Consider the following 144179-nt stretch of genomic DNA (forward strand, 5'->3'; position numbering starts at 1 on the left):
AAGAAATTAGAGAGGGTATCAACGAAAAAAGGATGATATATTTAAAAAATGCGGGATTACCAAAGCTAAGTGAAGCACAATTGAACTCCTTGGATGCATACATTTCCCAGGAAGAAATAAAAGCATTAAGAAGTACAGGGGGTGGAAAAAGCCCAGGACCGGATGGTTATACAGTTAAGTACTATAAAAAATATAGTGAATTATTGTTACCGAAGCTGAAGAAGTATATGAATGATCTGGGAGGTGGGATGGAGGGGAGGAGAGAATCTCTTCAGGCCCATGTCGTACTTTCACAAGGAGGGAAAAGATCCTTCTCAGTGCTCCAGCTATAGACCAATTTCATTATTGAACACTGATACCAAGTTGTACGCAAAGGTTCTAGCAAATAGGCTGAAAGACCTAATGCCTGAATGGATCCATGGAGATCAGGTGGGGTTTGTCCCAGGGAGAGAGGGTAGAGATAACGGGTTGAGAACTCTGATGCTTATTCAGAAAAGTAGAAAAGGGAAAGCCCCGGTGGTGCTCTTGTCAATTGATGCCGAGAAGGCGTTTGATAGAGTGGACTGGGGCTTTATGATGGACAACTTGGAAGTGTTGGGGATTGGAGAGAGAATGCGTGAGTGGATAGGTAAATTATATAGGGAGCCCACCGCAATCATCGCGGTAAATGGGGGGAGGTCGGAATCCATTGGGATGTCCAATGGAACAAGACAGGGCTGCCCATTGTCCCCCTTGTTGTATGTTTTGTCATTGGAACCCCTGTTATCAATAATAAGGAATAATGGAGCGGTAAAGGGAATCCAGACAGAAAATATAGAACATAAAGTAGCGGCCTTTGCGGATGACCTATTGTTTTATGTAGGCAACCCCCGAATAACACTACCAAGTACAATGAAGATCCTGAAGGAATATGGTGAACTATCAAATCTAAAAATTAACCCAACAAAAACAGAGATTCTGAACATTAATATACCAAAGAGCGAAAAAGAAAAGCTACAAAAAGAATTCCCTTTTATATGGAGAGAAAAAGATATAAAATACCTAGGAATAAAACTTGCTATCTCATATAAACAATTGTATAGATTAAACTATATTTCTTTGATAAATGAGACCAAGGAAGAATTAAAAATATTAGAAGGAGGAAATCCATCATGGATAGGATGTATAAACCTAGTTAAAATGGTAAGTACTCTATAGATTTCAAATGGTTCCAATCAGACTCCTAGAGGCTTTTTTAAGACAATAAAAAAAATGTTAACAAGATATATATGGAGGAATAAAAAACCAAGAATATCATACGAAACATTAAGTAGGACTAAAGAGAAAGGGGGAATGGGACTACCTGATGTCAAGAGATACTATAAAGCAGTAATTTTAGCAAGAATTTATGACTGGACATTTAACCATAAGGGGAAAAGTTGGGTAAAAATTGAAAATGAACTGAGTGGAATTAGTTTGAGTAAGATGATATGGGTTCCAGCACATTATAGAAGAATTAAAGAAAGCACAAGTATTTACACTTTAAATGTTTTAAGGATATGGGATAATTTACACAAACACATGAAATGGGAATTCAACTCTATATTAATGCCTCTTGCAAACACGGAGTATTTCCCTCCATGAAAGGATGAGATATCAGGGAGATGGTTTAAAAAGGAAGATATCCAATTGAGAGATGTACTCAAGAGATGTATTGGTTGAGGGGGAATTGAGAACATTTAAAGAATTAAAAGAGAAGAAGGGAGATATCTTTACTAGAATAGATGAGTGGAAATATCATCAATTAAAATGTTTCATTGGAAATCTCCCAAAACCCCTGAGATTAAAAAAGGAGTGGAATATGTTTGAAAGGCTGTTAGAAACACGTAGAGATGGGAAACACGGTATTGCTAAAATCTATAGAATACTCACAGAATTAGACACAGACACAAAGTTAATTTTTATAACGAAATGGGAAAGAGATATGGATGTGGTGTTAGACGAGGATAAACAGAAAAAGATATTTAGATTGATACACGAGAACGTTAGTATGAGAGAGGTTGAGATTAATTATAAGTGTAACGATGGCATATTACACCGAGTACTGAGTATAAGATGAGTGGGGAAAATTCAAAAATGTGTTGGAGAGGATGTGGAGAGATGGGCATGGTGATCCACATATGGTGGGAATGTCCGAAAATTCAAGCTTTTTGGAAGACAATAGTTAAATTGATAGAAATAATAACTGGAAATGACATAGGGTTAGACCCAACGATGTGTCTCCTACATAATGTTGAGACATCAGTAAATAAATATAAAGAATCAGGTGTATGGTACTATTTAAACGCTCCAAAATTTTGATACCCAAGTTTTGGCAGAAAACAGAGGTCCCGAAGGAGGAAGACTGGATCAATAGAGTAAACCAGATTAGTAGAATGGAAAAATTTTACCATATGCAGGAAGATAGGTTGGGAGTATACTATACGAGATGGGAAAAATGGGAAAAATCAGGATTGAAAGAGAAATATAGAAAACTATAAACTAGGATGGTATTTAAAGTTATTAGGCCTCGAGAGATTAGAGAGGGAGAGAACCTGCAGAGGGGAGGGAGGGGGAAGAGGGGTGGGAATGGGTTGGGATGGGTGGGAAAGAAAAGAGTTATTAGAAGGGGTAAATTAGAAATGTAATGAATATTTATATGTATTGTGTCCCTTTTTATGGATTTTTTTTTGTAATAATATGAAAAACAAATAAATATTTAAATTAAAAAAAAAAAAAAAAAAATATATATATATATATATATATATATATATATAATTCCCAACTTGCACACCTTTTGCTTTGGTGAATTATTTTTATTTACTTGCTATTCCTGCTTTGGTGACAATGGTCACCAGGACAAGTAGAGAGATTATTTTCCCCAGGGAGGACACAGACAGGAATAAAAACTTGAGAAAAAAAGTTTTTTTCTTCCATACTCTTTCCAAAATGTAAAAAAAAATGACCTTTATACACACGTTAAAGCCCAACTGAACTTACAGTTAAACACATTCCAGATGTACTAAAACAAAGTGTGTAAAGATCACCGTTTATTTTCTTTGGAACACAGCCTTTGTGCAAAGAAGCACCCTCTGTGTGTGGAAGAAATGGTATCTCTGCACAGATCTAACACACCTCCTGCTGAATCAGAACTAGAGCTGTCCAATCAGCAAGAAGAAGAGTTTTGGTGATTGCAGAGCTCTAGCTCTGACTCAGCAGGAGGAGTGTCAGACCTCTACAGAGAGACAACTGCTTCCACACAAACAGTAAGGGTGCTTCTCTGCAGCATGTTGGCAGTGGACAAGTTTTCTACTCAGGATGTACGGGCGTACCTTGGTTTACGAACGCCTCGGTTAACGTAATTTTCGGTTTACGAATGAAAATCCATTAATGTCTCGATTTCCAATTTTTTTTTGCAATATGAAACAAGTTTCCCCAGGATGCATTGCACCTGGGAGGTTTATAGATCTGGCCCCATGCCTTTAAAGTGCACCATATAAAGAGTTTTTAACAGATAAATCTTTTTTTTACTTTTTTCTAACCTCCAGAACAGATTAATTGGTTTTCAATGCTTTTGCTAATTTTTTTTGTAATACGAAGGATTCCCCAGGATGAATTGCACCTGGGAGGTTTATAGCACTGACCTCGTGCATGCTGGAGTCTGTGGATAACACGTGGTATCAAGTGTGGAGGTGTTGGAGCGGTTTTTGCATCGTGTTTTGTAGCCATTCTGGAAATTTTTAATCATGTCCCTGTACAGTACTTATGCCTTTAACCGCTAGCCTACAGGGCACTTATACCCCCTTCCTGCCCAGGCCAATTTCCAGCTTTCAGCGCTGTTGCACTTTGAATGACAATTGCACGGTCATGCGACACTGTACCCATATGAAATTTTTATCATTTTTTTGTGACAGATAGAGCTTTATTTTGGTGGTATTTAATCACCTCTGGGGTTTTTATTTTTTCTTAAACAAACCAAAAAACCACTGAAAATTTTGAAAAAAAAAAGTTTTTTCTTAGTTTTTGTTATAAAATTTTGTAAATAAGTGATTTTTCTCCTTCACTGATGTGTGCTAATGAGCCTGCACTGATGGGCACTGATAGGCTGCACTGATGGACACTGATAGGTGGCACTGATGAGGAGGCACAGGTAGGTGGCACTGATGGGCATTGATAGGCATCACTGATGGGCACTGAAAGGCAGCATTCATATATGGCACTGATAGGCGGCACTGATAGGTGACACCGATAGGTGGCACTGACTGGCACTGTTAGGTGGCACTGACTGGCACTAATAGGCGGTACTGATGCACACTGATAGGTGGCACTGACTGGCACTGATAGGCGGCACTGATTGGCAGCACTGATAGGTGGCACTGACTGGCATTGATAGGTGGCACTGACTGGCACTGATGGGTGACACTGAAAGGCAGCTCAGATGGGCACTGATATGTGGCAGTGATGTGGCACTGATGGGCACTGAAATGTGGCACTGATGGGCACTGGCAGGTGGCATGGATGAGCACTGAGAGCTGGCACTGATGGACACTGATAGGTGGTGCTGCTGGGGCTACACAGATCATCAGGGCACACTGATCATCAGTGCTCTGATGATCTGTGTACATGTCCCCTCCGAGGAATGCTGATTACTGGCTCTCCTCTCCTCACGAGCTATCAGCGTGACAGCTCGTGAGGAGAGAAATGCCGATAACCAGCCTGTTTACATGTGATCAGCTGTGATTGGACACAGCTGATCACATGACCGAGCCGACATCTTCGGCTCTTTCCGTGGATCGGTGATCCGCAGTGTCCCTCACCACGATGTGCGCTCCGGGAGCCGCGCAGGCGCAGTTAGAATGGGAGGACGTCATATAACGTCCTCCCAGAACGAAAGAACTGCCTTGCATCCATCATATTACTATATGGCGGGTGGGAGGCGGTTAAAGTGCACTTTATAAAGAGCTTTGAACAGATAAAAGTCTTTTTTTTTTACTTTTTTCTGACCTCCGAAATGGATTAATTGGTTTTCAATGCATTCCTATGGTAAACCACGTTTCAGTTTACAAATTTTACCACGTTTTGGTTTACAAAAGAATGCATTAAATTTGTAAACCGAGGTACACCTGTATCTGCTTTCTAAAGGAAATAGTTTGTATGACTTTGCCCATGTTTGAATGCACCTAGAATCAGCTAAACGCTCATTTAAACTGAAAGTTTGATTGGGCTTTAAAGGATGATATAAACCCCAAACCCTGCAGTAACACAAAAGATATAACAGACATGTAGTTTAAAGTCATCAAATGTGACAGCCACTAAGCATACAAAATGTTTATTATGTAGCGCTGAGTAGTACACAAAGATATGGCTCTGAGTGAAGGAGGCGTAGGAGCTTTATAATGTGAAGTTAATAATATAACACATGGTAAACAGTGTCATTTTCAAGAACTACAAGTAACTATGTCTAGAATGAAAGGGTGTCCCACAGCTCGGTGTGCTGATATTATTTACCGAAAAACACATGCTACCTAAAAACACTAGATTAAGGGATATGCTTAAGAAATTTGTTCCATTATCTGATGTGATCTTTTGTCAGTGAAATTACAACTGAGAATTTCAGAAGGAAAGGATCTGACATTGTCGCCCTAATGTTCCTTTATGGTTCATGGGAATGGCTTGTGATTCTTTTTTATTGAAGTCTACTGAATAGCAAAATGTCCTTCCAGGTTATCGAGCTTTTACGCCAAAAAGTAACTGCATTCACACTGCTCTGAAATGTCCATGATCGCTGACTTAACAGCCCTGACACACGCAGAGCCTTCAGAGTGGCTGTAACAATTTCAGAAACAACATAGTAAAGAGCAGGGGCGGACTGACAACTCATGAGGCCCCCGGGCAATAGGGGATCATGGGGCCCCTGCGTCCTTGAGTTTCCAAATGCCCAGTGCCAGAGTTTCCAAATGGTCAGTCCGCCCCTGGTAAAGAGTATGTACAAAATTCAGCTCTTGTATTAAAGTGGACCTGTTGTAGACACCACCCAATACAGCCACAACATCTCCCGCCAGTAGCAACAGATTCCTATAGCCACATCCCCCTTATATACTCCATAGCTGGAGTCAAATCTCCTTCAGGCATGTTTTACCCCCTCAGTGCTTATCCCTGCACTTACTTTACCCCCATACTGGTGGGCAAAGCAGTGTGATCTACTTGAAACTCACAATGCAGCGCCATGAGGTCCTAGAATAGAAAAAGGCAGGGAGGATACTCAAGAGGAAAGTAAATATGTTCTGTGTCTGGGTCTTTGTGCTTCCTGAAAATGCCCACCAATGGATTTAGGACTACCCGTAGCAGCGTCATGGCACATTCATACCACAGGCAACCCAGCTGTGAAGCCAATAGAGATACTGTTGTCACCTCAAAAAGACCGCAAGATGCTGCACCACTAGACTTAGCTAGACCCAGCTAGAGCCAAGAGGAGCTACACCACTAGACCCAGCTAGACCCTAGAGGGGCTGCATGGCTAGAGCAGCTGACAATAGACCAGCTACCTTTTACATAGGCTATATGGCCTAAGTAAAAGGTACTCCTGACCACCACACATGAACTTGGTAGACATTTCATGAGAAATGAGAGATGACTGCCATTTTTGGCTATAATAGCCTTCACTCTTCCTGGAAAGCTTTTTACAAGTTTTTGAGTGTATATGTAAGAATATTTGCCCATGTAGCCAAAAGAGCATTTGTGAGGTCAGGTGCTAATGTTGGTTAAAAAGTCTGATTCACAGTCAGCATTCTAATTCATCAGTGATGTTCAGTAGGATTGAGGTCAGGGCTTTTGGATTCCTCCACACCAAACTGGTAAACTATGTCTTTATGGAGTTGGCTTTGTACATATATATACATACTGTATCAGAAAACAGACTTCCCCAAACGGTTACCACAAGGTTGGAAGGGCACAATTGCCAAAAATGTCCAAATGGCACTGGAAACACCTGGACACACTGGACCTGGCCATATAGTGTATATGAAAAAGGAGGAATACACTGCGCATAAGATATACATTGAACATTTGTAAATGTAAATGTGAGACCAATTGAATTTAAAATACCATGAAATGTGGCACTCGGGACATCGGTTTGAATTTTAACCAAGACACTATCTGCATGAAGTTTGCATATTCTCTCTGTGCTAGTGTGGCTTTTCTCCATGTAGATAGGTGTTTACAAAAGGATTAAATCTTTTCTGCTGTGTTAGTTTGTGTTCAGCAGCTATTTAAGTCTACAAAACTGTTACAATGTAGATCTGTGTACTGTGTCCCTGGGTTGTCCTGCTGGGATTGATAGAATTGAGATTAAGGGATTAATCTTGCTGGTTTTCTAAAAGCTATTTTTCTGAGAGCCACCACCCCCTGCAGGTCATACCATATAAAAAGGGGCTTTGCAATGCCCCAGAGAGATATCTCTTGAGCTCTCTGATGAAACACTGCCAAGATGTAGCCTGTTGAACTGTGCCCTCTTTAGGAGTCCAGTTGGGGTTCCCTATGGACTCTTGCTTGGGAACCCAAGGACTCCTATGGACTCTTGCTTGCCAGTTATGGATTTATTGCCTTTGAGGATTTCTGCCAATGGACTTTTTCCTGGAAAGGATGGCTTAGTGGCGTCACTAGGGTTGGTGTCACTTGGTGCAGTAAAACATGGTGTCACCCCCCCCAGTCCAACGTTGGAGCTCATTGGCATGCGTTGTGGCCATCAATAAGTCCTGCAGGCAGTATTAGGACTATAGGATAGAAATTTAGGCAGTTCCTAATGGCTCAATCCCTAAAAGCAATAATGGATAATGGCCGATAGGCCCACTCTCCAGACTCAGTGAAACTGCAGCAGTGATCCCTCTGGCTGGGCATCCACTCACTCAGGGTTGCCCAGGGGGCTACTCTGGTCAGTAGCATGTCTGTACCCTGGCAGTGACTCAGTCTCTCTCTCTCTCTCTGTTGGCTTTGGGCAGCGTGGCTCTCTCTATCTGGTAATGCTGGGCAGCGTGGCACTCTCTCTGGTGGTTCTGAGCAGCATGGATCTCTCTCTTTGGTGGTTCTGGGCAGCGTGGCTCTCTCTCTGGTGGTGCTGGGCAGTGTGGCTTTCTGGTGGTATTGGGCAGCATGGCTCTTTCTCTCTCTGGTGCTGCAAAGCAGCATGGCTCCCTCTTTTTCTGATGGTTCTGGGCAGCATGGCTCTCTCTCTCTGGTGGTGCTGGGCAGTGTGTCTCCCTCTCTCTCGTGGCGCTGGGCAGTGTGGCTCTCTTGTGGTGCTGGGCAGTGTGGCTCTCCCTTTCGTGGTGTGGCAGCACCCAAATATTGTATAGTTTCCCTTAAGTTTTAATGTTTCTAACAGCATCTGTTTGCAAAAACAAGGTCATCAGCTTACTTCCCCCCTCCCTTATTTCCTGTGGAATAATGTGTTCCAGTCTATATCTGGTACTCTTATTTTCAGCTGAAGATACGTTTATCTAGCAAGGTCATATCCTGCACTGTTTATAAAGTATTTTAAATGTACAGAAAGTGAAAAAGGAAATATATGCATTGTGACGTAATTGCTGTTATATACAGTATACCCTGTAAGATGCTTTTTCAAGGCACTTATCTTTGCAGACATTAGTCTGGCTTAGTCACCAGCTGGTTAATAAAGCTTGTTTTCCTCAAGTTTGTGTCCAGAGTTTTACCTGGAATTCCCAAAGTTGCCATTACAGTGGTACTGGATAGCGTGTGTCTCTCTCTGTCGTGGTGCTGGGAAGTGTGTGTGTCTTTCTCTCTCTGGCTTCCTACAGCACAGTTCTCTCTTTTCCTCTCTTTCTTTTTTTCCTGTCTCCTGTAGCATTCACTCCATCAGCTTGTTCCCGGGCTACAGGCTTTCTTCTTCCCCCCAGCAGAGTGCATGTTGGGGGCTGTAGTTTGCTCCCAGTGACCAACAATGGGGCCTCCAATCTTCTGGGATTACATGTCCATGGTGCTCGTCTTTTCTGATTGGCCCCCAGCTGTAGCCAATGGGGAGGGAAACAGCAGGCAGTAAGCTGAGTGGCAAATCTTATGAGAGCTGCTCTCACTTCTACACTGCTGACAGAAGAAGAGGGGGGCCAGTTCTCTGGCAGACCTAGAGCAGGAGAGGGGAGCCTGCTGTCAGCGCTTTACTGGCTCGACAGCACCCTATTTGATGGTGTCAACCCTCTGGCAGGTGTCACCCAGGTGCGAAACTCATCTCTCTACATCCCCATAGGGACGCCACTGGGATGGCTTCATGAACTTGCTTAAGGTACAGTCATTTTATGGGGCACTTAGAAAACTCTGTACAGGCATGTATGTGAAGTTGCTTGGAAGAACTATGCTGGTGCATTACTTCAGTAACTACTGTTATTGTTATTTCTAAATGTCTGGTCTGATGTTTCTTAAAGGGGTGCTATGCATGGCATATCAAAATAACTTGGCTTACATCAAGAGGACTGTTGGTTAGAGTAGACACAGTACACTTGGATGGGGATGCTGTCTGCTACAGGATACATTGCCGTTGCAAGGGCCAACCGTACATGTATCTAAATGCAGCCAACCAGCCAGAGAATGGGTGACTTCACAAGGGTAATGACTACCCTGGTAGTGAAAGTGTGGTATGCTTGCCCCCTTTACTGGAAACCAATGCCCCTGACACACTGAGACTGACCTTTTGGCATGGAGTGCTTAGGGATCTTGCTTTAGAGGTCACAGGAGAGTACAAGTACAGTATGTAGTTACATTAAAGAGCATTCCCTGTATCCAGTAAGAAGAGTCTGACATGTCACCGGGAGTGAGGTGGCAGGAATTGCTGTGTTGGTGGAGACCGGTACAGGCTCTGCGGTACCAGTTCCTAAATGCTGCAGACCTGGGAAATGGTGTTCTCTAGCAAGTAGTCTCCCAAGCTTCTAAGTTTGGGAGACATGCCTTAAAGTGTTACTAAACCCAGAACAGTAAAATCAGTCTGTATATGCAGTAAAGCATGCTTGTTATACTCATTGTGGAACCTAAGGGGTTAATCCTCTGCATTGTGTAAAAAGGCCGTTTCATCCTGACTGTTCTGTTCCTCCCCTTATTCAAGCGACCACCACTTACCTCCTGATAAGGCAGACTGAACCGTAGGCATTTTGCACATGCGCGGTTTGGTGTGTATTGCTAGAGATTTTTTTTTTCTTGGGAGAGTGCATGTGATCAGCACAGAGCCAATCAGCACTAGTCAGACAGAGGTCAGGGGTTTTGCATCGTCCTAGAGCTTTAGCTATTGCTTGGCTGAACACTGATAGAATTCACAAGACAGCTCTACCTGCTCTAAATGAGAAAAGGCATTTAGCAGTTTATATTTACTAAAATAATTGCATTCCCATGTTCTGTGTACGTTGGAAGACCAGATATTGTTTATGCAGGGTCCTGGGTTTAGTAACACTTTAATGTTGATTTCACATGGCCGCAGCTCCCTGCCTAGGTTTAGGCAATTAGCTTGAGCAGTTCCACTGTGTCCCCATTTGGCGCCTTAAGCCCTGCCCACATCCAGGGCAGGGACTGATATGAATATACAGTATGTAAAAATGCTGGATAAAACGATGGTGCTATATAAATACATTTAATGAATAATAATAAATAATAAAAGGCAGAATTCAGTTAGGCGGCACATTTGCAGTGTTTGAGTATTCTGCGAAGCAGCTTACAAGCTCAGTACATATAACTCACTTACGAAGCTCTGTATCCCAGATGTTTACTGGTTCCAAGAAACAAGAGCCCCCCATCTTCCCCTGAGACATTAAAGCATCAGATTCTGTGGGCACATTGTTGACATATCAAGTTAAAAACACGCAGCGTAGAAGACGCTCCAAATTTCCATGGAAATGCTTTTATTTTCTTACTAAGCTGTCAAATTAAGTGGGATAATTACATAGGCTCTGCTATTTGACTTGCTCAGCTGCCAAAGACTATTTTGTCAAAGTCCCCGTGGTTCATATATCACTGGAATCAGAACTGCAACTTCACATACAAGCTCTTATTGTGTTAAAGGGTAATTGTAAATAATAATGTTGCAATATTACTTCCCGACAGCTCCATTCGAGAAGGGATATCTTCGCACAGAGCAGTCGACTGCGGGGCCTTTGTTCCTTCCCTTGAGGGGAAATTCACTCTTGTAAAGTGTCCCTGTCTATCCAACATGGAAATCTTTATTGATGTCTTCTTGGCTTGGCAAGTGTGATTGTGTTTGAAAAAAAAAAAATCAAACAATCATGTACTTTCTGTTCCTGCATATTTTAAAGAGACACTGTCACCAGGTCAATAATTTCAACAACAATTTTTCTATTTATTTAACTGTATTTAATGTATTTTGTGTGTAGCACTACCCCCTTAGTAGTTGCTGAAGATTTGGGTCCCTTTATAGTCCTGCCCAGCCAGGCAACATGCATTTTCCACATACTTGCATTCCAGAGACAGTAAACAGCTTGGTTTTTTTAATTTTATTAGAAGAATTGAACTTTAATGGGATAAGGGGTGTATGGGATGCTTAAGGGAACTGCAAACTGAGGACAACTTCATGGCAACTATATACAAGTTCAAAGATAGAACTTCTCTTCTAAGAGAGCTTTCCAGCTGCTCCTGGTGTACCAGCCCAGACCCCAGATAAAGGTTTCCCATCAGGTTTCCCATCAGGATGTCCTCTCCCCTTGTCTGGCCCAGAGGGTGCAGGATTACTCACTCTGTCCTTGCCTGTGAGCTGGTTGGGTTAGTGGCTGCCTTCAGGCCTTCGGCTGGGCTGGCTCTTTCCCTGGCTTCACAGGTGGTCCTCCTTCCTAGTGACCGGTGAGGCTGAGGGATCCTCCTTCCCAGGTCTCCTTCCCACTTTGCCCCCTCCCAGGCTCATGCATCTCAGCCTTCCTTACAACTTCCACCTGAACACTCAAACACACTTAAAAGCTGCCCTGGTCCCATGCCAAGCCTCCTGCTTGGGGATTGGCCAAAGTCCTCTTCGTGTGCAGGCAAGCTCCTCCTCACCCCCGCCCACTGTGGAAGGCAGGGGGAGGTATCAAGGAACTGACCTGCAGAGCCTCTTAGTACTGACCTAAATTTGACCTTGCTGACTATTTCCCCTCTAATACCTATGCTAACTAACCTGTGTAAAAAAAGATGTATGCGCATACCAAATATTCAGGCTGATCCAGTCCAGTCACATGATCCGGCTCCCTTCTGTCAGTCAACACAACTGCAGGGGAGAGGAGGGAGCACCAACAAAGGATGGATCTTTGAAGACTATTGGTAACGTCACTGCACCAGGCAATACCAGCCATTGTCAGAGCACTGCTCTTCCCGCAGCCACTGCTGGCTGACATAAATCTTCCTTGCATTAAGGCAGGGCTCTACAAACTTTATAAACAAAGGGCAGCTTACGGTCCTTTGGACATAAGTGGGGCCAGACGTTGGTATGAGTGGGATGAATAGCGCCCCATCATTGGTAGTGGGAGAAATAGTACCCCATTCTTGGTGTCAGTGGGAAGAATAGCTCCTCATCATTGGTAATGGGAGGAATAGTACCCCATTGTTCACTGGTGTCAGTGAAAGGAATAGCATCCCATCATTGGTGTCAGTGGGGGGAATAGTGTCTCATCATTGGTATCAGTGAGAGCAATAGTGCTCCATCATTGGTAGTGGGAGGAATAGTACCCCATTGCTGGTGTCAGTGGGAGGAATAGTACCCCATTGTTCATTGGTGTCAGTGGGAGGAATAGCGTCCCATCATTGGTGTCAGTGGGGGGAATAGTGTCTCATCATTGGTATCAGTGAGAGGAATAGTGCCCCACCATTGATAGTGGGATAAATAGTACCCCATTGTTGGCGTCAGTGGGAGGAATAGTGCCCCATCATTGGTAGTGGAAGAAATAGTGCCCATTCATTGGTGTCACTGGGACTGGGAGGAATAGTGTCTTGTACCAGTGAGAGGGTTGGATAAAGGCAAGCAGAGGGCTGCATCTGGCTCCTGGGCCACAGTTTGGAGACCACTGCATTAAGGTAAAAGAGCTTTTCTATCTCCCTGTCCTCCCCCTTCCCTGTGTGAAGGGGAAGAGAGAAGAGAATAGTTCCAGCACTGTGCACAGCTGCATCTCTTCTCAACTCTCTTCCTCTTCACACAGGGACTCGAACCGCAGCAGGGGCCATTGGAAAAAGCAGTTTGGAGGAAGTGTGTGTGTATGTGTGGGGGCTAAGTCCCGCTGTGAATAGATGCACAGCTTGGGAGTGCAGAGACATTGTGTGCCTCCATAGCAAACACCTTGCTATGGGGACACACAAAGAAGAGGAGGAGCCAGAAGCACCAGCAGGAGACCCGAGAAGAGGAAGATCGCGGACACTCTGTGCAATACCACTGCAAAGAGCAAGTGAGCATAACATGTTTGTTATTTCATTTTTTTTTTTTTACTTTAGTAGCACCTTAAGTTATTGTTATCTAAAAAGATTTTCTGTTGTTTGATATTCCATGTTCATACTAATAGATTTGACTTCTAGATGCTACCTGTTCTTTCCTCCCCTGTAGCAATCTGTATGGCTGCAGAAATGCCAGGATAAGCTATATACTGTAGGTAATATACAGGCTCCTTTCCTGAAAATGCTTACTGCTATTCCACTGCACACTGTGAGATTCTTACAATGTGCATTAGAAGCTGCAGCAAGTCAGATAGCAAGATACCGACGCAGCAATTTCAGGATCATCTATTCATTTCCTCCGCATAATGACTGTCCCTGGCCTGCCTGTCTGTTTAGCCATTCTGATAACAATACGTTCCTGTGCATTTCAAGAGTGCAATAGTTCAGCAGGACCCTCTAGGATGACTATTTCTTCCTATCTCCTGTGTGCCACCTTTTTAAGAGCAGTGGTCACATTGTCTCCCTTTGTCTCTCAATGTCGATTGTCACTTTGGGAATCCAATTCCTTATATTTTTATGATCACCAATTCACAATTTGGTACTTAAAGTGGTTCTAAAGGCTGAAGTTTTTTTTACTTGAATGTAAAAAAAACATTCTATTACAGCTGTCCTCCCAGCCCCCCCATACTTACCTGGACTCTGTCAGGAATCTGGGTATGACCAGAAGTGTGTGGACTGACACAGGGAAACGCAGGCTTCAGGTATAGTATAAGAACACAGTTTATTAAAGACTAACAATACATAAATGCAGTGCAAAACATAACACAGTGCAACAAACCAAACCTCCAACAAACAACCATACATACAACACTAAACGTAGTCGGGCAGGCCGGTTCGGTAGCAAACGGGCAAACAAGGTACCAGGAGCAGGCGGGAGAGTGGTCAGGACTAGCCGCACTCAGGACAGGCAGAGTTCGTGCAGAATCAGGATAGAAGCAAGCAGGATCAGGATACCAGGGCCAAGCGAAACAGTACAACAAGGCACTGACTGCAGGTCTGGCTATTTCCTAAATACACCTCCTGCAATCAGCCTCAGGTGATGGCTGATTGCAGGAGTGAGCCTCTGGTTGCTGAGAGTACCCGCTGGCAAGCCCTGGTACTGCAGCCCACAAGGCAGGTGAGTCCCACCACCATTGGCGAGTCCATTCCTGACAGTACCCCCCCCTCAAGGAGCGGCCTCAGGGCGCTCCAAACAGTCCTTAGTGGGCAAAATGTTCCACCACCCGGGTCAGGTAACCGGCTGGATATCAGGGGCCGGCACATCAGGCTGGGCAGCGGACGGAGGCACATCAGGCTGGGCAGCGGGCGGAGGCACATCAGGCTGGGCAGCGGGCTGAGGCACATCAGGCTGGGCAGCGGGCTGAGGCACATCAGACTGGGCAGCGGTCGGAGGCACATCAGGCTGGGCAGCGGGCAGAGGCACATCAGGCTGGGCAGCGGGCAGAAGCACATCAGGCTGGGCAGCGGACAGAGGCACATCAGGCTGGGCAGTGGGCACCGGCCATCAGGCGAGGCTGCGGGCACCGGGCCATCAGGCGAGGCAGCGGGCATCGGGCCATCATGCGAGGCAGCGGGCACAGGGTCATCAGGTGAGGCAGCGGGCACTGGGCCATCAGGCGGGGCAGTGGGCACCGGGCCATCAGGCGAGGCAGCAGGCACCGGGGCATCAAGCTCGACAGCGGGCACCGAGTCATCGGGCAGAACGGTGGGCACCGAGTCATCTGGCAGAACGGCGGGCACCAGGCCATCAGGCGAGGCAGCGGGCACCTAACTCAATCCAGAGATATGCATGAGAGAAGAGTCAAGAGTCTCTACCGGCTCTCTCCCTCCTCATTGGCTCAGAGACATCAGCAAAAGCCACTGATTCCCATTGCTATCAATCTCAACCAGGAGGAGGCTGAACCGCTATGGGCACATAGGGCAGGGCTCAAGAGCAAGCACACATGAGTAAACCCACAGCAAGCATCTGACTATGGGGGTATTCAGCAGGTGGGAGGGGCCAGGAGTGCCAATGGGGGACTCAAGAGGAGGAGAATCAGGGCTTCTCTCCTCTACTGAAATTGCTTACTCTGATTTCACTGCACACTGTGAGCTTTTTGCAATGTAAATTAGGAGTTGCAGCAGATCAGGTAGAGCCCACCTAATTTCCTGGCTGGAGGATGTCCATGATCATCTAGTTATTTCCTCCACAGCCTGACTGTACCTGGTCTGCCCCTTTCTTTCATTGGATTTCAGTTTTTTCAATCATGGAGGTTCAAAATCACAGGTGGGAATTGCCTAGGGTGGTCTACACACAAATGCAACCTTCCTAAAAATGGCTACTTCTTCAGACTGAAATCTACTGATCATGGCATTTTGATATATGCATAAATCTTAAGAGCCGGCCCACTGCTTGCATTAAAGCTGAGGGTTCTTAAGAGGAGTACTGATGCAGGGTGCTGTGATGTTTTCAAGAACTAAGTACAGCAAATTTCAGCTCCTCCCACTAGCCATGATCTGCCTACATTGCATAAAAAAGCATAGAGACCCACTATGACATCACAATGGTTGCACCTTGCCTATATATCTCAGTGCAAGCCTACCACACAGAGTCCGTCTGTTTAAAAAAGTAGACTCCGTGCAGTCTCTGACTGTGTGAAACCCCTACAATGGTCCTGGTAGTCAATGCCCTTATGATGTTTGCCTAGGTTATTTGTGATATGAGGGAGTTTAGGTGCCACCTTTTCATTCATAGCAAGAAATAGGAACTTGAAATAGTACCTGTTTTTTGCAGGGTAACTCACAAATATTCTGCATTCTTACAGGCTCAGCGAACCAGTGGTGACTGCCATGCCACTTTTACACACCAGTTCCTGTGCCACCATCCTCATCTATGATGTCATCAGGGGGATGAGTGTTTCTTTGGGTTCTTGCAGCAGGTTCCCTGATGACGCACCTCAGCAATGCCAATTGCCAGTAAGAGACAGCCAGCCTCCTGATGACAAGTAACAGACCCTGTGCATGAAATGTTCTCCAATCCCAGAGGACGCCATTTTTGGAGAAACGCGGGCAGAGCTTTCTGTAATGTCACCTCATTCCGGCTGGTGGTCTAACACCATGGGAATTTTAGATGTTTTTATGCCTTTATGCACCTTATCTATGTAAGTGCAATACTTTAATAAATTCTTTGCTAGTTTATCGGGTCGCACTATGAAGTTTTCTTTTTCTGTTTTAAACTTTTCCTTGCATGATGTGGAGAGCTGTCTGATGTGATGGATTTGTTCAAGTGAACCTGCAGTTGTCCATTCATCTCCTATTCATTGCCTTGATACGGCTAACTAGGGTGTCAGTTTGGGACAGGGGCATATTTACCACAAGACAAACAAGGCATTTGCCTAGGGCAGCATTTTTCATGGGGGGGGGTAGCACTGCCCTTCGGAAGAAGGGATGGAAGAAGGGACACACGTGGCATGGGGACCTGGTGGGTTCCGAGAGAGGGTGTGGGTTTCATGACGGTGTATGCACAGCCCGACTCTCGTTCCTGGGGATGTCCGGAGCTGTGAAGGTGAGTGTCTTTCTCTCTCCCGCCATGGGGGATGGTGGCTGGTGTATGGGGGGCAGTGGTAGTGGAATGCTCTCTTGGGTGGGAGGCAGGGGTGTTGTTGGTCAATTTCAGGCTCTCTCTGCGGGGGATGCCAATTTTTGTGTTGCCTAGGGCAGCACAAAACCTAAATACACCATTGGTGTGGGATCTGAACACCATCTGCTCGTTTGATTTCTTGATTGGAGATCAAAATGTCTAATAACTACTATGATGCTCAATGAACAGATGTCGAGTATATGCAATGACTCTCAACATAAATTTTTGAAAATATGGGAACCGTGGTTGCAATATGCCTTTCCCACGCTCCCCCCGGCCAGTGTAGGGAGGTGATGGAGTTTTGTATTGGCGCTCATGGACCCTTGCTCTCTGGTGTGTGTTTTTGTTTTTTCTCTTTCTTTCTTCTCTGCTTTTCTTCTTTCCTTTTCTGTTTGTTTTGATGTGACAGTGGACAGCTGTCTTTAGTTGCGATAATCTGAGTTTCACTGATGTTATTGTAACCTATGTGCCATTGATAGCCCCTACGTGGGCATACGTTTTGCCTTATTGGAATTAGAGCGTTGTCTGCTCTATTATACATTTTCTATCGGTGCAATTGATAGCCCCTGCGTGGGTGTGTTTTGTTGCCTCTGTTTTATACTGTTTAAAATTAATAAAAACCATTGAAATACAAAATGTCTAATAAGAGGCTGATTTTTTTTTCTTTTGTGTCAAGCATTTGTGGACACCTATGCACTTTCCATTGAATGATTTCTTTAGCACACAGCACTTTGTTATTGGATTTTGGGTCTTTTAATTATTTAATATATGATTGTGGACTTATATCGTTTCAATTAATTTATGCACATTTTTATGCAGCAGTATTTATGTTATTAGTGTTTATGATGATTTAGTGTACAGCGCACTAATTTTTTATGTTTTGTATTTTCTGGTGTTCAAGAAAAGAGTAGCAGCAGTTCACTAATTGATTCACTATTGTTTCAGAACATATATTTTTTCACACATTTATTCACATTCTGTATTGTCTGGGGTGTAGCGCAGGTATTTTCCCCTTTTTTCCAGACCCTGTGCAGGACGTGGGTATGAGGCTGTGGAAGCAACACACTATTCTTGCTCAGGCATAACATAGAAAGTGTGGCAAGAATACCCTGAAAAAGTGATTAAACATAAAAAGAAAGGAGGGGGGTCAATATGACATGGCAGAAAGTAGATAGGGTGGGTGAAAGTCCACTGTAATGTTTGCTTGACCATTTTTTTTTACTTCTGGAATTACAAACAGGAGGATGCTGTAAAATGACTGTTTATGTTGGATTAATAAAATTGCTTTAATACTCCTTCACTGAGCAGAGTATCATTTCTTCTTCTTCTTCCTAAGCCTTTTGTGTTTCTTGTTTTTGTTCTCCATAGGACGTCCATCAGAGTGAGGATAATTTGATCAGAAGCTTGGACTCAGCCACTAAAACAACAATGGCCGCCGCAGGCTGAAAGAAGATATTTCAAAGATGCAGTTCTTTACAACACTGAGTTATTTAAATGCTTGAAATCAGAGCGCTGCGCGTCGTTATGCCGCACTCACAGTCCCTACGTTATCTGTGTGTTGTACACAGGCCTGCAGGGACACTTTCTACCAGTTACAGCTATTCACTCATCGTTATAAAAACAGATATGAATTTCCGCCTTGCTACATAAGTGTCTTTACAAAATAAGAATGCTTCTGAAGCTTGGCATGGTGCAAATTTCAGCAGCCTATGCGCACTTTATTTAAAGCTGAACTCCAGGCAGATATAAAAGACACAGATTAATGCGGCTATGTAGACATTATTATATTCTTAATGTGTTAGTTCACCTTTTCAGAAATTTTTTTTAAAAAGTTAAACTAACAAGGTGCACCCTCCTCCCCCCAGTCCCCACTGTTCTTATCTCAGTGGATGCTGAGCTGTCAGTGCCAACGCGGCTGATGTAGCAGTCCAGGGATTTGAAATCTCAAATCTTTTCCATCTTGTCTTTGCAGTGCTTCTGGGACAGAGAAGATCAATTCTTATTTGGTCAGCACTATCAGAGAGTTTCAGTAGGGCAGAGGTTAGTGTCAGTAGAGCAGTGGATGGTGTCAGCCAGTAGAGCAGTGGACAGTGTCAAGGCATAGGTTGATGTCAGTAGGGCAGTGGATGGTGTCAGTCGTTCAGAGGTTGGTGTCAGTAGGGTAGAGGATGGTGTCAGTAGGGCAGTGGACAGTATCAGTAGAGTAGTGGATGGTATCAGTAGAGCAGTGGACAGTGTCAGTAGGGCAGAGGACGGTGTCAGTAGGGCAGTGGATGGTGTCAGTAGAACAGTGGACATGTCAGTAGGACAGAGGTTAGTCAGTAGGCTAGTGGGCAGTGTCAGGGCATAGGTTGATGTCAGTAGGGCAGTGGACGGTATCAGTAGAGCAGTGGACGGTATCAGTAGAGCAGTGGATGGTATCAGCAGAATAGTGGACATGTCAGTAAGACAGAGGTTAGTGTCAATAGAGCAGTGGATGGTGTCAGTCAATAGAGCAGTGGATGGTGTCAGTCAATAGAGCAGTGGGCAGTGTCAGGGCATAGGTTGATGTCAGAAGGGAGGTGGATGGTGTCAGTAGAGCAGAGGACAGTGTCAGTAGAGCAGAGGTTGGTGTCAGTAGGGCAGTGGACAGTGTCCGTAGTTTTTCATGTTTACTAAATCCAAAAACAGTGCAGAGCAGTCACAGCCTATATGCAATAATGTGAAATATATAAAAAAAATCAATAAATTGCTAATCACATAATAAATAAAATAGGCAATTTTTTTTGCATAAGTCCTTAAAAAATATTATCAGTCTACCACATACATGTGTCAGTGTCTTTTTTAATAGATAGATAGATAGATAGATAGATAGATAGATAGATAGATAGTCCCGCCTCCTGCAATTCATGGAATTCATAGCCTTAACTTTTAACACACTTCCAAAGAGCCTGTTATCTCAACTTAGGGAAAGCAGACACCAACGCAAAGCCCTTTTCAGAGCTGTAAACAGCTAATTGAGTCCTGGAAGGATGTCTGCTGACCATAAAAAAAAAACATTTCCCTCTGACCCATCATAAAACCATGACAAAATGCTTCACATGGTTTGTTAGGCAACTTTAACTGACAATTGTGCGGTCATGCACCCAAATGAAATTTACGTCCCTTTTTTACCCCACAAATAGAGCTCTCTTTTGGTGGTATTTGATTGCCTCTGAAGTGTTTTTGTTTTTTTGCACTATAAACAGAAAAAGACCGACAATTTTGAAAAAAAATATATATATATTTTTTAATTTTCGCTATTAACCCCTTGCCTACTGGACACTTATACCTCCTTCCTACCCAGGCCAATTTTCAGCTTTCAGCGCTGTCGCACTTTGAATGACAATTGCGCGGTCATGCGACACTGTACCCATATGAAATTTTTATCTTTTTTTCACACAAACAGATCTTTCTTTTGCCGGTAGTTAATCACTAGAGATGAGCGAATCGAAGTAGGCGAAGTGGAATTCGAGTCGAATATTGGAAAATTTTCGATTCGCGCCGAATCCGAAAAATAGCCTACTTCGGACGCGCGAATCGAAATTTTTCCTAAAATGGCGGCGGACATGTGCGGCGACGTAGCGGGGATGTCTGGGAAGGCGCGCAGACAAGGCGCGCTGACCCATAATGCATTCCTTAATGACATGTGATCGCATTAGCCAATCAGCAGCCAGGCAGCCAGCACTGTGTAATGGTCGAGCTATAAATAGCGGCCATTTTAGAATTCTTCATTTGCCTCCAGTCATTCAAGAGAGGCAGACCGCTCTGTATTAGGGACAGAGTTGGGCCACAGAAACGTTACTTGGGGACAGAGAAACGTTACTTAGGGACAGAGAAGCATTACTCAGGGACACAGAATTGTTAATGAGGGCCAGAGAATTGTTACTTAGGGCCACAGAAACGTTAGTTAGGGCCACAGAATTGTTACTCAGGGACAGACACAGAATTGTTACTGAGGGCCACAGAACTGTTACTTAGGGCCACAGAAACGTTATTTAGGGCCACAGAATTGTTACTCAGGGACAGACACAGAATTGTTACTGAGGGCCACAGAACTGTTACTTAGGGCCACAGAAACGTTAGTTAGGGCCACAGAATTGTTACTCAGGGACAGAAACAGAATTGTTACTGAGGGCCACAGAATTGTTACTTAGGGCCACAGAAACGTTACTCAGGGACACAGAATTGTTACTCAGGGACAGACAGAATTGTTACTGAGTGCCAGAGAATTGTTACTTAGGGCCACAGAAACATTAGTTAGGGCCACAGAATTGTTACTCAGGGACAGACACAGAATTGTTACTGAGGGCCACAGAACTGTTACTTAGGGCCACAGAAACGTTATTTAGGGCCACAGAATTGTTACTCAGGGACAGACACAGAATTGTTACTGAGGGCCACAGAATTGTTACTTAGGGCCACAGAAACGTTACTCAGGGACACAGAATTGTTACTGAGGGCCACAGAACTGTTACTTAGGGCCACAGAAACGTTAGTTAGGGCCACAGAATTGTTACTCAGGGACAGACAGAATTGTTACTGAGTGCCAGAGAATTGTTACTTAGGGCCACAGAAACGTTAGTTAGGGCCACAAAATTGTTACTCAGGGACAGACACAGAATTGTTACTGAGGGCCACAGAACTGTTACTTAGGGCCACAGAAACGTTAGTTAGGGCCACAGAATTGTTACTCAGGGACAGACACAGAATTGTTACTCAGGGACACAGAATTGTTACTGAGGGCTACAGAACCGTTACTTAGGGCCACAGAAACGTTACTCAGGGACACAGAATTGTTACTGAGGGCCACATAACCGTTACTTAGGGCCACATAATTGTTACTCAGGGACAGACACAGAATTGTTACTGAGGGACACAGAATTGTTACTGAGGGCCACAACCGTTACTTAGGGCCACAGAATTGTTACTCAGGGACACAGAATTGTTACTGAGGGCCACAGAACCGTTACTTAGGGCCACAGAAACGTTAGTTAGGGCCACAGAATTGTTACTCAGGGACAGACACAGAATTGTTACTGAGGGCCACAGAACTGTTACTTAGGGCCACAGAAACGTTAGTTAGGGCCACAAAATTGTTACTCAGGGACAGACACAGAATTGTTACTGAGGGCCACAGAACTGTTACTTAGGGCCACAGAAACGTTAGTTAGGGCCACAGAATTGTTACTCAGGGACAGACACAGAATTGTTACTCAGGGACACAGAATTGTTACTGAGGGCTACAGAACCGTTACTTAGGGCCACAGAAACGTCACTCAGGGACACAGAATTGTTACTGAGGGCCACAGAATTGTTACTTAGGGCCACAGAAACGTTACTCAGGGACACAGAATTGTTACTGAGGGCCACAGAACTGTTACTTAGGGCCACAGAAACGTTAGTTAGGGCCACAGAATTGTTACTCAGGGACAGACAGAATTGTTACTGAGTGCCAGAGAATTGTTACTTAGGGCCACAGAAACGTTAGTTAGGGCCACAAAATTGTTACTCAGGGACAGACACAGAATTGTTACTGAGGGCCACAGAACTGTTACTTAGGGCCACAGAAACGTTAGTTAGGGCCACAGAATTGTTACTCAGGGACAGACACAGAATTGTTACTCAGGGACACAGAATTGTTACTGAGGGCTACAGAACCGTTACTTAGGGCCACAGAAACGTTACTCAGGGACACAGAATTGTTACTGAGGGCCACATAACCGTTACTTAGGGCCACATAATTGTTACTCAGGGACAGACACAGAATTGTTACTGAGGGACACAGAATTGTTACTGAGGGCCACAACCGTTACTTAGGGCCACAGAATTGTTACTCAGGGACACAGAATTGTTACTGAGGGCCACAGAACCGTTACTTAGGGCCACAGAAACGTTAGTTAGGGCCACAGAATTGTTACTCAGGGACAGACACAGAATTGTTACTGAGGGCCACAGAACTGTTACTTAGGGCCACAGAAACGTTATTTAGGGCCACAGAATTGTTACTCAGGGACAGACACAGAATTGTTACTGAGGGCCACAGAACTGTTACTTAGGGCAACAGAAACGTTAGTTAGGGCCACAGAATTGTTACTCAGGGACAGACACAGAATTGTTACTGAGGGCCACAGAATTGTTACTTAGGGCCACAGAAACGTTACTCAGGGACACAGAATTGTTACTCAGGGACAGACAGAATTGTTACTGAGTGCCAGAGAATTGTTACTTAGGGCCACAGAAACGTTAGTTAGGGCCACAGAATTGTTACTCAGGGACAGACACAGAATTGTTACTGAGGGCCACAGAACTGTTACTTAGGGCCACAGAAACGTTATTTAGGGCCACAGAATTGTTACTCAGGGACAGACACAGAATTGTTACTGAGGGCCACAGAATTGTTACTTAGGGCCACAGAAACGTTACTCAGGGACACAGAATTGTTACTGAGGGCCACAGAACTGTTACTTAGGGCCACAGAAACGTTAGTTAGGGCCACAGAATTGTTACTCAGGGACAGACAGAATTGTAACTGAGTGCCAGAGAATTGTTACTTAGGGCCACAGAAACGTTAGTTAGGGCCACAAAATTGTTACTCAGGGACAGACACAGAATTGTTACTGAGGGCCACAGAACTGTTACTTAGGGCCACAGAAACGTTAGTTAGGGCCACAGAATTGTTACTCAGGGACAGACACAGAATTGTTACTCAGGGACACAGAATTGTTACTGAGGGCTACAGAACCGTTACTTAGGGCCACAGAAACGTCACTCAGGGACACAGAATTGTTACTGAGGGCCACATAACCGTTACTTAGGGCCACATAATTGTTACTCAGGGACAGACACAGAATTGTTACTGAGGGACACAGAATTGTTACTGAGGGCCACAACCGTTACTTAGGGCCACAGAATTGTTACTCAGGGACACAGAATTGTTACTGAGGGCCACAGAACCGTTACTTAGGGCCACAGAATTGTTACTCAGGGACACAGAATTGTTACTGAGGGCCACAGAACTGTTACTTAGGGCCACAGAATTGTTACTCGGACAGACACAGAATTGTTACTCAGGGACACAGAATTGTTACTGAGGGCCACAGAACCGTTACTTAGGGCCACAGAAACGTTACTCAGGGACAGACACAGAATTGTTACTGAGGGACACAGAATTGTTACTGAGGGCCACAACCGTTACTTAGGGCCACAGAATTGTTACTCAGGGACACAGAATTGTTACTGAGGGCCACAGAACCGTTACTTAGGGCCACAGAATTGATACTCAGGGACACAGAATTGTTACTGAGGGCCACAGAACTGTTACTTAGGGCCACAGAATTGTTACTCGGACAGACACAGAATTGTTACTCAGGGACACAGAATTGTTACTGAGGGCCACAGAACCGTTACTTAGGGCCACAGAATTGTTACTCAGGGACACAGAATTGTTACTGAGGGCCACAGAACCGTTACTTAGGGCCACAGAATTGTTACTCAGGGACAGACACAGAATTGTTACTGAGGGACACAGAATTGTTACTGAGGGACACAGAACCGTTACTTAGGGCCACAGAAACGTTAATCAGGGACACAGAATTGTTACTGAGGGCCACAACCGTTACTTAGGGCCACAGAATTGTTACTCAGGGACACAGAATTGTTACTGAGGGCCACAGAACCGTTACTTAGGGCCACAGAATTGTTACTCAGGGACACAGAATTGTTACTGAGGGCCACAGAACTGTTACTTAGGGCCACAGAATTGTTACTCGGACAGACACAGAATTGTTACTCAGGGACACAGAATTGTTACTGAGGGCCACAGAACCGTTACTTAGGGCCACAGAAACGTTACTCAGGGACAGACACAGAATTGTTACTGAGGGACACAGAATTGTTACTGAGGGCCACAACCGTTACTTAGGGCCACAGAATTGTTACTCAGGGACACAGAATTGTTACTGAGGGCCACAGAACCGTTACTTAGGGCCACAGAATTGATACTCAGGGACACAGAATTGTTACTGAGGGCCACAGAACTGTTGCTTAGGGCCACAGAATTGTTACTCGGACAGACACAGAATTGTTACTCAGGGACACAGAATTGTTACTGAGGGCCACAGAACCGTTACTTAGGGCCACAGAATTGTTACTCAGGGACACAGAATTGTTACTGAGGGCCACAGAACCGTTACTTAGGGCCACAGAATTGTTACTCAGGGACAGACACAGAATTGTTACTGAGGGACACAGAATTGTTACTGAGGGACACAGAACCGTTACTTAGGGCCACAGAAACGTTAATCAGGGACACAGAATTGTTACTGAGGGCCACAGAACCGTTACTTAGGGCCACAGAATTGTTACTCAGGGACAGACACAGAATTGTTTCTTGAGGGACACAGAATTGTTACTGAGGGCCACAGAACCGTTACTTAGGGCCACAGAAACGTTAATCAGGGACACAGAATTGTTACTGAGGGCCACAGAACCGTTACTTAGGGCCACGTAAACGTTAATCAGGGACAGACACAGAATTGTTACTGAGGGCCACAGAATTGTTACTGAGGGCCACAGAACCATTACTTAGGGCCACAGAATTGTTACTCAGGGACACAGAATTGTTACTGAGGGCCACAGAACCGTTACTTAGGGCCACAGAAATGTTAATCAGGGACACAGAATTGTTACTGAGGGCCACAGAACCGTTACTTAGGGCCACGTAAACGTTAATCAGGGACAGACACAGAATTGTTACTGAGGGACACAGAATTGTTACTGAGGGCCACAGAACCGTTACTTAGGGCCACAGAATTGTTACTCAGGGACACAGAATTGTTACTGAGGGCCACAGAACCGTTACTTAGAGCCACAGAATTGTTACTCAGGGACACAGAATTGTTACTGAGGGCCACAGAACTGTTACTTAGGGCCACAGAATTGTTACTCGGACAGACACAGAATTGTTACTCAGGGACACAGAATTGTTACTGAGGGCCACAGAACCGTTACTTAGGGCCACATAAACGTTAAACAGGGACACAGAATTGTTACTGAGGGCCACAGAACCGTTACTTAGGGCCACAGAATTGTTACTCAGGGACAGACACAGAATTGTTACTGAGGGACACAGAATTGTTACTGAGGACCACAGAACCGTTACGTAGGACCACAGAAACGTTAATCAGGGACACAGAATTGTTACTGAGGGCCACAGAACCGTTACTTAGGGCCACATAAAAGTTAATCAGGGACACAGAATTGTTACTGAGGGCCACAGAACCGTTACTTAGGGCCACAGAATTGTTACTCAGGGACAGACACAGAATTGTTTCTTGAGGGACACAGAATTGTTACTGAGGGCCACAGAACCGTTACTTAGGGCCACAGAAACGTTAATCAGGGACACAGAATTGTTACTGAGGGCCACAGAACCGTTACTTAGGGCCACGTAAACGTTAATCAGGGACAGACACAGAATTGTTACTGAGGGACACAGAATTGTTACTGAGGGCCACAGAACCGTTACTTAGGGCCACAGAATTGTTACTCAGGGACACAGAATTGTTACTGAGGGCCACAGAACCGTTACTTAGGGCCACAGAATTGTTACTCAGGGACACAGAATTGTTACTGAGGGCCACAGAACTGTTACTTAGGGCCACAGAATTGTTACTCGGACAGACACAGAATTGTTACTCAGGGACACAGAATTGTTACTGAGGGCCACAGAACCGTTACTTAGGGCCACATAAACGTTAATCAGGGACACAGAATTGTTACTGAGGGCCACAGAACCGTTACTTAGGGCCACATAAACGTTAATCAGGGACACAGAATTGTTACTGAGGGCCACAGAACCGTTACTTAGGGCCACAGAATTGTTACTCACGGACAGACACAGAATTGTTACTGAGGGACACAGAATTGTTACTGAGGGCCACAGAACCGTTACTTAGGGCCACAGAATTGTTACTCAGGGACAGACACAGAATTGTTACTCAGGGACACAGAATTGTTACTCAGGGACACAGAATTGTTACTCAGGGACACAGAATCGTTGAATTAAAGAGTATGTCAGACAACATGCAGAGGAGTGGCAGAGGAGGCAATGTTTTAGGAGCGAGCAGACGTGGCAGCAGAGGAAGGGGTCGAGGCAGCACTATTCGCAGCCAGAGGCCAGTGCTCCCGGTGTCATCCAGCGGTCGTGTCTCCACCTACAACCCTGCCGTCATCGATTGGTTGGCTCGGTCGTCTTCCTCTTCCCAGGTCACCTCTGACACCTACAGCCAACGGTCGGTGGGTACGTCAGACACAACCGTTAGTTGGCATGGCCCGGGACCAAGCCCACTGAAATCACGTGTCCTCTACCTGCCCCTGTCCTTTGGTGTTCCCTCACCAAGCGAAGTATCGCATGCTGTGGGCTCAGCCCCACTGTACAGTGAGGAAGAGCTAACAGAGGGCGGTCAGGAACGGGGGGAGACATCCGCCTTTTCAGCAGCCAGGCGAAGAAGTAGTGGCGAGGAGAGTGGCTCGATAGCCGGTCTAGAGACAGGTCTGTCTCCTGACCCAGACGCAGCCGAGGGGGCTAGTAGTGAGGCGGAGACCCTACTTGATGATGAGGAGGTTGATCGCACTTGGCAGCCTCGTCGTCATCAGGCAATTTCTTCCGCAACATCAGGAGAAGAGGGTGGCAGCTTGGCAGCGAGCGAAACAGTCGGTGGGTTGCCCAGGAGGCAGCAGGGTCGCAGCAGTGTCAGTGGAGCCAAACGGCCACGGAGTAGAGCACCAGCTCCACTGCAGCCTACCACCACGGCCAGTAGTGCTGCCGGTGTGCACGGAGGAAGCAGCAGTCAGCCAGTGAGGAGTATCGGGGGCAAAGTTTCCTACTCGGCGGTGTGGCAATTTTTCGTCAAGCCGCCCGAGGAAGTAAACGTAGCCGTATGTCGACTATGTGGCCAGAAAGTCAAGCGTGGCCAGGGGGCCCATGTTGGGACTACAGCGTTGCGGCAGCATATGCAGCGTCGCCATTTGGTGGCCTGGGAAAACCGTGATAAAGATACGGCGGTTCTGCCCGCCCCAGCCCCCGCTCCATCACCCGCTCCGTTACTTGCTCCGTCACCCGACGTCAATCGCCCTCCATCAGCCAGTCAAGGCTCCAACACCTCTGCTGAGGGGAGTTGTCGCTTGTTGGCATCTTCCGCTCGTTCAGATGCTCCTTCTCCTGCTACTCCTCTTCACGGATTCCGTCAGCAGTCTTTCTTGGAATCCGTTTCCAAGAGACAACAGTTTGCGAGCACGCACCCGATGGTGCAAAAGCTGAACGTCCTCCTGTCAAAGTTGCTGGTGCTGCAGTCCCTCCCTTTCCAAGTGGTGGACTCAGCACCTTTCCGAGAAATGATGGCTTGTGCCGCGCCGCGGTGGAGAGTGCCAAGCCGTCATTTCTTCGCCAAAAAGGCAGTGCCAGCCCTGCATTCACATGTAGAAGACATGGTGGGCCAGTCTTTGAGCATGTCGGTCTCTGCCAAAGTGCACGGCACCGCCGACGTGTGGAGCTGTAACTACGGTCAGGGACAGTACATGTCATTTACGGCCCACTGGGTGAACGTGGTGCCGTCACAGCCGCACCAGCAACTTGGACAGGTCACGCCGCTTTTGCCTCCACTTTTACACGTCCTTGGTCCACAAAAGATGTCCGCCTCTACCACCTCTTCTTCCGCCGTGTCCTCAGCCGCCACCCCCGTGCCAAGTCCCATTACCCGACCGGCATATCACATGTGCAGGGCGCAACGGTGTCACGCTGTTCTGCACCTGGTATGCCTTGGCGAACGTAGTCACACAGGGGAGGAACTTCTCAGTGTAATGAACAGAGAAATCGACAGATGGCTGTCTCCGCGCAAACTGAAAATCGGAACCATGTTGACCGACAACGGAAAGAACATGGTGTCTGCTCTGCGTCAAGGAAGGTTGTGCCATGCGCCATGCATGGCTCACGTGTTCAATCTGGTTGTCAAGCGGTTCCTAAAATCCACCATCCCACTGCAAGACATCCTTAAAATGTCACGTAAACTTTGCATGCATTTCAGCCATTCCTACACCGCAAAGCACACCCTCATTGAGCTGCAGCGGCAGAACGGAATTCCACATCATCGCCTGATCTGCGACGTTGCAACAAGGTGGAATTCAACCCTACACATGTTAGACCGCCTTTACGAGCAGCGAAAGGCCATCACCGATTTCCTGATGTTACAAGCGGATAAAGGTACTCCCCTGTGTAACTTCGATGTCAGCCATTGGCAGCTCATGCGTGACACCTGCCGCTTGCTCAGGCCCTTTGAGGAGGCCACGCTATTCGTGAGTCAGCAGGACTATGGGATGAACGACGTCATTCCTCTGTTGCACGTCCTTGAACAAATGCTGTTAACAATGGCTGGTCAGGGTGCGGTAGACGTGGCGCACAGATCTCAACGCCACATGACCCCTGTGGGGGCAGGACAGGAAGAAGAGGAGGAGGTAGAGGAGGACATTTGTGCTCAGGAATTATTGAGTGAAATGGGTGGTTTTTCCACTCAGCGGACAGGAGTGGAGGAGCAGGAGCATCTGGTAGAGGAGGAGGAGGAGGAGACAGAGGACCCAGACGCACCGTGGCAGTATGCTGTGGAGATGGAGGCAGGGAGTCCCTCGCATTCCTTGGCACAAATGGCCCATAGCATGCTCGGTTGCTTGCGTAGCGACAGCCGAATAATAACCATCAGACAGAGGGATGACTTTTGGCTGTCCACCTTGTTGGACCCTCGCTACCGTTCAAAAATGGTGGCCTTTTTCACACCTGCTGAGAGGGAGGCCAAAATAACGTACTATAAAAACCACCTATGTAGTCAGTTGGTCTCTGCCTTTGTGCGCCAAAGTCCATCCTCAGACACTGTGGGCCCTGTGCGCTCACGTTCCGCTGCCATGGCAGCAGGGGAGGGGTGGGGTGGTAGGAGCAGTGGCAGCTCCACCAGCAGCGGCTGCCTCAGTCTGCAGTCGATGATGAGTAGCTTTCTTCACCAGCGCAGTGAGGAAACTACTAACCAGCCGCAGCAGCAGCAGCAGCAGCAGCAGCATCAGGTGGACCTGGAGCAGGACCTCAAACAACAGGCTTGGGCCTACTTGGACAGCACCCTGCCAACCGAGGTAGACAATCCCCTTGACTACTGGGCAACGAAACTTGACCTTTGGCCCCAACTAGCTGAATTTGCCCTTGAAAGGCTGTCATGCCCGGCCAGTAGCGTGGCATCGGAGCGCGTGTTTAGTGCGGCAGGAGGTATTGTAACTCCGCGGAGGACACGACTGTCTACCCAAAGTGTGGAGAGACTCACGTTTGTGAAAATGAATCAGGCGTGGATTAGTCTGGATTTCAAACCACCAGTTCCTGACACAACTGACTAAATCCGCCATGAATCATGCCTCAAACATGTGCCACTTTCAGGTCTCCTCACACACTGCTGGTGTGTTCCATTTTTTATCATAGGGTGCTGGCACATTACGGGCCTCCCATAGCTGCTGCCAGGCCCCTGATCTGCCATGGGCCCCTATACCGCCTCCTCATGCTGCTGCCAGGTCCACAGTCTCTTATGCCATGTGCCACTTTCAGGTCTCCTCACACTGCTGGTGTGTTGAATTTTTTGACATAGGGTGCTGGCAGATTACGGGCCTCCCATAGCTGCTGCCAGGCCCCTAATCTGCCATGGGCCCCTATATACCGCCTCCTCATGCTGCTGCCAGGTCCAGAGTCTCTCATGGGTCCCTGTACGGCCTCCCATTGCTGCTGTCTCCATCGCCACACTCTGCCATGTGCCACTTTCAGGTCTCCTCACACACTGCTGGTGTGTTGAATTTTTTGACATAGGGTGCTGGCAGATTACGGGCCTCCCATAGCTGCTGCCAGGCCCCTGATCTGCCATGGGCCCCTATACCGCCTCCTCATGCTGCTGCCAGGTCCACAGTCTCTCATGCCATGTGCCACTTTCAGGTCTCCTCACACTGCTGGTGTGTTGAATTTTTTGACATAGGGTGCTGGCAGATTACGGGCCTCCCATAGCTGCTGCCAGGCCCCTAATCTGCCATGGGCCCCTATATACCGCCTCCTCATGCTGCTGCCAGGTCCAGAGTCTCTCATGGGTCCCTGTACGGCCTCCCATTGCTGCTGTCTCCATCGCCACACTCTGCCATGTGCCACTTTCAGGTCTCCTCACACACTGCTGGTGTGTTCTATTTTTTGACATAGGGTGCTGGCAGATTACGGGCCTCCCATAGCTGCTGCCAGGCCCCTAATCTGCCATGGGCCCCTATACCGCCTCCTCATGCTGCTGCCAAGTCCAGAGTCTCTCATGGGTCCCTGTACGGCCTCCCATTGCTGCTGTCTCCATCGCCACACTCTGCCATGTGCCACTTTCAGGTCTCCTCACACTGCTGGTGTGTTCAATTTTTTGACATAGGGTGCTGGCAGATTACGGGCCTCCCATAGCTGCTGCCAGGCCCCTAATCTGCCATGGGCCCCTATACCGCATCCTCATGCTGCTGCCAAGTCCAGAGTCTGTCATGGGTCCCTGTACGGCCTCCCATTGCTGCTGTCTCCATCGCCACACTCTGCCATGTGCCACTTTCAGGTCTCCTCACACTGCTGGTGTGTTGAATTTTTTGACATAGGATGCTGGCAGATTACGGGCCTCCCATAGCTGCTGCCAGGCCCCTGATCTGCCATGGGCCCCTATACCGCCTCCTCATGCTGCTGCCAGGTCCACAGTCTCTCATGCCATTTGCCACTTTCAGGTCTCCTCACACTGCTGGTGTGTTGAATTTTTTGACATAGTGTGCTGGCAGATTACGGGCCTCCCATAGCTGCTGCCAGGCCCCTGATCTGCCATGGGCCCCTATACCGCCTCCTCATGCTGCTGCCAGGTCCACAGTCTCTCATGCCATGTGCCACTTTCAGGTCTCCTCACACTGCTGGTGTGTTGTATTTTTTGACATAGGGTGCTGGCAGATTACGGGCCTCCCATAGCTGCTGCCAGGCCCCTGATCTGCCATGGGCCCCTATACCGCCTCCTCATGCTGCTGCCAGGTCCACAGTCTCTCATGCCATGTGCCACTTTCAGGTCTCCTCACACTGCTGGTGTGTTGAATTTTTTGACATAGGGTGCTGGCAGATTACGAGCCTCCCATAGCTGCTGCCAGGCCCCTAATCTGCCATGGGCCCCTATATACCGCCTCCTCATGCTGCTGCCAGGTCCAGAGTCTCTCATGGGTCCCTGTACGGCCTCCCATTGCTGCTGTCTCCATCGCCACACTCTGCCATGTGCCACTTTCAGGTCTCCTCACACACTGCTGGTGTGTTGAATTTTTTGACATAGGGTGCTGGCAGATTACGGGCCTCCCATAGCTGCTGCCAGGCCCCTGATCTGCCATGGGCCCCTATACCGCCTCCTCATGCTGCTGCCAGGTCCACAGTCTCTCATGCCATGTGCCACTTTCAGGTCTCCTCACACTGCTGGTGTGTTGAATTTTTTGACATAGGGTGCTGGCACATTACGGGCCTCCCATAGCTGCTGCCAGGCCCCTAATCTGCCATGGGCCCCTATATACCGCCTCCTCATGCTGCTGCCAGGTCCAGAGTCTCTCATGGGTCCCTGTACAGCCTCCCATTGCTGCTGTCTCCATCGCCACACTCTGCCATGTGCCACTTTCAGGTCTCCTCACACACTGCTGGTGTGTTCTATTTTTTGACATAGGGTGCTGGCAGATTACGGGCCTCCCATAGCTGCTGCCAGGCCCCTAATCTGCCATGGGCCCCTATACCGCCTCCTCATGCTGCTGCCAAGTCCAGAGTCTCTCATGGGTCCCTGTACGGCCTCCCATTGCTGCTGTCTCCATCGCCACACTCTGCCATGTGCCACTTTCAGGTCTCCTCACACTGCTGGTGTGTTCAATTTTTTGACATAGGGTGCTGGCAGATTACGGGCCTCCCATAGCTGCTGCCAGGCCCCTGATCTGCCATGGGCCCCTATACCGCCTCCTCATGCTGCTGCCAGGTCCACAGTCTCTCATGCCATGTGCCACTTTCAGGTCTCCTCACACTGCTGATGTGTTGAATTTTTTGACATAGGGTGCTGGCAGATTACGGGCCTCCCATAGCTGCTGCCAGGCCCCTAATCTGCCATGGGCCCCTATATACCGCCTCCTCATGCTGCTGCCAGGTCCAGAGTCTCTCATGGGTCCCTGTACGGCCTCCCATTGCTGCTGTCTCCATCGCCACACTCTGCCATGTGCCACTTTCAGGTCTCCTCACACACTGCTGGTGTGTTGAATTTTTTGACATAGGGTGCTGGCAGATTACGGGCCTCCCATAGCTGCTGCCAGGCCCCTAATCTGCCATGGGCCCCTATACCGCCTCCTCATGCTGCTGCCAAGTCCAGAGTCTGTCATGGGTCCCTGTACGGCCTCCCATTGCTGCTGTCTCCATCGCCACACTCTGCCATGTGCCACTTTCAGGTCTCCTCACACTGCTGGTGTGTTGAATTTTTTGACATAGGGTGCTGGCAGATTACGGCCCTCCCATAGCTGCTGCCAGGCCCCTAATCTGCCATGGGCCCCTATACCGCCTCCTCATGCTGCTTCCAAGTCCAGAGTCTGTCATGGATCCCTGTACGGCCTCCCATTGCTGCTGTCTCCATCGCCACACTCCGCCATGTGCCACTTTCAGGTCTCCTCACACTGCTGGTGTGTTGAATTTTTTGACATAGGGTGCTGGCAGATTACGGGCCTCCCATAGCTGCTGCCAGGCCCCTAATCTGCCATGGGCCCCTGTACCGCCTCCTCATGCTGCTGACAGGTCCACAGTGTCTCATGCCATGTGCCACTTTCAGGTCTCCTCACACTGCTGGTGTGTTGAATTTTTTGACATAGGGTGCTGGCAGATTTCGGGCCTCCTATAGCTGCTGCCAGGCCCCTAATCTGCCATGGGCCCCTATACCGCCTCCTCATGCTGCTGCCAGGTCCAGAGTCTCTCATGGGTCCCTGTACGGCCTCCCATTGCTGCTGTCTCCATCGCCACACTCTGCCATGTGCCACTTTCAGGTCTCCTCACACACTGCTGGTGTGTTGAATTTTTTGACATAGGGTGCTGGCAGATTACGGGCCTCCCATTGCTGCTGCCAGGCCCGTAATCTGCCATGGGCCCCCGTACCGACTCCTCATGCTGTGACGTTGCAACAAGGTGGAATTCAACCCTACATATGTTAGACCGCCTTTACGAACAGCAAAAGGCCATCACAGATTTCCTGATGTTAAAAGCGGATAAAGGTACTCCCTGTGTAACTTAGATGTCAGCCATTGGCAGCTCATGCGTGACACCTGCGCTTGCTCAGGCCCTTTGAGGAGGCCACGCTATTCGTGAGTCGGCAGGACTATGGGATGAACGACGTCATTCCTCTGTTGCACGTCCTGGAACAAATGCTGTTAATAATGGCTGGTCAGGGTGCGGTAGACGTGGCGCACAGATCTCAACGCCACATGACCCATGTGGGGGCAGGACAGGAAGAAGAGGAGGAGGTAGAGGAGGACATTGGTGCTCAGGAATTATTGAGTGAAATGGGTGGTTTTTCCACTCAGCGGACAGGAGTGGAGGAGCAGGAGCATCTGGTAGAGGAGGAGGAAGAGGAGACAGAGGACCCAGACGCACCGTGGCAGTATGCTGTGGAGATGGAGGCAGGGAGTCCCTCGCATTCCTTGGCACAAATGGCCCATAGCATGCTCGCTTGCTTGCGTAGCGACAGCCGAATAATAACCATCAGACAGAGGGATGACTTTTGGCTGTCCACCTTGTTGGACCCTCGCTACCGTTCCAAAATGGTGGCCTTTTTCACACCTGCTGAGAGGGAGGCCAAAATAACGTACTATAAAAACCACCTATGTAGTCAGCTGGTCTCTGCCTGTCTGCGCCAACGTCCATCCTCAGACACTGTGGGCCCTGTGCGCTCGCGTTATGCTGCCATGGCAGCAGGGGAGGGGTGGGGTGGTAGGAGCAGTGGCAGCTCCACCAGCAGCGGCTGCCTCAGTCTGCAGTCGATGATGAGTAGCTTTCTTCACCAGCGCAGTGAGGAAACAAATAACCAGCCGCAGCAGCATCAGGTGGACCTGGAGCAGGACCTCAAACAACAGGCTTAGGCCTACTTGGACAGCACCCTGCCAACCGAGGTAGACAATCCCCTTGACTACTGGGCAACGAAACTTGACCTTTGGCCCCAACTAGCTGAATTTGCCCTTGAAAGGCTGTCATGCCCGGCCAGTAGCGTGGCATCGGAGCGCATGTTTAGTGCGGCAGGAGGTATTGCAACTCCGCGGAGGACACGACTGTCCACCCAAAGTGTGGAGAGACTCACGTTTGTGAAAATGAATCAGACGTGGATTAGTCTGGATTTCAAACCACCAGTTCCTGACACAACTGACTAAATCCGCCATGAATCATGCCCCAAACATGTGCCACTTTCAGGTCTCCTCACACTGCTGGTGTGTTCCATTTTTTGTCATAGGGTGCTGGCAGATTACGGGCCTCCCATAGCTGCTGCCAGGCCCCTAATCTGCCATGGGCCCCTATACCGCCTCCTCATGCTGCTGCCAAGTCCAGAGTCTGTCATGGGTCCCTGTACGGCCTCCCATTGCTGCTGTCTCCATCGCCACAATCTGCCATGTGCCACTTTCAGGTCTCCTCACACTGCTGGTGTGTTCAATTTTTTGACATAGGGTGCTGGCAGATTACAGGCCTCCCATAGCTGCTGCCAGGCCCCTAATCTGCCATGGGCCCCTATACCGCCTCCTCATGCTGCTGCCAAGTCCAGAGTCTCTCATGGGTCCCTGTACGGCCTCCCATTGCTGCTGTCTCCATCGCCACACTCTGCCATGTGCCACTTTCAGGTCTCCTCACACTGCTGGTGTGTTCAATTTTTTGACATAGGGTGCTGGCAGATTACGGGCCTCCCATAGCTGCTGCCAGGCCCCTAATCTGCCATGGGCCCCTATACCGCCTCCTCATGCTGCTGCCAAGTCCAGAGTCTGTCATGGGTCCCTGTACGGCCTCCCATTGCTGCTGTCTCCATCGCCACACTCTGCCATGTGCCACTTTCAGGTCTCCTCACACACTGCTGGTGTGTTGAATTTTTTGTCATAGGGTGCTGGCAGATTACGGGCCTCCTATAGCTGCTGCCAGGCCCCTAATCTGCCATGGGCCCCTATACCGCCTCCTCATGCTGCTGCCAGGTCCACAGTCTCTCATGGGTCCCTGTACGGCCTCCCATTGCTGCTTTCTCCATCGCCACACTCTGCCATGTGCCACTTTCAGGTCTCCTCACACACTGCTGGTGTGTTCCATTTTTTGTCATAGGGTGCTGACAGATTACGGGCCTCCCATTGCTGCTGCCAGGCCTGTAATCTGCCATGGGCCCCCGTACCGCCTGGTCACGCTGCTGCTGGGTCCACAGTGTGACATGGGTCCCTGTACCGCCTCCCATTGCTCCCACTCTGCCATGTGCCACTTTGAGGTCTCCTCACACTCCTGCTGGTTTCCATTTTGTCATAGGTTGCTGTATGGCCTCCCATTGCTGCTGCCTCCACCGCCACACTGTGGCTCCAAACACTGGTTTTGGCCCCGTGACTGGCCAAATGAGTGAAGTGTGCGGTGATTCTAAGATCGACGGCACTCATCTGCATGTCATACTGACTGACAGTATTATTTCTCTTCCCCAGCAGACTCCAAGGGCATTTAAATTAAAGGTACAGTGTTCTGCACTAATATTAAGTCTCTCTGAAGCCTAGAAACACCCTTTTTTAAGTTAAATTCACAGCGAATATATTCGACTCGAATCGAATATTGTCCACGAATTCGCCGAATCAGTCGAATCGAATTTTTGAATACTTCGCTCATCTCTATTAATCACCACTGGGTGTTTTATTTTTTGCACTATAAGCAAAAAAATTAGCAAAAAAATTAGAAAAAAATGTTTTTCTTTGTTTCTATTATAACGGCTTGCGAGCGTCCCGTACTCAAGAGCCGCAAAATCACATATATATATATATATATATATATATATATATAATTTTGCACACCCGTGCCACCCTGTAGCAGTATTTCTGCTATAGGGCAGCACGGAAGTGGTTAATATTAAATATATTAAATATATATTTGAATGGGGAATACAGTTGCAAGAAAAAGTATGTGAACTCCTTGGGATTACGTGGAGTTTTGCATGAATTGGGCAAAAAATGTGGTCTGAATGTCATCTAAGTCACAATAGAAGAACACAGTCTGCTGAACATAATACTACACAAACATTAGATGTTGCCATGGTTTAATTGCACATAACATGTAAACATTCACAGTGCAGGGAGGAAAAAGTATGTGAGGCCCTAGCTTAATGACTTCTCCCAGAGCTAATTGGAGCCAGGAGTGAGCCAACCTTGACTCCAATCAGTGTGATGATATTGGATGTGTTGCTGACAGCTGTCCTGCCCTTAAAAAACACACACCTGTTTTGGGTTTGCTGGTTTCAAGAAGCACAGTCTGATGTGAGCCATGCTCTCAGAAGACCTACGATCAAGAATTGTTGACTTGCATGAAGCTGGAAAGGGTTACAAAAGTATCTCCAAAAGCCTTGATGTTCATGTGTCCACGGTAAGACACACTTTCTACAAATGGAGAAAGTTTAGCACTGTTGCTACTCTCCCTAGGCGTGGTCGTCCTGTAAAAATGACTGCAAGAGCACAGCGCAGAATGCTGCACGAGGTAAAGAAGAATCCCAGAGTGTCAGCTAAAGACCTACAGAAATCTCTGGCACATGCTAACATTTTTGTTGACACATCTACAATAAGGAAAACATTAAACAAGAATGGAGTACATGGGAGGACACCACGGAGGAAGCCATTGCTGTCCAAAAAGAATATTGCAGCACGTTTGAAGTTTGCAAAAGAGCACCTGGATGTTCCACAGCACTACTGGCAAAATATACTGTGGACAGATGAAACCAAGAGTGAGTTGTTTGGGAAGAACACACAACACTATGTGTGGAGAAAAAAAGACACAGCACACCAACATCAAAACCTCATCCCCACTGTAAAACATGGCGGAGGGAGCATCATGGTTTGGGGCTGCTTTGCTGCCTCAGGGCCTGGACGGATTGTTGTCATTGATGGTAAAATGAATTCCAGAGTTTATCAAGACATTTTGCAGGAAAACGTACGACCATCTGTCCGCCAACTGAAGCTCCGCAGAGGATTGGGTGATGCAACAGGACAATGACCCAAAGCATACAAGTAATTCAACAAAACAATGGCTGCAACAGCACAGAATACGGCTTCTGGAGTGGCCCAGTCAGAGTCCTGACCTCAACCCGATTGAAATGCTGTGGCATGACCTTAAGAGAGCGATTCACACCAGACATCCCAAGAATATTGCTACACTGAAACAGTTTTGTGAAGAGGAGTGGTCCAAAATTACTCCAGATCGTTGTGCAGGTCTGATCTGCAGCTACAGGAAACGTTTGGTTGAGGTTATTGCTGCCAAAGGAGGGTCAACCAGTTATTAAGGCCAAAGGTTCACATACTTTTTCCTCCCTGCACTGTGAATGTTTACATGTTATGTGTAATTAAACCATGGCAACATCTAATCTTTGTGTAGTATTATGTTCAGCAGACTGTGTTCTTCTATTGTTGTGACTTAGATGATGTTCAGAGCACATTTTATGCCCAATTCATGCAAAACTCCACGTAATCCTAAGGGGTTCACATACTTTTTCTTGCAACTGTATCATACCAAACAAATCAAGGTGCATACATGACTAAGCTAGCACATATGAAAAGGGAGATAGCAGTCTCCTACCTCCTGTGTTTAGTATCCCTGGACACAAAATATAATGCTGAACAATAATCTACCAGTTTCCAGACTGCAATTTATACATAGTGGAAGATATTAATATTAGTATAAAACTGTGTGTAAAGGAGGGCCACAATACTGTCATAAACGTGGTGACCTCCCAGACACCACCCCTTAAATCGGATGATTAGTCAGATGGTCTCTGTCAACACCACTTTGATACCACAGAAAAAGGAAATGTCAGAGCCTTTTAACAGCTCTCGTGTACCAGCAATGAAAGAACATCTGTCAAGTTATGAGAGCCGATAACACCTTGCTTATTGACTGAACTCTGCTACCTGTCTGTGGTGACAGTGCATGTTGCAGACGTGTATTCTAAAATCACAGTTGTTAATGCTATGAATGTGAGTTTCCTCCTTCTCAGTAAAATTGCAGTGGTCGCATCTAAATGGTTAATTGCTTAATTAACTTAACCCAGTGACAATCGCTCTCAGGCTGCTGGCACCTAGATTGTGGTCCCAGGAGCTGGACAATCTTTGTGCAGGGTGCAGCTGAGCATGGCATTGCTGCTTAAGTGACAATACGGTGTGAAATTGGCCAGTCCTTTGTCATGAGTTGGTGAGAAGGGCAGGGGTCGGGCACCATGTTCCTCACACACAGTATGCAGTGAAATCAGAGTAATTTCGTTCCAAGAGACGAACCTGTACACAGGGGCAGACTGACAACTCATGGGGCCCCCGGGCAATAGGGGATCATAGGGCCCCTGTGTCCTTGCCCAAACTCAAAAAAGCCTATGAAAAAGGTACCAGGGGCATCTCATGGGGCCCCCTACTGACCCCGGGCAGTGCCCAAATTTCCAAATGGTCAATCCACCCCTGCCTGTACAACTGTGACAGACTGAAGGCATGGCTGGAGTTCAGCCTTAAAGTGATACCAAAGATAAAAATGTTTTTTACCTTAATGCATTCTTTGCATTGAGATAATAAAACGTTTAATATTTCTCTGTCCTCCACCTTCCCTGTGTGAAGGGGAACGGAGTGGAGAAGAGATCAGCGATGTGCATGGCTGCATGTCTTCTCCTCTCTCTTCCTCTTTACACAGGGACTCGAACAGTAACAGGAACCATTTGCTCCTGCTGCTGTCAATCAAGTGTAGTGAGGAGGAAGTAGGGTGCTTGGCTAAGTCCCACTGTGTGTGTCTATAGAGCATGGCTCCATAGACACACAGCTCGGGAGCGAGCAGACACCGTGTACCTCCATAGCAAACAGCTGAACGATGGAAACTAACTGCTGGAAAATGTAGGTAAAAAAACATATGTTTAGCCGCGTTTGCATAATGTGTTAATGGACGTTTATGTACATTTGCATTTAGAAGCGTTTTTTAAAGTTAAGCACAGGAGAACCTCCCAAATGCCCATAATGCACTGAAAAGTGGTAAATTATTAACTATTTCAGACTGTTTCAAAGAAATACAGAGAGTAGAAGCAGAGATAGCAGGATGTGTTGAGATTAGCTTAGGTGTGAGTGTCTCATTAATATTTCTTTTGTTTCCAAGGGTGGGAAGGTGTCTAGTGGAGTGAGCCATTAAGGCCAACTGGCAGGGGGTCTTCATGAGGAATTTGAGGTGTGAGGTATCTTTTGTTTCCAAGGGTGGTCTGAGGTGTGAATTGGTCTTTACAATGTGTGACTAGCTTGGTAGGAACATCCTGTGTTCAGTGTTTTGTCCATCTGAGTATCTTGAAAACGCTTTGCATGCATTTGTCATGATGAATAAAGGCTCTGGACAGCATTGAGAACTGGAAGAGTTAAACAAAAATGTTCACACGCAAATGCTTATAAACGCGATTTGCCACATTTAGCCATGTTTACAAGAGATTTGCGTTTGAAACGCTGATAAAATCTACTCCTGAACGCAAGTTTTCTGCATTCAAAAAACCGACTGTAAACTGAAATGCCTGTAAACACCTGTAAACGAAGATGTGTACATGGACAGATTGGAAAACATAGGGAGAGTTCAGGGGCTGCTGAAAAAAACTCTGAACAGCTCCTAAACGTGAGTTCATCAGCTGCAGTGTACATGAGCCCTAACATGTTTGTTATTTTAATTTTAAAAAAGTAGACTTTAGTAACACTTTAATGCTTTGACTATGAATATTTATTGTACAGGTTTGATTTTGTCCCTGTACTGTGATCAGGATCATTGGTTGGGTTATCCCGGATCTAGTGTTCCCCGTCCATAGAACACTTTACCAGACCTGTAGTACATCATTTCTACCAGGATTTTACAGCCTCTGTGTTTCTGCCGCTGAACTCAGGTTCACACAAGCTGCCTTGTGATATAATCAGGTTTGTAGGAGCGCAGTCATTGCTTTACAGCCGTAGGCACGGTTTAATGTTGTTTTCTCTGGGAGCTGCTTGCTCAAGCTGTGCAGATATGAAAATTCATGAGCAAAGAATGTCTTTTTCAGTATATTCCTTAATGCCAAAGTGCATTCTAAGGTAAAGTAATATTAACTGCTGAGCAAACCGACAAATTGCAGAAATATCTATCCTGGCCATTGGTTTGATTTTAAAGATGAATATTTTTGATGGCGACGGACTGAAATGTCGCATTTCCTACAGCTGTTATCTCAAGCCAAACTCAGAGGAGGATTCATTTCATTGTAGCTGCCAAGATAGAAACAAACAGATAAATTGGACAGATTAACAAAAAGCTCCACAGTTCTCTTACACTGCCCATTGCAATCTCTTAGCAAATGTAACCATCCCTTGATCACACAAACCATGCCAAGGAACGCAACTACTACCATTGCTGCTGTACAAATCTAGATATGTACGCTGTTGGCAGTAGTTCATCTTGATCTACTTTTTCATCATTTATTTGATCGAAGCTGGTTGAAAGTGGTTGAAGCTGCATATCGTGGACTCAAAAATATGGCAGAAATTGATAGAATTGCCTTGTGCATGGGTAGCATTAAAGTGTCTATAGAATTTAGTGAATGGGCATTTTGCAGACCAGGAGGGGAAAGGAGCCTCTAACCTGTCCTATATATTTCTGTTCCTGAGCGTAGTTGGCCGGTGGTTATATACAGGAACCATAGACATGGGATATTTGCTCTCTGTTGGCTCTCACCTAATATCTGTGATTACATCTAGTGCAGCGCTCACTAAATGGCAGTCCATGGTCTGAGAATGGCCCAAGCAGCACTCCCGCCTGGACCGTCAGCCCGCCAGAGTAGAATGACAGATCCGCTGCTCAGCAGGGCGGTCGTCCCGCCCCTTGCAGCTCACTGTCTCTCCTGGCTCCCTCTCCCTGCCTGTCCACAAGCACACACCCCGCTCCCTTCAGCAAGGATCCCAGCAAGCTCCTGTTTCCCGCTCCTGTCTGCCCTCAAGGTAGGGTGTGTTCTTTCTGGGGGACCCTTGATGGGCACATTTATATTAAGGGGCACTATGATGGGCACATTTAATGTTAAAGAGTAATGCTGATGGGCACATTTAATGTTAAGGGGCACTTTGATGGGCATAACATAGAATGCACCCATCAGAGTGCCCCTTAACATAAAATGTGCCCATTAGAGCAGGGCTTAAAATTTCAAGTCCTGAGCTACTAGCCAGGCCTTAAGAGTTACTCACCACCAACAAACACACACACACACAAACAGAGACACCTGTACACACACACACAGACATGTACATGCACACACACACACAGAAACATGTACACACACACACACACACACACACACACAGAGACATATGTACACACAAATACACACTCTGATGATGGACACATTTTATGTTAAGGGTCACTCTAATAGGCACATTTTTATGTTAAGGGGTATTTTGATGGGCACAATTTATGTTAAGGGTCACTCTAATGGGCATATTTTATGTTAAGGGGGCACTCTGATGGGCACATGTTATGTTAAGGGGACACATACTGTGGAAATGGGCACTCTGATGGGCACATATGATGGAATGGGGCACTCTTATGGGGAAATATGATGGAAAGGGGTACTTTGAGTGTAAAGGGGCACTCTGATGGGGACAACTAATAGAAAGGAGCACTCTGATGGGCACACCTGATGTGATGGGGATATATGATGTAAAGTTGCACTCTGATGGCCACACCTAATGTAAGGGGGCACGCTGATGGACACACCCCATGTAAGGTGTCACCGTGATGGGGGAACTTTATTATTTTGTTTACTATTATTATTATACAGGATTTATATGGCGCCAGCAGTTTGCGCAGCACTTTACAAAATGAAGGTAGGCATAACAGTTACAATACAATTTGGTACAAGAGGAAACAGAGGGCCTTGCTCATTAGAGCACACAATCTAGGACACTGTCACGTACCTGGATAGTGAGCCTGACGTGAAGAGGCAGACCTCTCATACAACTCCGGCTCAGGGACTGCTGAGAATGGGACAGCGGTCGCAGGAGCACGGTGGGGTATGAGTGCCTGAGATCTGTCTGGTAAATAGTTCCTTTAAAGATTCAAAAGCAGCCTGTGCTTCAGGGGTCCAGTGGAAGTGAACCCCTAGCTTGGGGAGTTGGGTAATAGGTGAGATAAGGCTTTAAAAAATCTTAATGAAATTTTGGTAGAAATTACCGAAACCTACGAACTGTTGGATGCCCTTTTTATCTGAGGGTACCGGCCAGTCCAGGATTGCTGAGATCTTTTTGGGTACATTTCGATTCCAGCTGTGGAGATAATCAGACCGAGAAATGGGATGCTCCGCTGTTCAAAATTGCATTTCTCCGCCTTGGCATACGGTCCGTGCTGGCAAAGTCGTCCCAAGACATTTTTAACATGTTCTCGATGGATCTCCAGGGATGTGGAAAAGATCAAGATGTCGTCTAGATATATTACGACAAAGATGTCAAGGTAGTCTCTGAAGATGTCATTAATGAAACGTTGAAAGGTAGCAGGTGCGTTGCACAATCCAAATGGCATGACTAGATATTCAAAATGGCCAAATCGGGTGCGAAAAGCTGTTTTCCATTCGTCCCCTTCCCGGATGCGAACCAAGTCATATGCTCCTCTTAAATCTAACTTCGTAAAAATGGTTGCGGTCTTGAGTCTTTGAAAGAGTTCGGAAACCAGAGGAAGGGGGTAACTGTTTTTCACCGTAATTTTATTTAGTTCACGGTAGTCCACACAAGGCCGTAAGGATGTGTCCTTCTTTTCTACGAAGAATATTCCGGCTCCTGACGGGGATGTGGAGGGACGAATGAATCCCTTTTGAAGGTTCTCATCAATATACTCTTTTAAAACTCCGTTCAGATAGGGGAAAGATGCGCCCAAAGGAGATTTTAGATCCCGGGAGTAGATCGATCGGACAGTCATAAGATCAATGAGGAGGAAGGGTATCTGCTCCTCGTTTACTAAAGACATCCAGATAGCCATGGTAGACTTGTGGAACTATTTGGGCAAGTTCTGCATCAGAGTGCATGCAAAGTAGTGTGGGTATAGGTGAAGGTGCCATGAGCAAGCAGTGTCTTTGGCAGTATGGAGAAAGAAACTGGATCCTTCCGATCCTCCAGTCGATTTGTGCATCGTGCGCCCGTAGCCAGGGTAGGCCCAGAATAACAGGAAACAGAGGAGAGGCAATTGCGTCTAGACGTAGTAGTTCTTGGTGAAGATTAGTTATAGTAGTCAGGATTGGTGGGGTCTCTTTGTTTACTAATCCAGACTTGATACGAGACCCATCAGCAAGAAATATGTTTAGCCCTTGTTCTTTCAGCTGTAGAGGGATGTGTTGTTGGGCTGCAAAGGCTAGGTCGATGAAGCAGCTACAAGCCCCAGAATCAATAATCGTGGTTACCGACACGGTTCTCCCAGGAAGCTGGAAGGAAATAGGTACAGCCATGTGAGTTGTGCTGGTAGAACATGATGGAGGAACAGCAGAAGAGATGGAGATGCACTTATGCAGCTTAGCTGGGCAGGAACGCACATAATGGCCAGTTTCTCTACAGTATAGGCAGAGGTTATTAACTCGGCGGCGCTGGCTTTCTTCCGGATTGAGAAATGGACAAATCAGCCCAAGTTGCAAGGGTTCGGGTGTGTCTGATGTCTCAGAATCAAAATTTCTAGCAGGAGGGTTAGGCTGGAACGGAATCTTAGGTAGCATCCATGTGGGCCTAGGAACTTGGTTGAACCTTTCTAACCTGCGTTCACGTAGGCGACAATCGATCTGGATGGCTAGTGTGATCAGGTCTTCCAGATAGTTTGGTATGCCAACTCGAGCCAGTTTGTCCTTGAGGGTTTCAGCCAGACCCAAGCGGAACTGGTGACGCAGGGCGGCGTCATTCCAATTGGTATCCCCACTCCGACGTCTAAAGTCTGTGACGTAATCTTCGGCCGCTCGGTGACCTTGTTGGAGCACATGTAATGCTGCTTCAGCGGTGGTGGTTCGTTATGGGTCATCATATAGTTGAGCCATTGCATCAAAGAGAGTGATCATAGTATTTAGATGTGGATGATGACTCTCTAACAGACAATGGGCCCAATTTTGTGGTTCACCTTGAAGCAGGGAAATAATGAACCCCACTTTGACAGTCTCTGTAGAGAAGGTTCTTGGCACATCTGCTCGGCTTGCCAGAACCCTGCGCATGCGCATATTTGTGCGCCGTGGAGATTTACATGTACTAAGGGCAGGCCTTTCCTGACAGATATATATAATGGGGCACTCTAATGGGGACAACTGATGTAAGGGGGCACACTGATGGGAGACACCAAATGTAAGGGGGCCTTCTGATACAGAAACCTGATGTAAGGGGCACTCTGATGGGAATGGCTGATGTAAGGTAGCACTCTGATGGAAATGCCTGATGTATGGGGGCACTCTGATGGGAACACATTACTTAAGGGGGCGCTTTGATGGGAATACCTGATATAGGGGGGTACTCTAAAGGTGGAAACTGATTTATGGGGGAAGTCTGATGGTGGCACCCAATGTAGCAAATGTCTCTGGAGGGGATACCTGATGTAAGGGGGAACACTAATGGGGACATTTATTTTTGGACCTCGGCCAGAAAAAGATTTTAGTGATCGGACCTCCTTGAATTTTAATTCAATATCCCTGATCTAGTGATTCCTTACCTTCTCTTTCTTTCTTCCTCCTTCACTCTCTCTGCTCTTTTTTCTCTCTTGAATGCCCCACTCTTCATTGTTTTTTCCCTCTGTCTTGCTTCTCCACCCTTCCCCCTCTTTGTTTCTTTCCCTCCCTCTCTCCCTTTCCCCTATTCTCTCTGTAACCCTTTCTCTCCCTCCCCCCCAATACCTTTTCCTTATCCCCCACCCTCTACTCCGAATCACAATAGTAATGAATTTCAACAAATCCGAAATAAATTATAACGAAACAACAAATTCATTTGTATTAATTTGTTTCATCCGGATGACATGACGCAATAGTTTGGGCCTTTTGTTAATGATTGAGGCATTCAAAATATTGTAACGACATAATGATTGATCCACATTGATTTGGATCCATTTCATTTTTAAGTATCCAGCATTCTTAGAAACAGAACATGCAGTAGAGATATAGACAAACAAAATAGTATGTGGAAATACTGTAAAGCACTACACTCTGTGCCTATTGGATGCACTCTTAATGGTATGGATTAAGCTGCTGAGCACCCTCTGCTGTCCTTATGGGCAGTAGTGTGCAATTGTGCATATCCAATATGGTGCTGCACTTAATTACTGATCCTTTCTCCACACATATAACATTGCCCTTTTTGCAAAACAAACAATATACAGTGTCTACAATTAAAGTGCCACAAAATATGTAGGCAGTAATAAAGTGCTGAAATAAAGTGCAATATTAGCAAAGTGCAAAATTACCTGTCCGATCCATTGTAGAATGATGGCTGGACAGAACAGCTTTCATTCTGGGAGGATATCATATGACATCTTCCCATGCTTGAGCGTCCTGCGACAATTGGTGTTGAGCTGTATCCCTCGGACACAGCACATCACCGGTCAGGGTAAAGAGACAATGAGGTTGGCTCTTTACCATGTGCTCAGCTGTGTCCAATCACAGCGTTGTCACTGTCTGAGGAGGAAAAGTCAATAACTGGCTTTCCTATGACAGGGACATTTACACTGACAATCAGGGCAGAGATCATCAGTTCAGCCCCATCAGTGCAGCATACAGTGCCTTGAAAAAGTATTCATACCCCTTGATATTTTCCACATTTTGTCATGTTACAGCCAAAAATGTAAATGTATTTTATTGGGATTTTATGTGATAGACCAACACAAAGTGGCACATAATTGTGAAGTGGAAGGAAAATGGTAAATGGTTTTCAAAATGTTTACAAATAAATATCTGAAAAGTGTGGCATGCATTTGTATTCAGCCCCCGTGTCAAAACATTGTAGAACCACCTTTCATTGCAATTACAGCTGCAAGACTTTTTGGGGCTGTCTCTAGCAGCTTTGCACATCTATAGAGGGACATTTTTGCCCATTCTTCTTTGAAAAATATCTCAAGCTCTGTCAGATTGGATGGAGAGTGTCTGTGAACAGCAATTTTCAAGTCTTGCCACAGATTCTCAATTGGTTTTAGGTCTGGACTTTGACTTGGTCATTCTAACACGTGAACATGCTTTCATCTAAACCATTCCATTGTATCTCTGGCTGTATTTTTAGGGTCATTGTCCTGTTGGAAGGTGAACCTCTGCCCCAGTCTCAAGTCTTTTTCTTCTAAGATTGCCCTGTATTTGGCTCCATCCATCTTCCTATCAACTGTGACTTGCTTACCTGTCCCTGATGAAGAAAAGCATTCCCACAACATGATGCTGCCACCACGTTTCACAGTAGGGATGGTGTGTTCAGGGTGATGCGCAGTGTTAGTTTTCTGACACAGCATTTTGCTTTTAGGCCAAAAAGTTAAATTTTGAACTCATCTGACCAGAGCATCTTCTTCCACATGTTTGCTGTGTCCCCCACATGGCTTCTCGCAAACTGAAAACGGGACTTGTGGATTTCTTTCAACAATGACTTTCTTCTTGCCACTCTTCCATAAATGCCAGATTTGTAGAGTGCATAACTAATAGTTGTCCTGTGGACAGATTCTCCCACCTGAGCTGTGGATCTCTGCAGCTCCTTCAGAGCTACCATGGTCCTCTTGGCTGCATCTCTGATTAATGCTGTCCTAGCCTGGCCTGTCAGTTTAGATGGACAGCCATATCTTGGTAGATTTGCAGTTGTGCCATACTCTTTCCATTTTCTGATGATGGATTGAACAGTGCTCCGTGAGATGTTCAAAGTTTTGAATTTTTTTTATAACCTAACCCTGCTTTAAACTTCTCCACAACTTTATCCCTGACCTGCCTGGTGTGTTTCTTGGCCTTCATGATGCTGTTTTTTCTCTAAAAACCCTCTGAGGACTTCACAGAACAGCTGTATTGATACTGGGATTAAATTATACACAGGTGGACTCTATTTACTAATTAGGGGACTTCTGAAGGCAATTGGTTCCCCTAGATTTTAGTTAGGGGTCCTAAAGTAATGGGGGCTGAACACAAATGTGTAAGCCGTGTACCGGGGTGGGCTCCCCAGGATACAGTGAAGTCACGAACAAGGAAAGCAACCCCAACACCAGCTTTTGCCACAACAGAATTTTACTTAGATGTGGCAAACAAACACAACCACAAATGCTGGAAACATACAATAAATTCACATACACCCAGCCCAAAGGCTGAGACCCTTATGCTGCACAGCACGGCGCCTTCTGATGGATGAAGGTAGAAAGTGAAGTAATTTACCTACTGGGGGGCACAAATAAGCTGCCACACCTTACCTGTTATTACCCTAAAAGAGCAGGAATCAGTGTATGGGTGTATGGTATGGACTAGCCTGTGGTGCAGCATAACAGCTTACAATCTTACACAAATCTACAGTATTCCCCCTCCCATAACTGGTCCTGTAGAATGTGCCTGAGTATTCCTTCTGAGCAAAACGCCAGTCTGGCTTGAGTTTGTGGGATTTTATCAGCTCTCCAACGTGAAATGTCACTTTAAGTTGTGGAGTCCTTCCAATAATCAGTAACAACACTTGTGGCCTGACACAAACAGAGACCATAACTAACTAACTATAGGCCTGGACTCAGTCTCAAGGCACCAACACTGAAATGAGGTGCATGCACGATCTTACCGACCTGGGTCTGCTTTGCATCCGCTGGTGACTCTAAAGAGAACAAATGTCTCTCCAACAAGCATGCGGTCTTGCCGTATATGTTGTTTAGTTCCTCTGCTCTCATCAGCCCTCCAGGCAGCAATCTCATCAACATTCCTGGCAGCAATCTCATCAGCTTCACTCAGCTCACATGGCCCCTTCATTCAGTATCGTCCAAAACATGGCTGCCGTCTCCTCTTCCTGTTCACTAAACTTCAACTGAGTGCAAAACCCCACCTCTTCATTAATATACAAATATCTATGCAGTCTGAGCCTGTGTTAGAAAAACAGTGACATCTTGTGGCTAAACCGCAGAATATCAGTCAAAACATTAATTTACTTCCACACAGTGTTCAAACAATGAGAGCTGTTTCCCCATCTCACAAATGCATGCCACACTTTTCAGATATTTATTTGTAAAACATTTATCACTTTCTTTCCACTTCATGATTCACAACTTCAAAATGTTCCTCTTTGTGTTGGTCTATTACATAAAATCCCAAAAACGTACATTTACATTTTTGTGACAAAATGTGGAAAATTTCAAGGAGTATGAATACCTTTTCAAGGCACTGTATCAGCACCCATCTGTGCAGCCCCATCAGGACAGCGTATCAGTGCCCATCAGTGCAGCCCCATTAATGCAGCATATCAGTGCAGCATTTTAGTGCTGCCTCATCAGTGCCCATCAGTGCAGCCTATCAGTCCCCATTAGTGCAGCCTCATCAGCACACATCAGTAAAGAGGAAAAATTACTTATTTGCAAAACTTTATAACAGAAATTAAGAAAAAGAGTTTTTTTTTTTTTAAATATTTGTTTTTTTTGTTTGTTTAGCAAAAAATAAAAACCCAGTAGTGACTACATACCGCCAAAAGAAAGCTCTATTGTGAAAAAAGTGATAAAAATTTATTTTGGGTACAGCGTTGATGAGTAATTGTCATTCAAAGTACGGCAGCTCTGAAAGCTGAAAATTGGTCTGTGCAGGAAGGGAGTGAAAGTGCCCAGTATTGAAGTGGTTAATATACTACACCAATAATAACTTGCAAAAAAGTCCATCCTTATGTATCTTTCCCAAAGTGTCCTTGCAATTATTAGCTAACAACTAAGTTCATAATCTAAAAACAAATGAAAAATTCTTCCAATATAAAGTGCAGTTAATGTCCTAAAGTGCTGATCCCAAACAAGTGCCTTCTTATTGTGCCTCTACATCCAATACAGCAGTGCCTGTGTCCACCTTCCCTTCAGCTATAGTAGGCACCACTCACCAGATCTGATGCAACTTCATGTACTTACAGTTGCAAGAAAAAGTATGTGAACCCCTTGGGATTACGTGGAGTTTTGCATGAATTGGGCATAAAATGTGCTCTGAACGTCATCTAAGTCACAACAATAGAAGAACACAGTCTGCTGAACATAATACTACACAAACATTAGATGTTGCCATGGTTTAATTGCACATAACATGTAAACATTCACAGTGCAGGGAGGAAAAAGTATGTGAGGCCCTAGCTTAATGACTTCTCCCAGAGCTAATTGGAGCCAGGAGTGAGCCAACCTTGACTCCAATCAGTGTGATGATATTGGATGTGTTGCTGAAAGCTGTCCTGCCCTTAAAAAACACACACCTGTTTTGGGTTTACTGGTTTCAAGAAGCACTGTCTGATGTGAACCATGCCTCGCAGAAAAGAGCTCTCAGAAGACCTACAATCAAGAAATGTTGACTTGCATGAAGCTGGAAAGGGTTACAAAAATATCTCCAAAAGCCTTGATGTTCATGTGTCCATGGTGTCTACAAATGGAGAAAGTTTAGCACTGTTGCTACTCTCCCTAGGCGTGGTCGTCCTGTAAAAATGACTGCAAGAGCACAGCGCAGAATGCTGCATGAGGTAAAGAAGAATCCCAGAGTGTCAGCTAAAGACCTACAGAAATCTCTGGCACATGCTAACATTTTTGTTGACACATCTACAATAAGGAAAACATTAAACAAGAATGGAGTACATGGGAGGACACCACGGAGGAAGCCATTGCTGTCCAAAAAGAATATTGCAGCACGTTTGAAGTTTGCAAAAGAGCACCTGGATGTTCCACAGCACTACTGGCAAAATATATGGTGGACAGATGAAACCAAGATTGAGTTGTTTGGGAAGAACACACAACACTATGTGTGGAGAAAAAAAGGCACAGCACACCAACATCAAAACCTCATCCCCACTGTGAAACATGGCGGAGGGAGCATCATGGTTTGGGGCTGCTTTGCTGCCTCAGGGCCTGGACGGATTGTTGTCATTGATGGGAAAATGAATTCCAAAGTTTATCAAGACGTTTTGCAGGAAAACGTACGACCATCTGTCCGCCAACTGAAGCTCCGCAGAGGATGGGTGATGCAACAGGACAATGACCCAAAGCATACAAGTAATTCAACAAAACAATGGCTGCAACAGCACAGAATACGCCTTCTGGAGTGGCCCAGTCAGAGTCCTGACCTCAACCCCATTGAAATGCTGTGGCATGACCTTAAGAGAGCGATTCACACCAGACATCGCAAGAATATTGCTACACTGAAACAGTTTTGTGAAGAGGAGTGGTCCAAAATGACTCCAGATCGTTGTGCAGGTCTGATCTGCAACTACAGGAAACGTTTGGTTGAGGTTATTGCTGCCAAAGGAGGGTCAACCAGTTATTAAGTCCAAAGGTTCACATACTTTTTCCTCCCTGCACTGTGAATGTTTACATGTTATGTGCAATTAAACCATGGCAACATCTAATGTTTGTGTAGTATTATGTTCAGCAGACTGTGTTCTTCTATTGTTGTGACTTAGATGACGTTCAGAGCACATTTTATGCCCAATTCATGCAAAACTCCACGTAATCCCAAGGGGTTCACATACTTTTTCTTGCAACTGTAGGTCTCATGTACACTGCAGCTGATAAACTCACGTTCAGGAGCTTTTCTGCGTTTTTTTTTCAGCAGCCCCTGAACGCTCCCTAATGTTTTCCTATGTGTCCATGCACATTATGTCATTTACAGTTGTTTACAGGCAGTTGAGTTTACAGTCTTTTTTTGAGCGCACCAAACTTGTGTTGAGGAGTAGATTTTATCAGTGTTTCAGTGTTTCAAACGCCAAATGCTTGTAAACGTGGCTAACCGCGTTTATAAGTGTTTGCAGTTATAAGCGTTTTTGAACTGTTCCATATCCAAATGCTGTCCCAAGCCTTCTTTCATCATCAGAAATGCATGCAAAGCATTTTCCATGTATTCAAATGGACCTAGTACACCAGCGCAGTCAGTTCCAGATTTTGCATGAAGGTAAAAATGGTAGAACGTGCCGCATTATGCTCATGATGGGATCCATAGTGAATACAACCAGAAAAGATAGGAAATCTCAGCACATACTGCTGTCTCTGCTTCTGCTCTCTCTATTTATCTCAAAATGTCTGAAATAGTTCATTTTTTACGGTTTTTCAGTGCATTCTGGGCATTTTGGAAGGTCTCCTGATGCTATCTTTAAAAAACGCTTCCAAACGCAAACACGCATTAATGCGGTACGCTAAACAGATGTATTTTAACCTATGTTTTCCAGCAGTCAGTCTCCATCATTCAGGAGTGTTTTCCAAACGTCCCGTGTACATGGAGCCTAAGAAGGTCCATATGTGCTTTGCTGTATATCCTCCATTGGCTCTTTTCTCCTTCACTGATCTTCCTCTCAGGCAGCTGTTGATGCTACCAGAAATCCAGTGTCTTTGTGACTTGCTTTGGGCTGAATTCTTCTGTGACCAGAACTAAAGATAACTGAGCTAAAAGTCTTTTCTTGGGCTGCTGAAGATCTTTGGTTAGCCTTTTAGAACCTGTCTAGAAATATGTCCAATATAACATTGTCTCTAGAGATGAGCGAAGTATTCAAAAATTCGATTCGACTGATTCGGCGAATTCGTGGAAAAATTTTGATTCGAGTCGAATATATTCGCTGTGAATTTAACTTAAAAAAGGGTGTTTCTAGGCTTCAGAGAGACTTAATATTAGTGCTGAACACTGTACCTTTAATTTAAATGCCCTTGGAGTCTGCTGGGGAAGAGAAATAATACTGTCAGGCAGTATGACATGCAGATGAGTGCCGTCGATCTTAGAATCACCGCACACTTCACTCATTTGGGCAGTCACGGGGCCAAAACCAGAGTGTGGAGCCACAGTGTGGCGGTGGAGGCAGCAGCAATGGGAGGCCATACAGCACCCTATGACAAAAATGGAAACCACCAGCAGTGTGAGGAGACCTGAAAGTGGCACATGGCAGAGTGTGGCGATAGAGACAGCAGCAATGGGAGGCCGTACAGGGACCCATGACACACTCTGGACCTGGCAGCAGCATGAGGAGGCGGTACAGGGGCCCATGGCAGATTACGGGCCTGGCAGCAGCATGAGGAGTCGGTACGGGGGCCCATGGCAGATTACGGGCCTGGCAGCAGCAATGGGAGGCCGTACAGGGACCCATGACACAATCTGGACCTGGCAGCAGCATGGGGAGGCGGTACAGGGGCCCATGACAGATTACGGGCCTGGCAGCAGCATTTGGAGTCGGTACGGGGGCCCATGACACACTCTGGACCTGGCAGCAGCATGAGGAGGCGGTACAGGGGCGCATGACAGATTACGAGCCTGGCAGCAGCAACTTGGACAGGAGGACGTTCAGTTTCTGCACCGTCTGGTGCGTGCTCGCAAACTGTTGTCTCTTGGAAACGGATTCCAAGAAAGACTGCTGACGGAATCCGTGAAGAGGAGTAGCAGGAGAAGGAGCATCTGAACGAGCGGAATATGCCAACAAGCGACAACAGGGGCCCATGACAGATTACGGGCCTGGCAGCAGCATGAGGAGTCGGTACGGGGGCCCATGGCAGATTAGGGGCCTGGCAGCAGCTATGGGAGGCCCGTAATCTGCCAGCACCCTATGACAAAAAATGGAACCCACCAGCAGTGTGAGGAGACCTGAAAGTGGCACATGGCAGAGTGTGGCGATGGAGACAGCAGCAATGGGAGGCCGTACAGGGACCCATGAGAGACTCTGGACCTGGCAGCAGCATGAGGAGGCGGTATAGGGGCCCATGGCAGATTACGGGCCTGGCAGCAGCTATGGGAGGCCCGTAATCTGCCAGCACCCTATGACAAAAAATGGAATACACCAGCAGTGTGAGGAGACCTGAAAGTGGCACATGGCAGAGTGTGGCGATGGAGACAGCAGCAATGGGAGGCCGTACAGGGACCCATGAGAGACTCTGGACTTGGCAGCAGCATGAGGAGGCGGTATAGGGGCCCATGGCAGATTAGGGGCGTGGCAGCAGCTATGGGAGGCCCGTAATCTGCCAGCACCCTATGACAAAAAATGGAACACACCAGCAGTGTGAGGAGACCTGAAAGTGGCACATGTTTGGGGCATGATTCATGGCGGATTTAGTCAGTTGTGTCAGGAACTGGTGGTTTGAAATCCAGACTAATCCACGCCTGATTCATTTTCACAAACGTCAGTCTCTCCACACTTTGGGTGGACAGTCGTGTCCTCCGCGGAGTTGCAATACCTCCTGCCGCACTAAACACGCGCTCCGATGCCACGCTACTGGCCGGGCATGACAGCCTTTCAAGGGCAAATTCAGCTAGTTGGGGCCAAAGGTCAAGTTTCGTTGCCCAGTAGTCAAGGGGATTGTCTACCTCGGTTGGCAGGGTGCTGTCCAAGTAGGCCTAAGCCTGTTGTTTGAGGTCCTGCTCCAGGTCCACCTGATGCTGCTGCTGCTGCTGCTGCTGCGGCTGGTTAGTAGTTTCCTCACTGCGCTGGTGAAGAAAGCTACTCATCATCGACTGCAGACTGAGGCAGCCGCTGCTGGTGGAGCTGCCACTGCTCCTACCACCCCACCCCTCCCCTGCTGCCATGGCAGCGGAACGCGAGCGCACAGGGCCCACAGTGTCTGAGGATGGACGTTGGCGCAGACAGGCAGAGACCAGCTGACTACATAGGTGGTTTTTATAGTACGTTATTTTGGCCTCCCTCTCAGCAGGTGTGAAAAAGGCCACCATTTTTGAACGGTAGCGAGGGTCCAACAAGGTGGACAGCCAAAAGTCATCCCTCTGTCTGATGGTTATTATTCGGCTGTCGCTACGCAAGCAACCGAGCATGCTATGGGCCATTTGTGCCAAGGAATGCGAGGGACTCCCTGCCTCCATCTCCACAGCATACTGCCACGGTGCGTCTGGGTCCTCTGTCTCCTCCTCCTCCTCCTCCTCTACCAGATGCTCCTGCTCCTCCACTCCTGTCCGCTGAGTGGAAAAACCACCCATTTCACTCAATAATTCCTGAGCACCAATGTCCTCCTCTACCTCCTCCTCTTCTTCCTGTCCTGCCCCCACAGGGGTCATGTGGCGTTGAGATCTGTGCGCCACGTCTACCGCACCCTGACCAGCCATTGTTAACAGCATTTGTTCCAGGACGTGCAACAGAGGAATGACGTCGTTCATCCCATAGTCCTGCCGACTCACGAATAGCGTGGCCTCCTCAAAGGGCCTGAGCAAGCGCAGGTGTCACGCATGAGCTGCCAATGGCTGACATCTAAGTTACACAGGGAGTACCTTTATCCGCTTTTAACATCAGGAAATCGGTGATGGCCTTTCGCTGTTCGTAAAGGCGGTCTAACATATGTAGGGTTGAATTCCACCTTGTTGCAACGTCACAGCATGAGGAGTCGGTACGGGGGCCCATGGCAGATTACGTGCCTGGCAGCAGCAATGGGAGGCCCGTAATCTGCCAGCACCCTATGTCAAAAAATTCAACACACCAGCAGTGTGAGGAGACCTGAAAGTGGCACATGGCAGAGTGTGGCGATGGAGACAGCAGCAATGGGAGGCCGTACAGGGACCCATGACACACTCTGGACTTGGCAGCAGCATGAGGAGGCGGTATAGGGGCCCATGGCAGATTAGGGGCCTGGCAGCAGCAATGGGAGGCCCGTAATCTGCCAGCACCCTATGTCAAAAAATTCTACACACCAGCAGTGTGAGGAGACCTGAAAGTGGCACATGGCAGAGTGTGGCGATGGAGACAGCAGCAATGGGAGGCCGTACAGGGACCCATGACAGACTCTGGACCTGGCAGCAGCATGAGGAGGCGGTATATAGGGGCCTATGGCAGATTAGGGGCCTGGCAGCAGCTATGGGAGGCCCGTAATCTGCCAGCACCCTATGTCAAAAAATTCAACACACCAGCAGTGTGTGAGGAGACCTGAAAGTGGCACATGGCAGAGTGTGGCGATGGAGACAGCAGCAATGGGAGGCCGTACAGGGACCCATGAGAGACTCTGGACCTGGCAGCAGCATGAGGAGGCGGTATATAGGGGCCTATGGCAGATTAGGGGCCTGGCAGCAGCTATAGGAGGCCCGTAATCTGCCAGCACCCTATGTCAAAAAATTCTACACACCAGCAGTGTGAGGAGACCTGAAAGTGGCACATGGAAGAGTGTGGCGATGGAGACAGCAGCAATGGGAGGCCGTACAGGGACCCATGAGAGACTCTGGACCTGGCAGCAGCATGAGGAGGCGGTATATAGGGGCCTATGGCAGATTAGGGGCCTGGCAGCAGCTATAGGAGGCCCGTAATCTGCCAGCACCCTATGTCAAAAAATTCTACACACCAGCAGTGTGAGGAGACCTGAAAGTGGCACATGGCAGAGTGTGGCGATGGAGACAGCAGCAATGGGAGGCCGTACAGGGACCCATAAGAGACTCTGGACCTGGCAGCAGCATGAGGAGGCGGTATATAGGGGCCTATGGCAGATTAGAGGCCTGGCAGCAGCTATAGGAGGCCCATAATCTGCCAGCACCCTATGTCAAAAAATTCTACACACCAGCAGTGTGAGGAGACCTGAAAGTGGCACATGGCAGAGTGTGGCGATGGAGACAGCAGCAATGGGAGGCCGTACAGGGACCCATGACACACTCTGGACCTGGCAGCAGCATGAGGAGGCGGTATATAGGGGCCTATGGCAGATTAGGGGCCTGGCAGCAGCTATAGGAGGCCCATAATCTGCCAGCACCCTATGTCAAAAAATTCAACACACCAGCAGTGTGAGGAGACCTGAAAGTGGCACATGGCATGAGACACTGTGGACCTGGCAGCAGCATGAGGAGGCGGTATATAGGGGCCCATGGCAGATTAGGGGCCTGGCAGCAGCTATGGGAGGCCCGTAATCTGCCAGCACCCTATGTCAAAAAATTCAACACACCAGCAGTGTGTGAGGAGACCTGAAAGTGGCACATGGCAGAGTGTGGCGATGGAGACAGCAGCTATGGGAGGCCCGTAATCTGCCAGCACCCTATGTCAAAAAATTCTACACACCAGCAGTGTGTGAGGAGACCTGAAAGTGGCACATGGCAGAGTGTGGCGATGGAGACAGCAGCAATGGGAGGCCGTACAGGGACCCATGAGAGACTCTGGACCTGGCAGCAGCATGAGGAGGCGGTATATAGGGGCCTATGGCAGATTAGGGGCCTGGCAGCAGCTATAGGAGGCCCGTAATCTGCCAGCACCCTATGTCAAAAAATTCTACACACCAGCAGTGTGTGAGGAGACCTGAAAGTGGCACATGGCAGAGTGTGGCGATGGAGACAGCAGCAATGGGAGGCCGTACAGGGACCCATGAGAGACTCTGGACCTGGCAGCAGCATGAGGAGGCGGTATATAGGGGCCTATGGCAGATTAGGGGCCTGGAAGCAGCTATAGGAGGCCCGTAATCTGCCAGCACCCTATGTCAAAAAATTCTACACACCAGCAGTGTGTGAGGAGACCTGAAAGTGGCACATGGCAGAGTGTGGCGATGGAGACAGCAGCAATGGGAGGCCGTACAGGGACCCATGAGAGACTCTGGACCTGGCAGCAGCATGAGGAGGCGGTATATAGGGGCCTATGGCAGATTAGGGGCCTGGCAGCAGCTATGGGAGGCCCGTAATCTGCCAGCACCCTATGTCAAAAAATTCTACACACCAGCAGTGTGAGGAGACCTGAAAGTGGCACATGGCAGAGTGTGGCGATGGAGACAGCAGCAATGGGAGGCCGTACAGGGACCCATGACAGACTCTGGACCTGGCAGCAGCATGAGGAGGCGGAATATAGGGGCCTATGGCAGATTAGGGGCCTGGCAGCAGCTATAGGAGGCCCGTAATCTGTCAGCACCCTATGTCAAAAAATTCTACACACCAGCAGTGTGAGGAGACCTGAAAGTGGCACATGGCAGAGTGTGGCGATGGAGACAGCAGCAATGGGAGGCCGTACAGGGACCCATGACAGACTCTGGACCTGGCAGCAGCATGAGGAGGCGGTATATAGGGGCCTATGGCAGATTAGGGGCCTGGCAGCAGCTATAGGAGGCCCGTAATCTGCCAGCACCCTATGTCAAAAAATTCTACACACCAGCAGTGTGAGGAGACCTGAAAGTGGCACATGGCAGAGTGTGGCGATGGAGACAGCAGCAATGGGAGGCCGTACAGGGACCCATGAGAGACTCTGGACCTGGCAGCAGCATGAGGAGGCGGTATATAGGGGCCTATGGCAGATTAGGGGCCTGGCAGCAGCTATGGGAGGCCCGTAATCTGCCAGCACCCTATGTCAAAAAATTCTACACACCAGCAGTGTGAGGAGACCTGAAAGTGGCACATGGCAGAGTGTGGCGATGGAGACAGCAGCAATGGGAGGCCGTACAGGGACCCATGACAGACTCTGGACCTGGCAGCAGCATGAGGAGGCGGTATATAGGGGCCTATGGCAGATTAGGGGCCTGGCAGCAGCTATAGGAGGCCCGTAATCTGCCAGCACCCTATGTCAAAAAATTCTACACACCAGCAGTGTGAGGAGACCTGAAAGTGGCACATGGCAGAGTGTGGCGATGGAGACAGCAGCAATGGGAGGCCGTACAGGGACCCATGACAGACTCTGGACCTGGCAGCAGCATGAGGAGGCGGTATATAGGGGCCTATGGCAGATTAGGGGCCTGGCAGCAGCTATAGGAGGCCCGTAATCTGCCAGCACCCTATGTCAAAAAATTCTACACACCAGCAGTGTGAGGAGACCTGAAAGTGGCACATGGCAGAGTGTGGCGATGGAGACAGCAGCAATGGGAGGCCGTACAGGGACCCATGAGAGACTCTGGACCTGGCAGCAGCATGAGGAGGCGGTATATAGGGGCCTATGGCAGATTAGGGGCCTGGCAGCAGCTATGGGAGGCCCGTAATCTGCCAGCACCCTATGTCAAAAAATTCTACACACCAGCAGTGTGAGGAGACCTGAAAGTGGCACATGGCAGAGTGTGGCGATGGAGACAGCAGCAATGGGAGGCCGTACAGGGACCCATGACAGACTCTGGACCTGGCAGCAGCATGAGGAGGCGGTATATAGGGGCCTATGGCAGATTAGGGGCCTGGCAGCAGCTATAGGAGGCCCGTAATCTGCCAGCACCCTATGTCAAAAAATTCTACACACCAGCAGTGTGAGGAGACCTGAAAGTGGCACATGGCAGAGTGTGGCGATGGAGACAGCAGCAATGGGAGGCCGTACAGGGACCCATGACAGACTCTGGACCTGGCAGCAGCATGAGGAGGCGGTATATAGGGGCCTATGGCAGATTAGGGGCCTGGCAGCAGCTATAGGAGGCCCGTAATCTGCCAGCACCCTATGTCAAAAAATTCTACACACCAGCAGTGTGAGGAGACCTGAAAGTGGCACATGGCAGAGTGTGGCGATGGAGACAGCAGCAATGGGAGGCCGTACAGGGACCCATGAGAGACTCTGGACCTGGCAGCAGCATGAGGAGGTGGTATATAGGGGCCTATGGCAGATTAGGGGCCTGGCAGCAGCTATGGGAGGCCCGTAATCTGCCAGCACCCTATGTCAAAAAATTCTACACACCAGCAGTGTGAGGAGACCTGAAAGTGGCACATGGCAGAGTGTGGCGATGGAGACAGCAGCAATGGGAGGCCGTACAGGGACCCATGACAGACTCTGGACCTGGCAGCAGCATGAGGAGGCGGGATATAGGGGCCTATGGCAGATTAGGGGCCTGGCAGCAGCTATAGGAGGCCCGTAATCTGCCAGCACCCTATGTCAAAAAATTCTACACACCAGCAGTGTGAGGAGACCTGAAAGTGGCACATGGCAGAGTGTGGCGATGGAGACAGCAGCAATGGGAGGCCGTACAGGGACCCATGACAGACTCTGGACCTGGCAGCAGCATGAGGAGGCGGTATATAGGGGCCTATGGTAGATTAGGGGCCTGGCAGCAGCTATAGGAGGCCCGTAATCTGCCAGCACACTATGTCAAAAAATTCTACACACCAGCAATGTGAGGAGACCTGAAAGTGGCACATGGCAGAGTGTGGCGATGGAGACAGCAGCAATGGGAGGCCGTACAGGGACCCATGAGAGACTCTGGACCTGGCAGCAGCATGAGGAGGCGGTATATAGGGGCCTATGGCAGATTAGGGGCCTGGCAGCAGCTATAGGAGGCCCATAATCTGCCAGCACCCTATGTCAAAAAATTCAACACACCAGCAGTGTGAGGAGACCTGAAAGTGGCACATGGCATGAGACACTGTGGACCTGGCAGCAGCATGAGGAGGCGGTATATAGGGGCCCATGGCAGATTAGGGGCCTGGCAGCAGCTATGGGAGGCCCGTAATCTGCCAGCACCCTATGTCAAAAAATTCAACACACCAGCAGTGTGTGAGGAGACCTGAAAGTGGTACATGGCAGAGTGTGGCGATGGAGACAGCAGCAATGGGAGGCCGTACAGGGACCCATGAGAGACTCTGGACCTGGCAGCAGCATGAGGAGGCGGTATATAGGGGCCTATGGCAGATTAGGGGCCTGGCAGCAGCTATGGGAGGCCCGTAATCTGCCAGCACCCTATGTCAAAAAATTCTACACACCAGCAGTGTGTGAGGAGACCTGAAAGTGGCACATGGCAGAGTGTGGCGATGGAGACAGCAGCAATGGGAGGCCGTACAGGGACCCATGAGAGACTCTGGACCTGGCAGCAGCATGAGGAGGCGGTATATAGGGGCCTATGGCAGATTAGGGGCCTGGCAGCAGCTATGGGAGGCCCGTAATCTGCCAGCACCCTATGTCAAAAAATTCTACACACCAGCAGTGTGTGAGGAGACCTGAAAGTGGCACATGGCAGAGTGTGGCGATGGAGACAGCAGCAATGGGAGGCCGTACAGGGACCCATGAGAGACTCTGGACCTGGCAGCAGCATGAGGAGGCGGTATATAGGGGCCTATGGCAGATTAGGGGCCTGGCAGCAGCTATAGGAGGCCCGTAATCTGCCAGCACCCTATGTCAAAAAATTCTACACACCAGCAGTGTGTGAGGAGACCTGAAAGTGGCACATGGCAGAGTGTGGCGATGGAGACAGCAGCAATGGGAGGCCGTACAGGGACCCATGAGAGACTCTGGACCTGGCAGCAGCATGAGGAGGCGGTATATAGGGGCCTATGGCAGATTAGGGGCCTGGCAGCAGCTATAGGAGGCCCGTAATCTGCCAGCACCCTATGTCAAAAAATTCTACACACCAGCAGTGTGAGGAGACCTGAAAGTGGCACATGGCAGAGTGTGGCGATGGAGACAGCAGCAATGGGAGGCCGTACAGGGACCCATGAGAGACTCTGGACCTGGCAGCAGCATGAGGAGGTGGTATATAGGGGCCTATGGCAGATTAGGGGCCTGGCAGCAGCTATGGGAGGCCCGTAATCTGCCAGCACCCTATGTCAAAAAATTCTACACACCAGCAGTGTGAGGAGACCTGAAAGTGGCACATGGCAGAGTGTGGCGATGGAGACAGCAGCAATGGGAGGCCGTACAGGGACCCATGACAGACTCTGGACCTGGCAGCAGCATGAGGAGGCGGGATATAGGGGCCTATGGCAGATTAGGGGCCTGGCAGCAGCTATAGGAGGCCCGTAATCTGCCAGCACCCTATGTCAAAAAATTCTACACACCAGCAGTGTGAGGAGACCTGAAAGTGGCACATGGCAGAGTGTGGCGATGGAGACAGCAGCAATGGGAGGCCGTACAGGGACCCATGACAGACTCTGGACCTGGCAGCAGCATGAGGAGGCGGTATATAGGGGCCTATGGTAGATTAGGGGCCTGGCAGCAGCTATAGGAGGCCCGTAATCTGCCAGCACACTATGTCAAAAAATTCTACACACCAGCAATGTGAGGAGACCTGAAAGTGGCACATGGCAGAGTGTGGCGATGGAGACAGCAGCAATGGGAGGCCGTACAGGGACCCATGAGAGACTCTGGACCTGGCAGCAGCATGAGGAGGCGGTATATAGGGGCCTATGGCAGATTAGGGGCCTGGCAGCAGCTATAGGAGGCCCATAATCTGCCAGCACCCTATGTCAAAAAATTCAACACACCAGCAGTGTGAGGAGACCTGAAAGTGGCACATGGCATGAGACACTGTGGACCTGGCAGCAGCATGAGGAGGCGGTATATAGGGGCCCATGGCAGATTAGGGGCCTGGCAGCAGCTATGGGAGGCCCGTAATCTGCCAGCACCCTATGTCAAAAAATTCAACACACCAGCAGTGTGTGAGGAGACCTGAAAGTGGTACATGGCAGAGTGTGGCGATGGAGACAGCAGCAATGGGAGGCCGTACAGGGACCCATGAGAGACTCTGGACCTGGCAGCAGCATGAGGAGGCGGTATATAGGGGCCTATGGCAGATTAGGGGCCTGGCAGCAGCTATGGGAGGCCCGTAATCTGCCAGCACCCTATGTCAAAAAATTCTACACACCAGCAGTGTGTGAGGAGACCTGAAAGTGGCACATGGCAGAGTGTGGCGATGGAGACAGCAGCAATGGGAGGCCGTACAGGGACCCATGAGAGACTCTGGACCTGGCAGCAGCATGAGGAGGCGGTATATAGGGGCCTATGGCAGATTAGGGGCCTGGCAGCAGCTATGGGAGGCCCGTAATCTGCCAGCACCCTATGTCAAAAAATTCTACACACCAGCAGTGTGTGAGGAGACCTGAAAGTGGCACATGGCAGAGTGTGGCGATGGAGACAGCAGCAATGGGAGGCCGTACAGGGACCCATGAGAGACTCTGGACCTGGCAGCAGCATGAGGAGGCGGTATATAGGGGCCTATGGCAGATTAGGGGCCTGGCAGCAGCTATAGGAGGCCCGTAATCTGCCAGCACCCTATGTCAAAAAATTCTACACACCAGCAGTGTGTGAGGAGACCTGAAAGTGGCACATGGCAGAGTGTGGCGATGGAGACAGCAGCAATGGGAGGCCGTACAGGGACCCATGACAGACTCTGGACCTGGCAGCAGCATGAGGAGGCGGTATATAGGGGCCTATGGCAGATTAGGGGCCTGGCAGCAGCTATGGGAGGCCCGTAATCTGCCAGCACCCTATGTCAAAAAATTCAACACACCAGCAGTGTGTGAGGAGACCTGAAAGTGGCACATGGCAGAGTGTGGCGATGGAGACAGCAGCAATGGGAGGTCTCCCATTGTCCCAACATGGCCCAAATAGTCCCAACATGGGCCCCCTGGCCACGCTTGACTTTCTGGCCACATAGTCGACATACGGCTACGTTTACTTCCTCGGGCGGCTTGACGAAAAATTGCCACACCGCCGAGTAGGAAACTTTGCCCCCGATACTCCTCACTGGCTGACTGCTGCTTCCTCCGTGCACACCGGCACCACTACTGGCCGTGGTGGTAGGCTGCAGTGGAGCTGGTGCTCTACTCCGTGGCCATTTGGCTCCACTGACACTGCTTCCACTGACACTGCTGCGACCCTGCTGCTGTCTCCTGGGCAACCCACCGACTGTTTCGCTCACTGCCAAGCTGCTACCCTCTTCTCCTGATGATGCGGAAGAAATTGCCTGATGACGACGAGGCTGCCAAGTGCGATCAACCTCCTCATCATCAAGTAGGGTCTCCGCCTCACTACTAGCCCCCTCGGCTGCGTCTGGGTCAGGAGACAGACCTGTCTCTAGACCGGCTACCGGGCCACTCTCCTCGCCACTACTTCTTCGCCTAGCTGCTGAAAAGGCGGATGTCTCCCCCCGTTCCTGACCGCCCTCTGTTAGCTCTTCCTCACTGTACAGTGGGGCTGAGCCCACAGCATGCGATACTTCGCTTGGTGAGGGAACACCAAAGGACAGGGGCAGGTAGAGGACACGTGATTTCAGTGGGCTTGGTCCCGGGCCATGCCAACTAACGGTTGTGTCTGACGTACCCACCGACCGTTGGCTGTAGGTGTCAGAGGTGACCTGGGAAGAGGAAGACGACCGAGCCAACCAATCGATGACGGCAGGGTTGTCGGTGGAGACACGACCGCTGGATGACACCGGGAGCACTGGCCTCTGGCTGCGAATAGTGCTGCCTCGACCCCTTCCTCTGCTGCCACGTCTGCTCGCTCCTAAAACATTGCCTCCTCTGCCACTCCTCTGCATGTTGTCTGACATACTCTTTAATTAAACGATTATGTGTCCCTGAGTAACAATTCTGTGTCCCTGAGTAACAATTCTGTGTCTGTGCGAGTAACAATTCTGTGGCCCTAAGTAACAGTTCTGTGGCCCTCAGTAACAATTCTGTGACCCTGATTAACGTTTCTGTGGCCCCAAGTAACAGTTCTGTGGCCCTCAGTAACAATTCTGTGTCTGTGCGAGTAACAATTCTGTGTCTGTGCGAGAAACAATTCTGTGGCCCTAAGTAACAGTTCTGTGGCCCTCAGTAACAGTTCTGTTTCCCTGAGTAACAATTCTGTGTCTGTGCGAGTAAGAATTCTGTGTCTGTGCGAGTAACAATTCTGTGGCCCTAAGTAACAGTTCTGTGGCCCTCAGTAACAGTTCTGTGTCCCTGAGTAACAATTCTGTGTCTGTGCGAGTAACAATTCTGTGTCTGTGCGAGTAACAATTCTGTCTGTGCGAGTAACAATTCTGTGGCCCTAAGTAACGGTTCTGTGGCCCTCAGTAACAGTTCTGTGTCCCTGTGTAACAATTCTGTGTCTGTGCGAGTAACAATTCTGTGGCCCTAAGTAACAGTTCTGTGGCCCTCAGTAACAATTCTGTGTCCCTGATTAACGTTTCTGTGGCCCCAAGTAACAGTTCTGTGGCCCTCAGTAACAATTCTGTGTCTGTGCGAGTAACAATTCTGTGTCTGTGCGAGTAACAATTCTGTGTCTGTGCGAGTAACAATTCTGTGGCCCTAAGTAACGGTTCTGTGGCCCTCAGTAACAGTTCTGTGTCCCTGTGTAACAATTCTGTGTCTGTGCGAGTAACAATTCTGTGGCCCTAAGTACAGTCATGGCCGAAATTGTTGGCACCCTTGATATTTCTCCAGGAAATCATGTATTTCTCACGAAACGTATTGCATTAACACATGTTTTGCTATACACATGTTTATTCCCTTTGTGTGTATTGGGACAAAACAAAAAAAGGGAGGAAAGAAAGCAAATTCGACATAATGTCACACAAACCTCCAAAAATGGGCTGGACAAAAGTATTGGCACCCTTTCACAACTGCGGATAAATAAGAATGTTACAAGCATGTGATGCTCCTGTAAACTCACCTGGGGCAAGTAACAGGTGTGGGCAATATAGAAATCACACCTGAAAGCAGATAAAAAGGAGAGACGTTCACTTAACCTTTGCATTGTGTGTCTGTCTGTGCCACACTAAGCATGGACAACAGAAAGAGGAGACGAGAACTGTCTGAGGACCTGAGAACCAAAATTGTGGCAAAATATCAACAATCTCAAGGTTACAAGTCCATCTCCAGAGAACTAGATTTGCCTTTGTCCACAGTGCGCAACATTATCAAGAAGTTTGCAACCCATGGCACTGTAGCTAATCTCCCTGGTCGTGGACGGATGAGGAAAATTGATGAAAGATTGCAACGCAGAATAGTCCGGATGGTGGATAAGCAGCCCCAAACATGTTCCAAAGACATTCAAGCTGTCCTGCAGGCTCAGGGAGCATCAGTGTCAGCGCGAACTATCCGTCGACATTTAAATGAAATGAAACGCTATGGCAGGAGACCCAGGAGGACCCCACTGCTGACACAGAGACATAAAAAAGCAAGACTACAGTTTGCCAAAATGTACTTGAGTAAGCCAAAAGCCTTCTGGGAAAACGTCTTGTGGACAGATGAGACCAAGATAGAGCTTTTCGGTAAAGCACATCATTCTACTGTTTACCGAAAACGGAATGAGGCCTACAAAGAACAAAACACAGTACCTACGGTAAAATATGGTGGAGGTTCAATGATGTTTTGGGGTTGTTTTGCTGCCTCTGGCACTGGGTGCCTTGACTGTGTGCAAGGCATCATGAAATCTGAGGATTACCAAAGGATTTTGGGTCGCACTGTAGGGCCCAGTGTCAGAAAGCTGGGTTTGCGTCCAAGATCCTGGGTCTTCCAGCAGGACAATGACCCCAAACATACGTCAAAAAGCACTCAGAAATGGATGGCAAAGAAGCGCTGGAGAGTTCTGAAGTGGCCAGCAATGAGCCCAGATCTAAATCCCATTGAACACCTGTGGAGAGATCTTAAAATTACCTGTTGGGAAAAGGTGTCCTTCCAATAAGAGAGACCTGGAGCTGTTTGCAAAGGAAGAGTGGTCCAAAATTCCGGGTGAGAGGTGTCAGAAGCTTATTGATGGTTATAGGAAGCGACTGATTTCAGTTATGTTTTCCAAAGGGTGTGCAACCAAATATTAAGTTAAGGGTGCCAATACTTTTGTCCAGCCCATTTTTGGGGTTTTGTGTGACATTATGTCATATTTGCTTTTCTGCCTCTGTTTTATATTTGTTCCAATACATACAAAGGGAATAAACATGTGTATAGCAAAACATGTGTTAATGCAATACCTTTTTTGTGTGAAATACTTGATTTTCAGGAAAAATATCAAGGGTGCCAACAATTTCGGCCATGACTGTAACAGTTCTGTGGTCCTCAGTAACAATTCTGTGTCTGTGCGAGTAACAATTCTGTGTCTGTGCGAGTAACAATTCTGTGGCCCTAAGTAACAGTTCTGTGGCCCTCAGTAACAATTCTGTGTCTGTCCCTGAGTAACAATTCTGTGGCCCTAACTAAAGTTTCTGTGGCCCTAAGTAACAATTCTCTGGCACTCAGTAACAATTCTGTCTGTCCCTGAGTAACAATTCTGTGGCCCTAATAACGTTTCTGTGGCCCTAAGTAACAATTATCTGGCACTCAGTAACAATTCTGTCTGTCCCTGAGTAACAATTCTCTGGCCCTAAGTAAAGTTTCTGTGGCCGTGAGTAACAATTCTCTGGCACTCCGTAACAATTCTGTCTGTCCCTGAGTAACAATTCTCTGGCACTCAGTAACAATTCTGTCTGTCCCTGAGTAAAAATTCTGTGGCCCTAAGTAAAGTTTCTGTGGCCCTGAGTAACAATTCTCTGGCACTCCGTAACAATTCTGTCTGTCCCTGAGTAACAATTCTCTGGCACTCAGTAACAATTCTGTCTGTCCCTGAGTAAAAATTCTGTGGCCCTAATTAAAGTTTCTGTGGCCCTAAGTAACAATTCTCTGGCACTCAGTAACAATTCTGTCTGTCCCTGAGTAACAATTCTCTGGCACTCCGTAACAATTCTGTCTGTCCCTGAGTAAAAATTCTGTGGCCCTAAGTAAAGTTTCTGTGGCCCTGAGTAACAATTCTCTGGCACTCCGTAACAATTCTGTCTGTCCCTGAGTATGAATTCTGTGGCCCTAACTAGCGTTTCTTTGTCCCTAAGTAACAGTTCTGTGGCCCTGAGTAACAATTCTGTGTCTGTGCGAGTAACAATTCTGTGGCCCTAAGTAACAGTTCTGTGGCCCTCAGTAACAGTTCTGTGTCTGTGCGAGTAACAATTCTGTGTCTGTGCGAGTAACAATTCTGTGGCCCTAAGTAAAGTTTCTGTGGCCCTCAGTAACAGTTCTGTGTCTGTGCGAGTAACAATTCTGTGTCTGTGCGAGTAACAATTCTGTGGCCCTAAGTAAAGTTTCTGTGGCCCTAAGTAACAATTCTCTGGCACTCAGTAACAATTCTGTCTGTCCCTGAGTAACAATTCTCTGGCACTCAGTAACAATTCTGTCTGTCCCTGAGTAAAAATTCTGTGGCCCTAAGTAAAGTTTCTGTGGCCCTGAGTAACAATTCTCTGGCACTCCGTAACAATTCTGTCTGTCCCTGAGTATGAATTCTGTGGCCCTAACTAGCGTTTCTTTGTCCCTAAGTAACAGTTCTGTGGCCCTGAGTAACAATTCTGTGTCTGTGCGAGTAACAATTCTGTGGCCCTAAGTAACAGTTCTGTGGCCCTCAGTAACAGTTCTGTGTCTGTGCGAGTAACAATTCTGTGTCTGTGCGAGTAACAATTCTGTGGCCCTAAGTAACAGTTCTGTGGCCTTCAGTAACAATTCTGTGTCTGTGCGAGTAACAATTCTGTGTCTGTGCGAGTAACAATTCTGTGGCCCTAAGTAAAGTTTCTGTGGCCGTAAGTAACAATTCTCTGGCACTCAGTAACAATTCTGTCTGTCCCTGAGTAACAATTCTCTGGCACTCAGTAACAATTCTGTCTGTCCCTGAGTAAAAATTCTGTGGCCCTAAGTAAAGTTTCTGTGGCCCTAAGTAACAATTCTCTGGCACTCAGTAACAATTCTGTCTGTCCCTGAGTAACAATTCTCTGGCACTCAGTAACAATTCTGTCTGTCCCTGAGTAAAAATTCTGTGGCCCTAATTAAAGTTTCTGTGGCCCTAAGTAACAATTCTCTGGCACTCAGTAACAATTCTGTCTGTCCCTGAGTATGAATTCTGTGGCCCTAACTAGCGTTTCTTTGTCCCTAAATAACGATTCTGTGGCCCTCATTAACAAGTCTGTGTCCCTGAGTAATGGTTCTCTGTCCCTAAGTAACTTTTCTCTGTCCCCAATTATCGTTTCTGTGGCCCTAACTCTGTCCCTGTCCCTAGTACAGAGCGGTCTGCCTCTGTTCAATAACTGCAGGCAAATGAAGAATTCCAAAATGGCCGCTATTTATAGCTCGACCATTACACAGTGCTGGCTGGCTGGCTGCTGATTGGCTGATGCGATCACATGTAGTTGAGGAATGCATTATGGGTCAGCGCGCCTTGTCTGCGCGCCTTCCCAGACATCCCCGCTCCGTCGCCGCACATGTCAGCCGCCATTTTCTGAAAAATTTCGATTCGCGCGTCCGAATTAGGCTATTTTTCGGATTCGGCACGAATCGAAATTTTTCCGATATTCGACTCGAATTCCACTTCGGATACTTCGATTCGCTCATCTCTAATTGTCTCCTTACCTGCCATTAATTTTCTGTACAGGAAAGGAGACAACAATGTTGATGTAACACAGAATTCTCAACTGTAGCCCATATTGAATGATATGAATGAGAAGGATACAGAATTTTTTTGGTTTTAACCACTTCCAGTCCGGACACTTTTACCCCCTTCCTGACCAGGGCAATTTTCAGCTTTCAGCGCTATCACACTTTGAATGACAATTGCTCGGTCATGCAACACTGTACCCATATAAATTTTTTACCATTTTTTTGAGACAGATAAAACTTTATTTTGGTGGTATTTATTCACCGCTGGGATTTTTATTTTTTTTTCTATGTAAATGAAAATGTCCAAAAATTTTGAAAAAAAGTGTTTTTCTTATAAAATTTTGCAAATAAATAATATTTCATCATAAATCTTGGCCAAAATGTATTCTGTTATCTTTTTAGTAAAAAAAATAAAAAATATAAGCCAAATTAGCTTATAACCAAAAATTATAATTTTTAAACATTTTGTTTTACATTTTTATATTTTTGTAATATTATTTATTTACATACGGTCACCCTAGCAGTACAGTGTCACCATGGTGACACTGTACTACTTTTGGGGGGTGATGAAGATTTTTTACACTGATTGCTTTTACACTCATATAGAATGTACAAGCAATCATTTCTCTTTCTCTCTGTCTGCATAATTGCAGCCATTGAGAACTACTGAGTGAGCTGTGATTGGTCACAGCTTGTCCCATGGTACAAGGCTGTTGTGAATAGCCTTGTGCCATGTGACCTCTGTGATCATTCACATATTTCACACGTAGTAAGCAATGATGTCAGAAGTTACATCTTGCTTACTACTTTGCATGTGATCACTGATTGGCCAATCAGTGATCACATGATCGGGACCTCGTACAGAGGTCCCGTTCAACGATCGGTGTTTCACTGTGTCCGGAGGAAACAGCGGGCACCGGATCACGGTGCTGCGCGCTGCCGGGGAGCATGCACAAACAGGGTGCAGGAGGCCGTTTATAAATGGCCACCTGACCCTGCAGTGCCACCGTCCGGCCGTTTATATACAACGGCCGGTCGGGAAGTGGTTAAACAATGTGAACAGGGCATGGAGTGGGAAGGGACAGGGTAGGGGAAATGGAAGAAGGACGAGGAAGGTTCATTCCTCACTGTGTGCAGGATCCAAAGAGAGCTTTACCCTTATCTGAGTATACAAACATATTCCAGGCATCCATACTGGAAAGACTTCATGTTTGTTTTGAGCAGACAGCACCAGGTCTTCCATCTTACTTAACTCTTCAACTTTTGTTTTGATTACAGTGCCTCTTTACAGTGCAGTCCCCTTTATATCACAATGTCCCTTTACATTACAGTACCCCTAGATATTCACAGCCCCCCATCACAGTGCCCCTTGCAGTCATGCTCCCCTTTTTCTCTAATCACAACGCCCCCTATATATTCAGCAAATAGATGGCCCAAGACAGCCCAATCCAACAAAGAGACATCCCAATCCAGCAAAGAGACATCCCTATATAGCAAAGCAACATCCGAATCCAGCAAAGAGACATCCCTATATAGTACAAGGCCAGCCCAATCTAGCAAAGAGACATCCCCATCCAGCAAAGAGACAGCCCAATCCAGCAAAGAGACATCCCTGTATAGCAAAGAGACAGCCCAATCCAGCAAATAGACATCCCCATCCAGCAAAGAAACATCCCCATATAGCAAAAAGACTGCCCAATCCAGCAAAGAGACAGACCAATTCAACAAAGAGACATCTCCATCCCGCAAAGAGACAGCCCAATCCAGCAAAGATGCATCCCTGTATAGCAAAGAGACAGCCCAATCCAGCAAAGAAACATCCCCATATAACAAAAAAGACTGCCCAATCCAACAAAGAGACATCCCCCATCCAGCAAAGAGACAGCCCAATCCAGCAAAGAGACAGTCCTATATAGCAAATAGACATCCCCATCCAGCAAAGAAACATCCCCATATAGCAAAAAGACTGCCCAATCCAGCAAAGAGACAGACCAATTCAACAAAGAGACATCTCCATCCAGCAAAGAGACAGCCCAATCCAGCAAAGAGACATTCCCATCCAGCAAAGAGACATCCCAATTCAGCAAAGATACATCCCTGTATAGCAAAGAGACAGCCCAATCCAGCAAAGAAACATCCCCATATAACAAAAAAGACTGCCCAATCCAACAAAGAGACATCCCCATCCAGCAAAGAGACAGCCCAATCCAGCAAAGAGACAGCCCTATATAGCAAAGAGACAGCCCTATATAGCAAAGAGACAGCCCAATCCAGCAAAGAGACAGACCAATCCAACAAAGAGACATCTCCATCCAGCAAACAGACAGCCCAATCCAGCAAAGAGACATTCCCATCCAGCAAAGAGACATCCCAATATAGCAAAGAGACATCCCAATCTAGCAAAGAGACATCCCAATCTAGCAAAGAGACATCCCTGTCCAGCAAAGAGACATCCCTGTCCAGCAAAGAGACATCCCCATCCAGCAAAGAAACATCCCCATCCAGCAAAGAAACATCCCCATATAGCAAAAAGACAGCCCAATCCAACAAAGAGACATCCCCATCCAGCAAAGAGACAGCCCAATCCAGCAAAAAGACATCCCCATATAGCAAAGAGACAGCCCAATCCAGCAAAGAGACAGACCAATCCAACAAAGAGACATCTCCATCCACCAAAGAGACAGCTCAATCCAGCAAAGAGACATTCCCATTCAGCAAAGAGACATCCCAATTCAGCAAAGATACATCCCTGTATAAAAAAGAGAAATACCAATCCAGCAAAGAGACATCTCATCCAGAAAAGAGGCATCCCATACAGCAAAGAGACATCCCAATCCAGCAGAGAGATATCCCATCCAGCAACAAGACATTACAATCCAGCAAAGAAACATCCCATCCAGCAAAGAGACATTCGCAATCCAGCAAAGAGACATCCCATCTATCAAAGAGATATCCCGTCCAGCATAGACACATCCCAATCCAGCAAAGAGACATTCCATCTGTCAAAGAGACATTGCATCCAGTAAAGAGACAGCCCAATCTACCCTTGCTACAGAGCGGGACTGTTTGGCTCTCACAGTGTGCCAGCCGACGAAGGAGAGAGGCTACCGTTGTCCCTTCAGTGCCGTTGTATCTGCAGCGACTGGCCCGGAAGGTGTGTATCCCCTGCAGGCACTTCCTGCTTGTGTCTCTGCCACTCCTCCTGTCAGCCCTGCTTTAGACATAGCAAGATAGCAGGAGGTAAGTGGCGGCCGTGGTCTGTGTTAGCCCTGTCCAGACTGCCGTCGATACTTACCTCTCACTGCGTGGCCCGGTCATCAACAAGCTACTCTTCATAGGCCATGAGGCTCAGCGGCATCGGCCCACTGGCCAAATGCCCGGAGTGCCCTATGGCCAGTCCAGGCCTGTTCATCCATAAAAAATCGAGAGATCAAGACCGCGCATGCTCAGAAATGGAAGAATACATTACAATATAATACATTACATCACTTATCAGTGCCCATCAGTGCTGCCTCATCAACGCACATCAGTGAAGGAGAAAAATTACCTGTTTGCAAAATTTTATAATAGAAACAAAGAAACTTTTTTTTTTCAATTTTTTGCACTTTTTTTGTTTATAGCGCAAAAAGTAAAACACCCAGCGACGAGTAAATACCACTAAAAGAAAGCTCTATTTGTGAGAAAAAAATGATACAAAATTTCATATGGATATAATCTTGCATAACCGCGCAATTGTCAATCAAAGTGCGAAAGCACTGAAAGCTGAAAATTGGCCTGGTAAAGAAGGGGGTATAAGTGCCCGTTAGGCAAGTGGTTAATGATGCCCCAACAAGGGTTGTCAGTTAGGGACTGTAAGCTCCTTGAAGACAGGGAATAATGCGAATGTACAATACATATGTAAAAGTGTTGTGAAATTGTCGTAGCTATGTAAGTACTTGTAATTAGAGATGAGCGAATTATTAAAAAATTCGGTTCGGCTGATTCGCCGAATTCGCCGAATAAATTCGCTTCGAGCTGAATATATTCGCTGCGAATTTAACTTATAAAAAGGGTGTTTCTAGGCTTCAGAGAGCCTTTATATTAGTGCAGAACACTGTACCTTTAATCTAAATGCCCTTGGAGTCTGCTGGGGAAGAGAAATAATACTGTCAGTCAGTATGACATGCAGATGAGTGCCGTCGATCTTAGAATCACCGCACACTTCACTCATTTGGGCAGTCACGGGGCCAAAACCAGAGTGTGGAGCCACAGTGTGGCGGTGGAGGCAGCAGCAATGGGAGGCCATACAGCACCCTATGACAAAATGGAACCCACCAGCAGTGTGAGGAGACCTGAAAGTGGCACATGGCAGAGTGTGGCGATGGAGACAGCAGCAATGGGAGGCCGTACAGGGACCCATGACACACTCTGGACCTGGCAGCAGCATGAGGAGGCGGTACAGGGGCCCATGACAGATTACGGGCCTGGCAGCAGCATGAGGAGTCGGTACGGGGGCCCATGGCAGATTACGGGCCTGGCAGCAGCAGGAGGAGGCGGTACAGGTGCCCATGGCAGAGTGGCGGAGCGTAAGCAGCTAAAATTGAAGGCCATACAGAGGCCTATGTTAAAAAGTCCCCCCAGCAGCAGCGTGGGGAGACGACTATCAAGAGTCCAATGGCAGAGTGGCGGAGCAGAAGCAGCTTCAATTGAAGGCCATACACAGGCCTAGTTTTAAAAGTCCCTCACAGTTAATTCCAATAACAAACTCTACTCCTCCGTGCAATCTACTTACGAGACCCTGGGCAGGTCTGGGTCCAATTTGTGGTAGAGACTGGTTTTGTTCAGCCATGCTTGAGCGAGTAATAACAGGTCTGTGCTGCCCTTTGGTGTCTGGCTTAATGCGCACAACACTGAACGTCCCAGCGTTTGTCAACGATTTGCCGTTAAGTGATGCAAACCCGCTGAACCACGTTCATGAGGAGCCGGTACAGGGGGCCATGAATCAGTATGGACCTGGCAGCAGCGTGAGCAGACGACAGAGGCACATGGCGCAGGGTGGCGGCGATTTATAGCTCCACCATTACACAGTGCTGGCTGGCTGCTGATTGGCTAATGCGATCACATGTCATGAATGCATTATGGGTCAGCGCGCCTTGTCTGCGCGCCTTCCCAGAGATCCCCGCCCCATCTTCTCTGTCCATTTTCTCCGTCGCCACACATGTCGCCGCCATTTTTGGGAAAATTCGATTCGTGCATCCGAAGTTTGCTAATCTTCGGATTCGTCGCGAATAGAATTTTTCCAAATCTTCGGAACGAATTCCACTTCGTCATGTTCGATTCGCTCATCTCTACTTGTAATAAATGAATAAAAAAAAAAAAATAGTTTCATCATTATGGAGAGAAAAGCAAATAAAGGCATTGTTCGAGGGAGTACTGTGATCTCTGTGTGAGATGATCAATACCTAGAAGTGTTATACAGACACATTATTTGGTTTGTGTGTACTTGACATGAAAACATAAAGCAGGTACTGTATGTTATATACAGCATTAAAGCCTATAAATGGTTAATGCTAGAAAATATATTTAAGTAGCAAAATGGATTTCTTGAAATGCATCCGCTCTGTAAGAACAAGGATTGACAAAGGCTGGGAATGAAAAACAGATTTTAGAAACCCTTAAAACACTTTGCAAGTCGCCATGACCCAATATGAAGGCGCTTCGGCAAGGCAACTGTGTCAGTTTCTGAGTTCATGGATGGGCAACTTTGGGCATTGGGGCTTAAATGACCGGCATAAATTGCCAAGCAGTGAATGGAGCATGAACTTTAATTAAACTAATGAGTGTTCATTTATGCATAAAATGATCATTTGTATTCACAGCTGCAATTTCAACAAAAGCTGATATTGGGCAGAATAAAAATGTTGATAATGATTCTGCATTCTGATGCAGTTGGGATTCGCATACGTAAAGCAAAATGGTGAATGTTGTTATAAAATAAAAATTGTGCTGCCAGGAGCTATTAATCAAATGGCTAATTGTATTTGAAAAGGAAAGCTTTGGTTTATTTTTCAGTGCACATACAACATATAGTGATGAAAAATCCAAAATTTTAGAGTTGCCACAGAAATAGAGGGGAAATCTAATGAAGACAGTTCCAGTGAGGACTGTCTAATAGGGGATTTCTTTCACTTTGTAGAGATTTGCTCTCATTTCATGTTGTGTCTCTTGGACAGGAAGTCAGGAAAAATCTCCCTGATGGAACACAGGCAGTAAAATAAAAAACACCCAATAGGAAGAAAGAATGGGGTTAAGAGGGAGGGGGAGGGGAAGAGAGAGGGGGGGGGTGAGAGAGAGGGGGATGTAGAAAGAGCGGGGATGAGAGAAAGGGGGGATGAGAGAGAGAGGGAGGATGAGAGAGAAGGGGGGGATGAGGGAGAGAGAGGGGGATGAGAATGAAGGGGTATGAGAGAGGGCTATTAGGGACCACTAACCCTGCCCCTATCTGCATTCCCTTCTGTCCCCCCTGTCCCAATCCCTGTCTGTGGGTAGTGTCGTGTGTGATGCCAGCTAACTTGCATGCCAGCAGTAGACATATAGACAAACTGTCATGGGTAGCGGTCTCTGGCTGCTTGCACCTCCTGAGAGTCCTTATCCTCCTGGCCCCTGGTCAGTTTGTCTACTGAGCTGCCATCGCGGAGCACAGTGGAGGTTGGAGAATGAGCCCAAGCTCTGTAGGGTGCCGGGGATGCTTCCCCTGCTGCTGCTCACCTCCTCGGGAGGCGGTGCAGGTCTTCTCCCTTCAGGCTAAAACTGTCTTGAGCTTATTGCATGGTTATAATTAGAGATGAGCGAATCGAACTTGGCGAAGTGGAATTCGTTTCGAATATTAGGAAAATTTCGATTCGCGACGAATCCGAAGATTAGCAGACTTCGGATGCGTGAATCGAAATTTTTCCAAAAATGGCGGCGACGGAGCGGGGATCTCTGGGAAGGCGCGCAGACAAGGCGCGCTGACCCATAATGCATTCATTCATGACATGTGATCGCATTAGCCAATCAGCAGCGGCCAGCCAGCACTGTGTAATGGTCGAGCTATAAATTGCGGCCATTTTAGAATTCTCCATTTGCCTCCAGTCATTCAAGAGAGGCAGACCTGGCTGTATTGAGGGAGAGAGTTAGGGACACAGAAACGTTACTTGGGGACAGAGAAATGTTACTTAGGGACACAGAATCGTTACTTAGGGACACAGAATCGTTACTTAGGGACACAGAAACGTTACTTAGGGCCACAGAAACGTTACTTAGGGCCACAGAAACGTTACTTAGGGCCACAGAAACGTTACTTAGGGCCACAGAATCGTTACTTAGGGCCACAGAAACGTTACTTAGGGCCACAGAAACGTTACTTAGGGCCACAGAAACGTTACTTAGGGCCACAGAAACGATACTTAGGGCCACAGAATCGTTACTTAGGGCCACAGAAACGTTACTTAGGGCTACAGAAACGTTACTTAGGGCCACAGAAACGTTACTTAGGGCCACAGAATTGTTACTTAGGGCCACAGAAACGTTACTTAGGGCCACAGAATCGTTACTTAAGGACACAGAATTGTTACTCAGGGACAGACACAGAATTGTTACTGAGGGACACAGAATTGTTACTGAGGGACACAGAATTGTTACTCAGGGACAGACACAGAATTGTTACTGAGGGACACAGAATTGTTACTGAGGGACACAGAATTGCTACTGAGGGACACAGAATTGTTACTCAGGGACACAGAATTGTTACTCGGGGACACATAATTGTTACTCAGGGACAGACACAGAATTGTTACTGAGGGACACAGAATTGTTACTGAGGGACACAGAATTGTTACTCAGGGACACAGAATTGTTACTGAGGGACAGACACAGAATTGTTACTGAGGGACACAGAATTGTTACTGAGGGACACAGAATTGTTACTCAGGGACAGACACAGAATTGTTACTGAGGGACACAGAATTGTTACTCAGGGACACAGAATTGTTACTGAGGGACACAGAATTGTTACTCAGGGACACAGAATTGTTACTCAGGGACACAGAATTGTTACTCAGGGACAGACACAGAATTGTTACTGAGGGACACAGAATTGTTACTGAGGGACACAGAATTGTTACTCAGGGACAGACACAGAATTGTTACTGAGGGACACAGAATTGTTACTGAGGGACACAGAATTGTTACTCAGGGACACAGAATTGTTACTCAGGGACACAGAATTGTTACTCAGGTACAGACACAGAATTGTTACTGAGGGACACAGAATTGTTACTCAGGGACAGACACAGAATTGTTACTGAGGGACACAGAATTGTTACTCAGGGACACAGAATTGTTACTGAGGGACACAGAATTGTTACTCAGGGACACAGAATTGTTACTCAGGGACAGACACAGAATTGTTACTGAGGGACACAGAATTGTTACTGAGGGACACAGAATTGTTACTCAGGGACACAGAGTTGTTACTCAGGGACAGACACAGAATTGTTACTGAGGGACAGACACAGAATTGTTACTGAGGGACACAGAATTGTTACTGAGGGACACAGAATTGTTACTCAGGGACACAGAATTGTTACTCAGGGACACAGAATTGTTACTCAGGGACAGACACAGAATTGTTACTGAGGGACACAGAATTGTTACTGAGGGACACAGAATTGTTACTCAGGGACAGACACAGAATTGTTACTGAGGGACACAGAATTGTTACTGAGGGACACAGAATTGTTACTGAGGGACACAGAATTGTTACTGAGGGACAGACACAGAATTGTTACTGAGGGACACAGAATTGTTACTGAGGGACACAGAATTGTTACTCAGGGACCGACACAGAATTGTTACTGAGGGACACAGAATTGTGACTCAGGGACACAGAATTGTTACTGAGGGACACAGAATTGTTACTCAGGGACACAGAATTGTTACTCAGGGACAGACACATAATTGTTACTGAGGAAAACAGAATTGTTACTGAGGGACACAGAATTGTTACTCAGGGACAGACACAGAATTGTTACTGAGGGACACAGAATTGTTACTGAGGGACACAGAATTGTTACTCAGGGACACAGAATTGTTACTCAGGGACACAAAATTGTTACTCAGGTACAGACACAGAATTGTTACTGAGGGACACAGAATTGTTACTGAGGGACAGACACAGAATTGTTACTGAGGGACACAGAATTGTTACTCAGGGACACAGAATTGTTACTGAGGGACACAGAATTGTTACTCAGGGACACAGAATTGTTACTCAGGGACAGACACAGAATTGTTACTGAGGGACACAGAATTGTTACTGAGGGACACAGAATTGTTACTGAGGGACACAGAACTGTTACTCAGGGACACAGAATTGTTACTCAGGGACAGACACAGAATTGTTACTGAGGGACACAGAATTGTTACTCAGGGACACAGAATTGTTACTGAGGGACACAGAATTGTTACTCAGGGACACAGAATTGTTACTCAGGGACAAACACAGAATTGTTACTGAGGGACACAGAATTGTTACTGAGGGACACAGAATTGTTACTCAGGGACAGACACAGAATTGTTACTCAGGGACAGACACAGAATTGTTACTGAGTGACACAGAATTGTTACTGAGGGACACAGAATTGTTACTCAGGGACAGACACAGAATTGTTACTGAGGGACACAGAATTGTTACTCAGGGACACAGAATTGTTACTGAGGGACACAGAATTGTTACTCAGGGACACAGAATTGTTACTCAGGGACAGACACAGAATTGTTACTGAGGGACACAGAATTGTTACTCAGGGACAGACACAGAATTGTTACTGAGGGACACAGAAGTGTTACTCAGGGACACAGAATTGTTACTGAGGGACACAGAATTTTTACTCAGGGACACAGAATTGTTACTCAGGGACAGACACAGAATTGTTACTGAGGGACACAGAATTGTTACTCAGGGACACAGAATTGTTACTCAGGGACACAGAATTGTTACTCAGGGACAGACACAGAATTGTTACTGAGGGACACAGAATTGTTACTGAGGGACACAAAATTGTTACTGAGGGACACAGAATTGTTACTGAGGGACACAGAATTGTTACTGAGGGACAGACACAGAATTGTTACTGAGGGACAGACACAGAATTGTTACTGAGGGACACAGAATTGTTACTGAGGGACACAGAATTGTTACTGAGGGACACAGAATTTTTACTCAGGGACAGACACAGAATTGTTACTCAGGGACAGACACAGAATTGTTACTGAGGGACACAGAATTGTTACTCAGGGACACAGAATTGTTACTCAGGGACACAGAATTGTTACTCAGGGACAGACACAGAATTGTTACTCAGGGACACAGAATTGTTACTGAGGGACACAGAATTGTTACTGAGGGACACAGAATTGTTACTCAGGGACAGACACAGAATTGTTACTGAGGGACACAGAATTGTTACTCAGGGACACAGAATTGTTACTGAGGGACACATAATTGTTACTCAGGGACACAGAATTGTTACTCAGGGACACAGAATTGTTACTGAGGGACACAGAATTGTTACTGAGGGACACAAAATTGTTACTGAGGGACACAGAATTGTTACTCAGGGACACAGAATTGTTACTGAGGGACACAGAATTGTTACTCAGGGACAGACACAGAATTGTTACTGACTGACACAGAATTGTTACTCAGGGACACAAAATTGTTACTGAGGGACACATAATTGTTACTCAGGGACACATAATTGTTACTCAGGGACAGACACAGAATTGTTACTGAGGGACACAGAATTGTTACTGAGGGACACAAAATTGTTACTGAGGGACACAGAATTGTTACTGAGGGACACAGAATTGTTACTCAGGGACAGACACAGAATTGTTACTCAGGGACAGACACAGAATTGTTACTGAGGGACACAGAATTGTTACTGAGGGACACAGAATTGTTACTGAGGGACACAGAATTGTTACTCAGGGACACATAATTGTTACTCAGGGACAAACACAGAATTGTTACTGAAGGACACAGAATTGTTACTGAGGGACACAGAATTGTTACTGAGGGACACAGAATTGTTACTCAGGGACACAGAATTGTTACTCAGGGACAGACACAGAATTGTTACTGAGGGACACAGAATTGTTACTGAGGGACACAGAATTGTTACTGAGGGACACAGAATTGTTACTCAGGGACCGACACAGAATTGTTACTGAGGGACACAGAATTGTGACTCAGGGACACAGAATTGTTACTGAGGGACACAGAATTGTTACTCAGGGACACAGAATTGTTACTCAGGGACAGACACATAATTGTTACTGAGGAAAACAGAATTGTTACTGAGGGACACAGAATTGTTACTCAGGGACAGACACAGAATTGTTACTGAGGGACACAGAATTGTTACTCAGGGACACAGAATTGTTACTCAGGGACACAAAATTGTTACTCAGGTACAGACACAGAATTGTTACTGAGGGACACAGAATTGTTACTGAGGGACAGACACAGAATTGTTACTGAGGGACACAGAATTGTTACTCAGGGACACAGAATTGTTACTGAGGGACACAGAATTGTTACTCAGGGACACAGAATTGTTACTCAGGGACAGACACATAATTGTTACTGAGGGACACAGAATTGTTACTGAGGGACACAGAATTGTTACTGAGGGACACAGAACTGTTACTCAGGGACACAGAATTGTTACTCAGGGACAGACACAGAATTGTTACTGAGGGACACAGAATTGTTACTCAGGGACACAGAATTGTTACTGAGGGACACAGAATTGTTACTCAGGGACACAGAATTGTTACTCAGGGACAAACACAGAATTGTTACTGAGGGACACAGAATTGTTACTGAGGGACACAGAATTGTTACTCAGGGACAGACACAGAATTGTTACTCAGGGACAGACACAGAATTGTTACTGAGTGACACAGAATTGTTACTGAGGGACACAGAATTGTTACTCAGGGACAGACACAGAATTGTTACTGAGGGACACAGAATTGTTACTCAGGGACACAGAATTGTTACTGAGGGACACAGAATTGTTACTCAGGGACACAGAATTGTTACTCAGGGACAGACACAGAATTGTTACTGAGGGACACAGAATTGTTACTCAGGGACAGACACAGAATTGTTACTGAGGGACACAGAAGTGTTACTCAGGGACACAGAATTGTTACTGAGGGACACAGAATTTTTACTCAGGGACACAGAATTGTTACTCAGGGACAGACACAGAATTGTTACTGAGGGACACAGAATTGTTACTCAGGGACACAGAATTGTTACTCAGGGACACAGAATTGTTACTCAGGGACAGACACAGAATTGTTACTGAGGGACACAGAATTGTTACTGAGGGACACAAAATTGTTACTGAGGGACACAGAATTGTTACTGAGGGACACAGAATTGTTACTGAGGGACAGACACAGAATTGTTACTGAGGGACACAGAATTGTTACTGAGGGACACAGAATTGTTACTGAGGGACACAGAATTGTTACTCAGGGACAGACACAGAATTGTTACTCAGGGACAGACACAGAATTGTTACTGAGGGACACAGAATTGTTACTCAGGGACACAGAATTGTTACTCAGGGACACAGAATTGTTACTCAGGGACAGACACAGAATTGTTACTCAGGGACACAGAATTGTTACTGAGGGACACAGAATTGTTACTCAGGGACACAGAATTGTTACTCAGGGACAGACACAGAATTGTTACTGAGGGACACAGAATTGTTACTCAGGGACACAGAATTGTTACTGAGGGACACATAATTGTTACTCAGGGACACAGAATTGTTACTCAGGGACAGACACAGAATTGTTACTGAGGGACACAGAATTGTTACTGAGGGACACAAAATTGTTACTGAGGGACACAGAATTGTTACTCAGGGACACATAATTGTTACTGAGGGACACAGAATTGTTACTCAGGGACAGACACAGAATTGTTACTGAGGGACACAGAATTGTTACTCAGGGACACAGAATTGTTACTGAGGGACACATAATTGTTACTCAGGGACACATAATTGTTACTCAGGGACAGACACAGAATTGTTACTGAGGGACACAGAATTGTTACTGAGGGACACAAAATTGTTACTGAGGGACACAGAATTGTTACTGAGGGACACAGAATTGTTACTCAGGGACAGACACAGAATTGTTACTCAGGGACAGACACAGAATTGTTACTGAGGGACACAGAATTGTTACTGAGGGACACAGAATTGTTACTGAGGGACACAGAATTGTTACTCAGGGACACATAATTGTTACTCAGGGACAAACACAGAATTGTTACTGAGGGACACAGAATTGTTACTCAGGGACACAGAATTGTTACTCAGGGACAGACACAGAATTGTTACTGAGGGACACAGAATTGTTACTGAGGGACACAGAATTGTTACTGAGGGACACAGAATTGTTACTCAGGGACAGACACAGAATTGTTACTCAGGGACAGACACAGAATTGTTACTGAGGGACACAGAATTGTTACTGAGGGACACAGAATTGTTACTCAGGGACAGACACAGAATTGTTACTGAGGGACACAGAATTGTTACTGAGGGACACAGAATTGTTACTCAGGGACACAGAATTGTTACTCAGGGACACAGAATTGTTACTCAGGGACAGACACAGAATTGTTACTGAGGGACACAGAATTGTTACTGAGGGACACAGAATTGTTACTCAGGGACAGACACAGAATTGTTACTGAGGGACACAGAATTGTTACTCAGGGACAGACACAGAATTGTTACTGAGGGACACAGAATTGTTACTCAGGGACACCAAATTGTTACTCAGGGACACAGAATTGTTACTCAGGGACAGACACAGAATTGTTACTGAAGGACACAGAATTGTTACTCAGGGACACAGAATTGTTACTGAAGGACACAGAATTGTTACTCAGGGACACAGAATTGTTACTCAGGGACAAACACAGAATTGTTACTGAGGGACACAGAATTGTTACTGAGGGACACAGAATTGTTACGCAGGGACAGACACAGAATTGTTACGCAGGGACAGACACAGAATTGTTACTGAGGGACACAGAATTGTTACTGAGGGACACAGAATTGTTACTCAGGGACAGACACAGAATTGTTACTGAGGGACACAGAATTGTTACTCAGGGACACAGAATTGTTACTGAGGGACACAGAATTGTTACTCAGGGACACATAATTGTTACTCAGGGACAGACACAGAATTGTTACTGAGGGACACAGAATTGTTACTCAGGGACAGACACAGAATTGTTACTGAGGGACACAGAATTGTTACTCAGGGACACAGAATTGTTACTCAGGGACAGACACAGAATTGTTACTGAGGGACACAGAATTGTTACTCAGAGACACAGAATTGTTACTCAGGGACAGACACAGAATTGTTACTCAGGGACACAGAATTGTTACTGAGGGACACAAAATTGTTACTGAGGGACACAGAATTGTTACTGAGGGACACAGAATTGTTACTCAGGGACACAGAATTGTTACTCAGGGACAGACACAGAATTGTTACTGAGGGACACAGAATTGTTACTGAGGGACACAGAATTGTTACTGAGGGACACAGAATTGTTACTGAGGGACACAGAATTGTTACTCAGGGACAGACACAGAATTGTTACTCAGGGAAAGACACAGAATTGTTACTCAGGGACAGACACAGAATTGTTACTGAGGGACACAGAATTGTTACTCAGGGACACAGAATTGTTACTCAGGGACAGACACAGAATTGTTACTCAGGGACACAGAATTGTTACTGAGGGACACAGAATTGTTACTGAGGGACACAGAATTGTTACTCAGGGACAGACACAGAATTGTTACTGAGGGACACAGAATTGTTACTCAGGGACAGACACAGAATTGTTACTGAGGGACACAGAATTGTTACTCAGAGACACAGAATTGTTACTCAGGGACAGACACAGAATTGTTACTCAGGGACACAGAATTGTTACTGAGGGACACAAAATTGTTACTGAGGGACACAGAATTGTTACTGAGGGACACAGAATTGTTACTCAGGGACACAGAATTGTTACTCAGGGACAGACACAGAATTGTTACTGAGGGACACAGAATTGTTACTGAGGGACACAGAATTGTTACTGAGGGACACAGAATTGTTACTCAGGGACACAGAATTGTTACTGAGGGACACATAATTGTTACTCAGGGACACAGAATTGTTACTCAGGGACACAGAATTGTTACTCAGGGACAGACACAGAATTGTTACTGAGGGACACAGAATTGTTACTGAGGGACACAAAATTGTTACTGAGGGACACAGAATTGTTACTGAGGGACACAGAATTGTTACTCAGGGACAGACACAGAATTGTTACTCAGGGACAGACACAGAATTGTTACTGAGGGACACAGAATTGTTACTGAGGGACACAGAATTGTTACTGAGGGACACAGAATTGTTACTCAGGGACAGACACAGAATTGTTACTGAGGGACACAGAATTGTTACTGAGGGACACAGAATTGTTACTCAGGGACACAGAATTGTTACTGAGGGACACATAATTGTTACTCAGGGACACAGAATTGTTACTCAGGGACACAGAATTGTTACTCAGGGACAGACACAGAATTGTTACTGAGGGACACAGAATTGTTACTGAGGGACACAAAATTGTTACTGAGGGACACAGAATTGTTACTGAGGGACACAGAATTGTTACTCAGGGACAGACACAGAATTGTTACTCAGGGACAGACACAGAATTGTTACTGAGGGACACAGAATTGTTACTGAGGGACACAGAATTGTTACTGAGGGACACAGAATTGTTACTCAGGGACACAGAATTGTTACTCAGGGACAAACACAGAATTGTTACTGAAGGACACAGAATTGTTACTGAGGGACACAGAATTGTTACTCAGGGACAGACACAGAATTGTTACTCAGGGACAGACACAGAATTGTTACTGAGGGACACAGAATTGTTACTGAGGGACACAGAATTGTTACTCAGGGACAGACACAGAATTGTTACTGAGGGACACAGAATTGTTACTGAGGGACACAGAATTGTTACTCAGGGACACAGAATTGTTACTGAGGGACACAGAATTGTTACTGAGGGACACAGAATTGTTACTCAGGGACAGACACAGAATTGTTACTGAGGGACACAGAATTGTTACTCAGGGACAGACACAGAATTGTTACTGAGGGACACAGAATTGTTACTCAGGGACACAGAATTGTTACTGAGGGACACAGAATTGTTACTCAGGGAGACAGAATTTTTACTCAGGGACAGACACAGAATTGGTACTGAGGGACACAGAATTGTTACTGAGGGACACAGAATTGTTACTCAGGGACACAGAATTGTTACTCAGGGACAGACACAGAATTGTTACTGAGGCACACAGAATTGTTACTGAGGGACACAAAATTGTTACTGAGGGACACAGAATTGTTACTGAAAGACACAGAATTGTTACTGAGGGACACAGAATTGTTACTCAGGGACACAGAATTGTTACTCAGGGACAGACACAGAATTGTTACTGAGGGACACAGAATTGTTACTGAGGGACACAGAATTGTTACTCAGGGACAGACACAGAATTGTTACTCAGGGACAGACACAGAATTGTTACTGAGGGACACAGAATTGTTACTGAGGGACACAGAATTGTTACTCAGGGACAGACACAGAATTGTTACTGAGGGACACAGAATTGTTACTCAGGGACACAGAATTGTTACTCAGGGACACAGAATTGTTACTCAGGGACAGACACAGAATTGTTACTGAGGGACACAGAATTGTTACTGAGGGACACAGAATTGTTACTCAGGGACAGACACAGAATTGTTACTGAGGGACACAGAATTGTTACTCAGGGACAGACACAGAATTGTTACTGAGGGACACAGAATTGTTACTCAGGGACACAGAATTGTTACTCAGGGACAGACACAGAATTGTTACTGAGGGACACAGAATTGTTACTGAGGGACACAGAATTGTTACTCAGGGACACAGAATTGTTACTCAGGGACAGACACAGAATTGTTACTGAGGGACACAGAATTGTTACTGAGGGACACAGAATTGTTACTGAGGGACACAGAATTGTTACTCAGGGACACAGACTTGTTACTCAGGGACAGACACAAAATTGTTACTGAGGGACACAGAATTGTTACTGAGGGACACAGAATTGTTACTCAGGGACAGACACAGAATTGTTACTGAGGGACACAGAATTGTTACTGAGGGACACAGAATTGTTACTGAGGCACACAGAATTGTTACTCAGGGACACAGAATTGTTACTCAGGGACACAGAATTGTTATTCAGGGACAGACACAGAATTGTTACTCAGGGACACAGAATTGTTACTGAGGGACACAGAATTGTTACTCAGGGACAGACACAGAATTTTTACTCAGGGACAGACACAGAATTGTTACTGAGGGACACAGAATTGTTACTGAGGGACACAGAATTGTTACTCAGGGACAGACACAGAATTGTTACTGAGGGACACAGAATTGTTACTGAGGGACACAGAATTGTTACTCAGGGACACAGAATTGTTATTCAGGGACACAGAATTGTTACTCGGGGACACAGAATTGTTTCTCAGGGACAGACACAGAATTGTTACTGAGGGACACAGAATTGTTACTCAGGGACAGACACAGAATTGTTACTGAGGGACACAGAATTGTTACTCAGGGACACAGAATTGTTACTGAGGGACACAGAATTGTTACTCAGGGAGACAGAATTTTTACTCAGAGACAGACACAGAATTGTTACTGAGGGACACAGAATTGTTACTGAGGGACACAGAATTGTTACTGAGGGACAAAGAATTGTTACTCAGGGACAGACACAGAATTGTTACTGAGGGACACAGAATTGTTACTGAGGGACACAGAATTGTTACTGAGGCACACAGAATTGTTACTCAGGGACACAGAATTGTTACTCAGGGACAGACACAGAATTGTTACTCAGGGACACAGAATTGTTACTGAGGGACACAGAATTGTTACTCAGGGACAGACACAGAATTGTTACTCAGGGACAGACACAGAATTGTTACTGAGGGACACAGAATTGTTACTGAGGGACACAGAATTGTTACTCAGGGACAGACACAGAATTGTTACTGAGGGACACAGAATTGTTACTGAGGGACACAGAATTGTTACTCAGGGACACAGAATTGTTATTCAGGGACACAGAATTGTTACTCAGGGACACAGAATTGTTACTCAGGGACAGACACAGAATTGTTACTGAGGGACACAGAATTGTTACTCAGGGACAGACACAGAATTGTTACTGAGGGACACAGAATTGTTACTGAGGGACACAGAATTGTTACTGAGGGACACAGAATTGTTACTCAGGGACACAGAATTGTTACTCAGTGACAGACACAGAATTGTTACTCAGGGACACAGAATTGTTACTGAGGGACACAAAATTGTTACTGAGGGACACAGAATTGTTACTGAGGGACACAGAATTGTTACTGAGGGACACAGAATTGTTACTCAGGGACACAGAATTGTTACTCAGGGACAGACACAGAATTGTTACTGAGGGACACAGAATTGTTACTGAGGGACACAGAATTGTTACTCAGGGACAGACACAGAATTGTTACTCAGGGACAGACACAGAATTGTTACTGAGGGACACAGAATTGTTACTGAGGGACACGGAATTGTTACTCAGGGACAGACACAGAATTGTTACTGAGGGTCACAGAATTGTTACTGAGGGACACAGAATTGTTACTCAGGGACACAGAATTGTTACTCAGGGACACAGAATTGTTACTCAGGGACAGACACAGAATTGTTACTCAGGGACACAGAATTGTTACTGAGGGACACAGAATTGTTACTCAGGGACAGACACAGAATTGTTACTGAGGGACACAGAATTGTTACTCAGGGACAGACACAGAATTGTTACTGAGGGACACAGAATTGTTACTCAGGGACACAGAATTGTTACTCAGGGACAGACACAGAATTGTTACTGAGGGACACAGAATTGTTACTGAGGGACACAGAATTGTTACTCAGGGACACAGAATTGTTACTCAGGGACAGACACAGAATTGTTACTGAGGGACACAGAATTGTTACTGAGGGACACAGAATTGTTACTGAGGGACACAGAATTGTTACTCAGGGACACAGAATTGTTACTCAGGGACACAGACTTGTTACTCAGCGACAGACACAGAATTGTTACTGAGGGACACAGAATTGTTACTGAGGGACACAGAATTGTTACTCAGGGACAGACACAGAATTGTTACTCAGGGACAGACACAGAATTGTTACTGAGGGACACAGAATTGTTACTGAGGGACACAGAATTGTTACTCAGGGACACAGAATTGTTACTGAGGGACACAGAATTGTTACTGAGGGACACAGAATTGTTACTCAGGGACACAGAATCGTTTAATTAAAGAGTATGTCAGACAACATGCAGAGGAGTGGCAGAGGAGGCAATGTTTTAGGAGCGAGCAGACGTGGCAGCAGAGGAAGGGGTCGAGGCAGCACTAGTTGCAGCCAGAGGCCAGTGCTCCCGGTGTCATCCAGCGGTCGTGTCTCCACCGACAACCCTGCCGTCATCGATTGGTTGGCTCGGTCGTCTTCCTCTTCCCAGGTCACCTCTGACACCTACAGCCAACGGTCGGTGGGTACGTCAGACACAACCGTTAGTTGGCATGGCCCGGGACCAAGCCCACTGAAATCACGTGTCCTCTACCTGCCACTGTCCTTTGGTGTTCCCTCACCAAGCGAAGTATCGCATGCTGTGGGCTCAGCCCCACTGTACAGTGAGGAAGAGCTAACAGAGGGCGGTCAGGAACGGGGGGAGACATCCACCTCTTCAGCAGCCAGGCGAAGATGTAGTGGCGAGGAGAGTGGCTCGGTAGCCGGTCTAGAGACAGGTCTGTCTCCTGACCCACACGCAGCCGAGGGGGCTAGTAGTGAGGCGGAGACCCTAATTGATGATGATGAGGCTGATCGCACTTGGCAGCCTCGTCGTCATCAGGCTATTGCTTCCGCATCATCAGGAGAAGAGGGTGGCAGCTTGGCAGCGAGCAAAACAGTCGGTGGGTTGCCCAGGAGGCAGCAGGGTCGCAGCAGTGTCAGTGGAGGCAAACGGCCACGGAGTAGAGCACCAGCTCCACTGCAGCCTACCACCACGGCCAGTAGTGGTGCCGGTGTGCACGGAGGAAGTAGCAGTCAGCCAGTGAGGAGTATTGGGGGCAAAGTTTCCTACTCGGCGGTGTGGCAATTTTTCGTCAAGCCGCCCGAGGAAGTAAACGTAGCCGTATGTCGACTATGTGGCCAGAAAGTCAAGCGTGGCCAGGGGGCCCATGTTGGGACTACAGCGTTGCGGAAGCATATGCAGCGTCGCCATTTGGTGGCCTGGGAAAACCGTGATAAAGATACGGCGGTTCTGCCTGCCCCAGCCCCCGCTCCATCACCCGCTCCGTTACTTGCTCCGTCACCCGACGTCAATCGCCCTCTATCAGCCAGTCAAGGCTCCAACACCTCTGCTGAGGGGAGTTGTCGCTCGTTGGCATCTTCCGCTCGTTCAGATGCTCCTTCTCCTGCTACTCCTCTTCACGGATTCCGTCAGCAGTCTTTCTTGGAATCCGTTTCCAAGAGACAACAGTTTGCGAGCACGCACCCGACGGTGCAAAAGCTGAACGTCCTCCTGTCCAAGTTGCTGGTGCTGCAGTCCCTCCCTTTCCAAGTGGTGGACTCAGCACCTTTCCGAGAAATGATGGCTTGTGCCGCGCCGCGGTGGAGAGTGCCAAGCCGTCATTTCTTCGCCAAAAAGGCAGTGCCAGCCCTGCATTCACATGTAGAAGAGATGGTGGGCCAGTCTTTGAGCATGTCGGTCTCTGCCAAAGTGCACGGCAGCGCCGACGTGTGGAGCTGTAACTACGGTCAGGGACAGTACATGTCATTTACCGCCCACTGGGTGAACGTGGTGCCGGCGCAGCCGCACCAGCAACTTGGACAGGTCACGCCGCTTTTGCCTCCACGTTTGCACGTCCTTGGTCCACAAAAAATGTCCGCCTCTACCACCTCTTCTTCCGCCGTGTCCTCAGCCGCCACCCCCGTACCAAGTCTCATTACCCGACCGGCATATCACATGTGCAGGGCGCAACGGTGTCACGCTGTGCTGCACCTGGTATGCCTTGGCGAACGTAGTCACACAGGGGAGGAACTTCTGAGTGTAATGAACAGAGAAATCGACAGATGGCTGTCTCCGCGCAAACTGAAAATCGGAACCATGTTGACCGACAACGGAAAGAACATGGTGTCTGCTCTGCGTCAAGGAAGGTTGTGCCATGCGCCATGCATGGCTCACGTGTTCAATCTGGTTGTCAAGCGGTTCCTAAAATCCACCATCCCACTGCAAGACATCCTTAAAATGTCACGTAAACTTTGCATGCATTTCAGCCATTCCTACACCGCAAAGCACACCCTCCTTGAGCTGCAGCGGCAGAACGGAATTCCACAGCATCGCCTGATCTGCGACGTTGCAACAAGGTGGAATTCAACCCTACACATGTTAGACCGCCTTTACGAACAGCGAAAGGCCATCACCGATTTCCTGATGTTACAAGCGGATAAAAGGTACTCCCCTGTGTAACTTCGATGTCAGCCATTGGCAGCTCATGCGTGACACCTGCCGCTTGCTGAGGCCCTTTGAGGAGGCCACGCTATTCGTGAGTCGGCAGGACTATGGGATGAACGACGTCATTCCTCTGTTGCACGTCCTGGAACAAATGCTGTTAACAATGGCTGGTCAGGGTGCGGTAGACGTGGCGCACAGATCTCAACGCCACATGACCCCTGTGGGGGCAGGACAGGAAGAAGAGGAGGAGGTAGAGGAGGACATTTGTGCTCAGGAATTATTGAGTGAAATGGGTGGTTTTTCCACTCAGCGGACAGGAGTGGAGGAGCAGGAGCATCTGGTAGAGGAGGAGGAGGAGGAGGAGACAGAGGACCCAGACGCACCGTGGCAGTATGCTGTGGAGATGGAGGCAGGGAGTCCCTCGCATTCCTTGGCACAAATGGCCCATAGCATGCTCGGTTGCTTGCGTAGCGACAGCCGAATAATAACCATCAGACAGAGGGATGACTTTTGGCTGTCCACCTTGTTGGACCCTCGCTACCGTTCAAAAATGGTGGCCTTTTTCACACCTGCTGAGAGGGAGGCCAAAATAACGTACTATAAAAACCACCTATGTAGTCAGTTGGTCTCTGCCTTTCTGCTCCAACGTCCATCCTCAGACACTGTGGGCCCTGTGCGCTCGCGTTCCGCTGCCATGGCAGCAGGGGAGGGGTGGGGTGGTAGGAGCAGTGGCAGCTCCACCAGCAGCGGCTGCCTCAGTCTGCAGTCGATGATGAGTAGCTTTCTTCACCAGCGCAGTGAGGAAACTACTAACCAGCCGCAGCAGCATCAGGTGGACCTGGAGCAGGACCTCAAACAACAGGCTTGGGCCTACTTGGACAGCACCCTGCCAACCGAGGTAGACAATCCCCTTGACTACTGGGCAACGAAACTTGACCTTTGGCCCCAACTAGCTGAATTTGCCCTTGAAAGGCTGTCATGCCCGGCCAGTAGCGTGGCATCGGAGCGCGTGTTTAGTGCGGCAGGAGGTATTGTAACTCCGCGGAGGACACGACTGTCCACCCAAAGTGTGGAGAGACTCACGTTTGTGAAAATGAATCAGGCGTGGATTAGTCTGGATTTCAAACCACCAGTTCCTGACACAACTGACTAAATCCGCCATGAATCATGCCCCAAACATGTTAACTCTGCCATGTGCCACTTTCAGGTCTCCTCACACTGCTGGTGTGTTCCATTTTGTCATAGGGTGCTGGCAGATTACAGGCCTCCCATTGCTGCTGCCAGGCCCGTAATCTGCCATGGGCCCCCGTACCGCCTCCTCATGCTGCTGCCAGGTCCAGAGTCTCTCATGGGTCCCTGTACGGCCTCCCATTGCTGCTGTCTCCATCGCCACACTGTGCCATGTGCCACTTTCAGGTCTCCTCACACTGCTGGTGTGTTCCACTTTGTCATAGGGTGCTGGCAGATTACGGGCCTCCCATTGCTGCTGCCAGGCCCGTAATCTGCCATGGGCCCCGTACCGCCTCCTCATGCTGCTGCCAGGTCCAGAGTCTCTCATGGGTCCCTGTACGGCCTCCCATTGCTGCTGTCTCCATCGCCACACTCTGCCATGTGCCACTTTCAGGTCTCCTCACACTGCTGGTGTGTTCCATTTTTTGTCATAGGGTGCTGGCAGATTACGGGCCTCCCATTGCTGCTGCCAGGCCCGTAATCTGCCATGGGCCCCTTTACCGCCTCTTCATGCTGCTGCCAGGTCCAGAGTCTCTCATGGGTCCCTGTACGGCCTCCCATTGCTGCTGTCTCCATCGCCACACTCTGCCATGTGCCACTTTCAGGTCTCCTCACACTGCTGGTGTGTTCCATTTTTTGTCATAGGGTGCTGGCAGATTACGGGCCTCCCATTGCTGCTGCCAGGCCCGTAATCTGCCATGGGCCCCTGTACCGCCTCTTCATGCTGCTGCCAGGTCCAGAGTCTCTCATGGGTCCCTGTACGGCCTCCCATTGCTGCTGTCTCCATCGCCACACTCTGCCATGTGCCACTTTCAGGTCTCCTCACACTGCTGGTGTGTTCCATTTTTTGTCATAGGGTGCTGGCAGATTACGGGCCTCCCATTGCTGCTGCCAGGCCTGTAATCTGCCATGGGCCCCTGTACCGCCTCTTCATGCTGCTGCCAGGTCCAGAGTGTCTCATGGGTCCCTGTACGGCCTCCCATTGCTGCTGCCTCCATCGCCACACTCTGCCATGTGCCACTTTCAGGTCTCCTCACACTGCTGGTGTGTTCCATTTTGTCATAGGGTGCTGGCAGATTACGGGCTTCCCATTGCTGCTGCCAGGCCCGTAATCTGCCATGGGCCCCCGTACCGCCTCCTTATGCTGCTGCCAGGTCCAGAGTCTCTCATGGGTCCCTGTACGGCCTCCCATTGCTGCTGTCTCCATCGCCACACTGTGCCATGTGCCACTTTCAGGTCTCCTCACACTGCTGGTGTGTTCCATTTTGTCATAGGGTGCTGGCAGATTACGGGCCTCCCATTGCTGCTGCCAGGCCCGTAATCTGCCATGGGCCCCTGTACCGCCTCCTCATGCTGCTGCCAGGTCCAGAGTCTCTCATGGGTCCCTGTACGGCCTCCCATTGCTGCTGCCTCCATCGCCACACTCTGCCATGTGCCACTTTCAGGTCTCCTCACACTGCTGGTGTGTTCCATTTTTTGTCATAGGGTGCTGGCAGATTACGGGCCTCCCATTGCTGCTGCCAGGCCTGTAATCTGCCATGGGCCCCTGTACCGCCTCTTCATGCTGCTGCCAGGTCCAGAGTGTCTCATGGGTCCCTGTACGGCCTCCCATTGCTGCTGTCTCCATCGCCACACTCTGCCATGTTCCACTTTCAGGTCTCCTCACACTGCTGGTGTGTTCCATTTTTTGTCATAGGGTGCTGGCAGATTACGGGCCTCCCATTGCTGCTGCCAGGCCCGTAATCTGCCATGGGCCCCTGTACCGCCTCTTCATGCTGCTGCCAGGTCCAGAGTCTCTCATGGGTCCCTGTACGGCCTTCCATTGCTGCTGTCTCCATCGCCACACTCTGCCATGTGCCACTTTCAGGTCTCCTCACACTGCTGGTGTGTTCCATTTTTTGTCATAGGGTGCTGGCAGATTACGGGCCTCCCATTGCTGCTGCCAGGCCCGTAATCTGCCATGGGCCCCTGTACCGACTCCTCATGCTGTGACATTGCAACAAGGTGGAATTCAACCCTACATATGTTAGACCGCCTTTACGAACAGCGAAAGGCCATCACAGATTCCTGATGTTACAAGCGGATAAAGGTACTCCCCTGTGTAACTTAGATGTCAGCCATTGGCAGCTCATGCGTGACACCTGCCGCTTGCTCAGGCCCTTTGAGGAGGCCACGCTATTCGTGAGTCGGCAGGACTATGGGATGAACGACGTCATTCCTCTGTTGCACGTCCTGGAACAAATGCTGTTAACAATGGCTGGTCAGGGTGCGGTAGACGTGGCGCACAGATCTCAACGCCACATGACCCCTGTGGGGGCAGGACAGGAAGAAGAGGAGGAGGTAGAGGAGGACATTGGTGCTCAGGAATTATTGAGTGAAATGGGTGGTTTTTCCACTCAGCGGACAGAAGTGGAGGAGCAGGAGCATCTGGTAGAGGAGGAGGAGGAGGAGACAGAGGACCCAGACGCACCGTGGCAGTATGCTGTGGAGATGGAGGCAGGGAGTCCCTCGCATTCCTTGGCACAAATGGCCCATAGCATACTCGGTTGCTTGCGTAGCGACAGCCGAATAATAACCATCAGACAGAGGGATGACTTTTGGCTGTCCACCTTGTTGGACCCTCGCTACCGTTCAAAAATGGTGGCCTTTTTCACACCTGCTGAGAGGGAGGCCAAAATAACGTACTATAAAAACCACCTATGTAGTCAGTTGGTCTCTGCCTTTCTGCGCCAACGTCCATCCTCAGACACTGTGGGCCCTGTGCGCTTGCGTTCTGCTGCCATGGCAGCAGGGGAGGGGTGGGGTGGTAGGAGCAGTGGCAGCTCCACCAGCAGCGACTGCCTCAGTCTGCAGTCGATGATGAGTAGCTTTCTTCACCAGCGCAGTGAGGAAACTACTAACCAGCCGCAGCAGCAGCAGCAGCATCAGGTGGACCTGGAGCAGGACCTCAAACAACAGGCTTGGGCCTACTTGGACAGCACCCTGCCAACCGAGGTAGACAATCCCCTTGACTACTGGGCAACGAAACTTGACCTTTGGCCCCAACTAGCTGAATTTGCCCTTGAAAGGCTGTCATGCCCGGCCAGTAGCGTGGCATCGGAGCGCGTGTTTAGTGCGGCAGGAGGTATTGTAACTCCGGAGGACACGACTGTCCACCCAAAGTGTGGAGAGACTCACGTTTGTGAAAATGCATCAGGCGTGGATTAGTCTGGATTTCAAACCACCAGTTCCTGACACAACTGACTAAATCCACCATGAATCATGCCCCAAACATGTGCCACTTTCAGGTCTCCTCACACTGCTGGTGTGTTCCATTTTTTGTCATAGGGTGCTGGCAGATTACGGGCCTCCCATTGCTGCTGCCAGGCCCGTAATCTGCCATGGGCCCCCGTACCGCCTCCTCATGCTGCTGCCAGGTCCAGAGTGTCTCATGGGTCCCTGTACGGCCTCCCATTGCTGCTGTCTCCATCGCCACACTCTGCCATGTGCCACTTTCAGGTCTCCTCACACTGCTGGTGGGTTCCATTTTTTCATAGGGTGCTGTATGGCCTCCCATTGCTGCTGCCTCCACCGCCACACTGTGGCTCCACACTCTGGTTTTGGCCCCGTGACTGCCCAAATGAGTGAAGTGTGCGGTGAGATCGACGGCACTCATCTGCATGTCATACTGACTGACAGTATTATTTCTCTTCCCCAGCAGACTCCAAGGGCATTTAAATTAAAGGTACAGTGTTCTGCACTAATATGAAGGCTCTCTGAAGCCTAGAAACACCCTTTTATAAGTTAAATTCGCAGCGAATATATTCGCATCGAATCGAATTTATTCCTCGAATTCGCCGAATCGAATTTTTGAATACTTCGCTCATCTCTAGTTATAATTTTACACCTTACACCTATTTTGTGATGGATAGTCCTTTATTTGCAGGATCACTTTTTAGGACATTCTTAGGTGGAATTAAAGTGTTACTAAACCCACAACAGTAAAATTAGTCTGTATATGCAGTAAAGCATGCTTGTTATGCTCACTATGGAACCTAAGGGATTAATCCTCCACATTGTATAATAAGGCTGTTTGTGGAGACCAGATATAATGAATGCAAGGTCCTGGGTTTAGTATCACTTTAATATGTAGTCCTTTACACTGACTCATTATATTTGGATTTTGATATGTTTGAATGGACTGTATGGATGTGCGTATGGGGTCTAGACACACTTTTTGGTATTAAGGCAATGTTGTCTTTTTATGGTGGTGGAAGGTGGCTCTGTGTTTTGTGCTTAATATTATACTGATTCAATAAAGGTTTTTTACTTTTTGAACTTTTAGACAGCATTTTTTTAGATAGGTCATTTATACCCCGGAGGCTCTGTGTTATGGTCCTTTGTTTGGCAATCTGTTTCTACTTGCCTCTCTTTTTCTGTGTATGCATCTAGCTGACCACAGAGCCCCACTTTGGTTGAGTGAGTGGGTAAGTGACCACAGATAAATGTGTATAACCCATTCCATATTGCTTCTTTTTTATCTTTTTTTTCCAGACCAGAATTGTCCAAGGAGCGTCCACTGCCAGATTCACTATGTAGGTGTACCAAGCCCTCCTGGGCTAGACTGGGCTACCAGTATTATCAGTGTTACCACCTCCCATATCCTGTGCAAAAGATGCAGCAATAGTTGAATCCGGGGGAAGGCATAGATTAAAGAGAACTGGTCCCTAAGGTGTTACCAGTGCTTCTACCTCTATTGCCAGTGGGACTCACATCCTGGACACAACCTGTCCAACTTGTTGTAGAACCTGGAAGCCTGTAGATTCACATTCAGAGTTCCCCAATACTGGCAGATTGCCAAGAATGTCTCGGGAAGCAGGGACCACTGTACTGGTATTAGCGGCTTACAATTGGGAAAAAAATACCCTTGTCAGTTTTCTATACCTGGAATATGTACTGCCAACAGAGACGGCACATGCTGTTCTGCCCCAAACAGAATGTGGTTCACCCTTTCTTGAGCTACACAACTCCTGGTGCTGCCCAGGTGGTTGATATACGCCACTGCCTTGGCATTGTCGGATTGAACCCTGACCACAACCTGTGCCACTGGTTCTTCCAATAATCCATATTAAGGTGTACTGCCCAAAGTTCCAAGATATTGATGGGCAGTATTCTCTCCTGTGGAGACCAAGTCCCAAAGTCCCAAAATTTCCCCTTCTTCAGATTCCGAACTATCAACCACCATTTCAACCTCTGCAATTCTCCAGGGACAGAGCCCTCCAACAATCCAATGCTTGGACCTTCGTGTTCCAAACAGACAGAATGTTCCTCTACAAAAGATCTGGAGTGGAACTGTATGTAAGGGTCCGCTTTCCCAGCAACCTCATGCAGAGACATAATGAAGGATATATTTTGCTTTTTATATTTCACTTTAAACTTGGAACTTACTGTTCCCCGAGCAAAAGATCATTAAGGCAGTCTTGAGATTGACACCCCCTGTGTCCACCAGGACCAGGAGCTTTGTAAACCTTCGGGGGCTGCCGAAGGGCAGTGCCACAAACTGAAAATGGTGATTTTCTAACGTAAATTGCAGAAACCTTTGATGACCCTGGAAAAAATTGGCCCATGCAGATATACATCATTGATGACTATGGACACTAGAAATCTCTTGCAGAAAGGCCACCACTGATTGAATCGATCCCATCCCAAACAGAAGAATGTTTAGAAATTTGTTTAGTACCTCACGACCCCATTTGTTTTTGGCCCACGAACCGGACGAGTGTCTTACCATGAGCCCATGACTTCTGTTCTGAGAGAAAATGGAAGGTGAAACCCTGATAACTCTGCAGTGAACCCAGAAGATCCAAAGAGACTTTCTTAACCTATCAGGTTTCTGCCGCTAAAGATGGAGCGAACCACCTCAGAGACTGCGCTAGCATCCTCTGGCTCAAGATACTTCTCAAAACACAGCAGCCTCAGACTCTGGAGGGTAAAAACATACAGTACCTGGTATTCCCAGGCAGTCTCCCATCGAAGTACTAACCAGGCCCAACCCTTCTTAGCTTCAAAGCTCAAACAAGATCAGGCACATTTAGAATGATGCGCCCACAGTCAACTGCAGCTGCCAATGCCGCCACCAGGAATAGCTGATATGCCAGACGAAAGCAGGGGCCCAGATACACCTGAATCAGTTGTCTATTGGGAAATGCGAACACTGCCAGATTACCCCCAGAGTCCTCTGGACCTGAGGGCGGTGCACCTGCCTCCTGGCTGCCTCCCCCTTCTGGGACCATTTAAATTGTATAACAGGTAAATAATGTAGCAACTGTATTTGCCCAAAACCTAATTATGCTGTCCTACATGGATGCAGGTTCATAGCCATGTTGGTCTACAGCTATGCAATCACGCTGGTATGCAAGCATGCAGATACGCAGCTACTGTATGTAGGTACACAGGTATGCAGTTATGAAGGTATACAAGCATGCATTCATGCAGTGTAAGCAATAATACAGTTTATGCAAGTATGCAGTTTATGCAAGTATACAGGCACTCAGCTATACAAGTATATAGTTTATGCAACTATGCATGTAAGTATGCAGTTTATGCAAGTATGCATGTAAGTATGCAGTTCAATGCAAGTGCAGTTTATGTAAGTATGCAGTTCAAAAATTATGCAGGTATGCATGCAATAATGTAATACTATGTTGCATCTGCCCTGCTCCGCTTTCTAGAAGCGTATTCAGGGGCAGACTAACAACTCATGGGGCCCCCGGGCAATAGGGGATCATGGGGCCCCTGTGTCCTTGCCCAAACTCAAAAAAGCCTATGAAAAAGGTACCAGGGGCATCTCATGGGGCCCCCTACTGACCCCGGGCCCTCGGGAAGTGCCCGAGTTTCCAAATGGTCAGTCCGCCCCTGAGCGTATTGTTTCATCAAATAACTGTGTCAAAATTAACTGCACTTGGCCTCATGTGAGTTTTTCAGGACTAGCCAAGCACATGTGTGTCAAATACAGCCTGAATGCAACCTCTGTGCTGCTTCAGTGCAGCCTAAATGTAAGCTCCTGCAGATCAAATGCAAGCTACTCTGGAGACACAACTCTTTTCAGCGCACTGAGACCCGTTCAGGGGTGTATCAGAAACCAGTTGTACAAGCGCCCCGGGGGTTATGCAGGTTAACGCAGTGTATAATCATGTCCTGTTTGAATATACAGCTCCCCACAAGTAGTACGCACATCTTATTATCCAATCCTAGCTGTCTTATCAGAACCTCACTGATTCTTCAGCCCGTGCATGATTTCAGTCATAAGCAAAATGACCTCCCTTCTACTTCCTCCCTCTACGCAAGGGTAGGCTATACAGAGCGCCCCTCGCCCTCTAGTGGCTGGAGGAGAAAACTGTAGCCCAATTCTTTTTCTGAAACTCACAGAGCAGGACCAGGCCAGACCAAACAACATACTGCCCCCAGTGGCCATCGGAAGAATGACTAGATAGTCAGATTTGTTTATTCAAAAAAACACTGAAAATGTAAACTTACCATTCTTGCCGCAGGACTCTGAATCATAACAGGAGTCCAACCTTTACCCATCATGGCGGCCTCTGAAATGCAGACCTTCAAGGACTTGTTTCTCTCTGAAATGAGGGCCACTGCTTTGGACCTGTACAGCTCCCAGCCGGAAAGTGCCTTGGTCAGCCATGTACTGCACAGGGTTCTGTTACACAGGGTCCAGCGCCAGAATGTTGCATTACAGGCAAACCCAGAGTACTCTTCTCCTTATCCAGTTTGGCTTGGGTACCATCCATTTTGGCTAACAGCTTTTAGAAAGGATCCGAAGCCCTTGATTCTAATCAGAACCATTCCGGACCTCCAAGCATGTTCCAAAAGCACATGCAGCACATCAGTGACCATCCACCTTACAGACACTGGTGAAAAAACTGAATTACTTCCTGTATAGAAGGGGTTATCTAGAGGAGGCCTTCCTGTTTGATTGATCTGCCAGTGTCCATCCACCTATAGGTGGCGTATAACCCAGATAGTAATGATTATAGCCTGTTCTGTGTCCCATGATGTACAATAAAGAAAGGTAAGTCAAAGGGTCCAGCAGTAAAGAGATTCCCATGATGTTGGATGTGTAGCTTGCTCTCCTAGTCTAGAAGGGGTAGATAAGGGAGCAATGCAACCAGAGACGAAAGAAAGTTCCTTCCAAGTTGCACCCCATCCAGCATTTTAAGGAATTTGATGTGAAAGTGTGAGTGCTATGCAGCATGGTGTGTAGTGGAGAGAAAACACACAGAGACGAAGTGTGGTAAACTGAATATATTGAAAACATTCCAACAGAGTACAACCAGGCACAGTGGGTGAGCACAGCCATCTGGTGCCACTCAGAAGCAGATTTTCTGCAACTTGTTGACAGTGTCTACAGAGAGGGGTGGAAGTGTGGCCTGGCCAATCCAACCTAGTGGGGGGGCTGCTCTGGGAAGGTAAATGTATCCCCTGCACTTTCCCTAACCTTTTCCATAGCACTACACACTCTACCTGTCAGACGGGGAACCTGTCCCTAATCTAGCCACTGTGCAAATGCGTGCCAAATCAAGGGCCCAGAGGCTTAAAAAAGATGGTTGCGAAGGTCATGGGGGGACCAGCGTGCAATCAGAAAGCTGCTCCTAAGTGACCAGGGAAACCATAGACGTTCCTCAGGACTTCCTACCCCTTCTGTATTGCCACTTAAATTAAGTGCCACTTATAGTAGAGTGTGCAGACTACACTTGCCTGCAAGCATATGGTTTAACTCAATGGGAGTGCTGTACCATCTGGATACCAACTTAGACTATTATATTTGTGGTGGGGGGGGGCATCAGCTTTTATATTTCTGACTTTTGCTTTTCCAAGAGTGTACAATGGAACTCCTTTTCCTATTGAGACCAATAAGTCAGGAATTGCAGGTTTGAAAACAACTTTACAATTTTGTAAAATTAGGAGACGCCATGGAATTGATTTACTAAAACTGGAGAGAGCTAAATTTGCTGAAGCTCGGCATGGAAAACAATCAGCTTCCAGGTTTTTTTTTTTTGATAACAAAGCTTAACTGAACAAGCTGGAGTTAGAAGCTGATTGGCTACCAAACACAGCTGCACCAAATTTTGCACTCTCCAGTTGTAGTAAATCAAACCCATGAGTCAGTGTGACATTTGATGACTTAAGTGTCTCTATGGGGCTTAGATCCGTCATGGAGCAATGAGGTTGCAGAAATGAGTTGAAGTGTCAAAGCTGGCAATTTCTTTAGGTGTTTAGTGGATGCCTTCCCCAGGGATCCATTAGATGCTGTTGAATGAGTATGATGGGGCCATCAGTAACATCATACATCAGATTCTGTTAGGGTTTTACTATATGACATAAACTTCTGACTGCTGTACTTTATATTTTGCCCTGTATGTTACATATTCCTAACCAATGCACTCTATTAACTGTTCTGTATATTAACCAATTGCCCTCCAGAGGATTTCATACCCATCCTGCCCTGGCCATTTTTTGCAATATGGTGCTGCGTTTTTAAACTGACAATTGTGTGGTCATGCAATACTGCACACAAATAGAGCTTTCTTTCGGTAATATTTGATCACCTCTGTGTTTTTTATTTTTTTGTGCTATAAACAAAAAAATACCAACAATTTTGAAAAAAAAAATATTTTTGACTTTTTGCTATAAAACATATCCAATAAAAAAGTAAAAAAATCTAATTTCTTCATAAATTTAGGCCCAAATGTATTCTGCTACAAAAAAATCCATGATTTATGTGACAGTTATAGTGTCTACAAATGGCGGTATATATACTGGAATATTTATGTTTATTTTTTTATACTAGTAATGGTGGCGAGCAGCGACTTATAGCAGGACAGCGGGACTGCGGGACTGCTGCGGGCATTCTGACACTGGGTTGGAAATGCCACTGACTTCCCCAGTGACACTAAAGCACTGACACTGTACTAATGACACTGGGCAGGAAGGGGTTAACATCTGGGGGGATCAATGGGTTAAGAGTGTGTGTGTTTTACATTGTGTGTTGTGTTGTGTCTTACTTGGTAGACATGCTGCTTTGTATCTCTCTGCTGTGCATAGAAATACAAAGCAGCATGTCGGTTCTGACAGGAGAGAGATCTGTGTTGTTTACACACAGATCTCTCCCCTCTCAGCCCTGCCAAGGATCACTGAGCACTGGCCGGGACCTGGTGATTGACATCCCCAGCAGCCAATAGCGGGGCATGTAGGGCGGCTCGAGAGCGCATTCACCCCCTACCCGGAAATGCAAATCACATATATATACACGTAATTTTGTGCAGCAGTACTTCTGCTATAGGGCGGAGGGCACGTGGTTAAACAATTCTGACTCATGCACATTGAGAACTATAATATGCTATACATTACATACTGCTGTCCTCTGGGCTTTGTAATCGGTGATGAGATTAAAGCAAGCACTGACTGCATTTTCACAAGCTCACATTCAGGGCCACTGGGAAGAAAAATGGTTCAATGAACTCTAGGAATTTCCTACACAGGGAAGCCATGGGAAAAGGACTATCACCCCCCAGGGTAAAATTTAGGGCAGTAAGTAGACAGTGGGGTTGATTTACTAAAACTGGAGAGTGCAAAATCTGTTGCAGCTCTGCATGGCGGCCAATCAGCTTCTAACTTCAGCTTGTTCAAATAAGCTTTGACAACAACATAAAAAAAAAGCCTGGAAGCCGATTCGTTTCTGTACAAAGCTGCACCAGATTTTGCTTTCTCCAGTGTTAGTAGATCAATGTGTGCTAATACCAGCAATATATTTTCACTTGGTTGGAGTATACCTTTTAATAATCCTCATGGTATTTCATTCAGATTTTGATTCCAAGAAATACAGCACACTAATGTCTAACACAAGAATCTATGAAGTGACATGTAAGAATCCCTGCCTGCCCCCAGCTGCCTAGATGAGTCTATTTTAGGAGCTGACACGGTAACTGACACAACAATAATGCTTTTCATGGAGCTGGAGTCACAGAACATCGAAGCTGCATATGTTACATGTCTCTCCTCGAGGTTGCGTCTGGTACATATGGATGGGTTGCCATGGTAACCACTGGGTTTACTCTGCTATAGAGAACACATGAGATTAAGTACCACCTTTTTGAATTGATAAATTTCGGTGCGTTCAGTCATAGCTCAGAGTGGGAGATTGAAAACACTTATGGGTCAATGAGCGCTGCAGGTCGCCACAGAACAGGCAGGAGCCAGAGCTGTCAAGGGGGGTATATGTTTACAGCAAAATGCCAAGTATGACTGCACCCTTAAAGTGAATCTTTTTATTGTCCAAACATGTAAATGTCGTGGTACCTTCACAATCCGCTCCTCCTGCTTATTTAAACACACTCCTCCTGTTCAGAAAAATGTCTGAGCAGCTAAACAACGCTGTTGTTGATATGAAAATTACGAGGCATAAAACCCCTGGAAAGTCTCTTCTGTGTTCTGCTGTGCTACTCCCTCCAGATCGCCTACATAAAGCCCAACTCCTACATCAGTCCCACACTCCCCAGGGCCAACATCTTTAAGCTGGTCACTGTTGTTTTCTTGTTCATTTCCAATCTTCTCCGAGCAATGGATGATACTGCATGGTGCAGATGTGATGAGTGCCCACGTGGAAGAAAAATATATTTGAAATATATTTTAAAAATATTTTTCCCAAATATATTGACACATATATTTGAAATGCTACAATTTGGGCCATATTCAATATATTTAAAAATATATTTCAATATATATAAATATATATATATATATATATATATATATATATATATGAAGTACTGTATCTTGAAATGTGTTTTTTTATATATCACAAAGTATATGAAAAATATTTTTACAAATATATTTTTTTTAAATATATTCTTCAGATTTTTTTTAACATATAAAAAAGTAATTTTAACATATATGTTTACATTGTAAATGCATTCCTAAAATGTAGATTTGTATTTTTAAAGACATACAGTGTATTTGAAATGTATTTTTAAAAATATTTTTCATATATTTAGTAATAAATAAAACAACATGCAGTGTGTGTATGTATATATATATATTTATATATATAGATATATAGAATATGGCCAAAATTGTAGCATTTAAAAAATATATATTTTTAAAATTATTTTTTATATATTTTGTAATATATAAAAAACGCATTTCAAGATGCAGTATATATATATATATATATATATATATATATATATATATATATACTGTATATATATATATTGAACTATATTGAATATGGCCAAAACTGTAGCATTTCAAATATATGTCAATATATTTGGGAAGAATATTTTTAAAATATATTTCAAATATATTTTTCTTCCATGACTCCATTGCTCGCATACTGTGTATCAAGTAAGTTACCAAAACTGGACACAAATCGGGCTGCCTGCCAGTTAGTGACAGTTTTTACGTGTATTTGCACCCTCTGCACTTGGACAGCAAACGAACACAGATTTGCATAGGTCTGAACATGAGACAGATTTTCACTCAAAACAGAAGAAGTGGTTGGGGAAAGGTTTTTTTGGAGCAGCTGATGAGTAATTCATGAATGAAGCTGCCTAATTATAATAAATTGTTTTCACATCTGTTTCATCACCTTGCTCTGCTACAGAATTAAATGGGTATTAAACCCAAAAGCAAAGATTGATTATATTACAGGTTCCCAATTCTAAGATGTGATGGCTGCAGTTACTTTTCTTTTTTAGGCTTTCCCTCTTTTATTTTCACCTGGTGATTTGGCCAGTAAATCTGTTGTTTTTCTACAGAACAAGCTGTCCTGCAGATGTATTATCAGCTTTTAATTATTTATGTAACTTCCTAATCTCAAAAGAAAAAAACTGTTGCTGTAACTGCTTAAAGAAGAAGTATAGCTTTTTTGGCTGTACTTTTCCTATGGATCACAGTAGTGCAGTTAGTTCTGCACTCCTGAAGCCCTCTGTAGGTCAGTCCAGCCTCTGAAAATATCTTGACCGTATGACCGGAATCCACCCAGAAGCCTGGACCTCTCAGCGATGTGCCAAGAGCCTGAGCCATCCCCTTCCCACCCCTCCCCGACCCAGCTCTTCATTGAGGGGAGGGGAAAACTGAGCGACCATCAGTTGTTTGGTCGCTCAATTCTCTGTACAGAGCAGATGGGGAACAGATGCTGCATCAAATCAATGCTGTATCCACCTAGGTGAGTATAAGTGTTTTTTTGTATAACCCATATTTCTTTTTTAAAAAATATTAGCTGGAGTTTTGCTTTAGTTTGTTAGTGGATCTAAATCTGCTAATGCATCTAACTCTCCCCTTTCCCTAGATTACAATGTTGTTGTAAAAAGGCGGCTCTGTGCTCCTCCATCCAGAGTATAGACGCTCTAATACAAGAGGTGCGTTACTTGCCAGATCAGAAGGTGAAAACAGGGAAAAGAAGCCTAAAACTAGTGCAGTCACTACAACTGCTTGGTAAATTGCAATATATTTATGGTTTGGGGTTTAATACAGTTTAAAATTTAGCTCTATCTCCTCAGAGAGTTGAGTGAGGCTGAGTGTCATTCAGCTCAGAAGACTGTGGAGATCTTATGGCAAAAAAGAATATTGCAGGGACAGCGCTGGAATAAAGATAAGTATTGTAAACAGAACCTGGAGTTGGAACCTAAAATGATGCCTTAAAGCAGGAATGTTCAACCTTTTGACTTTCCTGGGCCACATTGGAAGAAGAGGAATTGTTTTTGGCCACACATAAAACACACTAACAATAACGATAGCTGATGAGCAGAAAAAATTGGGCAGATCAAATGTTAACGATCGCTGATTTAGATAATGTACCTATCTGAGTAATAACACTTCAGTAAAAGAGGGCAACATAAAAGTCGTGCAATATTTGACACAGTTTTTCATAAACGAATGCATCAATATCTGGTTTGATGGATCTAGTAGCAATTCTCAAGGTGTTCACAAGATAAATATAATTATTATTATACATGATTTATATAGCTCCAATAGTTTAAGCAGCCCATTTCAATGTAAAGAGAGACAGTACGATTCCAATACAGTTCAGTACAGAAGGAACAGGAGGGCCCTGCACATGGAGCTTACAATCTAAAGGAAGGGGGAGGTGGTACAAAAGGTGATAGCTGCAGGGGATGATCTGGTGGAGGTGGCTCAAGTACAGTTCTTAGGTGGAGGTGGAGGTGGGGTAGGCTTCCCTGAATAAATGAGTTTTCAAAGATCGCCTAAAGGCAGACAGGGTGGGGGCTGATTGGACATACTGGGGTAGGGAGTTCCAGAGGATGGGGAAGGCTCTGGAGAAGTCCTGGAGGCAAGCGTGGGAGGAGGTGACGAGGGAGCTAGAGAGCAAGATGTCTTGGGAGGAGCAGAACGGGCGATTTGGACGATATCTGCAAATGAGGTTGGTGATGTAGCTAGAGGCAGTGTTGTGGATGGCTTTGTATGTTGTGGTTAGTATTTTTAATTATTCACGTTGGGTTATTTGAACAATAGGTGATATATTGGCGCTGGAGAGATGGGTTTAAATATTACAGTCCCATAGGTAGTAGGGAGGTATTCAGCTATTTGGGTAGCAGAGTCATGAGGCAGCACCCTATAGAGTTAAGCTGGACTCTGTAGTGGAAGATAAAAGGAGAGAGAGGGGCGCCAGACTAAGTGCAGTATTTGACAATCATTTGTTGCACATAATGGTATATAACTCACAAGAGGTAAGTAGTTAGCAGGCATGGGTACATAGGGACATCATCCAGAAGAGGTTCCAGAGGCAGAGAAGAAGGGGTAGATGAACATCTGGGGGCTGTGGTGAAAGCCAGGTCTCTTGACCCACATAGAGTCCTCTGCAGTGTGTACAGGCTGTGTCTCGTGTATGGAACCAGGTTGGAATGTAAGATGGCCACCAGGCCGAAGTGACGTCACTACGGGAACGTAATGCCGCAGGAAGGGGCGGTAACGCATTTCAAAGCTAGTTGCTTCTTCATCAGACCCCACTCCCACCATCACATCACCTCATAAACAAAAGACTTCACATGCATAAACTTTAAAACATTTTAATATCCAAAAAAAATACAAATTGCGCAGTCACAATGATAAGGTGCCCAACTGCACCAAGTATAATATGCCTCTGATATAAATTGCTCCGCAATCTGGAGAAACTGTGCCGTGAGGAGTCAGCAGTAATAAGGCTTAAGCAGTGTATCCTCCGATATTACCATATAACAGATCAATTTACACTGCACCGTATTGCTCACCGGCTCTCAGTATCAGTGTGTCCTCCGGTATTAACATGTATAGATCACTGTACACCGCTACCGCCGTATTATTTGCCAGCTTTGTGTTGCATTGTGACATTATCCAAAGCTCCTCCCCAACGCGTTTTGTCACTAATCACGTGACTTTCTCATGGGGAACGTAATTGGATTATCTGATGCTGAACTCTCATATAAAGAACCCCGGTGCCATTTTGTTGTCGACAATTAAGGCGCGCCATTTAATCGTAGTCCATATTCTATCCTAATAGAACTTAAAATAAATAGTTTATCCAATCTCAATAAAACTGCAATGATAATATTACTCAAAACGGGATGAGGCGGCCTGACTATGGCGGATGAGGAGAGCTCGAGGTAGAAGCTCTCGGATTACCTCCTCTGTCCGATCCCCCTCAGGCCCCCATGGAAATGTAAAAACCAGCAGGGTGAGACCTACCTATGCCTAGTGGACACCCTGGGAGGAGTGGCGGTCCGTGAGAGGGGAGACCCTGGACCCGGAGATTGGCTGGTGTGCAGCCCTGCAGTGACGGCGGGTCTGGGTGCCGGGAGGTGGGGGGGCGCGGCTCGAGTGCGTGGCCGGCCGCTATGCATCTCTGGGAGCCGAGGGAGCCGGCCGGCATCTGACAGGAGGAGGGAGAGACGCTGAACTCTGTGTCGGCCAGCTGCCCCAGAGTCCTGAAGTGCTGTGGTGAGGTGAGAGACAGTGTGGCTGACAGAGAGAGCAGAGGAAATAACAGCCCTCTGCTCTACAGGCCCCTCCACCACAACTCCCAGAGTCCAGCGTTCCGCAACGTTCCACAGCCCCCTCCACCATAACTCCCAGTGGGTTCACAACCCCCTGCACTACAACTCCCGGCGTTTTGCAGCCCCCTGCGCCGCGGCTCTCAGCGTTACATAGCCCCCTGCATCACAACTCCTAGCGTGCCACAGCCCCCTACATTACAACTCCCAGCGCTCCACAGCACCCTAGTACTACAGCTCCCAGAGCTATACTGCCTCCTCCATCATTACAACCTCCAGCGTTACTCAGAAGAGCATGGAGAAATGTCCTGGAGGGTCCCCCTGAGAGGAAGAGAGCGGACCTGCTGAAGGAATTGGAGGAAGGAGCCTGGAGCCGTCTCACGAGAAGCGTTGGTGGGGTGAGTGAGTCTGGCGGTGGCCCCAAACACAAAAACTGTATAGAGTTGGAGGAAAGCCGGGAGAGAAAGAAAAGGGGGGGACCCCCAGAGAATAAGAATAAAAAATAAGGAGATAAACGCAAGGCACAGGCAAAGGCATACAGAAGGGTGGGAAGACAAAGCTGGGAATTCTATCTCTACACCTCATTAATTTCTTCATTTTGCAAAGTATAAGTCTATAAGAGAAATAAAGGTTACACAAGAAATGAAAAATAAAAGTGCAAAGGGAACCGGGCCTAAAGGGACACAAACGGGGACAATTAAAAAGTACACATCCCAGGGAAACGTGACCCCAGAAAGGCCCCAGAGCAGAGAAGACAAAGGAGAGTCTGATTTAAGTATGCAAAATAGTCCTAAACAGTCAATGGGACTGGATATCAGTAATCAACAAATATCAGAGACAGAAACAGAATTACAGATCCCAAATAAAAGAGAGATGACAGAAATATTCAAAGATCTGGAGAGAACAATAAAGCAAGAAATGGTAAAAATTCGGAATGATCTGGGGCAGTTGTTGTTAAGAGTGGAAGAAACGGAGCAGAAAGTTAAAAACCAGACCCAGATTATTTCCGAATTAGAGAAGAAGATAATTAATATGGAAAAAGCTCAGGAAAAATTGCAGTATAAGGCGGAAATTCAAGAAAATAGAGAAAGAAGGAGAAATATAAGGATAAGAGGGGTATCGGAAAGTTTAAAAGGAGAAATACTAGAAGAGATGGTCTGCAAAATACTGAACTTTATAATGGGAAACTCTGAAATCGAAAGGACTAATATAGAAGGAATCTCTAGAAACGGGAAACTCCAGGGGAATCATGAGAAAGACAGGCCGAGAGACATACTTGTAAAATTTTATGAATTACAACAAAGGGAAAAAATCTGGAGGAACACTAAGGGAAAACCAGTAATAAAGTATGGAGAAATGGATATTCAAATATATGCGGACTTGTCATCAGAGACTCTCCGGAGGAGAAGAGTTCTGAGGCCTTTGCTGGAGCAGATGAAAAAACAGAAGGTGCAATATAGATGGGGAGTTCCGGAGTGTTTAATAGGATGGAAAAATGGAATAACAGCCCATTAGAGGTTCCCAGAGGACTTGAGAAACTTTTGCAATAGACTTGAAATGCAGAAAATTGAAATAAGGGGTTGGGAAGAAGAATTTGGGGAAGAAAGAGTAGAAGGAGGGGAGGGGTGGAGACGGATGGGGGAGAGGGGGAGGGGCGGAGAGGGAGAGTGAAGGGGAGAGAAGTGTTTTGTTTTTTTTTCTCTCTTTCTTCTTGCTCCCATTTCGTCGCCTCTCTTTTTTTTTTCTTCCCCTTATCCCTCCATCTTGACTCCTTTTTCCCCCTATAGAAAGATGAGTGGAGAGGGGGTCAAGGGGGGGACCTGGATGGAGGGGAGCCTGTCCATGGGAAGAGTAAAGCCCTAAGGTTTAAGTCAAAGGTGGATGCTACTTCCACAAATGACGGTTAGGCAAAGTAAAGGCCTAAAAAGAGGGGGGAGGGAGGTGGGGAGAGGTGGTGTGGGAGGGGGAGGGAGGGGAGGGAGAGGAAAGGGAATGGGGGGAGTACTGGGAGAGGGGAGGAGGGAGAGAGAAAAGGGTAGAGGGATAAAAACGCTCTATAGGAATAAGAAAGAGGAAGGGAAGGAGGAAGAGGGAGACGGTAGGAAAAGAGTAAGATGGAAGAAATCCAATATATAACCTATATTGTAAAAGGGTTAAGCTGCCCAGGAAAGAGATTCAGGTTATTTAAAGAACTTCAACATAGAAAATCCTCAGTGGTATTCTTGCAGGAAACACATCTAGAGATAGAGTCGAAGGTTAGACTGAAGACTAGACATTTTCCAACATGGTTCTATGCGGATTCACCAACTAAAAGAGCAAAAGGAGTTGCTATAGGCTTCGCAAAGAATATAAGGTTCGAGGTGGAGGAGAGATTAACGGATCCGGAGGGGAGGTTTTTATTTTTGAGAGGTAAACTTCAGGGAATTGAGTGTACAATAGCAAATATATACAGCCCAAATAAGAGACCAGAGAGGTTTATGAGAGAAGTGCTGAAGAGATTGATGGACTTTAAAAGTGGGTGTATGATAGTAGCGGGAGACTTTAACATCTGCATGGACCCACGGATAGATACCACTTCCATGTGAGGAGGGAAGAAAGCAAATCCTTGAGAATGTTAAAGAAATGCATGAGTGTCAGTTGGTGGACATCTGGAGAATTAGGAATATGAAGGAGAGAGACTATACTTTCTTTTCGCACGTACATGAGACTTATTCTAGATTAGATTACATATTAGTAGAACATCGAGTGATAGAGTCGTGGTAGAAGTAAAAATTGAAGGAAGCACCCTGTCGGATCATGCCCCAGTTGCTATGAAGTTAAGATGGGGTAGAGAAGGGAGAGAAGATTATGTATGGCGGTTGAATGAGGCACTTCTCATGGAGGAAGAGATTGGTCAAAGAATTGAGAGAGAAATTGATTGGTTTTTTGATGAGAATGAAACAGAGGATGTGTCGGTTGTAACGGTGTGGGAAGCACATAAAGCTTACATCAGAGGCCTACTTATTGCAATGGGGGCAAAAAAGAAAAAAGAAAGGAGAGAAAAGATAAATAGATTATTAAATGAAATATATGATCTTGAACAGGTGCATAAAAGGGAAAGAACTAAGGAGATAATGCAGAGGTTAATAAAGAAGAAAGAAGAATTAGAGAATGTAATGGAGGAGGAAAAAAGAAGAGTCTTTAATAAAATAACAAGTGAAAGGTATAGATGGGGAGATAGGCCGGGAAAGTATTTAATGAGAACTTTAAGAAAGAAGAAAAATAGAAATTATATTGAGAAAATAAGAAACCCCAAGGGGGAATTTGTACACTCAACCAAGGATATTGCTAGAATATTTAAAGAGTACTATAATGAGTTGTATAATATCATACCTCAGGATACGTTCAGGAAAACGGAAACAGTAAATAGAGAGAAAAGAAAGACATACCTAGAGGAGGCAGGCCTACCGAAATTAAGAGAAACACAACTGAACTCTCTAGAGGCAGAAATAACCACAGAGGAAATAAAATTAGCATTAGAAAGCATGGCGGGAGGGAAAAGCCCAGGTCCGGATGGATATACGGCCAAATACTATAAAAAATATAAAGAGCTTTTAATTCCCAAAATTAAGATTTATATGAACGCCTTGGGGAACGGGATGAAGATAAGGGGATAGTCTTTACAGGCGAATATAGTATTGATACAGAAAGAAGATAAAGATCCCTCACAATGTGCGAGTTATCGTCCCATAGCGCTGCTGAATGTAGACACGAAAATATATGCAAAGGTTCTGGCAAATAGACTGAAAGAGCTGATGCCGGAGTGGGTACATGGAGACCAGGTGGGGTTTGTCTCGGGAAGAGAGGGTAGAGATAATGCTCTGAGATCACTGTTGCTTATACAGGAGGGCAAAAAAGGGAAAACCCCAATGATACTGATGTCGATAGATGCTGAGAAGGCATTCGACAGAGTGAGTTGGGGTTTTATGATGGACACTCTGGAAGCGTCGGGAGTGGGAGATAGAATGAGAGGGTGGATTGGAGAGTTGTATAGAGGGCCTACCGCTACCATAATGATAAATGGAGGAAGATCAGAGTACTTTAAGATGTCAAATGGTACAAGACAGGGATGCCCATTGTCCCCACTGCTATACGTGTTGTCACTGGAAACCTTACTGTCCATGATTAGAAAGAACATAGACATAAAAGGAATAAAGATAGGTGATAGAGAACACAAGGTAGTGGCCTATGCGGACGACCTGATGTTTTATGTTGGAAACCCTAGAACATCACTTCCAAATTTAATGAAAGCATTGAGGGAGTATGGAGACCTATCGAACCTGAAAATTAATCCGACAAAGACCGAAATTTTAAACATAAATCTCAAAAACAGTGAAAAAGAAAGACTACAAGAGGACTTCCCTTTCCTTTGGAGAGACAAAGAATTAAAATATCTAGGAATAAAATTATCAACCTCAAAAAAAAACCTTTATAAAGCCAATTATATAATATTATTAAATGAAATTAAGGAGGAGCTGAGGAGGGTGGGAAATGGAAATCCATCGTGGATAGGTCGTATAAATTTGATAAAGATGGTAATTGTCCCCAAAGTATTATATAAATTTCAAATGATCCCAATCAAACTCCCAGAGGCATATTTTAAAGAACTGAAGAAAATGATAATAAAATGTATATGGAGGAATAAAAAGCCTAGAATAGGGTATGAAACGTTAACTAGAAGTAAAGAAAGAGGAGGACTGGGGGTACCAGATTTTAGGAGATATTACAAAGCGGGGATTATTGCAAGAATCTTCGATTGGATTCATAATCCAGAGAAAAGTTGGGTCAAAATTGAGAAAACACTGAGTGGAATAAGTTTGAGTAATAGTATCTGGGTGCCTGCACAATACAGAGAATTAGAGGAGAGCACAAGCACGTACACTTTTATTGTTTTAAAAGAATGGGATTTATTACATAGACAAAAGGGGTGGGTTTTTAATTCACAACTAATACCACTTAGGAACACAAAATATTTCATCCCGGGTAAAGATAGCATAGCAGGGAAATGGATTATAAAACAGGAGGCGCAATTGAGAGATATAATGGTAGGAGAGGAAATTGGGTCATATAAGGATATGGAGGAAAGAAAGGGTGAAGTCTTTAATAAGATGGATAGATTAAGATATTACCAACTGAAGAACTTTTTTGAAAGCCTTCCAAAACCTATAAGAACTAGAAAAGATTGGAATCCATTTGAGAGAATTTTTGAGTCACGGGGAAATGGTAGACACGGAACGGCAAAAATACATAAGATATTAATGGAACTTGATACACACACAAAATTAATGCACATAGAGAAATGGGAAAGAGATATGGGAAGAAAAATAGAGGAGGAGGAGAAGAAGAAGATGTTCACATTAATTCACGAAAATATTAGTATGAGAGAAGTGGAAATAAATTATAAATGTTTGAATAGATGGCACATTACCCCTTACCTGGAGCACAAGATGAATACGGAAATTTCACAGATGTGTTGGAGAGATTGTGGAGAGGTGGGCACGTGGTATCATATGTGGTGGGAGTGTCCAGAAATACAGGTGTTCTGGCGAAGGATAGTTTACTTGATAAGGAAGATTACTAAAATCAATATAGGATTAGACCCAGAATTATGCCTCCTCCATATCTCAGAACTCCAAGTGAAAGTATATAAGAGGTCAGGGATATGGTACTACTTAACCGCAGCAAAGAGCTTGATACCCAGGTACTGGAAGAAAAGAGAGGTGCCAACTGAGGAAGACTGGATGGGTAGAGTAAACCAGATTTCTGGGACAGAAAGATTGTATTATATGCACGAGGATAAGTTGGAGATGTACAATAAAAAATGGAAAGGATGGGGAGAATATAAAGAAATGGCGAAAAAGGTGAAGAGATAAGGTCCCGGGTAGTCGGTTTAGAATTGGATTTAAGAATAACAGAATCATATGGAGTAAATGAGAGAAGAGAGAATATGGAGCGTGGGAAGGTGAGGGAGGGAAGGGAGGGGACGGGGAGAAGGAGGGGGGGGGGTATTTGGGAGGGGGGGATGGTATGAAAAGAAAGCCATATATAGGAATACATTTTATAAGGAGAAAATATGTTTTTGATAAATATTTTAATAGATATGTTGAAATGACTTGTATATGGATTGAAAATCAATAAATATTTATAAAAAAAAAAAACAAAAACGGGATGAGGCGTCACTGCACAATATGGAAATTCAGATAGCCAGAGCAAACAGAAACTATATAAAATTAAAATCTTATATATGAAATACATAACCTATTTTCTCCTTGTAATAAAACATGATGCTTATCATATGCAACATCTAGCACAAAGAAAAATTTTAATTGTAGTAATAATCCCCACAGTGACCTAGGGCTTCAATGAAACTAGACATCAAAAACCCAGATCACCGTGATGAGCTTAAAGGGGTATTCTAAAAATAAAATAAAATTAAAAACAACCACTTTTGCATATTATACCAAAATACAAATATAGGATATTGTACAGGACACCGGGAGTTTGTCCTGGATGGTAGATACATTTCCCCGATATTTGCGGTGTGGTCTCTTGAAGGGAGACCATTGCAGAGATTACAAGGACTTTGGTCCCAAGGAAGTTAAATCCCAGGTGAGGGAGGCGTAAATGACAGGTGTGTCAAGGAAGTGGAGAGAGAGAGACTCACAGGCTGTGAGGCAAGTAGAAGCTCTCGGACAAACTGAGACATGGGCTGTTGATCCCCCAAAGTGGCCTGCCTGGCACCTTTGTTATGGAGGAGCCTAACCCCACTGTATTGGACCAAAGATTGTGGTGAGCTTATGATTTAGCTTCTGAAACCAACTTTGAGGACTGTTTATAGACTTTTGCTGAAGTAAGCTGTCCTTTGTTTTTCATGAACCAAATAAATGAACTGAGTTTGCTTTCACCAAACTGGCTGGCAGTCATTCCTGAGCTACCCTGTATCACAATATACATAAAATAATATAATATGATACAAATAAAAATAAAACCTATTCTCCTTTAATAATCACTTAAAAAGCAATTCAAATCAAAATCTTTGTTCATTCTTCTTGATGCCAGGATCTTCAACTCATGGATCCAAAAGGACTCCCCTTTACTTCTCACCTTTAGGCGCACCCTGAAAACCCATCTCTTCAGGGAAGCCTACCCCACTCTCACCTAACAGCCGATCTCCTCCACTCCTCCTACCACTCCATCCCCCACAGCCACTTCCTCCTGTACCACTATCCCCTCCCTCCTAGATTGTAAACTTGAAAGAGCAGGGCCCTCGAACCCCTCGTGTATTGTTTTGTTACTGTATTGTCTCATGTACTGTCCACCACTATAATGTACAGCGCTGAGCAAACCTTTTGGCACTATATAAATATTGTATAATAATAATACTCAACTCTCTAATCTTATTACCACCCCTCCAGTTACGTTTATAGGATTAGATCCCCCAGAATTGCAAACCTGAACAATTCTTATTATGTACATCCAAAAGATGTCTTGATACAAAATGTTTAGGGAACCCCTTACTCATATTATAAATATGTTCCTTTACCCTTTCTCTTAACGTCCTTTTAGTACACCCTACATGGATCTCCTGATTATTATTTTTTAATTATCAAAGGAAAACTGGCCCAAAATAGTAAAACAATATATATATATTTTTTATTTAGCTGTAAATATTTTGCTGTTACCATAAGATAAAACCAAAGAACAACCCAAAATAAAATCTGCTCCTGGCGATCACAGTGATACCACATTTGTGTATGTTATTTGTTGTATGTGCCTGTTTGCTTATTTTATCCTTCCTAAAACACACTGACAATAACTGACAGTGATACTAAATTTTAAAAGATCCTTCCTAAAATATACTGACCCTGACCTTTGACCCTTACCTTAACCTTTGACCCTTACCTTGAGCTAACACTTACATTGACCCAGATCAATCCTTGATCTAGCTATTTATTTATGTATTTATTTATTATTTTCTTTTCTTTTTGCTTTTTTTACACACTTTTGTTTAACATTTATCTCCCCTGCAAGGACAGAAAGATAAAACGTAGCTTTCTCTCCATTCAAAGGAGAAAGGAAACACATAGACAGGCTGCACAGTGATTGGTCACTGATAGCCTGTCAGAGGCTATTCTGACTATCAGGTGATTGGAAACCGATCATTAGTATGAGACCCTGGGCTCTCGGTGAGAAAACGGTCTTAGCAGCCTAGCCAGGATACAGGACTTACAGGACATACTTTCTGTGCAACATATTATCTTAGCACTTTTATTGTAATTACTTTGTAATACTCATTTAGATTTGTGCATGTATTATTACTGATTTTTTTTTATTTTCCTATTTATAAATAAGACATGCTTTTTGGCACTTTTGTTATTGTTGTTTTTATTATCATTATCAGAGCTCCTGTGGATTAGATTAATTCAGGAAAGGACAAAATAGGAATTATTTCAGCATCCAGAGTGTAAACATTTATTCATTAGGCAGTAAAATTTGTTATCAGAGGGGAACCCATGGCACCACATCCCCAAATTAAATTAAATTACCAAGAAAAGAAAGAAAAAAAGATAAAAGAAAAAGGAAGAGGAGAATGAGCTCCTCACAAGAAAAAGGGAATAGATGAGACTTTAAGGGTGCCAAAAGTGAAACAATGCTATAGATTAAAATATACAATGTTTATTGTCAAATCAGTAAAAATTATTTTTGACTTTAAAAAAATTACAATTAAGAATAACAACAATAATGGTAATACTTGTACAAAAGCATATATCCGGTCCAATATTTCTCAACATGTTTCCCCTATTTTAGGCTTCTTCAGGACTTATTAAATATAGCACCAACAGCAACAAGTTCATATTGATTATACATTGTGCAAACAGATTAAGTATTTTAGATACATGGATCAAAAACATCAAATCAAAAACACATCAGATGTAATAAACTGCATGTAAGATATTATTTTTAAAAATTGGTAAAGGGCAACTTCCCAAAGATTTCATAATGCCTCAGATGGATGGATAATGTGCAGAGTAATTAAAGACAATTATATAGGACAAAAAAATCCTCAAAGTAGCCTGGACACAGTGCCACCTCCGATGGATGGTAGAAGAGCGCACACGCTAAATATGAGAATAACAGACATCACCATTGCTGAAATTTCCAGAAAGACAATATTCCCCCATAGTAAGCATAGTAATTAATCCCCCATATAGTAATTCATCCCCCATAGTAATTCATCCCCCATATAGTAATTCATCCCTCATAGTAATTCATCCCCCATATAGTAATTCATCTCCCATAGTAATTCATCCCCCATATAGTAATTCATCCCCCATAGTAATTCATCCCCCATAGTAATTAATCCCCCATATAGTAATTCATCCCCCATATAGTAATTCATCCCCCATAGTAATTCATCCCCCATATAGTAATTCATCCCCCATAGTAATTCATCTCCCATAGTAATTCATCCCCCATATAGTATTTCATCCCCCATATAGTATTTCATCCCCCATAGTAATTCATCCCCCATATAGTAATTCATCCCCCCTATAGTAATTCATCCCCCCTATAGTAATTCATTCCCCATATTAATTCATCCCCCATATTAATTCATCCCTCATATAGTATTTCATCCCGCACAGTACTATTCCCCTCCAAGTAGTAAGCCAAGTCCCCCCTGTGTCAATTCACTTACCTTTGCTCCGCGCGTTCCTCTCGCCGTGTTCCCGCGCCGTTCTGGTCTTCAGGGCGGACTGTGAGAGGAGCCTATCTCCCCTCACGTTCGTCGCGCTGCCTCGCCTACACACATCCTGACAGCCAATGTATCACGCTCCGCGGGCCGGATTAAAAGGTCCGCCGGGCCGTATACGGCCCGCGGGCCGTAGTTTGCCCATTGCTGGTCTAAATACTCAGTTTACCTCAATCAGAGCAATATTAGTCACCAGAGGGGAGGTGGAAACAGCAGGAACATCTAAACCAGAGAACCAATCCTCAAGCAGAGGAACGTGTACTAATAAATGGAAATAAACACAAAGATTGAAAAAATATATATATTGGGAGACCAACAGTATACGGTAGCAGCTACAAGCTCTAAAACATATCAAAATAAGTTCTCACCAATAAAGCACCAACACCGCAACACCACCTCCCCACAACCACACAGTTGTTTGAGCCAGACCAGCTCATTTATACGTTAGATTTTCCCGCCGCATACAATGTCGATGACGTCATGACGCGTCATGGACATAGGACGTCACTACCGCCCGCCATGTGCAACAAGCGCCAACCAACATGGTCGCTCCAAAACAACACTGCACTGTGGGAATCACACCACAGACACACAGGAGGAGGAAATCAGCCAACAGCAACACACTAATTGCCAAACTCAAGCTTAACTTAACCTTGAACTCCAGACACAGTTCAAGGCACCATCTATAGGACAAATATCAAATTACAATACTCTTAAAAACCTGCACATTTACATTGCACATAGAATGGGGAGTATACTTCCCATCAACCAACCGTCCAATCCACCAAACACCACATGTCCAAGCTAAAGACAAATATTAAGATAGTTATCAATCATTATTCAATTTAAGAGATAGATGGTTGGATTGAACTGTGATGCCCTTCAGCAATTTGTAACACTGATGCAATATATGCATCTAGGTATTAGAAACAGAGAACACATGGATACATTGGAGGATGGCCAATGTTAGAATTACTTCCAACAAGGGTTATAAAAAAAGGTTTTAAACTTATAGAATCATTTAAACCTGGAAATTCCCCTTCCTTTTTCTTTTATCTTTTTTTCTTTCTTTTCTTGGCAATTTGTTCATTAGATTTGTTTGCAAACATTACTCTATATAAATCATCTTAGTATACCATATACAGTAACAGAAGGAAAATCTTTTAAAGCTAGCAAGCCTTTTTTACAAATCTAATATATATTTTATCTTTATTTGTCATGGGAGCCCCATCGCTTCTCAGGGAAACACTAGATGTGACATTGTATATTACTGATGATGAAGAGGGTTATATAGTTCCCATTTAGTGATGGATGCACTGGTTAGGACACATGCACCTCTGGGAATATACATACAATTTTGAAAGACAGTGGGCAATTTTCTCCAGCACTAAACGAATGTGTATTCATATTTAACTATTACCCATAAAATAGGTCGATCAGTACAACTCCTGGACATATACTCAGAATGAGATATACTGATGCTCACTGAAGGTTAAAGTGATATTCATTCCTATTTAAAGTAACTGTGGCATTTATTGCAGGTGTCCTTTCGTTTCTTCTATTGCATGTGACCATTCTGAGACATCCAATTAACATTTGCTATTCAGGTTGTGCTTCGAAAAGGCCAGTCATAACTGTCATAATGCTGCTGCTGTTTTTTCCCTTGCTATAAAATCTCTGGACTGCAAGACATCAAGGTGTTTTCACTCTCAAGGTTACTGAACCCAAAATTGATAATCCAGTTTTGGGTGGGCACTAAAAAGTGGAATCAAATTGAGGCAGCTCCTTTCCACTCTACACAAAACAAATTAAAAAAAAAGTTTGGGCTTTAGATCCTTGATTTCCAGACTCAAAGGGGTTGATTTACTAAAACTAGAAAACCTGGTGCAGCTCTGCATAGAAATCAATCAGCTTCCAGGGTTTTTTTCATAGCTTAATTGAACAAGCTGGAGCAGCACCAGATTTTTGCACACTCCATTTCTAATAAATCTCTAGTAGGTATGTGTTGGTGCTGGAGTAACACGAATGAGATTTGGTTTTAATGTAAATCCAATGGAGGTGGCCCCTTTTGAAAGTGTGGATTGTGTAGATCTGATTCAGGTCTTAGGCTGCTGCCTCTCTGATCATGATAGAGGAATTACTCAACAGAAGATGAAATACTGTTTATGTGGTTGGGAGTGCCCATTAAAAATGGTCATCTTGCTTTGAAACAAGATGACCATTTTTACTAGATGCTCCCTAGTCCCACTCACATATCCAAGACTTACAGTCTGGGACTAAACGCTACAGTTCCTAATTCCCAGCACCAAAACCAGCAGCTCCTTGGTCCAGAAAACATCTGAAGTTTTTCTCTGAATCACATATGATTATACATTATAGTTCCCGACATTTGAAGTGAATGCCATTAAGCAACTATCTTGGAGAGGCTTGCAGCCGAAATTACCTCTTTGAAAAATGTTTCCATGTTCTTTCAGGTAAATTAGAGCTGGCCTAATTAATGCCTCATCCTGAGAGCGCCCGTAAATGATCCTAATAATGATTTTCCATGGCATTCACCTTTCTCTCCCCATGAGATCTCCCATTCCGCATGCCGTCTGTTGATGAAGCCGTAAAACAGAGCGCACAATGTCAGCTCCTGCTCTTCCTCTGACTCCTGATTACAGCTTATTGTACAGCTAATGATGCCATGTTAATTAAAGCTGACAGAACAGGGAAAGACTTTTAGATGAGAGTAAGGACTGTTGTCAATGGGCAAATGCATTGTGCTTTCAGGTTCATTCTATTTGCATTTCACATCGATTTGTGAAGTTTCATTCTTGACCTTCATTTAACCTCCTTCTGACTTGCAGTTGACTTCCTTCTAAGCTGCATCAACTTGCTTCAAGATGCTTTTGCAATCCCTTTGATTTGTATGGGAGGAGAAGAAATCCTAATGCAAATGAAAGCCCATCAACACAGGTCCTAAAGGTGCTATTAGGTAGCAATCAGCTTACATAAAGTGTAAGTTCACTCAAAACTATTCAACTAAAATTATTTCAGTTATCCGTTGATACTGGTGGATTGAACACTCCAGTGGGTTTGCAGACTCTGGAGACAAGATCTCGCTGAAGTCTCCAATTCTGACCTTTATGCTATGGAGTCTCACTCCTCCTGCTTTGTTCTCAACTATTAAAACAATAGTTGTTCTGAACTATTAAAACAATAGTAGTGCACTTCTAAACTCTGCAGTCTGTGCATAGCACACCCCTGAACTGTGTGATTTGTATGTGTATGCTCCTGAACCCTGTATTCTGTACCTAGAACATTCCTCAACCCTGCATACAGTACGTAGTGCACTCCTGAACTTTGCAGTCTGTGCGTAGCGCACCCCTGAACTGTGCTCTCTGCATATAGGGCACCCCAGAACTATGTGCTCTGTACATAGCTCATTCCTGAACTCTACACTTTGTATGTAGCACACTCCTAAACTCTGCATTCTGTACTTAGCACACTTCTGAACCCTGCACTAATTTCGCAGCATACTCCTAAACCCTACACTCTATTTATAGTGCACTGCTGAACCCTACACTCTGTATGTAGCACACTTATGGACCCTGCACCCTGTTCATAACGCACTCCTGAACGCTGCACTCTGTTTGTAGCACACTCCTGAACCCTGTACTCTGTATGTAGCACATTCCTAAACCCTGCACTCTACACCTAGTACACCCCTTAACCCTGCACACAGTACGTAGCACACTCCTCAACCCTGCAAACTGTGTATAGTGCACCCATGAACTCTGCAGTCTGTGTGTAGCATACCTCTGAACTTTGCACTCTGTATGTAGCGTATGCCTGAACCCTGTGCATAACACGCTTCTGGTACTTAACAGTGCATTTTTAAAACCTTCTCCTCCCTGGAATTTGGCCACAGCCACACTTTGGTGCAGCATTCTCTCATCCAGGTGGGAGCTATGGATATCCGATGGGGTGTGGTTGAATTCCTATAACTATTCTCTGAGAAAAAAAAGCACTGTGCCTAAGCAAAATGTAGGTTAACTTTAGCAAAGAATTGTCAAAGGTAAAACCTGTAATTTCCCTCCAAAATCATGTTTCAGCTAAATCACTCCACTCGTTGCTTCATGTCTGCTTGCTCTTTAACAGCAGTAAAGTCAAAACAGGTTCACTTTAAACACAAAGGTTTCATGTTCGATCATAATATTGCATTAAGGTTCTACACCTCTGCCACACATAAAGAACAGGTTGCACATTCACATGACACAATGACACGTAGAAAAATGTTATACATTTTTTAGAGAGCCCTCAAAATAGATTGCTTGTCACATCTCCACTTCGTTCATGTTCAGAATGTGGCATGTTCAATAAATAGCAGTAAACCATTTTCAAGAATAGAAAAAAAAAACCCAAGAGCATGAAATATTGCCTTTGCCGCTAAAAAAAGGGTAATATACTGAGAGTATATTGTATTAAAATCATCTCTGACATTTGGCAATCAGATGATGTACACTAAAGTTTGGAGTAAGATTGCAGAGAAAAATCATATAAACCCCTTAACCTATCAGAGAAGCATGGTTGTGTGTGATAGAGAATAATTTGTGTATTTAGGCATCAAATTTATATTAAGTGTTGAACAAAAATGTCATAAATAGAGGCAAAGGAGGAGCAATAACTATTTTAACCCCTATACAACCACCCAACACATATGTGTGGCGGCAAAAGGGTGGGCTTTAACACCCACATGCTGGACATATGCGTCTCTGGTCAGCCAGTGTTTATACTCTGAAAGCGCTCCCACTGCACGCTCACAGCACAAACACAGAGCTGTTGAAGACAGCTCTTGGTCCTGAATAAAGATTGGTAGCCAGTGGTACCAGCTTCTGATCACATTGCCACTGTGACTGGTCACATGATTGCCAATCCTTCCCACCCCCTGAGTATTCAGAAATATTTAAAGGGATGCCAAGGTGGGGGTACGAAGCGGTTAAAGGGTTAGTCCACCTATAATGAATATTTAAAGTGGTTGTAAACCCTAACATATACCCAGTGAAGTGACTGTCCTCAGGTGATACACAGAGATGAAACAAACCCTCCTACATACATTGCACCTGTTTATATGCAGTATTCTCTTCTCTACATCCAAGCAAAGTTCAGAATTTAGAAAGCTTGTCTAAAAGTTCAGAAAAAAAGGGCGGAGAGCTGAAATTACACACTACAGAGTTCAGGGAGGAAAGCTCTGAGAGCTAATTGGGAGGAAGAGACACACCCGCTTCATACAGCACACAGAAACAGAGATGAGGCTGTCAATCTGTTAGAACGCTCTCCCTTGTCACCATTTTTCTTTTGGTATCAAGAAACATTTTCAGAAGTGACTCATACAGATAGCAAAGGAACGAAGCAGCAGACAGAAATGACACTTTGTGCTCTTAATTGAGACAAGTACACACTATAGAGGGATATGCTTTGTTCATTTTTCAAGTCTGAGGTTTACAACCACTTTAAGAGTTTCTTGGATGTTGGAGATTTAAGCCCTCTGACAGTCTCTTTTATCTCTTGGGAACTCTGTTGTTGAGATCTCTAAGCTTGATTTTTTAATTTTTTTTGTTAATAGAGAATGTAACAGGAAGAGTTGGGACACACAAAGGTGGGCAGGAACAGAATCAGGAATTATGATCTCACTGTTGGAGAATCCCAGAGGGAAGGAAGGAAGGGAGGGAGTGAGGGAGGAAGGAAGGGAGAAAGGGAGAGAGGAAAGAAGGGGGTAAGGAAGGGAAGAGGGGGGAGCAAATGAAAATCAGGATTTTAAGGCTAAATCTAACTCTTTTTCCAATTCATAAACATTCTCCTGTGTAAACTGTGAATGTTTTGCTTTATTGGGTTCCTTTTGAAGCAGAATAAAAAAGAGGAGAGATGGAAGCAGAAGAGGAATATTAGCTGAACAGTGAATTACATACTTTAATCCATTGCTTCTACTTGTTGAGAATGTAACAATAACTAAGAACCTGTTTTCAAGAAATTCAGCTCGATAATCTGACCAAGGACTTAGCGCATACTACATCAAGTGCTGCGTGTCAGATAAAAACTGTATTAAAAGGCGCTCAAGGAAAATCCAGGTCTACATGTTTCAATCTTAAATAGAATTAATGGTACTCAACAATGCACAGGCTTGTAGTCAGCCTGAAGTGTCCACCATCTTTTCTTTCCCTGGGGTCTAATTTTTCTCCCTTTTCGAAACACTGTACAGTTCTTTTAAAGAAGAAATGCAATCAGGGTAAGAATTGCCAGTATGTCTACCTAATATCAGTTTCAGCTACCTGGCTATGTAGAAACTTCCAATTGGCTGTTCATCAGTTGAACAGCAGAGAGGCAGAGACCTTCAAGTGGCCACCTTGTTACCTGGTTATGTGGACACTTCCTGTCACGTACCTTATAGAAGTCTGAATTGACGAGGTCAGCCTCTCTTGTATCTCCAACCCAGGCCCCACTGAAGGTGGAACAGATGGTGCCAAGGGACAGGAGAAACACGAGTGCCTGTGGGTATTGATTGTAGAATTTGTGGCTGGTGGTGTAGCCTTGGTGATTCAAGCAGGGCATCCAGTCAGAAACAGAGGAGATGCCGGAATGGCTGCTGAAGTTAAGGAGGCACTCCACTGGAACTGCAAGATCTGGGTACGTGGCTTGCTGGAACATCTGATAAGCGTGAGGCCGGAACACACCGTGATAACCAGAGCTGATATATTGGATAGCCAGGACAAGCACTCAGCAGGACTGTAGAGCCAAACTGGAGCCAGAAGAGTAGTCAGAGTAATAGCCAGGGTCAGCAACGCGCAGCGATGAGGTACCGGAACATCAGACAGGGACAAGGTCAGGAGGAAGCCAGGATCATAAACAGGTGAGCAGAAGCATAAACAAAATCCAAGAGCAGGTCAATGGCAAGCCGAGTCGGTAACGGATAAACACAGGATACAGCAGGATACAGGGAATTAGCTGAAGACCAGTCAGCACTGACAGAGTGTAAGAGGCTCCTTTTAAATAGTCCATCTGGTGTCAGAAACTGTGGGCATGCTCCCGCGTGTGTGCTCCCGTGTGCACGCATTCTTGTGCGCATGCGCAAGACTACAAGAATTCCCTTACACTTCCATTGCCTGTTCATCGGTTGGGTCCTCATAGGTTCTATAGAATTCAGTGGTGGTATGATGATGTTACAATGAGGGACAGCAACGGGACCTGTTGGCAGCAACTGTGGACTGCAGTTGGGGATCACTGGTCTTCACTCCTGTGAAGGTACCACAGAGAGTTACTTGGCAGTGGATTTAGGTTAAAAGTGGCTTATTAAGGTTTGTTTTTTAATTTAAATCAAAATTGTCAGATTTACTGGGACCAGGGTGGCAGGGATGGGGATTCCTCCAATTTGTTTACACATAGAATTTAGGACCCTAATTACTTACACTTTGATTTCAAGCAGCTAATGGCAAGCCTTTAACTGCTCAATATGGGCTGTATTTTAACCAAATCACTCAGTGAGTGAGAAGTGGGGCCTTTGCTGGATGGAATTATTTTGTGTGTAGTGGCTAATTTTGTTGCCTCAAACCCACAAAAGGAGGATACTGTTCCAGACAGGTTTTGTTTCCTTCAAGCAGTCCAAAGCTTAATTTTTTTTTTTCACCCTGGATAAGTCTTTCTCCTTTGCTGCCCTCTCCAAGATGCTAAATAAATGGAAAAGTTATCAGGAGACTGAGACCTGCTTGTTATAGATGGGGTTGGTGTGCGGCGAACCAGTTGCAAAAACTTTCCATCTGTTAAAAAAACATAGTGGGTGGTTAGTTAAATAATTATAAATAAATTATAAATCATGCTAAACAAAAATGCAACTGCCCCAATTTATATATTTTAAGGTAAAATGGACATGTAAGGGCTTTGCGCAGAGCAAGCAACATTTTTTTAAAAATTATATTGTATGTTCTTCATTTTTTAAAGCAAGTAAAGTGGTCACTTCCCAACACTATCAAGTATAGGCAGGTGACTCCCCACTTGCTGCTTTCAGGGATAAACTTTCAAGTTGTTGGTTATCTTTCCTGTTTCTCTACATCAGTGACTGATTTTTTTATATAAATTCTTTATTTAAATGGAGGATCTTACAGCATTCCCTCTCAGTGTGCGCAAATGTTTTATATCCACAGTAGTTGACCAGGAATGGCGAGTGCTTTATAAAGGAGAAAAAGTCCCGTTGACTGTTCAAATGGCAAAGGCACCCATGGTGACATGTGTTCATGTTTTAGGAATGGTTTTAAGTTATCATTTTTAATTCACACATGAAATGTGTTATTTTTTTTAACTCCAAAGGAGTGTTGCATAGGTAAAAAATACCACTTCCTTTATATAGTGGTGTTCACACAAAGAGTATGCTCCTGCAAGTTTCCATGTGTTCAGCAGTGGGAATGTGTATAGAGGGAGCAAGCTGCAGTTGTGGCCGCTATAAGAGGCACTCATATCTGATAGCTCATCCTCTTCTAGAGTTGATGCATTCCAGGGGACTAGAAAAATTACCACAGTTTGGGGTTATAGTCCCCCTGGAACTTTTTCTCCTTTATAAACCCATCAATCACCCTCCTGATGTCCCTCATGAGAACCAAGGACAAGGTTCCCAGATGCATTGAGACAGAAGTATTCTCCACATGGGTACTCAGAAGGTTGCTTCTACCATATCACTTGATCTTTCACAACCTCGCCAAATAAAAGTAGTTTCCTTTTTTGCCTACTTTCATCTATATGTATTACCTACTAATAAATTCCACATACTACACTTTAAGGTCCTTTTTTCTGGTGGACCTTTTAGAGCTTGGCTTCCTCCTTCCTTTATATACCTCTGAGGACCACCACTCCATGAGCACAAGAATGCTGAGTAACTGTAATGAAATACTATGTGGATGAATATTCAAAACTAGTGCTGCAGTTCTTTTTTAACCACCTTCCGCCCACCATATAGTACAATGACTGGCACAAGGTGGTTCTCTCATTCTGATAGGATGTAATATGATGTCCTTCCATTTGCCAGTGCGCTGTGTCCCTCGGACGCAGTGGATTACGGAAAGAGCCGAAGATGTCGGCGCGGTCATGTGATCAGCTGTGTCCAATCACAGCTGGTCACATGTAAACACGGAAATGCCGGTTATCGGCATTTCTCTCGTCTTGAGCTGTCACGCTGACAGCTCAAGAGGAGAGAAGAGGAGAGCCGGTAACCGGCTTTCCGCAGAGGGGACATGTACACTGATCATCATGGCACTGATGATCAGTGTGCCCTGATGATCAGTGTGGCCCCAGAAGTGCCACCTGTCAGTGTCCATCAGTGCCAGCAGTCAGTGCTCATCAGTGCCACATGCCAGTGCCCATCAGTGCCACATCAATGCCACATATCAGTGCATACCAGTGCACATCAATGCCACATATCAGTGCCCATCTGAGCTGCATTTCAATGTCACCCATCAGTGCCAGTGAGTGCCACCTATCAATGCCAATCAGTGCCACCTATCCGTGCTGCCAATCAGTGCCACCTATCAGTGCCAGTCAGTGCCGCCTATCAGTGCCAGTCAGTTCCGCCTAACAGTGTCATGTATTAGTGCTGCCTTCCAGTGCCCATCAGTGATGCCTGTCAATGCCCATCAGTGCAACCTACCAGTGCCTCCTCATCAGTACCCATCAGTGCCACCTATCAGTGTCCATCAGTGCAGCCTATCAGTGCCCATCACTGCAGCCTCATTAGCACACATCAGTGAAGGAGAAAAATCACTTATTTACAAAATTGTATAACAAAAACTAAGAAAAAACGTATTTTTTTCAAAATTTTCAGTGGTTTTTGGTTTGTTTAAGAAAAAATAAAAATCCCAGAGGTGATTAAATACCACCAAAAGAAAGCTCTATCTGTCTCAAAAAAATGATAAAAATTTCATATGGGTACAGTGTTGCATGACCGCGCAATTGTTATTCAAATTGTGACAGCGCTGAAAGCTGGAAATTGGCCTGGACAGGAAGGGGGTATAAGTGCCCTGTAGGCTAGTGGTTAAAGCATCTCTCAAGTGTACAAAGTGCACTAACTCTGTCCTTGAAAAATGTCCTAAAGTTTTCAGAAGAAGAGAGCATCAAGATATTTTTGACAATCCAGATAAAGTTTAATTATAATTATTATAGACATCATTTAATCAAACATCCAACACCTCTCAGGGATTCCAAGTGGCCCCTTTTTTCAGAGATGGGCAGTGCTGGACGGAACAAGAAAGTCTGGGCAGAAAAGTTTGGAAAACGTGGTTTTATTATTTTGAAAACAGCTCAAACACTGCACCAGTGACTGGTTTAGGCTGCTTTTTTCAGAATTAAAAAACGCCAGGATTCTCAAATCAGTCCAGCATTGTCAAACCCATATAGGGGGGACCGCTGAACCCCTGAAACCCATTGGGTATTATTTAAACGACTATTGTATTGCAATCAATGTCCCTGGTGTGGAGAGCTTCCCTCACTTGTGACCACAGATGAAACAGAGGGTACCCTCTCCTAAGGATCAACAGACAGTAAAATAAACTGACAGAGGTTCTAACCCTTTTCTGACTCTATCTAGATCTAATTAAAAAAAAGTTTGGGATGAAGTTCTACTATTGGCATTATCTTAATCAGGATACTTATCTTTCGTTTCTGAGAATGGCGACTTACTTAGTTGCACTTACACCACCTCCACCCCACGTGTTAGGCGAGCGTGGGATGACTCACATTCATACGTTCAAGTGTATCGACAAACATGTACTTGGAGAAAGAAAACTTTGTGCTGTATCAGAAATCTATAAGTTATTATCTGGAGAATGAAGTGTGTCATAACCTGATAAAAGCCCTGCCATCAGTGTCTGAATCACCGACATGAGACAGAGAAGATTGAACAGAAAATAAGGGTGAGTAATGTGCATTATGATGAACATATAAGTTCCTAATTGTTTTGCGGGACGTCGATCTTCATAAGTATGAAAGATATTTCAGCAGATGACAGCCTGGACACCTCAGTTTACTTCCGACATTTGTTAAAAAAATTATATATATATAATTTCGGTATCCACAAAAATAAACAATATTAATTATAATACACTTCAAACTCTGTAAATCTAGCAAAGTCCCACAAAAATCCAAAAAAGTCAAACTTTCACTCCTGAAAGTGAATAAAATTAAATCAAAAAACTTTTTTTGTGCCAGTCAATGTTTATAATTCAAAATAAAGTCCACAAAAAATAACTCTTCCGTGTCCAACGTGCACCTCCACATAAATCCAGATAAAGTGTGTACCTCAAATACCTTCAGAAGAAGTCCAGAAGTGACGAAACGCATCAGATGACGTGACATCTGACGTAACAGCGCAAAACGGAAGTGCCGGAGCAGCCCTCATTATTATTGGAAATAGCATTAGAATGTTCCAGGAAGCTGCTTAGGCTATGTCATGGGAACATGCGGCTGACAGATGAGATCCCTATGTAAGATTTTTAAATACATGTTTATGCTCTTTTGATACCACACTACATGGGCTTCCTTTTCTATTTATGAGGATGAGGAGACATTAGATGCTTGCCTAAAAGTGGAACCCTACCTGTATTTACTGGAGTGAGAGTCCAGGAAGTGACTACAACATTGGAGTGAGAGTCCAGGGTGTACTCTACAAAGGCTTGTTATTACTCTGAGAGGGTAATTGTATGCTTTTCAGCTATAGAAGTGTTCACGGAGAGTGCACTATTTATTTTTTTATTTCATTTATTTATCTTTTATTTGTTTGTTTATTTTATTTATGGATTTATTTTATTTATTCATTTGTTTATGAGTGTATACTGATTATTCACATTTATTTATTTATTTATATATGGTGTACATGGAGTGATTTCACGATTCACGTGTTGCTCACGATTTGAATCTTGTTTCTATTCTTGTACCTATTTGTGTGAAGTATATACTTATTGTTTGGTAAAGTATATACCAGCTGTTATTGAAGGTAATGCACTATGTAGTTTTTCATTTATTTGAGGTACACACTTTATCTGGATTTATGTGGAGGTGCAAGTTGGACACGGAAGAGTAATTTTTTGTGGACTTTATTTTGAATTATAAACATTGACTGGCACAAAAAAGGTTTTTGATTTAATTTGTTAAAAAAAAACCTGGTTGATCCTTCTCAAGTAATTAATGCAACTTTTTTTTTTAAGTTAATTACAACACTAAAGTGTTACTACACCCAGGACCCTGCATTCACTCTACCTGGTCTCCCACAGCACACACTACATGGAAATGCAATTATTTTAGTAAATATAAACTGCTAAATACCTTTTCTCATCAGCAGTTTGATCAGTCTTGTGACTTCTATCAGTGTCCAGCGGAGTACTGGTTAAAGCTTGTAGGAGGAGTTTTCTTTCTGCTCTAGGAGGATGCAGAACCCCTGCACTCTGTCTGGACAGTGCTGCTTGGCCCTGTGCTGATCACATGCACTCTCCACAGAAAAAAAAAAACCTCTCTAGCAATACACACAAAACTGAACATGTGCAGAGTGTCTCCTCATGATACGTCTTATCAGGAGATAAGAGGGGGACACTAGAAGAAGGAGAGGATCACAGAAGTCAGGATCAAACAGCATTTTTACACAATGCAGAGGATTAACCCCTTAGGTTCCACAGTGAGTATAACAAGCATGCTTTACTGTATATACAGACTGATTTTACTGTTGTGGGTTTAGTAACACATTAAGTTTACTTTAAGTGACAACATTTTCTGAGTTTCTTTCTGAAAATCTTGAACAGGTTAGGAAAGAGTAATAAAAATCAAATGATATTTCAAAAAGTTTTTTTCATCACTACACGCATACATCCCCATTGAAGTGATCTCGGTTCCCTGATTTTGCATCAGTAGAAGAGGAGAGGTGAAATACTCCCCAACAGTATAAAGAGGACCTAATACGGCATATATATTTACAAAGTACAAGGGAGTTACAGCACAAAGACAATAACCGTTTGTACTATTAAAGAATAATACAGCAGCTTCAGGCATCTCAGCCCTTTTAATAGCTTAAGTCAACCCTGCCATTTTAACCACTGATTTGCACTATGCAGTAGAAATGAATTAATTTCTGTGATCATATCCTAGATGGCTTCCATATATATAACACAGGAGATACTAAAGAGGTGTAACCACATGTTAACCCTTACATACTAATAGCAAACCTTTGCTTAACAAAACAGGGCATCTTAGTTTGCACATAATGCAATACATGTTCAAGCTGGCCAACTGAGTTAAAGTAATCCCTCTCTGGCCTCTTCCATGTAGATTGCCCAAATCTTACTTGCTAAATAGTTACTCTTAGGAACATGGACATATAGTGCCAATATTGAGCAAACAAGCACAGCTGTAGGTGAGCTATAGATCCAAATCCAGTAATGCACATCCACAGCTGGAAAAAAACAGCTTTAGAGCACATGTGCCAAACACAATGCCCATGTGGCCATTGCACCTTTCCTGCAGCTGCGGCACCCCACTCTTGTCTCTGCCCCCACCTTTCTTCATGGCATAGATTTAAAAAGGTGTTGGAAACATTCCTCGGAGATTTTGGTCCATATTGACATGATAGCATCACACAGTTGCTGCAGATTTGTTGGCTGCACATCCATGAGCCGTTGATACAAGGCAGGATGGATCCATGCTTTCATGTTGTTTACATCAAATGCTGACCCTAATATCTGAATGTCGCAGCTGAAATTGGGACTCATTAGACCAGACAATGTATTTCCAATCTTCTATAGTCCAATTTTGGTGAGCCTGTGCGAATTGTAGCCTCTGGTTCCTGTTCCTGTTCTGCCAGGAGTGGCACCCGGTGTGGTCTTCTGTTGCTTTACCTGCACCTGAATGCTAAGAGTAGGGGAACTGGAGGAGAGGGGGTGCTGCAGCTGCACAGAGAGGAGCAGGATCTGTTGGAGGAGTGTTGTCCTCCTGTCTGCTACCGACTGCTCAGTCAAGGTGGGGGTGATGGATGTTGACCATTTGGCAGGGGTCCCTATACCGTGACAGTCAATATGGACCAAAATCTCTGAGGAATGTTTCCAACACCTTGTTGAATCTAAGACAAGAAGAATTAAGGCAGTTCTGAAGGCAAAAGGGGGTCCAACCCGCTACTAGCAAGGTGTACCTAATAAAATGAGTGTCTCACAGAGATCACCGTGCTTCCCCTGACAATGCCTTCATCAGATTTTCCCTGAAAACTGACAGAGTCATCTTTGTTCAAGTATCATGGCACCCCAACGCAGCTTTCCAATGAACATGTGTTTCAGCTCACCACAATGCACGTTAATGCACTACTATTTGTTGTGGTACACTGCATTACAAAACATGTACATGCACCTTTTCTGGTGTTGGGCAGCCTATTCAAATGAATACAGCGCACATTTGTGCATTAAATAACACACTTTGGTGAGCCTGTGTTAATGCATTGCAACATTGTGAACCCAGCCTTGATAAAAGGTGTAGCTTTTCTGAAAGTTGATACTTCTTCTGTATATGGTGACAGATCCAAAACTTTGCCATACAGATAAAGAGTAACTCCACTTTCACAGCAAAAAAAGCATATAGAATAAAAACGATAGCATAAACAATTGTGACACAAGTCATATTGTGACCGAATGCTATTAAAAAAATTACCTTTTCAATTTGCAGCATTGTATTTTTCTGTTAAATGTAATGCAATATGGCAACCTAGAGGCATTCTGTACACTGATGTTGCACAGAATGTCCCTTCAGAAATGTAATTTCCTGCTTGTGTGATTGACTCACTGATTTTCCAGAAGTCTGCACTAAGACACAAGTCAGATTTTGGGCACCCCTGCAACAAAAATGCTATAGTGGAATCACATCTAAAGGGATGCAGACCCTACCACTTTCCTCAGTATAGCCCTGCAAGTGCAGCAGTTGACTGATAATCATAAAATCACTTCCATTCACATTCACTTTGCACATGGACACAGACAAACACCTATTTATTCAGAACAAACGGTAGGAATCTGCAACGAGGTTTGTTCAAATCCTTGCAATGCACATGTCTGTTCATCCAAATGGGAATGTTATTTTCTCAACAAAAGTGGAGTTACTCTTTAAAAAGACTCAAAAATGGAAGCTTTGTCTCCTCCTCGCTCCCTCCACTACCATATTTGGCACCTTTTGGGGGATTGGGTTTTGACAGGTACCCACTCCCTCTTCCGGCTCAGTTCACCATGGCGAAGTGAGCCAGAAGTTCGGCCCTCTCCTCCCTCCCGCAGTCTCCTGGGAACTTTCACAGGTCCCAGAAGACTGCCAGACCAATTAGGAGGTGCAGCGTGACGCAGTGGGCACCTGGCTGTGAAGCCGCAAGCTGTCACGGCCTGGTGCGCACAGTTGATATGCCGGCGCCATGGAGGAAGGAAGGGGAGAAGGTACTGCATGGGTGAGCACATCGCTGGACCCCGGGACAGGTAAGTATGTGCTTATTAAAAGTCAGCAGCTACAGTTTTTTAGCTGCTGACTTTTAATAAACACAAAACCGGCTGGAACTCCACTTTAACAAAAGGTCCACTTCAATTCTCCATTTTGAATTGCCTATGAAAAAATGTTCGTTGACTCTGCACTGTTTGTTGTGACCAGTCTCTTTGTAAGTCTTTGTTCCAGTTTCTACAAAAGAGTTGCACTGTTTATTGAACACATGGGTCCTGTTCACCCAGACAATGACGGGTACCTGAGCAGACTCCTAATTCAACTACAGAAAAGAGGAACAGACAGCTCTCAAGCCCAAAAAGAGACTATATTGAAAATCTGAAGAAGGACAAAATGTTGTTGTCAGGAATAAAAATTCTGCTCAGGTGTTCCCTGCTGTCAAAGTGACTCTCTGAATAGGGCTAAATTTAGCTGGCGAAATAGCTGACACGCTCCTACTGGTAATTCTGCTTAGCTAGATATTTGAAAACACATATATTATTTTTATCTCTTGCATTTAACTTATTTTACAGGACTTTGCAGCATCTGTAGAACTAATCACTTCAGCAGCTGGCACAGAGGAGCTTACAATCTAATAACTCCTCCACCACCAGGGGTGGACTGACCATTTGGAAACTCGGGCACTGCCCAAGGGCCTGGGGTCAGTAGGGGGCCCCATGAGATGCCCCTGGTACAATTTTCATAGCTTTTTTGAGTTTGGGCAAGGACACAGGGGCCCCATGATCCCCTATTGTCCAGGGGTCCCATGAGTTGTCAGTCCACCCCTGTCCATCACTAATAGATCGGTAACATGTCAGGGTGTGGGAGAAAACTGGAGCACTCAGAAGAAAATACAAATTTGGAGACCTAAGGACCCTTCCTGTTCTCTCAACCCCACATATAATGAATGCTGATATTTTGTGACACGGTCGGTATTTTATACAGGACAGCCTTTAGAAAAGAATGAATGCCGGAATATTTTACTCACAATGCTCACTCTGTTTTATAAGTGGAGGGCAAAAATAAGTCTTACCAGTAAAGTTTCCTCTAGCAGAGAGGCAGTAACCCCATCTCTGCAATCCTTGAAGTGCTCCTTAGAATGCAGACATCCAGCTTCTTCGTGACCTCTGGTCTTCTGTTGGCTGTACTTATGACACTAACATCATGGTGGTGCTCATTGTGATATCAGTGGCCCAATAGAAGAGTACTATAAATCCCTATTAGGTAGCAACTAATACTTTATTATCAGGCTGTTTACATTATAGGGAGTGGCGATTCTTGTCCAAATAACTCCTGTGATGTTAAAATTGGGATCTCCATTGCATCCCACTGGCTAATAAAAGGTCACCCAGGGGGATCAAAATCCACATTTAAAGAAGATCTATCATTATCATTTTTTACAAGTGTTTCCCCTATGGGGCAACATACATGTAGTACTTTGTCCAATGTTTCTAAGTGCAGTGCAGCAATGAGGTCCAAACTGCACCCCCATCCCACCTATCACGATGAATCCAGCAACAGCTCGGAGATGGCTAATTCATAACGACAGCTTGTCTTGGCTGTAAAGCATCTTCCCGAGACAAGAAGTGGCAAGAGGAGTGTTTGTTGTTGCCTGTCATAGTAAAGTGCTTGCAGTCGAGACAAGCTGCTGCCATTAATCAGCCGTCTCTCTCAAAGTTGTTGTCAGATTAGCCATGCCAAGAGGGAACAGGGTGCAGGTCGGAACTCATAACTAGAGTTAGAAAGCATCTAGCAATGAGGAACAAAGTACAACATGTACTTATCCCACTGAGGACAGAACTGTAAAAAAAAATATAATGATGGATCTTCATTAAGAACACAATCTTTAATAAGAGTGCCAGCTAGGACTGACTTTGCAATTTTTCCAGTGGGTAGTGAGATAGTATTGGTGTCCATAGAACCGCCTTAATGGTTCAAATTATAAACTGCAGATCATAATAAATAAGGAGAATATATATAAGATGAATATGATTTTTTTCCCTGACATAAGCTTTAAGTCATTTTCAGAATTTAAAACTGCAGTGTTCTATTGCTATAAAGTGCAATAACTTATTTTCAGTTTCCAGAAATGTTTCTAGGCTGTTGTCCACCTCACCCTTCCAGGAATCTTCTTCCTCTGTGATAAATATAACGTGCAGGACGCACGACTGAACATTGCCTGGACGTGCCCAAAGAAACCCAGCAAGCATCTCAGCCTATTCCCTGGTGAGTGTGAATTTCTGAGATACTGAATTTCAGCCATCCTGCTCTTCTATCATTTACCCATAACTGATATTTTACTACTCCTAAACAAGACTTCAATAATGTCTCAACAAAGTAACAAGGTTCACTTAAAGGAGATGAAAAATAGTTTTTATATGATTTCTTTGTTTTTTTATGTTCAGGACTGGACTGTTAACGCTAACCACTTGAGCTCCGTGAGGTTTTACTCCCTTCATGACCAAGCCATTTTAGCTATTCAGCACTGTGCTACTTTAACTGGCAATTGTGCAGTCATGCAAATTAAATTTACATTTTTTTTTTCACACACACAGCTTTTTTTTGGTGGCATCTGATCACCACTGGGTTTTTTTATTTTTTATTAAACAAAAAAATTTAAATTTTGGGGAAAAAAACAAATATTTTTTACATTCTGTTATAAAATACTGTATATCATAGATTTAGGCAAAAATGTATTTTGCTACATGTTTTTGGTAAAAAAAAATCCCAATAAGTGTATGTAGTGCTACCCTCGTATGAGCCGCAGTAGTACTGTCCAGGTCTTCCCTAAACTTTGCTCCGCAGCCAGGCACAAGATAGTTACACAGCCAAGTACTGTACATACACACTTATACTCGTTGTCTCCAATTATCAGTCTAGGGGTTTTTGTAGTTTTATTATTGGAGAACTTGGATAGGGATTGGGAATTTGGAAGGATACTCCAGGAAAAGAACTAATTACAACTGCGGACAGAGCTTTCTTAAGCAGCAGCCTTGAGCAGAGTCCCAATGTCAGAAAGGGGTTTAAATGGACAGTGCTCTTCAGGACACCAGCCGGTGTCCCCTTTTTCAGACCCACGCTGACTATAAAGCATTAGTGCAGTCCCCAAGATCCTGTACTCTCAAGATCCAAGGACAGAATGGTAGCCTTCTTCTAATCTTTCAAGTGATGCCCTCCAGTGATACCAGACAGATCTTTGGCAGACAACTCTCCTCAGTCAGCTTTCTGAAGAACCAGGGTCACTCCTGACCGCAAGGCAGCTCACTGTTAAGCAGAAAGCCTAAGTGGATTTTCCTAACAGTTCTCCTGTTAATCAGAGGAACCAATTATAATCTACTTATCCTAGCACCTACCTAGGAGGTGGCTACATGTATATTAATAGGTTAGTGCAAGTTGTAGTGTCTACAAACAAATTCATATAGCTATGATGCTATACTGGTATTAGCAGTGATCAGCGAGTGGGACTGTGATATTGTGGTGGGCAATCTGGCACTAGCTGACGCTGGCTGGAAGGTACACTAACTGACTAACTGACACTGGCATCAGTAGTGACACTATTACATTGATCAATGCTATTACTGTACAATTTCACTGTACTAATGACACTGGCTGGGAAGGGGTTAACATCTAGGGGCAATCAAGGGGTTGTGTGCCTAACAATGTGTAAATGTGTAATATATGCTGCTTTTCAGGGAGAGGAAACAGCAACATCACTCTTCTGTTTACACAGAGTCCTGTGAGTTTGTCAACACAGGACTCTGGGTTGGGATTGGACATAGCCAATCAGCAGGTTTCAGTCAAAATCATTGGCTGAAACCTGTTATGGGTGTAGCATCAAAGGTCTCAATTGTGACCCCGTTCATGCTCCAGGGGGGCCCATGCTGTGTCCCTGTCACTATGATGGGCAAAGCAAAATCCAGAGCAAAGCAAAAGCTCTGAGCTCTGAGCTTTTTTCTCCATTTCCAAGTCTGATCCGGAGAGTAGCAGAGGAAGGACGGGGTGAGGCCAGTCCTGCTGGACAAGAAAGTGTTGGTGCTGACAACCAGGCGGGGATGGACACCAAGCTGTCACCAGGCTGAGTGAGGGAGGAGGAGGAGAACACTGTCCTGGAGCTGGTACTGCTGTCATTGGGGAGGTAAAAAGATACCAGTCAGAAATGTGCAGAGAACAGACACACACTGCCCCATCCCTCTCCACAACTCCTGCTGACACAAAATTCTCACAAAATCCTGTAAGACCTGCTGAGGGGCCCCCCAAGGGACTGCAGGCCCCAGATGCTGAAGATTTTACTGCAACACTTTAAAAAGAATTAGCTAGGGGGAGCTGGATGGGGAACCTGTCATTGTCAAGCAAGGGGGGGGGGAATAATGTTACAATACCAGGATGGTGGGAATCAGCAATTCCTTGGGGGGCCATGTGTCAGGGCTCCCTTGGCTCAGAAGGTCGCAATGATGACCACCACCACGCATGCGAGATGGCCATCTTCCGCTGTGCATGCACAGGTGTCCTGCGCCATATTTTTTAAACATCGGATCGCTCTGTTAGGCTTCCTTGCCACTCAACATCCACAGGTGACCTGGCTGGGAAATATGCAGACTTTGAATTAGGTCATTGTAACCTGTGAATCTTTTCTTTGTGTACTGCATTACCATGCAACACAGTGTGGATATGTTATGGCCGTTAGTCATCTTGAAGTTCCATGTTACCTATGCTTCTTCTTTGTTTTTATTTTTAGCTTGGTTTAGGTCATTTTTCACTGGTGATCTCAGCGTGGCGCTCTCTTGGCTGGCTGGGGGTCCCATCACAATACTGTCGCACCATGGGGTGTTGGTGTGACAATGAAAGGCTGTTTTTAATCTGTTTCATGGCTACATTTGTTATGTTTCTATATAATTAGGATGGTATGTACCGTATGTATATATTTTTTGTATGCATTATATTCTTTAAATTTTGATACTGTGATTTGTTATGCCACAGAACGCCTTTTTTGTTGTCCTCCTCTGTATATACCCCTGAGGAAAGAGTATTTTCTGAAATGCGTAGGGTTTCCAATGGATGAATGCCCAGTGGAACAACAAGAGGAGGTTCTTTCAAATCAAATAAAGTTTCTGTATTCGTATTTATGTAGCCACTATGTTGTGATTTTTATGGAACTGATAAATTTGTAGTATTTTATTGAACTAGATTAAAGCTTTGTTGTATATTACCTCATTACTCTTTCTGTTGCCCTTAAAGTCCCTTGTCCAAACACTGGGGGTCCTCCAATCTTTCTGCATAATTATTGGACGCTGGCAAAGATTTAAGGACATAAGCTGGTGATATTTGTATCTCTACTAGGAGGCGGTCACCTGAAGATGGGGGTCATCTTTCATTACTTGGTGGGGGGGTCATCTGTCATTATCTGGTGGGGGGACATGTGTCATTACTAAGAGGGGGAGTCACCTGTCTTTACAGGAGGAGGGGGTCATCTATGATTAGCTGAAGTAGGGCGCTTGAAGGAAGGGTCATCTGTCAATACCAAGAGGAGGTAGGAAGACGTGTCATTTCCAGGAAGGGGGTGTTACTTTTCCCTAATATCCTGCACCTCCACATCACTACAGCTTAAAAAAAAGGTATGATATCTGCAGTGGCACACTCTCTGATCAGCCCCCCATTTAGCCTAGTACAGTACCCCCTCCCACCCCTGCTAAGGCCTGCGTGTGCACACAAGGTGGGGGCAGGCGGGCCACACTGTGAGCTGCTGGGTGAAAGCGGTGAGCTTGTATGTGGATCTGGAAGTCAGAGAGCCTGCTGAGTTTCCTCTTTCAGCCTGGGTTCAAACTGATGCAGTGCAGAATTTGCAGTGGTTTCTGTGCGAATTCCGCACCACATCACAATCGCACCCCATTCATGCGAACTGCAGCGGGTGTGTATGTTAAGTTAATGATACCCCGAAATCGGTCCGCAAAACGTGGTGCGATGTGCAGAATTGGATCGCATGGGTGTGATTCTAGTGCAGACCGAAAAAAAGGGTCCTGCACCTTTTTGGTGCAGATGCGGTGCGATTTGAACCATACAAAATGTATGGCTCAAATCACACTGAGCAGAATTCACATGTGATTTGCACAGGAATGTGGTGTGGTTCCTGTGCGAATCACATGCGATATGCCGCACCGTATCAGTGTGAACGCAGGCTTATATACAAACCTACTGCTTTCACCCGACAGCTCAGAGTGTAGCCTGCCTACCCCTACCTTGTGTGCACAAGCAGACGGCAGAAGAAGAGAGAGAAGCCACCATACAGCTGTCATATCTTGGCGCGCGGTGGAAGCAAAACATTTTTTTCATTTTGGATAGAATAAGAGAGGGTGATATAACCCCTGTAAGTTTTTTTGACATCTGTAAGATTTCCCTTTCCTGTGCCATAGCCAAAACAGGATGTGAGGAGATCCCTCTAAAGTGAGGGAATCCCTTGCTGTCACACAGGTCCCCAGAATTAGTGTCCCCTTGGTAGATTTCCCCTTTATTCCTGTTCTGATGACAATCCAAAATGTGGGATTCTTTCACTTTCAGTGATAACATTAAACAGGACAAAAAGGGAGGATGAATCTCCCCAAGAGGGGCACAGCCAGCAATAAAAACCTGACAGATCTTCTAAACCAGCCTTTTTCAACCAGAGTGCCTTCTGGTTTCTTGAGTAGTGCCTTAGCAATATGCCTAAACATTGCCCAAAACTTGTATACAAGCCAGCAGGTGGATCAAGCCTGTATTTTAATTACACAAAGCCACAGATTTTCATTGTGTGCCATCACAACTTTCTATCCTCTGGTGACATAACAATCAATGGTGTCATCAGCTGATGAGAAGGACATTGGGTACCTGCACAGCATCCTTGCTTGCCCCTCCCTGCCTCTCTCCATCAAGACTGGAGCAGGGTGGACTGACAACTCATGGGGCCCCTGGGCAATAGGGGATCATGGGGCCCCTGTGTCCTTGCCCAAACTCAAAAAAGCCTATGAAAAAGGTACCAGGAGCATCTAATGGGGCCCCCTACTGACCCCGGGCCCTCGGGCAGTGCCCGAGTTTCCAAATGGTCAGTCCGCCCCTGGGCTGGAGTCACTTTAGCTGAGTCAGAGAGAGAAACTGAGGGAGAAGAGAAACAATGGAATACTAGTCAGTATCAGTGTGCAAAGGTGTATTTGCTTTGTAAGTAAAAACCACCTCTAATGTTGTGTGTCCTACATGTGCAGGTGCTGCTGCGTTCTGTAAAACTATTAGTTTGTTTTTTACATTTGGGTGCCTCAAGATTGTGCAGAATGTTAAAGGGTGACTTGAGATTGTGAATGATTGTAAAGGGTGCCTTGGCTGAAAAAAGGTTGAGAAACACTGTTCTTAACCCTTCACGCTCTATCCAAACAAAAAATAATGCCTTTAGTTATACTTTAAGATATTTTTTCATCTCGTCACCGGTTCTGAGAATCTTCTCTTCAAAACTTCCCAAACTATATTTACATCTGCCACACTTTCGAGGATACCCTCATTGTCATTTTGCCACATCCGAAAACATCAATTTTGTCTTTTGTTAACAGAGCACTGCTAAGCAAAATTAGCTTTAAAAAAATCCCCATCACTGTGTGATATGGCTTTGTTTATAAATAAAGCTATGCCATTACATTTTTTTTTTTAATTTTGAATAGAGTTGGAAAGGGTTACAACTTCTGTCAGGTTTAGTTGATGGGCATAAAATATACAGGGATTCTAGCAACTTCCTTCTTTAATTAAAAAAAAAGGTTTTGGCTAAGGATATACTTCAAAGTTGTATCAAACATTAAAGGAGAAGTGTCGGAATATAAAAAATAAACATACATACTTGCCTACCTGCTGCAGAATTTGTCTAATGCTGCCAGCTGTCCCCTACCAGCTCTAAGCCCAAGAACTGAGCGATCACGTGACCACCAATCTCTCAGTCCTCAGGTCACTCTGATATTGCAGCTGGAGCAGAAGTCAAGAGAAACCTGGTTTCTCTATGGTTTGCTTTGTTCCCTAGGCAGCATTCTGGTTGGCCGCGCTACATCCAGGTGACCCCGGCAGCCATCTTGGGTCAGCAGAGCCTTTTTGAGTACCTGCTCCCGGGCTTTGGCGCACTTTTTGCCAAGTGCATAGCATATAGAGAGCTCACTTGTCAGAGAGAGTTAATAGCAGTATGAAAAGGTTCCTTACGAGTAGGGACAGGCTAGGGACATGTATATTAGAGATGAGCAAATTATTCAAAAATTCGATTCGGCGAATTTCAGGAAGAAATTCGATTCGATGCGAATTTATTCGCTACGAAGTTAACTTATAAAAAGGGTTTCTAGGCTTCAGAGAGCCTTTAAATTAGTGCAGAACACTGTACCTTTAATTTAAATGCCCTTGGAGATGAGGAAGGAAAAGGAGAAGGAGAAGGATGAGAAGAAGGAGAAGGAGAAGGATGAGAAGAAGGAGAAGGAGAAGGATGAGAAGAAGGAGAAGGAGAAGGATGAGAAGAAGGATGAGAAGAAGGAGAAGGAGAAGGAGAAGGAGAAGGATGAGAAGAAGGAGAAGGATGAGAAGATGGAGAAGGAGAAGGATGAGAAGAAGGAGAAGGAGAAGGATGAGAAGAAGGAGAAGGAGAAGGATGAGAAGAAGGAGAAGGAGAAGGATGAGAAGAAGGAGAAGGATGAGAAGAAGGAGAAGGAGAAGGATGAGAAGAAGGAGAAGGATGAGAAGAAGGAGAAGGATGAGAAGAAGGAGAAGGATGAGAAGAAGGATGAGAAGAAGGATGAGAAGAAGGAGAAGGATGAGAAGAAGGATGAGAAGAAGGAGAAGGATGAGAAGAAGGAGAAGGATGAGAAGAAGGAGAAGGATGAGAAGAAGGAGAAGGAGAAAGATGAGAAGAAGGAGAAGGATGAGAAGAAGGAGAAGGATGAGAAGAAGGATGAGAAGAAGGATGAGAAGAAGGAGAAGGATGAGAAGAAGGATGAGAAGAAGGAGAAGGATGAGAAGAAGGATGAGAAGAAGGAGAAGGATGAGAAGAAGGATGAGAAGAAGGATGAGAAGAAGGAGAAGGATGAGAAGAAGGATGAGAAGAAGGAGAAGGATGAGAAGAAGGATGAGAAGAAGGAGAAGGATGAGAAGAAGGAGAAGGAGAAGGATGAGAAGAAGGAGAAGGATGAGAAGATGGAGAAGGAGAAGGATGAGAAGAAGGAGAAGGAGAAGGATGAGAAGAAGGAGAAGGAGAAGGATGAGAAGAAGGAGAAGGAGAAGGATGAGAAGAAGGAGAAGGATGAGAAGAAGGAGAAGGAGAAGGATGAGAAGAAGGAGAAGGATGAGAAGAAGGAGAAGGATGAGAAGAAGGATGAGAAGAAGGATGAGAAGAAGGAGAAGGATGAGAAGAAGGACAGTTCTGTGACAGTTTCTGTCTATTTCTGACATTTCTGTGACATTCACTCCATACAGCGGTTTCAACCGCTGTATGGAGGGAATGTCACAGAACTGTCAGAAATAGCCTATTTCTGACAGTTCTGGGACATTCACTCCATACAGCGGTTGAAACATTGTATCTATTTGTTTCCATAAATGGATCCATTTATGGAAACAAATAGATACAATGTTTCAACCGCTGTATGGAGTGAATGTCCCAGAACTGTCAGAAATAGACTATTTCTGACAGTTCTGCGACATTCACTCCATACAGCGGTTTCAACCGCTGTATGGAGGGAATGTCATAGAACTGTCAGAAATAGTCTATTTCTGACAGTTCTATGACATTCCCTCCATACAGCGGTTGAAACCGCTGTATGGAGTGAATGTCCCAGAACTGTCAGAAATAGACTATTTCTGACAGTTCTGGGACATTCACTCCATACAGCGGTTGAAACATTGTATCTATTTGTTTCCATAAATGGATCCATTTATGGAAACAAATAGATACAATGTTTCAACCGCTGTATGGAGTGAATGTCCCAGAACTGTCAGAAATAGTCTATTTCTGACAGTTCTGGGACATTCACTCCATACAGCGGTTGAAACATTGTATCTATTTGTTTCCATAAATGGATCCATTTATGGAAACAAATAGATACAATGTTTCAACTGCTGTATGGAGTGAATGTCCCAGAACTGTCAGAAATAGACTATTTCTGACAGTTCTGTGACATTCACTCCATACAGCGTATTTCCGGCTTGGAATTATTTTTATTTTCATCCTAC

The sequence above is a fragment of the Staurois parvus genome, unplaced genomic scaffold (genome assembly GCF_062004578.1).
Source record: "Staurois parvus isolate SC_StPar_1 unplaced genomic scaffold, SC_StPar_1.0 ptg000114l, whole genome shotgun sequence".
In the NCBI taxonomy this organism is placed as follows: Eukaryota; Metazoa; Chordata; class Amphibia; order Anura; family Ranidae; genus Staurois; species Staurois parvus.